The sequence below is a fragment of the Excalfactoria chinensis genome, chromosome 2, assembly GCF_039878825.1.
Source record: "Excalfactoria chinensis isolate bCotChi1 chromosome 2, bCotChi1.hap2, whole genome shotgun sequence".
In the NCBI taxonomy this organism is placed as follows: Eukaryota; Metazoa; Chordata; class Aves; order Galliformes; family Phasianidae; genus Excalfactoria; species Excalfactoria chinensis.
In genome coordinates, this window is record NC_092826.1 from 69,542,088 (window position 1) to 69,686,266 (window position 144,179).

Below are 144,179 nucleotides of genomic sequence, written 5' to 3' on the forward strand. Positions count from 1 at the left end.
CCTTGAAGATGTCACCAGATGGAGCTCTGGGCACTGCTGTGGCACACAGAGCTCCTTGTGGACCTGCCATCAGGTTGAGCATGTCACTGTGAGAGAGCATCTGCTGGGACACCAAGCTCCCATATGGAGTTACGTGTTGCAGATACATCAGCAGATTTGGTTAACCCAGCAAGGTAAAAAGTACACAGTGCACAGAAAATGGGAATCAGTGTAATGCACGTGTCCTTACAAAACTTTGTGAATACTTGCCCAAATCCCACCACTCCTGTGCTCATTCACTACTTGTTTTTTATGTGAAATAAAGGAATATTCACTACCCACAGACCTGAAATTTTGACTCTTACAATACCATTAGTTTCGCTCTATATGACCAATAATTCACTCTTTGATGATTGCTCAGTTTTCAATCTAAAACAAAAGACTCAGTGCATCACCGAATTTGTTTTCAAATTCCTACTTTTAGAGCAGTCGTTACCTTGAACCCTACACCTGCAATGCTCAAAATTCCTCAAAAATACTGCTAGTTGTATTTCTGTCATGTATCAAAATAGTTTAGGGCTTTATCCCCACAGTTCCTCAAAAACTGCGTGTTACGGATTTGGATACAAATCAAAACTACAAGAACAGAGAAGTCTTTAACTGGCCGCTGTGAACCGTAACAGTCTATATACATGTTATATACATATGACTGTTTGAGAGTGTTCGTGAATGCGTATGTGTACAGACTCCATACTGCATGAAGTTCATTTGTCTGAGGAGGTTTTGTCTTTTTAGAAACTCTCCTACAACATACAATGAGAACAACCTTGTGATGGCACAGACTGAGTGACTACTAGGTTTAGTCTTGCCCTTTGCCGCCACCGCTAATTAACCACGGACTGATTTTTCAAGTTTGTCATTGGAAAAAATCACTTCTAAGTCTCTTCTTACTGCATTTGCACATATAACAAATTGGTACAAATGTCTAAGACGAAGTTCATTATACAGTACCTTTCATGACAGCTACACCAGGTTACTAGTCAACTCGGTAATGTTTTAGAGACATTTTTAGCGGAACTTGGAAAAATAAGAAATGGACTGTGGCTTAAAATAAATGTACATAATATACAATATATATATTTATACACATGTGTATGTATATACACACATATATTGATATAACCTTGAAAGTAATGGCTAATTCTTGGTCAATTTTCTGAGTGCTGGGACTACCTGGCAAATAATCTAGAAACTGAAGTTGTCCACAATTAAATAATCATTTCCACAACTTATAAAAATATATTTTTTACTAAACAAAGTTTAAATTAACTGGTTTGCAGAAATACCATGTAGGATAACTGTATCCAGAATGTGAATCTGGCACAGCTACAATTGAAAGAACCCAAGCTACTACAAACTGGACACAGGAACGCTGCCCCGCAGCCAAACACAGAACAGCCACAGCAATAGAAGCTGCTCCCGCAGCCATCATCAGTGGCACCCAAACCATCTCTGGTTCAGTAACCTCTTACATAGGCTTCATTTCCACTTGACAAGGACCGACCATCCAACCCCATGCTCTACTGTTTAAGGCTCAATTAAACTGCACAGTGCCTGCCTTGTTTGCAAAGTGCAACTTGCTGGTTTGAGCAGCTTTCCACTTCCATGACACCGTTGAGAGCTAACAAGTGATCATGGTCCCTACTTGAGGACTTGGAGGATTACCAGTACTTGAGCTTCACCATACTGATTCTGATCTACTGCATAGGTAAATATATCATAGCAAAACATACATATATGTGTGTATATATATATATATTTATACATATATATACACATGTGTGTGTGAGCATGTGTACATCACCAAATTAATGATTTCATGGAACTATGTGTAGGATTGTGACACAGCGTGGTATCCTGCACAAGTTACCTATATTTTTTCTTTCAATATATAGACACCAGAAATAAAAGTAGAGCAAATCAGCCTCTGAAAATTAAAGTTAAATCAGTGGACAAGAACTTTGGTAAAGCTTGTCAATGTTTATTATTTTTATTCAAATACAGTCAAATTATATCAGTTGCTGTCACCCTCTTCACAAGAGGAAAGTGCATGGGTGTTTTTTTTTCCTAGAGAAAACTATGTGAGGTGGTGCTTAACTATTCAAGAAGATTCTGAATTAAATGCTTACATTTTTCAAAAGATTTCTGTCTTTCAGATGGAATGAAAACTAAGCAGAGTTCTTGTCCCGTGTGTATTTTATTTATCATATGCATATATATATATATAAATATATATACACGTATGTCTCTGTGTGTGTATATACACATCCACACACTTTTACCAGAAGAGAGGAATCTGTTTTTTCCCCATATGGAGACTTACGTGTTCCTCCCTGCCTTGTACCCTGTGCAGTATAAGCTCTAGTGATGAGGCCAAACAAAAAGATATAGTTCACCATAGTATATTAGTTTATGTAGCAAATTCATTTTCAAGCAAGTAAAATAAAGCTCTGTATTCCAAACTTCTTTTCCTTAACATTTCTCATAAAGAAAAGGAAGGAAAAGGAAAGAGGGGAGGGAGTAGGATTATGGCAGTAGCACTGAGCCAGTGGCATTCGTGTGTGTGCACGCAGGCACACGCACACAGCAGGGCTTTGGTTGACAAATGCAGATTGTCCAGAGAAGATGGATGCATAAGTAAGGAAGACTCTACAGTGATGCAATTGTATCTTTTATGTTTGCATGGAGTGAGAAAACAAATTCAATTGAAAAAGAAAAAGCAAAGACCTCTTTTTAGGTCCCTCATCAGTGTGAGCATACTCAGTATGCTAGAGAATTTATCTGAAACCTTTTAAATCAAGGCCTCTTTATTACAAAAATAAAAACAAACAAACAAAAAAAGTATGAGAGACGACAAGATGCTGAAGTGTCACTCCAATCGTCCCTGCAGAGAACAATTGCATCCCATTTCTTATTCATTCTCTTCTCTCATTTCTACGATGTCTGTCATTTCCTCCGTGTGAGGCATGTCGGTCATGGCAGAGTCTTCACCTTCTGCAGATGTTTCGTTCTCGTTCCGCTTCTTTTTCTAGATTGAAACAACCGGTCATAAACATACAAATATGTTGCTTGTGAACACAGTCCTACAAACTTTGGGCACTGGGAGAAGCAAGCTAGAAATAATGCATTTGTTAGGGTACACAATAAAGAGCTATAATATCTGTGTCATATTCGCGGCTTGCCACTAGCAAGGTGTCGTAATTTAGGAGGTTTTCATACACTTTTGGGACTCTGCTTTCACCTTTTTAACGTAAGTGTAATAACAGATGCATTTCTTATGCTAACAGACATCCAAGACGGACGTCATTGTGACTGGAGGGAAGAAAGCATCTGGAATCTTTTAATAAGTCATGGACTTATTATTATTTAAATAAAAGAAAAAAAGAAAAGAAAAAAAAAAAAAGGAAAAAAAGCGAACAACATACTTGAGAAGATAGATTGCTCTAGGGTGAAATCTGAATTTCTCAAATGTCAAACTTCAGTAATTTTTTAAGATGTCAGCATTCTGGCTTTTCTTGGTATTGCTGATCCACTGTGAGCCCCCACCCCACCAAAGCCTAGTAATACTTGAGTATTTTTGGACAGCAGGAGCGGGAGGGCATTCAAGTGTCCTATGATTCATCCAGGATGTCCTGGATTAGTAAAGCTAAGAAGTATTCAGCCCCACTAAAAACAAATTTGAAGCATCTGTTCCTTATTATCCATTTCTCAGCAGGCTGACTAGTCTTACTGAAAACACTTGTAATGCTGACAAAAATACCCCCACAGGTATTACTGATTCAGCTGAGTTTAGGCATATCAGAGTTTCAGTATTTCAGAGGTGTCTACACAAGTCTTGATTTGCAGATCTCAAGTACTGAGCACTTATTACCTCTTTAGGTGAAAACAAGTTGATCCATACAGCTACTAGTTGGCTCTGCCACTGTGACAGTGGCTGCAGATATGATGGTGTTAGTTACATGCTAATTCTGGTGAGGGAATAAATTAGCTTGGCACAGCAACTGCTACTACTGCTTGCAAAAAAAACGAAGTACCGAGTCGCTGGCTAGAAACACTCTTTAAGCTACTACTGTACCAACAAGCAGTCAGAAGGCAAGTCGAAAACAGATAGATGTACACTGTGAAACCTCAGGCCAACAACAGACATCTCAAAGTCTATAGATCTTACTCTGGCAGACCAGAAAAATGTAACAGATTAATCATGACAGAGACCAAGGTCCAAGCCTGAATTAAAATGTGCTTTCATCAGATCCTGCAGAGCTTACTTCTTACCTGTTTTCGATAGACGTAACAGGCCGCTATTGCGACCATAGTGGATTCTCCCACAAACCCTGCTAGAAGGGATCCTACTCCCAGGGTGGCTCCATGAACTCTGTGGGTAGCACATAACAAATCAGTCATGGTTGTGTGGCAGTGCATAATGCATAATTATATTTCCACTGGCACGTATTTTAAAGAACTTTTTTGTTTCTTAACATACTTCACTATTTAGTAAAAAAGCAAATCCTGAACCAATTTCCCAACTAAGAAAAGCTGAATACAGAATTTAAAGACATGTGCAGTGTGCTGTAGAACAGATTATTTGACTTTACGAACAGGATATTCTCCCGATATCTTTCTTAACAATGCATTTAACATACTGGAAATAAATTCCACATAGGAACATGTTTTTGCCTCTCCGGCATTTGTGCATTTTTTTTTCAAAATGGACATCAGTATCTTGACTGCCTACAGCAAAGTCACACCCGTTTGGGGTTTACATCACAGTTAGTATTTGGGGAAAACGTTCTGGGTTAAGCAAATTCAGGAGACAGGACAGAAGAAAAATAATTCCACCATCTCTGTGGAGAGCAGAGAAACTTACCCCAAGTAAGGCAGAACAATGAGACTAGTGATGAGGACGATAATCCGCAGCACTGAGCTGGGTGCCAGCACAAATGTCTTCTTTAGAGTCATCAGCCAACCAGTCAGGTGTGCTCTGACTGTCACTATTTATGAACAGAGGAAGGGAAGGAGAAAAGGAGGTAAAAGGAGTGAACATCAGTCATTTCATGTGAAGATTTCGTTGTGCAGAGAGCACTGCTCAGAAAAACACACGGTGACACTTGTTTCAGGCAGCTCTGCATGCTGGGAAATCCTACTAGAAATGAAGTAGCTTTCATGTGCAAATTGCTTAAACAACATGAGTTTAGATACATTTAGTATATATGTATGTAAATATATATTTAGGATAGGATATATATTTAGGAAAGTCAACAATCCTTCATGGAAGCTGTTCTCTTACAATCATTTTATTAGATGCTCCATTCTGATATATGCTTCACTACATCACATTGCATTTGTTTACAGAAGTTAGAAAGTTTTTTGAGAGGAAACATTTTGAACGCTGCTGTTAAGCTTCTCTCTTGAATAGGGACATTAACTAATATCCTGTTTTTGATGATGCAATGATATCTTAAAGTGCCATTCAGACTGGCTGCTGAAAGGGAGACTACTGGAGGCAGTGTCACTGCGCAGTTAGTCCTAGATGCTACACTGAAGTTAGTTGCAGCCCTGGTAGAAGAACAATACATGCACATATGTATCACTAATGCTATCTCCGTGTTCTTGTTCAACTGTTCAACAATAGACAGAATTCAGGTCTTGCTTTGGACAGCCAGAAGTCTGCCCAATGACAGGCTGCTCTTACTGCAGCACTTGTATCTTGACTACTGATGTAAACGGTCTTGGTCTACACTGACTTTGATAAAAACAGGGTTACTGTGCTAGGCATGCACTTAACCATTCTTACATATACAGCCAAGTCTGACTCTATGGCAACAGCTCAAAGCTGAGTTTTTGTTTTTACCTGGAACTGGGAAAAAGGAGAAGATGCGCAAAGGAACAACACACAGCTCTGCAAAAGCGAAGTCGACTCCAATTATGTCAACTAAAATCTTCTCTGACACATTTGGTGTCCAAAACATCACAAAACAGAGCTGGGAAGGAAAGCCAGAAGAACAAAATCAAGAAATGTTTATATTTCCGAAGGAAAGCACAAAGATAGGACCTCCTGGTAAAACACTGGGCATTTTTGATGTTAAATGAAGGAAGATGATGCATACAAAGTAAAAACAAAACAACTTGCTTTTCTATAGCATTAACAGATCTGTAGCATGCAAGGATTAAGGTTTCATCATCTCTAAGACAAACATATTATTAACTTTAATCATCTTCTTCAAATATTCTTTGAGGTTTCTGTCTCTTTGGACACAGACCAATGAAAGAATACAACGAAACCTAGACGTTAAGCAAGAGTTCTGACTCAATAGGTTATGAAGCAGTCATAGAAAAAATAACACATGTGCAAACCTAACAATACTGGTTTCCTGTGCTTCGTTTCCAACAACTGGAATGTTATGGTTCAATCTGACCGTAACCAGGAAGAAACTGTAGGTAAGGTTTTAAAAAGGCTCTTCAGAGAGCCACCTGAATCATTACCAATTCACATCTTCAGCAACAGCTGATGATGATGAAAAAGTTACAGGCAACCTTATTGTTCTTAAGAAAGTGGAAGACAGATTCTCATCTCTCTTAACCAGAAACACTGGAAAAGAAACAATCACAAGCAAAGCTCATAAAGATGATGATTTGCTTTAGGAAGTGTATTCAAAGCAATATTTTCACAACAACTTACAGAAGTTTTCAATAATTTAAATGCAGAAGGACTCCAAAGTACAGTGCATTTATACTCAGCTTGCATTCAAAAAACACTGACTGTGCATGTGAACATGAGAAGGATGTTAACTTCAGGAACAAATCCTGCTCTTCAGGCTCCTCACGTAGCAAGGCTGACACACATGTAAGGACTTTTTTGTATGGTGCCTGCAAATGGATGTACTTGAATAGTCTAATTCTTACAAAAACAGCAAGAAGCTTTGATATTTTACAGCGCTTGCTCTGTTTAAGACATCTGTTTCCCTAAAACAGATTATCAAATGTTTTAGTAAATAAAGATTTTAACTACTCCAGGACCCAGAGACTTGATCTAGATCTAAGATTAGAGGACTAAACACAGTGCCGTTCATGAAGCTGTTAGTATGCAATACATGTGACAGTAAGGCAAAGGTCTTCAGAAGCCATAGCCCTGCAGACATGGTGCCTTCTGCCCACAAATCCACTGGGTCTTGTCATTTAAGGAATGTGCTGTTTAGACCACATATGAAAGGAAACGTTCCATAAAAAGCCCACAACAAATGGTACAGCAGCAATACACGCTGTTTAACCTTCTGGTCAGTACTAGGGCAGGGCTTCGGTCTGGACTGAGGGGCCTCTTTGCAGCTGGTGGTTCCAGCTTTGGTTCAAGGCACTCCCCAAAGACTGTTACTGACAGCCTCTGCAGGACTTTGTTCTGTAAAAAGGTGCAGCAGAGCTCCTTTCAAGTATAAGTGTTTTTTGCAATTAAAAAAGTGATTTCTTCCTGCTATTCTCCCAGAAGAGAACGCATTAAGGGAGCAAGCTGACTGGAGAGGGCAGAACTTGGAAGCATAAATGCCAGTGTACCATGTAAAATATGCACATTCACTGTTAAATTTGATGGCTCTCTATGATTCCCAAAGCTTTCTTTTATTTTTTTAACCTGGAAGTTAATATCATAGTATCTGTCTCTCTTCTTACCCAGGTGTCACATCCATACACATTCAGATGGCTTCTAAGCCAGACTTTGAAGTCCTACAGCCTCCAGGGCAGTCGGGATTTCACTCCTGCTCTTTGCTTGTGTGCCAGAGACTGTCCTTTCTATTGAGCCTCCATGTATCCAGCACACAGAAGTTTTTAAAGGTCTGTCACTAAGAGACCTGTGGGAGGTGTCACATTCTGACAGCCTATGCAGTAGCAAAACCTTTTGTATTCCTGCCAGAGGAACAGTAAATAGTTTTCTTCCCTATTTCTGAGTGTAGGAAACAGGTTTTTTCCCCAGCAATCGAACCTTCTACTCCATTACTTTGAATCCATTTTGCAGTGTATTTCATAGAATCATTAACATTGGAAAAGGCCACTAAGATCATCTAGTCCAACCATCAACCCATCACTCATGGCCAATAAACCATGTCCCTCGGTGCCAGAGTAATACATGAGGAAGGCTAACTTGATGATTATGTATTTCTCTTTTCTGCTTTAGTAAGCATTTCTCTGCCCCGTGCTAAGCTACTCATGTAGGACACAACTGAAGCAGAGAGACAATCCAGAGCAGAGAAGGTTGTGTGGCTAAAAATCCAGTTGTTAAGAAGTTACTGTAAAGTGACAGAGCAAATTCTTTCAGTGTCATAGACAAGGCAGACTGCAGTGATTTATACAAGCTAACTGTAAAACAACTATAGGCAAGAATATTTTCTCAAATCTATCTTCAAAGTCCAGTAAATAACATTAGATGCAAACACGTCCACCCTTCAGCTATAGCTTTCTGTTTTCTGAAAACATCAACCTTTATGCTGCTGGTATCACCCAACACAATTAGCATCCTACTGAGCAGCACAGTTACTATCACTGAAAGACTCCATGTAAAAAAGGAACTAAGAGAGTTATTCTCAGCCATGTTCTCTTTGAAGTTTATTTCTAGCCTTGATAGGAACAGACTCAACCTCCAGCCAACTCAGACAACAGAAAGGCCAGCTTGCAAATCAGGGGTAATGGCTACTACCCAGCTGGCACGCAGGCATCCCTCCTCAGCTGTTGCAAACTACAGACCCACCTCTAATTGGCAGTCAGTGCTGATAAACAGCTTCAAAGAGTACATCTTACACAGTAGTTGATGAGCAAAAATCACAGTGATTGCTAAGCTTAAGGATAAACAGTTTCAGGCAATGAGGTAGTGGAAGGGCCTCCTATTTCTGTCTTGGCATGCTTTTGTTTTTTGGTTGTAATGTTGATGGTTAGTTTCATTTTGCTAAGAGATTCCTCCATGTCATTTTATGTACAGATGATTTTCTCATTGCTAATAAGGTACAAAGCTGCACAAAAATAAATGAATGCTTTGCATCATGCAAGCTCTCTGTAGTTATATTTCTAGAATGCTTTCAGCTTAAGAACTTTCAGTTTGAGAAGTTTCTTGATTACATCAAAGGCAAATTCAAAATATAGTGCAAAAAAAGCCCAAGCCCTGCTTTAGGAAAACAGTAATGTAAAACACACGAAGCAGGAAAGCTATCTTGGCTATGGGTAAGGTGTACAGAAAATAGATGAGTCTCAGCTTTTTCTGACGTTCAGAGTTGTGACTATGTTGGTAGAGAGTGAATAGTAATGGGAAAGGAGAGGAAAGAAAACATACCCAAAGCAGATGCAAGCAGTCCAGTGAAAAAGTGTGGCACACCCACTTGGAGATGCGACCTACTGGAGGAAGCAGTGGTAACATCTCGGGGCTCAGACCAGAAAAGATCTTAGAGAACAGATTTACACCCTCTCTCTCCTGTCTTTCTTGTAGGTAAAAGACTCTGTTCACCTTCCTCTGCCCCTTCTCTCCCCTATGTTTGCATACGCCTTCAATGTTAAAAACAGAGTAAATAGGCTTGGGTAGAGTTACAGTTATAGCTTCATTTAATCTAATCAGGAGTTGAAGACAGTACAGTAAAAGCTTCAGCACTGACTAGCAGCATGCGTGAAGCTCTGCTGTGAGCGCAGTTGATTACAATGCCTGCAAACAGTAAAGAATATTGCACTTAAGAATTCTGCAGTTGAGCATTTTAATGCTTTGAGAGTAAGGATTTTTCTTGCAGAATTCTAGCAGCTCAGCTAACTTGATTTTTCTCTCATATAGCATGAGTGCAGGATATTAAAGCCTTTTGTCATTTAAATGGCATTTCAGCTGAGAAGCGATCACTTCAAAAATAAAGGAAAGATAGTGGCAGAAGAGTGTAATACTACAGAGAATATAGAGGTCTGAATAAATAAGGTAGCATTTATTACAGTGTTATCTCTGTATGAACAGTAGCCTGAGTACTGCTGAAGATGTTTTAATCACCTGAAGTGATTTGAAGGGTTGTGTGATTAGGTAGTGTGTCTTTAACTGATCTGGTGCAGTGAAGTTTGAAAGATGCTATTAAATATGTCAATTTACAGCTGTACCAGACCAGATCAAAGCTCCAACTAGATTAGTGCTGTCTCCCTGCTCAGTGTTGCTTGGGTATGCCTAAGCAAAGGGCATAGAGAAGAAAAAGGGCAGAATAAGAGATGTCCTTTCCCCAGTGCGCAGTCTGAGTTGCTGGCACCTACAGATTTAGGCATTCCTCACTTAGGCAAGGCATTTGTAGAAGCATTGTCTGTATCAGTGATGTGCCATTATCCCGTCCAGTACTATTCTGTGCATACAAAGTATCTAATCTTAGTGTTTTTCTTTTGCAATCCAGTTGTGCATCAAAAATATCCCACCCCAAACCCTTCACTTGTGACTGAGATGCTCTCAGTAAGTACCCGTGTTTACTTTCACGTGGAACCTTGTTTTTCTCATCTAGCAAATTCAACATCCAAGCACGCTGAAAGAAGATGCATTGAAAACCGTTGCTGTCAAGAAGCCTGAAAGAACACACCAAACTGTTATTGCAGCCGGGAAGGTATCCAACTGGTAGTGCTCAAACTTCTCCTTCATCTCTTATTAAGTGCACTGCGTGCATCTGACTTTTCACAAATGCTTGTAAAAACCTGTTCATGAAACTCTGTGTCAGATGCTGCACATGAGAGCTCTCTGGTTTTCCAGAACTATCACCGTTTGGCCTCTTCAAAGGCCCTAAAGCTCCTGGAAGCTATTTCCATTTATTCTGGTTGTTGACAGGGATTGCTAGACCTCAGAGACATGCTACATAATGCATGATAACACATTATGCTAACAAAAGCTATTGTCATGTGTAGAGTAATCTGCAGGGTGCCTGACTGATTTGCTTTTAGGCACTTATGGAAAGCCCTGCATCTCCTGGGACATTCACTGATAAATACAAGGATTAAAGAGTATCCTGGTGAGCTATGAACAACAGTATGGCACTCTCAGACTTCAGTGCAACCTCCAGTTAGAAAAACACTGATGACAAAGACACGACTGTTCCTGAGAAAGAGGCTATGAAATCTAAAATGAATGGTTTTAGAAATGGGTTAGACATAACCTGGTCTCATTCCAGATTGGTATAACAGATTTAACCATGGGGATTTAACCAAGTGGGTGGAACAGTGAACCTGCAAAAGAGCCTTCTGTGTTGAAATAGAGTTCATAATTTTCCACTGCAAAACAACTGAGCAGATGTTTCCTATCACTTTTTGAACCTGATATGTTTTAAGAAGTGTGGTTGGCCGAGAAAGGTCTTTAACCCTCAAACTATTTTGTGTATGTACTAAAGGCTGTATCTTAACTAACATATACAAGCCTTGTTCATGACAGCCCTCTGCCCCTTTATGGTATTTGATGCTCAGTGAAGGCTTTATTACTTATATCGTCTTTGATTTACCCCTCAGATATTTGAGACAGTATCAGTTACGTTAATCATTTCTGCTAATGTGAAAGAATATTGCATGATTGCTGCTTTTTTAAATGTGCAATAAATGAATCATATGAAATAAACTTATCCTGTATTCTACAGTCTGACCTCCTGAACTGCTGCATATCTCCAAGGCCTCTGTCATTCCTACACAAGCAGAACTTCCATAATTCTGTCTCCTTTCAAGGCTTACAGAACAGAATGAGCTGCTCTTGTAGGTACCTTTACAAGGTGAAAGAATGTCTTCTTCCAGTTTGCAATGTGACAAAAGAGGAGTAAACCTCATATTTTGCAAGATGTTGGGGATGGAGAGAAACCGCACCTGATTTTGGCTGTGTTTCAATGACCACTTATATATACCTTCACTGTGGGACTTAGAAAACCGAATCTTCTAAATGACTGCGGAATGGGAGTTTTCTTAAACTTTCTCTATCATCTTAATGTTAAAGAAAATAGCACTTACTTTTGTTCTCCATTCTAAAAATACAAAGTTGTGTATTGTTAACCACTAGTTCTGAAACTATGGAAATAGTTGCTATTAATTAGTCACGCCTCTTTTCAGACTACATCTGGAATGTGTATTCTGTTGCATAGCTTTATTCAACGTATAAACAATTTGCTAATAGCTCCTGAAGCATTCATTCCACTATGCAGTCTCTCAGGTAGACAAACAACATGAAAAATGCTCAGCATGGCTCTTGCAGAAGAAGGCATAACCACACATCAGTTTACACAAAGGCTTTCATGTTTTGCTGCGGACCAAACAACAAAAGAAACGCCTTATCAAATAGGTATTATTCCTTGTTGATAGGAAATCATATGCAAGTATAAGATAAAATTAATCAACAGAAACAACTTTTTGCCTTTTGAGATTAAGATTTTTCTATTCTTTTTTTATCTAAAAGCACACTACTATTAAGTGTCAAAGTTATCTGGAAACTGTGCGGGAATTTCTGTTGTATGGTGTGAGAGCCAAAGGCCAGCACCGCCGTCTTGATCTGGGAGCTTCCTGTATACCAAACCCTGACCCTTACCAGAAGAGACTTACAGAACCCTCTCCTACCTTTTCATACATCACGTCAGAAAGCAGTTTCCACCCAGCCACCCCTGTTTTAGCTACTTTGAGGAATTTTAGAGAAGTCTTTTAAGATGAAGAAGTCTGATCAGCCCAAAGGGAAGTATTTAAGCTTCCCACTGTGTGTTGTTGAGGTTTAGCACAGTGATCTGCTCTTGTAACTTAGAAATGGACTTTTTCTTGTGTAAAGTTTTCGAGACAAGACTTGGTAAAGCTCCACAGAAAACCTGCCCTCACCTCACATCTGACTCTGCTCCAAGCCAGAGGCCGGGCCAGATGAACTCTAGAGGACCTTCCAACCTGACTAATCCTGTGATCCTGTGAAGCAAAATGCCCCAGATCTGTGTGAAGTAAAAATGTCAGGGCACAGTTGCATTTGAAAGCTGTTTATCATAATAGTACTGATGTGAATTACCGGGACATTCTCTTACAGAAATGATCCCTCGGGCACTTGCAAGTCAATACAGATTTCTGTGAACTTTTCTGTAAAGCTGAAAACAGTTGTCATAAAATTTGTCAGCAGCAGGGGGAGCAAAAGAATCCAGAACCTGCCTGAAGGAAAACTGTGACTTCATATCTTCTGACATAATCGGTTTCTGCAGATTTAAATCTCTCCCTGCCCACCCCAACTTTCCTTACAATTCAGAATGATGGAGCACGCCATTCTTTGGAAATAAAGCTAGGTCCAGCAGCTGCATGATAATCAACTCTCTGATAGCATTAGCACGATGCCACGGATACCCCTCTCCCAGCTGCCACTGAAAATACTAGGGTAGTATTTTCAGTTTCACAATTTAGCCATTTTCTTCTGCCTTAAGTTTTCTGCAGCACTTGCTGGTACCTATCACGACTGCAGTGCCTGAGAAGAAACATGCTGCAGGGATGATTTTTGACCCTTCCTTTTCTGCTTTCTCCAGCCATTCTTGAGAATGGACCCTTTGTGTGAAACCTGAACAATCATGAAGGAGACATCAGTCTCCACCTCACAGCACCAAACAGAAATCCTTTGTTCTAGAACAAAGGCTCAGTGCGGTTCCACAGATGGGAGAAGGCCCCGGGCTTGCTCATGAGGATTTTATAAAGTCAGCCCCTGGTGGTCCAACATCTTCCTGAACAGGCAGAAATATTTCCATCAGTGTCTGAAATAACCTTTACTGAAGCAGGAAGTAAACCTGACCCTGAAAAGGTAAAATCTTCATCCAGTATTTCTGCCGATACCTCATTTCCAAATGGTTATTTTTGTGCCAGCAGCCTGAAGATTAAAAATATCTGGGAGTTCCAAGATGGGCAAAAATCAAAGCAGTGAAAATGAGGTCATTCACTAGATGTATTATTTTAAAAGCTGTCCCTGGCATCCATATAACAGCTGATAGTAAAGTAAAAAGAATGAACATTTAGTCTTCAAATTTCATGCTTTTTTCTTTTTCTTTAATGTATAAGTCCTAGATCGGATGTGTGATAGCTCCTCAGTATAACGAGGCTGTAATTAAGCCATTGATAAAATAAGACAGGGGAGTGTGGAGGAAATCTATTCCTCTTTTTTTTTTATTGCTCCTCATTGTATACTCATTAGAGATAATGACAATGAACCCAGTCACCCTGAGAAATTCAGACACTGGCACTGTCAGCAGCCGGGGCTGCATCCTTTAAGAGGGAACTGCTTCTTACTGTGACATTTCTTCCTGTGCTTTTTACTGCCCTGGTTCTATTATCTTGTGACATCAATAAGGCCCAGTTGCAGCCTTTAGTAATAAAGCAATGCAGAGATATAAGATGAAGACAGGCAATAAGAGACAGGAAAAATGAATGAACCCTGAACACACTGGCTTAAACTTTTGGCTGGCATTTTATCCTCCTGGAAGCTGCAGGTATATGGAGTAGCAGCAAAACGAAAACTATGTGGAAAGTTAAATAACACCGTGCAGAACTTTAGTTCGGAAGAAAATAGAGTTTGTAATGTTTCTTAAAGCCAGTCACTAACCATGACTAAGCCCTGCTCTGTTACAAGAAGATACTCATGAAAGCAAGCAATAAAATACAGGGGAATAACTATCCAGAATTGAGGGAAACACTGTAGTGGCTGTTCAGCAATATAAGGGGAAATTAATAACTCTCATAAGCAGAAAAGAAGATATTTAAAGAAAATCTCCTGCTGAGGAGAGTTGTAAGCATGACAAGGGAGGATGAACTACTGCTTCCATCTGGAGAAACAGGAAGATGTGCTATGAAGTACAGTCGCTATAGATTTTGTGCAAGGGGAACGAGGATAGGAATATTAAACCATGATTTGATGTTATGTGACACATTTAAAGATTTCAATTATCCTTCAAACTATCCATAGTCAAACTCAAATTTCTTAATAAACATAAGAATACCCTTGCTTACATACTCTTGCTCATTTTTAGAAAGCATCACAATCACAGAATGGCCTGGGTTGGAAGGGACCTCAAGGCTCAAGAAGCTCCAAAACCTCTGCTGCAAGCAGGGCCACCAAACCTCCACACTTAATACCAGACCAGGCTGCCCAGGGCCCCATCCAACTTGGCCTTGAAAACCTCCAGGGACAGGGCATCCACAGCCTCTGTGGGCAGCCTGTGCCAGCACCCTGCCAATCTCATAGTAAAGAACTTCCTCCTAACATCCAACCTAAATCTTCCCTCCTTCAACATAAAACCATTTCCTCTTGTCCTGCTGTGATCTATCCTCATAAAGAGTTGACTCCTCTCCTGTTTATAAGCTCCCTTTAGATAATGAAAGGCTGCAATAAGGCCACCCTTGCTCAAGTCCAGGTAAATGACTTCAGTCACCTTCCCTTTGTCCACCAATGCCGTCATTCCATCATAGAAGGCCACCAGGTTGGTTAGGCATGACTTTTCCCTGGTGAAGCCATGCTGGCTGTCTTGGATCACACTCTCATTCCTAATGAGTTGTCCAGGAGGATCTGTTCCATGATCTTCCAGGCAAAGAGGTGAGACTCACCAGCCTGTAGTTCCCCAAGTCCTCGTTGCTCCCTTTCTTATAAAGGGAGTGATGTGATCCTTCCTCCAGTCATCTGGGACCTCACCTGACAGCCATGACTTTTCAAATATGATGGAGAGCAGCTCAGCAACCCCCTCAGCCTGCTCCTTCAGAACCCTGATATGCACACTATCGCCATCTGACTGGCCCCATAGACTTGTACGCATTCAGTCTCATGAGGCAGTCTTGGACTTGCTCTGCCCTTACAGTGGGAGGGGATTTACTTCCCCAGTCCCCACCTAGAGGTTTAGAGGACATGAGAAATATTAGAATCCTTGCCCTTGTTATCACAGAAATGCAACCCACTTTAAGAAAGATGTCTTTTAAGTATTTTTCTATTGATAGATTACAGTGCAATTACAACACTGCAAAACTTTTTGGTCATCTTCCAGGCCACGTTTATTCTAACACAAAGACAACAAAAGCTTCCTCTTCTGTAATTCACATTTTTTATTTCTATGGATTAACTTGAGCAGTACAGTGTTATAGTCTGGGTGGAGCACAATGGACACAGATAATAACACAGAGAAAGAAATCATCACAGTGACTCCTGTCTTCCTATCTTCCCTGATTCAGATAGAGGCTTCTTCTAGAGAGGCAGAAACACTGCAGTAGTCAAAGCCTCTAGCCAGAGCGATTAATAAGGTTTACAACTGGGTGTCTCATTCTATTCCCTTTTTGCAGAAAGGATGAGGCTAAGGGAGTTTAATTACTGCATTTTCTTTTCAGACTGTGATGCTGCTTTGTCTACCATGACTTCTAAATTCAAGATAAAAATGAGCCTTCATCAACTTCAATCCACTTGGAACAACTCGTTCAGCTGCTAGACGCAACTGCACCTTTACTGCATAAATACTACGTGTTTGGCTCTCTCACTGATATTAAATAACCTCCCTCATATCTTCCTTCCCAACACCTTTCCCAGTTCCCCACATTGTCCCTGCAAGCCATCTTCTGAATGTCTAACATAAGTCATTTATACAAGAGTTGAGATGGGCAAAAGGGATAGTTTCAGCTCTGCCTATAGGTCATGTGTAAAGCTTAGTGCTTTAAGAGGAAAACCAAGGACCTAGAACAAGGGCCTCACAAATCATCATTTTGTTCTGAAAATGCTTTCTTCAGCTTGTGAACTGGAAAACCAGCGTTAGTAGCTTGGAATGTATGTAACTATGAAAACAATAGATGTTGTAATAAATGGGCAATTTTCTCAGGTAGCAATGCTCTGTCAATTACAGAGTCACAAAGCAATAGAAACAGGAGCCTTTGTTTGTCCTTGTACACCTTTACAGCACCTGAAACACTTGGAACTATGGGGATCAGGCAGACACACCTGTTGAAAGGACTTCTGTGTAAGAAGGACAAAGAAAGAATGAAGTAAAAGCCCTGACCGTCTCTTAGTCAGAACTCACAAGTCACTTTGCTCTGCTCTAGGCTGATCTCTACCAAACCTCATTGCTTGTGAACATGGAAACTTTGCCATTCTGTTTGCTAAAACGGATGAAGGTAATGGCAGAAATTCTGCCATTTCCTTTGTCTTGGTACATGACAGTGGTTAAACAAAAAAATACTGGTAACTGACCTTATTTTCTCTGGAAAGGGAAAATATATATTGTGGAAAGCAAGTTCATGTATACCAGGTTCAGTGTGGCTGCCTGGGGCAGCTAAAAATTAAACTAATCTCATCAGGTCCTGAATGCAATTTACTGTCTCTCAGCCTTGAAATAAGATCTTTCAGGTGTTTCATCACCAAAGACAGTAAGAAAGGGAAGTATATACTGCTTCTGTAGGTATCATGACTCATTCAGTGCATTCACAGTGGCTAAATGTCAGTCTGCATTGGATTCCAGACATTGAACTGCAAGAGATTCGTACTGCAGGGAACTACAGCTGTCTTGCACTGTGGACATTCCTCTTCTGCCTTCAGAAGGTCTCAGGAGTGAAACGTTAACACGCTCCTTGGTGCTTCTCAATATGCAAGCACAATTCACACTATTATTAATACAAGCTAGGGGTGCCTGATAGGAGAGCAGTCAGACTCGCTGCAGAGATGCACATATCTCCTATCCTTTATCAACAATTGCTTTATGTTACACAGTTTAGGAGGATAATGTAGCTGGAAACCAGCGTCTTCTATATATAAAACCCCTACTACGTATACTCTGTAATGTGGAAAATAAGCTGATAGGTAAATACAAAAAGTGATATGATTTATTTTTAAAACAATAGATTGAAGATTTGGCAGAAAAAAAGGGCTTTGAGTAGTTCTCAGTGTACCTCAAAGGAAATGTTTAGCTGTGGGACCGATGGATGGGAATTCATATGGAAATTAAACAGCTAGTAAGTAAAAAATACCAGATAGCTGCATAGCATCAGGGTGGGAATATATCAATAATGCAATACTAATGTAGTAATATACCGGATTTGTATAAATGTTTTATCTTCACTCATACGAGTTCCAATTTTACCTGCCAGTGCCTATGTTTTACTGGTGGGAGAAGCCTTGCTGATAAAAGGACAGTGGAGTCAACACACAACATCCATTTGGCACTTCACAGTTCCTGACTGGCATAGCCAAATCCAAGGTAGAACGCAAAAGGTTAGGCACCTGGAGCTACCTTTTACACAGATAAGGCTTCTCAGCTTGAATGAAACATGGTAATTTCCACAGCAACTGGCTCAAAGTCTTACAGAATTAAGAGACAGACAGAGGACAGAACCTTATATATAATTATATGATAGATATGTATTCATAATTACATGCCCTATAAGATGAACAGAACGGACAGTTGATGGCAATTTATGCTGCTGTGCTACCAGTTGTGAGTGCTAGAGAGCTGACACAATGCCTGTTTGTTGCCTTTCTGAAGGGACTCTTAACTTCCAGCAAATGAAAACAGTAGCCTATAGTACCTCCTTGACCTACAATTGTTCATCAGCAGGAGCCTTTAGAAATCAGTAAGCACTTTTCCCCATCAGAAGACTATGTTCAGATATGAATGTAAATATTGCACTTCATTTAAAAAAAAAAAAAAAAAACCGAAATATTTTGTTATAGAATGCAATAAATGTCCCCATGTATGATATAGAATGTAATATTGCAAGCATTACATTTTAAAGCTATCATTAGGCTCCTCAAGTATGAACAAACCTGGCTGTAAAGTAAGTAACATCTTGACATGTATCGACACACACACTTCAGCTCTAGGGCTCTGACCAGCCATTTGTTTTCAAGTATAAACCTTCAGTACCATGTAAGTGACCAGATATTTGAATTTGGTAGTCACGACTCAACTGCTGTAAATCAGTCTGTACAGTTTATGTGTCTAATCCTTCAGCTTAGTGGAAACTTGCAGGCAATTTCTCCAAAATAAATTATGGATTTTCTGATTTTTAACAAGTACTTCTGAAATTCGTAAGCTTTGCATAAAATACACATACATGTGTGAGTATAAAAGTGAAGACTTTCTTCCCACTCTATCTTTCAGCCTCCTGAAATAGAATGGAAGAACCAAAGATCAAGCTTAAACATCTGAACTGTGTTTCTTAAGTAGTGTCAGCTAATTAAATGCAATACAGCATTTTTATGCTATCACCTTATTCCTTTAACCAACCTAATTATTTCTGAAAACAGCTACTTTTCCTGTTTCTCTGTAACTGTTTGTCCATTAAAAAAGATGCAAAGCAGCACTGACATCACTTTTACAACAGCGTTGGTGCTATTAAGCCTAAGCTGTAAAGTCCTTTGAGCTGTTTCTAATAAAACAAACATTAAAACTGCTTAGGTCTCCTCCTGTGCATTAACTTGGTGACAGACACTGAACATGGTGTGGTGCATTCAGCCTGCCACCCTCAGCACTGGTAAGGGAAAAACTGGTACACAGTGCTCGAAAATCTGAAGATGCAACTGGCAATATGTTCTTGCATACACCTTACTTAATGGAAATCATGTAGCTAATTGGAGCTGTTGTTTGAAAATGCATCCTTAAAGCACGTGGTCTGTCCCAGCTGAGGCTGCTTGAAGAGGAAGCTGAACTGAGCAGTGTAGTTCACTAACAAACACTCTAAGAAATGATTTCCTCTTTTTCAGTGTTGAAAAAGAAACAAAACACTAAACAGAACCGGCAGCCTATACTGTTCAGGAAAACTGACAGAAACCTTTGTGTCATCACAGAAGACCTATTTTGAAAGAGTTCAGCTGTGAAACGGGGATGGGATTTAAAGGAAAGAATAAAAAAGAGATAGAAAGTTATGCGGCATCAGTTCTGGCTTCAGGCTACCCTGCAAAACCCCTGAACGACACTGTCATGTCCGAGTTCAGAGACACTGCTGCTATTCTGAGAAAAATCCTTGCTGAAGATGAGTCCGTTTGCTGTTACTACTGCTGTGTAAGCCAGAGTTGCCTTAAATAGCTCACTCGTTACATAGCCTCTAGGCACATCTCACAAGGGAATGCTCTCCTCAACAGAACAAAGTTTTTCTGCTGTGGAAAAGTGCAGTAATTCAGCTCTTGGAAAAATTATTTATTTGGAGATTTCTGCACTGTACTTAGAGTGATGTATCTCACAACAACTGTAGAATGTGTGATACAAATGCACTAGTTTTCATTCTCAAGGGCCCATGTCTTCAGTTCATTTACAGCTGTACGGTGGCTGACTTCCAGGGTCATCTAAACAGGTCTAGCATTGAACCAAAACGTTCAGCTCTTCGACAGCCTTATCTAGCAGTGGCAGCAAGATCGGCATTTGGCTCAATATCTCATTTATAGACCAAAGCATTTTTGCCAAAGTATCTTATGATGATGAAATAATAAATAAATACAAGCAGCATTATCTACACTCTTTAAGCCAAGAGAAAATTATCAAGTATGTTTTATTTTCCAAAATCAGAACTACTCAATTTTATGGGCAACACTCTTCAGCTGAGTCCCTCCCCTCTGTTAGATAGATTGTACATTCAATAACATAGCTGCACAAATTATGACTGCTGGAAAGAATCACTGCTTGCTTTTAACTAAAACCACATCACTATGATTAATCATATCAGCTCTTTTACATATGGGTAGTCTAATAACTTCCGTTTCCAGCCTTTAAATAAAACGGTAAATCTAGACTTTTTTTCACCAAGCAATACAACTAATTTCCAGTTTTTGAAAAGGCAGCTTTAACACCAGCCTGGAGCTTCAAAATCATGAGACAGTCTTTACACAGACACTTTTGTAGGCTGTCCAGTTAGCTCAGGAAGGCTCAAGTGCAGCCTTTCAGATCCTATGAACATTTTAAATACAAAACCAAAGCTCTGTTTCTTAATAGAACTACGCTTTTTATTATACTCTGAGTCAACACTGTCACTGTCAAGGGTGAAATAACATATTTGCTTGGTTTAGAGTACGTCTTGTGCAGGCATGACTGGTCTGTGGAAGGAGATGAGATATTTTTCTTCTAAGTCTATGAAATAGGTCTTCAATGACTGGGAGGTTTCACAGGGCTTTACGCTGGGAAAATATCTTCCTACGTGATTGCTGCTCATATTAGAAGTTTGACTACTACAATAGTTCATAGAATTTTCTCATCTTTCCATTTTCTGGTAACTTTCTACAGATCATCCAGTGCAGAATGGATTTGTGTGTACGTGTGTGTAAGTAAATGCCTGTCTTGTTTTGACCTCCTGAACAACCTGGAAGCATGTTTTCCATTTTCACACCGATTCTAAAGAACAGGATGTTAGCAACAGTGATGCCAGTAGTTTAGTGCAACCCATTACAATAGAGTTTTGCCAGGAATACAAAATTACTGACGACCATGGCAACTCAGCTACAGTGGCCATCTAATCTAGCTTCAACTGAATGAAATTTGAAGTCCAGTTCCTTACAGTCTATGGTACATGGTAACCTGGCTCATAGATCCACTGAGCTTGATGTGCTGAAGCATTTGTGACTTCTGGCCCCTGAATCAAACGGTCTTTAGAGCTCATGTGTCTATTTTTTTTTCTCTCTGTCTACTGACAAGCAATCCTAAGAATTTATCACTAGCTGGCAAAAATAGAGGCAGGACAGAAAAAGCTACGGACCTCAAAAGTGTTTCTGGAATGTCAATGAGGACAAATCTCTCAGGATGAACTTATGAAAGGACTGCCCTTGGGACCTATTGGAATGCGTCCAGAGGCGGGCCACAAAAATGATCCATGGGATGAAACGCCTCCCCTATGAGGACAGGCTGAGAGAGCTGGGACTGTTCAGCCTGGAGAAGAGAAGGCTCCAGGAAGACCTAAGAGCAGCCTTTTGACATCTAAAGGGAGGCTATAAAAAAGAAAGGGACAGACTCTTTAGCATGGTCTGCTGTGATAGGACATGAGAAAATAGTTTCAAACTGAAAGATGGGAGATTTACATTGGATATAAGGAAGAAGGTTTGATTTGTTTTTACAATATGGTGGTAATGCACTAGAACAGGTTGCCTAGAGAGGTAGTGAATGTCTTGTCCTTAGATACACTCAAGGTCAGGCTGGATGGGGCTCTGAGCAACCTGATCTAGCTGTAGGTGTCTCTGTTCATTGCAGGGGAGTTGGACGAGGTGACCTTTAAAGGACCCTTCCAACTCAAACAATTATGTGATTCTATGATTATTACGGAGAACTTTTGAAAAAAATATCCTGTAACATTATACAACAAAATCAGCGATTAAGGATTACTTTGCAGTGAGTGGTACTGATGATATGAGAAGATACAAAAATTCCAGCAGGTGAAGTGCCCAGAAGATTCAAGAAAATAATCTGTTCAGAAAAGGACTTCAGACTGAAATAGTATTTTCAGAAAAACGTATAAAGAAGAAAGCTTTTCCTTTGTGATCTTTGCCTTTGTGATCTCTGGAAACACCAACAGATCTGAAGGGAGGTTCCAGCTAAAGAGAATATCACCATACATGGACCTCAAATCTTCTGTCATGGAAATCTTTGACTGTCATGGAAAGTTTGCAAGTCCAAGCAAACTGGTGGTGGCTTGACTGGGTCTCAGTACCATGGTTATCATTTACTCTGTATTTTTCAGTAACCAACCCATTTATGCTGTGTGATTTTTGTTCTTTGATTATCATTTTGTTGTGACTCGTGCAGAAATACTTTTCCTAAATATGTAGTGTGTGAATGTGTGCAAGCTGATCATCTGAAAATACTGCAAGTTGAACAAAACTTCATCCTTAAAAACCCAGTCTTGTTCTCCACAGATATTTGTATCCGTGTTACTTCTCATTTAAGATGGAAAAGTGTCCCCCACCAGCCATCATTCAGAGGAAATCTCAATAGTCAACTCGTGATTTTCCCATCTCTTAAATTCCACAACAATCTCCAATGAACTGACAGCAGGCACAGACTTCATCTGGCACTCTCACAGCACCTGCAGTCATTTAGTAGTCTGCTGTACCTGCACACAACTGCAGGCTTCACAGAAGAATTAAAAAAAAAAAAAAACCCGACCAGTCTCCAATTTCCCATCTCTAATATTGCAAATATGTGGCAATTAATTAATAGAATACCTGAGTTTAACCTACCTGATAAGTTGAAATTTTAAGAGCATGAGCAAAACTGAGTAGATAAAAAGAAAAATCTGTGACAGTAACTTTCAATAGTTTGGTTATTTTTGTTATAAAGGAATAAAAATCGAATGGGAGGTTTGAAGAGGACTTAAATGAAAAGGTTGATAAATATTCCCTATAGTATTCAGGCCTTAAGTTGTTGCTATGGATTTAATCTCCCTTTAATGTTAGGGTAGGTACTTGTAACTGTAATATCAGATTTAATCTCTCTAGATGGAATATAATCACTTGCACAAAAGTAATGAACTACAGAATTCAGCTGTCAGTCCTTACAGTTCTTCCCGGCATAGACATGACTTCAGACCCTTTCATCAGTGTCAGCACCACCTCTGAGGTGAACCTTGTTAGCTCATTTGCTAGCCAACTTGAATGCAAGTAGCTCTAGCATGGAATACTAGTGCCCTGTGAGGCTGCAGGGAACAGCTATGGCAGTATCAACATATGCTGCCTTTCCCATTATTCACAGTCAATTTTCAAAGTTGGGGGATAGGCTGCCAATCCCTACTACATAGGACAAAAGTATTTCTTCATTCTGCTGATGAGCCAGTTATCAGAAGTTTAGTTCATTTAAAAAAAAAAAAGAAAAAAGAGAGACATAAAGAAAAGTAAATCTCTGATATCTCCTTGAATGTGGCAGCTGACTTGAAATGAAAATAACAAACAAAATAACTCTAGTCCTTACGATATCCACTCTGAGTTAATCAGTGCTGATTTTCTTAGTATTCCAGTACTATGATCACCTCCAGATAAAAGCAAAACACTTAATAAGAAAAGTCACACGGTGATTTTAAACTACTGGTGCTTTTAACGCTACGTATAGGAGATAAGTTTCTGGTTTAGATGAAAGGCAGACAGTTGAACAAAGGTTTCTTACCGTTAAGGACAAAGCCATGCAAACAAAAGTGAACTTCTTGATATGTGTCGCTGTGACGGTGCTATTGGTGTTGACCAGTTTATTGCTGGGGTTATTCTAGGGTAAGAGAAAGAGATAATAAGCATTAGCTTGGCTCCAGACTACTGAGAAGCTGACGGCACCCACAGTCATTGCGCTGCATCTGACTGTGTGCACGTGTCCTTTTTTGCTTGCTTGCTTTTCAATCCAGACCTTTCTGAAAGCTGTGCAGCACCACAGAATATTTTCTCCTGAAGGTGACAGTAACTGCTCCTATGGTCATTGAGGGCTGAGCAATACCCCTGATTTTCTAAGTCCTATTTAACACATTCAGCTTTAAAAAAGAATGGTAACTCTAAGAAAACTCCATGTGATTTTATTTTTTTTTATTGTTATTTTTATTTTTTTACTTATTTTAAAATTTGTTTTTACAGGAGAAATGGGATTCTATTCCTTTTTACTCCAGAGTGATACCAGATCCATACACGCTGGTAAGTACCCTTACTGATCCAGTTATCCAAGGGGGTAATATAAACAAAGCTTCTCAAACAGCTGGCTCTGCTAATGCAGTTTAATGAACAGAACATAATTAGGATGACTAGATGTTCCACCTTGAACATGGGCTCTGTACTCAAGTACACACGGCAGTGAAGTCTTGCTTAAAACAACAAAAACCCTTCCCCAAACGTCTAATGCACCCAATGAAGCTGAAGATTTAAAACTGCTTTCAGGGAACATTTTGAAACAAACTAAATGATCTGTGAAAGAACAGGAAGAGATATCAAAAGCAGGACGCCATTAGGAACTCTACAACAATAGGGTGCTGGATCATGTACTGCATTTACCCTGGGGTTGTTGGAGATAGACTCACTTGCCTGTTACCAAACTGGTAAGAGTGGTGGGGAGATGTAGTACCACACTTATTCATCTTTGTGCATCTCAAATAGAATACCAGTATATGTCAAATGGTCATCTTGCCTTCCTGAAGTTACTTGTAAGAGAAACAGGAACTAGCACAGACATATCTTGGGAATGAACAAAATGAACATGAGCTCTGTGAAGGGTACACCATTATACACACATTTGAGTAGTTGATGGGAGTTTTGTGACTTAAAGATTTTGCAGCAATGAGTACAGTGATAGCATGTTGACAGCCTCACTGTCTCAATTAAATACCTACTTGGAAACTTGAGCACGGGAAAATTCTTGACTTTTGCATACAGGCAAGCCAATCTCCAAAGCAGGAAGCTACCCTCCAGCCTGCTCTTTTGGGGTGCAGGTTACGAAAACCTTCTGTAAATATTTTCTTTATGAGTATATCCCTATTTCTTGTGTTTTTGAAGAATATTTTGTTATTGTTAGTTTCCACGTATGTGAGGATGGGCTTACTTACATCACTCATCACAGTTTAAATGAACAGCTGCATGGCTGAACTTTATTACAGGGCTATAATGACAGACAGTAAAAAAGGCATATACAAATCCAACCATGTAAAAGGGCTGCGATGAAGGGGAAAGAGCTCTGATTTGTTCCTATCTCGCTGCTGCTAGCACTGCACTTATTTTATTCTGCCCTTTGCTGTAACGCCTGCCCACACACTCTTCATTCCCATCTCTTGCACACTGCTTAGCTCTTGAATCAAAGCACCATATAGAATACAGAGTAAAAAAAGTATCCATTCCTATCTACTTATCAGTCAAATAGCATTCACTAAGCATCTCATTGTCACCGTTGTTGCTCTGGATCAGGTCTGTTATGGATAATGACATAATCACTGTATATTTTCAGGCTGGATGGAGCTCTGAGCAACCTGATCTAGCTGTAGATGTCCCAATTCACTGTGTGGGAGGTGGACCAAATGACCATTAAGGGTCCCTTGCAACTCAAACGATTATACAGTTCTATGATTCTAAATCAACAAACAGCACAGAACTAGGATATTCCTGTTTCATTTTAGCAAATCAGTAATAAACCTTAATTTGAGTCTAACTGCTAAGCCATGAGGATGTTCTGCAAACAGAAGTATGACTCCGCACCTCTTACATATAAGAAAAGAGGTAACCAATTTCCTTTGAAGACAAAAGTCTAATTTCTTCAGCATATGCACTGAAGAGGGGCATACTTTCTGGACCCCAAATCACAGTCAGTTAAGGCAATTCAGTGTTCTTCTGGTGGCCATCAACATCCCACCAGCTTGCTGAGTAACTGGCAAAAGAAAATGGAGTCTGCATGCATTGCTGCAAACTGTTTCAACAACTGAACGTCATAACTGGAGTCTTATAAAGAAATAAAAACAGGTTCTATTTGAACTTTCCTGAGAAAGAAAGCTTTAGCTTAAGGAAACTAAGACTGAAATGCCTGACATGACACATGAATGATGTGTGACCAAGGTTAAAACAGTTCTCACAGCGACTTAAAAATAAAACAACATCGTGGGTTTCGGCTTTGTTATTGTCCGAAGGGCACAGGGAAGGCATTTGCAAATATGGTTCCCAGGATGAGATACCTTTTATATTGTTGCTACTGCACCTAGCATCTTTTATGCTAAAGTGTCCTTAAAACACACAACTAAAATCCCTATTCCATACCATTTTGGCAATTAGATCACTTGCACCTCCATATGCCATATCTTAACCTTTTCTTCCTCACATTTATTCCTCAAGAGCTCTAGAAGAAGTCTTTTAACTGAAATAAATTGACAAATCATTGCCTAACCCTGCCACCATCTTAACCAGGAGTGCATCTTCTAGCAGGCAAGTGAGACCTGGATTTAAGCCTCTTAATTACTGTTAATTTTTCAAAGCAATAGTTTGAGAGAGATACGCATTTGGTTATAACTCATAAGACATGAGGTTAGCAACCCCTGTGGTTTCTGTTCCAAACCATTTTTGTTTTGTGGTCTATTACTTTTGCATTGTACAGGTTCTTCTCAGCAGCATGATCTCTGAGAAAATCTGTATGTTGTATTCCATCCAGTTTAGCTACATACTGGCAAGTCAGGAAGTTAGGACCTATTTGACTTTGTTTTTAATTTTTGAATTCTCCTTGGAAATATCATGGATCAAACCAAATGGGGCTTGCTTCAGTTCAGTACATCCCTGTGCAAGCAAGTATGTTTATCACTAGTATTTGGAACCAGAAAGTTTAGTTGATGCCATTACTTTGTTAATAAAGAGAAGGAGAGGAGCTAGCGTTTGAAGTAAAGTATCATAGAGCATGACTGTTCTTCACACAACTTATGGGTTAGTGAGTGCTAGTTATAAAACAGAGTAAAAAAGAGACTAAACAAAATCAACTTTGGTTTTATTTTCACTATGCACTCTGTTCCGGGAGCAGTTCTCGCACTCTTATGCAATCACATCATTTGCCAACAAAATTCTTCATATACTCAGTCAGCTAAGTCAGTGCTACTAAAACAATGGTTTATCTGTGTTGTTGCCATTTTAAGAGACAATCTTTGTTATATATTAATAAATACAAAATAACCCAAGCCCATATTAGATATACTTCACGACAGAAAGAACAAGCTGACTGGAACAGAGACATGAAGTATTTCACTGCTGTATACTTTGTGAGACCTCGTTTCATTAGCTATGCAGCTACCTCACAGTTAGTGAGGATTTTTTTAATCCTTGAAAAAACAGCATGTATCTATTCAAAAGATAGCTGAGTATCTTGTAACACAGTTAAGGTTAAAATCATAAACCAGACAACAGCTTGGAGCCATTGAAAAACAATTCATCTTAACTGGGATTATAAGAAAACCTTATCATTGAGAAAAAGAACAATTGGTAACAAAAGCAAAAAATAAAGAGAAACTAAACAATAGATGGCCATTAATTTTAATCTCTGGTTGCTCCATTTTCAAAATAATCTATTACACCTGTTTATGGAGGTCCCTTCCAGCTCTAAGGATTCTATAATTCTATGGAGACAAGAACTAAGCTTCTTTGTATCAGTTTGGCTGAAATTTCTCAGGTATTATCAGTTAAGCTACCCTCAAATCAAAATGTTGTAATGGAGTAAAAAAGGAGGACCGTGGATGTGAAATCACACTAGATGTATTTACTACACTCATATGATGGGCACTCACCTTGTCAAAAGCTGGGTATACTGCTCTAATTTCTGTCAGCCAGCCATATGGCATGTGTCCCACAGGATAGGTAGCCGTCAGAATTGCCACTGCCTATGAAATGAGATAAGGAAACATAGATCTCAAATCTTTGAGCACAACAGTTAGACTAACATAGTATGCCATCTTCCACAAATACTGCCCCATTGACCTTGATACAATGAGAAAAACAGGCATGTAACTGGAAGGTCTTTGCTTCGGGGGAATGGCCATCACTCAGCCAGGCATTTGGAGCTCAGGAAATCCATTGTGCAATAAAGTTACATTACTCAGCTTTGCCATTTCACTGTCACACTGATAACTCAGGGATGACAGACACCTGATGTGTGCCCCTTGCTCAGCTGAACACCACCCTCCCACATTTCTCCCAGGCCATTTTATCTAGAGATAGTTGAGTAGCAGAATGCATTAGGGCCCTGTATCATATTTCATAATCTGAATTTAGATAGATTTTCCTTTATTATTCATACCTAGAACAGTTTTAAGCAAGACTGATTCCAAAGTTATAGGGCTCAAGGGCTGACTGAAGTTGAATATCAAACTGCTGTGGGGCATGAGGCACTTATGAGACAGAAGAAACCTGCTCTCCCAACTTTGGTGCCAACCAACTCATTGACTGCACTTTGTTCGCAGGATCAGATCTGTTATTCAGATCTGATTCACCTAAATTCAGATTCATTTCTTATTTTATGGCAGAGTTGAAAAAAGACTTCTAGCTACTGCTGCGTGTTTCACTTAAAAACTTTCAGTGTACATTTTCTTGGTTATCTGATCACAATTTCCTGTTATAAATATAATTGCTGTCCTTGTCCGGTGAAAGATCTATCCAAACACAGGAAACTGGCTATGCACCAATTTGTTCTCAGTGCTGTTTTGAAAAAAAAAAACACCTGTTTATCAAACAGTGTCAATGTGCTCTTTCTATCTGTAGCTTCCACAGAAATGAATAGGAAGCATCGCTTTTGGAGCAACCTATGTATATGACACAGAACAGTGGCACATGGGACTACTGGTAATTGTACAAAAGTCTCTTGGATCAGAGTGATCCAGAACAGAGCCATTTGCTGAGCCTGAAAACCTGGGATGCAGAAACTGTTCAGTGAAGAAAAAAAACTACTGGTCTTGCTGAGAGTGAGAAGCTGGTAGGCCTGGCAAAAATGCCCATGTATTTAGGATTTTTCTTTTTCTTGACAGTATGTCCAAGAAGAGAATCACAAAGGCAAGTACATGTAAATGATCATTAGAAGTAACAGGGAACACTGACTTTCTCACCTCTGTGGCTGAAGAACTGCCACCTAGGTCCCGGGAGACAAAAAGGTTGACGATGGGCCTGCTTATTCGCTGAGTGGCCAAGATTAATGCCAAAGGCCACCAGAAGCTCAGCATCTTCCTGATTGTAGCCTCTCCCTGGAGAAAGAAAACAAAAAATAAATGGCTTTGGAAAGAGACATACTGAACTGAAACAAAAGCACAGAGAAAATAATTCTGCTTTTCTCATCCACTGTCAGTTTGGTGCATTTCAATACGTTTAAATAGCAGGACTCTAGAATATACTCATTTGCGTTAGTAATATTGATTCAAAAGAAGTTGTGTTAAGGATGTCAAAAAATAATGCATGAGGTACCTGAATAATTGTTCCAATTATTAATTAGGAAAAGTTATGTGAGCTCCAATACAACATTCAAAGAAAAAGAGGAATTTTGAGACATTCTTCCCCATGAAACAAAGCATCTGCTTCATTCGGTGCTGTCTTACAGCATTAGGAGAGAGCTCAGCACTTGAGATGTTAAGCAGACTGCACATCAATACCACCTAATGCACTGCCTTCTGAGGATTAATAGCTCTGTAATAGATTCCATCATCCTTTTCTTAAACAAACATGGTTTTCCTTGCAGGATGGAGCAAGCAACCCCTTCATATATAGTGGTTTAATAGAGTCTTGTAACACAGAAAGGAAGTTTGAAGTCACTTAATCGCAACATCACCAAATATTAAGACATACCCCCATTTCAGGCCCACTTCTGTCAGGAATGACATCATGTATGTTCCTGTAGTATCCCAGGCATAATGTGGTACACCGGACAAGTGCTCCCATGTATAAGGACAAGATTGGGATCAGGAGAGGCTCCCTGCACTCCAAGTGACTGTGAAGCAAAATGGCTACAAAAACAACCTGCAGAGCAAACAAACAAAAGATGTGTAGTTTGCTTGTCTGTTACTTCAGGGAAATATATCTCTCTTCTGACTCCAAGCAAGTCTGTCTGAGCCAACAACAACATGTGGCTATGCTATCTGACTTGCAGCATGCAAAACTTCCGTCAGGATTCTTCCCTGCATTTGGTCACACAAATGAGAATAATAAATTAGCATCATACAGAAGCTGAATATAGAGTACTTAAAGGCATGGGCAGATGTCAGACTAGATGCTATAAATAGGAGGCTGGCATTCAAGTCTGGTAAAGTCTGGCATCAAGCATGTGTATGGGTGCCACCACTCCCGGGATAATTAGGTATCCTGATATCAACTGAGGCTAAAGACATGCTTTTAGTGTCAACTTCTAAGCCCCGCCTTCTATATTTTTTGGGGGGAGTAAGTGAGAATTAAAAAGTCAGATGTCTTAAAGTATTCAGCTCAAAATTTAGAAGCAGGAAGTCTTGTTATTCCAATTTTGTACTTTTCTGAATGCATTTTCAGTATATTCCTTCATTTGCTCTTGAGCTGAGTGTTACATTGATGTAACCAAAATTGAAACTATTGGGCTAATGAACAGCTCATAATTAAAACATACAGAATTAAATGCCCAATCCAGAAAATGAAAGGAATTGATTAATGCAATATTATTCTCTTCCATTAAGAGCTGATGGCATGCCTGTTAAATTCAAAGTGTCTCTGTATGGTGGTCACAACTGGGAAACCAACTGCGTTTGTAAACAGCAGCATCAAAAATAACCCTGCTAGGGGTTCCATGAGTTCTAAGAAATATAAAACACATTGTTCAGGGGCAGGTTCTGTCCTTCATTGCTAGAGCTTAAGAAATGCTCAATTCATGTTGTGTATGTGTTTATTAGGCAGCCCATGATGTTTGAAAGGATTTGTAAAACAGCTTTTTCGAACCCCACAAAAGAACTCTTCAGTAAGCAAAGTCAGTCACAAAATGTGCACACAAGGCTGTCTAAGGAGAATTATCTACTTCCTGTGCACCTATTGCTTGCGTAGGGAATAAGTGTAGGGAAAGTCAGGGTGTGGAGAATCACCACATTTTGTCTTCTAGATTTGCTCTTGCTCTGCGTAATACTTTTTTATAGACTGGAGAGAAGATGACAGGTGTCTTATTCCTCACAAGCTTGGCACCCCACTCACTTATGAAAAGGCCACACGTACCATGACCAAAATAGGAATTCCAGTTTCTCTATTTAGGTGTAAATGACCTGACATGTAGCTAGGATCAGTCACGTCAGAACAAAAGCAGAGCCTGCGTGTTAAGGTCATTAAGAGTAATTGGTATTATCTTCAGGGATTTAATGTAGTAGTGTAGAGGAACAGACATGCCAAACATAGAATAACAGCTGACAGAATGGTTTAACCTGATTTATAGTTTTCTCCTATTTTGTATGAAGAAAATGTTATAGAAAACTGAACTAAGTGCTACTGACCTCATATTTCCTTTGATGCTGTACTATTATTATACTCTTCCTTACCCAGCCATTCCCTCAGCTGGTAATGGGACAGCACGGTAACTGTTTGCAGGCCCTGGGATCCTCTATTTAATAACATGTTTATAAATACTTTAAAAAGAGGGCTCTATATTGGTTCTCAAATGGTACAGCACTGAACATCAGCAAGGCATATGAATATTGATAAGCATGTCTCATACGAAGCAAACAGGATATTTAAGACCACCCTCACAAATGGAAGTTCAAATGTTTGGTCTTCCCTGCACCACCCAGGGGGTATCAGCACAGAAGGCTTCTGCTGAAGTTCTGGGCTTTCATCTTTTGGTCTGTTAGCAAGAGCAGTTCTACAGAGGCACTCAGAAGATTGTTTACACCACTGTTTCGCTAGAATAAACAGCATGTGCAGAACTGATGTGTGGACTGGATAATCAAGCCTTCACTTCCCTGCCTGCATACCGCACTCAGGATCACAGTACAACTGTGCAAAGTGTGGGGGAGAAGGTACGTGGGGGAGAAAGGCCTGTCAAAGTGATCCATCAGCCCCACAACTGGTAGCAGTCATCAGTCTCTCAGTCTGACCTTTCTATTTTCCAGGTGTACATATATACACAACTTGATTCTCAACCATGCCAGCGCATATTTGGAGGTGCCCTAAACCAAACTGCCCTGCTTCCTTTCTTTCGACACTGCTTTGAATTTAACTTGATCCAGCCAAGTGAGAGCAGCTTAAACTACAGCTACCTGCAAAGAGCTTCCACAGAGTGGAGAAACTACTGGAGAGCAGCACACAAAAGGTGACCTCCTCTGGTGTGCTGCCCATGGTAGAGACAGAATCCAATCTCTGTGCAAAAGCACCAATGCTTAAGACAGCATCTAGTTCATAGCACTATGGAAACAGTGACTGCCAAGAGGAGCCATTACCTGAGCTATGACATCTGAGATGGAGGCACATCCCACCAGGAAACTGTACTTGTGTTTCAGAAGAATTCCAGCATGGGTCCATGCCTGGAAAAAAAAGGGCAGAACAGAATTTGGGAAATGATTATGGCATCTGTTACAGATTTCAGGTTCCAGAATGCTGTTTTTGGTACGTTATATGATACATAAAAAACAATAGCATCTGGTGTGAACCTGGGTAAATGTTAAGCCAGTAGTGCAGAGAAAGCACTGCAACACTTAGTTCCTCTAGGCCTGGACTAGAAGGAAGAATGGAAATAAACTTACTAACTAAATAGAAATTTCAGAGCAGAAGTGCCAGTAAGGAAGTGCCCGTTCTTAATAAAACAGATGCTGCATAGAACAGATTATCACACTAAATAATCTAGCAGAAAAGTGGTTCTTGTCACTCTTAAATTGGATGCATCTCAGAAATAAAAAATTCATTGGCTAAACTGAGTCCCATCTGGAAAAAAAAACTTAATGAATCAACATCCTTTTATTGTCAGCTACTGTTTTAAGAGGAGAAAGCATGCCACAAAAAGGTTATCATTTCCTACTTTTATACAGGAGTATAGCAATGAAATATTGCTGCCATATCTTTGTTTATGTTGTGCCAGCCACACGTAGTAAGCCTGGTGATCAAGAGAGCAGCAGCCCATGCACTTGAGATATGCTGGACTTAGCAGTGCTTGCAAGAAGTGATGGTAAGATATATCTTTTCAATAAATTTGCTTAGAGAAAGTACTGAGTTTATTCCTTCTGAGCTCTGCAAGTAATCTGAGAACATTCAGTAAATCCAACTCTTTCACTGCTAATTGCATTGAAAGAACACATATGAACAGTCTGTGTGGCCCATCACAAGATGACTGATCAGTGCTTTCCAGCACACACATACATTAACTCTGACGAGGAAGCTTAGGACTTTTACATTTGTCATGGTCTCTAGATGCTCAAATTCCATCCAGATGCTTTTTCCATGTACCAGAAGACAACACATTCATGAATATCAAGAGCTACTGCTTGCAAAATACATGCCTTCCTTCTGCAAACCTTTACTTTCCCATCAAACAACAGACTTTGCAAACTTAGAGACCAAAGTAAAAAACAGCATTCATATTAAAATTCAGCTGTGAATCATGCACTCACCATGGCATCCATAAAAGGGAAGGCAGCAAGATAAAGGAAGGCCCTCCGAGTTTTACTTCCCACTGATTCATCCACGTGGTGTAGCTTATTAATTATGTAATACCCCAAATCGCTATATGCTGTAGAGACATAAGAACAGGAATGAAAAATAAAGGTTATGTATATGTTCTGGGTAAGATGCCCCAAAGTACCTGAAAGATGCCTAGGAGATCAGAGAACATCCACACAGTAAACAGCTGCAGGGGCTTCAGGATGTTACAGCCTCACCAGATGCTGTTTATCACTAAGGAGTGCTTTCACAATCCTTTTCCAAGTAACCTTTGGCAGAGGAGTGATAACAAATGGCTGGGTAGGGAGATGGGTATAATAAATGCCACATCTGTTTGGTAAATGAACACACTGGTATTCCAGAAAATCTACCACTCTTTCATTAACTCAGAGCTCTTTGTTAGAAAAGCTGTTATCACCAGACACTGTGTATTTCGTGGGTTATAGTGCCTTATAAATCCTGAAACCTCCTATTGCCACTGCATTCTCATGACATTACCTGTAAACCTGCCCAAAGCTATAAAAGGAATACTATGAATTGCAGAGGCATGCAATAAATCACACTCATTATGCCCTGTGAGTACCTCTCCCTCACTGCCTAATGACCACCTCTTCGGGGACTGCTGGGGCACTACACAGCCTCTAACAGCTGTTAATTTCCTTGTTTACAGCTGGCATCTCAGGAGCCACAAGCCAGAAAAGGGTGTTCTGCACTGCTGGGAATCACTGTATTTGCTGTCCATTTTCAATCTGAGGAGAGTTTTTAGCGTTGGCTAAAACACTTCTCAACAGATTTCAGTTCTCAAGGTGTTGAGTTGAAGACAGAACTATGATATGGAATAAGGAAGGCTAGCATGCCTGAACTTCAGTACTTGCATAAATATGCATAGTTCAGTTATCCAAATAGCTTTCAACTTTTTATAAATCATATTATAGATCTGCTTATTATCACATAGCTTCATCTACACCCTGGTAATGGTTGTTTAAAACATGATTGAGCTGTACAGTCAAAACTCCCAGCACAACTAATTGCAAAATTATTTATACCTGGGTAGTCCTACCTCACTACTATTCTGTCTGTGTCTCTCCTAAGATAAAGATTTCCAATGTGAACACATTCCTGTTCTTCAGTTTGTATTCCAGTATAATTTTACATGGAGTAGTTTAGGAAAGTCATCCTTTTCATGGAAGCAGGCCACATCTTTGGACCCACAAATACTTGCATTAGTTGTGCAACTCGATCATTCTAGCCCATAACTAACTCTCATAACTCATAAACAGTGTTTGGAAGCAACTAAAAAAGAGTTTAATTCAACTCATCATTGTTTCATGATGGCTTAAGTATACAGCAGCTAAATGGCTTACAGGACTGACAAGGGAGCAGAAAGAAGTCCAACAGCACTGGGGAACAAGTGCGAGACTCAATCTAGACAAGATTGAGGCTCACACAACCCCAAATATATTAAAATAGTAAAACCTCCCCATTTCCCTATGCTGGTCCCTATCTACTAAAGTTGGGCTCACAGTCTCTCATTTTACCCAGCAATCCTCAAGTTGTCGAGCTTTCCATCTGAGCCTCTTCATGACAATTGGACTTGTTTCCCTTCAAAACTTCAGATTTTTCTGAGTTCAGAGAGTCCAGCTTAGTTCCTTAAGCACTCTAGACACAAGTAAAACCACAGCCCCTTATTTTTGCACCAATATACATACTCTAATTTTCACTCAGTATTTTGAAAACTGTCTGTTATGCATGGATCTTTGTATGCTAACTTCTTGTAAAAAGCTGCTTTTAAATGCAGGGCATTACATCAGTGTTCCTACATTGACTTACCAGAATGAAGAAAAGGTTTAGAAAGCTTGTGAGGAAAGCTACCTATAAGGGCCAGACTCACTGAGTTTTCTCTTAGGTCCAGTACTGAAGATGCATTAAATCCTCCTGCACAGAAGCTTAAAAACGGTTGCAGAGCATACAAGAATCTTACTCCTCACATGGAAACAAGCAGAATCTGAGGCCAGGTGCTGAGGAGACTGCTTTTGTAAAAGGGTCTCCATCAGTGCAATGATGGAAAGACATCATGACACAGGAGTCAACATTTGTGATCTCTACATGCTCAACCTCTGGTCTTCTTTCCAACTTCAAATGAGACTTTTAAAGTGTTTAGAAAATGAATAATATATATATTTTTTTCTTGGAAAGCTATTGGTATGTTGATTTACTTTAAGTAACCATTAAATGTCACAGAATTAGCAGGGTCAAAGGCTGAACTACTCTCACACCTAGGAACACCCAGTTCACTACAGGGTTGTAGTTTATTGGCAGGGCACTCTCAAAGGACTTACATAACCACAGCCCGCAGCACTCATTTTTTAGGATTTCTAAGGATATCAGAGCCAGGCTTTGTAAGCTTTAAGATTCCTCCTTCTCTCCCCCATCCAAAAGAAATCAGTTTTCTTGTGACTTTGATTTTAAAATAGTGGCTAAGCTAAGCTTAAAAGACAGTTTTAAAATACTTAACTATTTTCTTCCATTGTGTGAAAGCACACAATCACTTTTGCTGATGTCAGTGAATGTTTCCATTCTCAGAAAGACTCAAAAAGCTGAGATGTACTGACAAACATACAGGCATGTGTCTCTGAGCTGTGACTAAAGCAACTGCTGATGCAATCAGAACTTAACCTTGGGCAACCCTACATACTTACTATGAAGCATGGTATGAAATTAATTACAGGCAACAGGGCTGAAGAATATTACATCAATCTAAAGCAGATGGCTCTTCCCATTCCTTGCATCGTTTCAGCTAAAACAGAGAAGTCCAACTCCAAGATAAACTGTCAGTTTGCTCTTATAATAACTCATTTATTTTGATGTCTATGGATTAGTTTTGCTTCTGATACAACAGAATTTAAGCAGGAGTTTTTGCTTTTGTCTTTCCTAGTTTTGTCTTAAGACCCAGAAGCTTACAAAATGACAGTGAAATACTGTGCACCTAACTGGATCTCCTCTTCTCTACACTGATTCCTGCAATGAGCTGATTATTACCACATAAACTTCAGGCATTCTTGAGACAAGTGAACACACTCTTAATGATGCCAGTAGTCTCAAATAGCTGCACTGTGGTCATCTTGGGGCTGTCTGCAATCCAGCATGTTATACTTACATCATAAGGAAAACAAAAAGAAACCCTTGCAGGAAGTGATACCACTTACTTCCAGACACAGAGCCTCAAATGTCAATATTTGCTTTTCTCAAATAATAATAAAAAAAAAAAAATAATAATCCAAGAATGATTTGGGGTTAAAGTGGGTTTTTTCTATAGATGTATTTCATATTTGTACTTCAGTGCCAGCTTTAAAAATGAATTTGGACACTTGAGAAATAAAAACTGACTCTGCCGCTATTCAGAATGATGTCTCACAGGGACAATGCTGGCTAAGTGATTTGGGAAGGTAGCCAAATACCGATTTGCTAAAAATAAGTAATGTTAATGGCAAGTCTTCATTTGGAGATAGCACAGGTTACACAGGTTTCTCTATGTCTTTGATTAGCTTGACTTATAGCAGAAGCAGCAGCTTGGGTCCCCAGTGCAGAAGGCCAGATGATCAGGATGTCTTGAGCTCCACATTTTTCTTTTGCTCAAAGCAGTGAATGAATAAGAAAACCAGCTCAGGAAAAACTTGGTGCGCACTGATAACTGCAATTGTTGTTCTTTGTGATCAGCCATAGTTGTAAAACTGAATTAGTTATTTTTTCCTAATCTGCCAATGTCATAAAGTCCCTGGATTACAAAATTAGTGTTTTAACTGAAAAAACAATTACTATTCTAAAATCAACAAATGCTGTGGTCACAGGTTTTCTTCATTCTTCCTTTGCTCTTGAATACTTTGCTGATAAGAAATTGCCCCTGTGTTGTAAGAAAGGTGCGGGTCAGCTGGGGAAACATGTCAATGCTTTAGCAACAGCCACCTGAAGATGGTGAAGAAGGAAACTTTTTAAAATTAATAACATTTTATCATCTCTTTGTAGACAAAAATAAAAAGCAAGCCTGATTTATATTCCAGTTTGTGGTCCTATGCTATCGTCATTTTCCTGGGCAAAAAGTTCACTACGGACCAGTACAGTGGCCATGTGAGAACAAGACTGGCTGGAAAAAATAACTCATTTTGGCATAAGCTCCACTGTGATACCTAATCATGGAATGGACTTTCGTGTATATGAAGTGACCGTGCATGCAGGTTGAAAAAAATTACTAACTGATACAGTTTACACCTGTGCAATCTGTGCATGAGAGGCTGATGTCTGTTAGCACATCAGTAATAAGCTGGAACAAAACAATAGGGTCACTTACACTTATTGGACAGCCAGTCTGCTGTGTTTCCCTTGTTACTAAAATCCCACCTTTTTTTTTTGTTGTTGTTCTGGTGATGCCAAATGATCCATCATATAATTTTGGTCAGCTGCAGCAGGCACCAGCCAAGGGTGTCTACTTAAGCAAAAAGGACATTTAATGAAGTAACTTCTTGCCATTCCTAGTACCTCAGAGAACTGTAGAAAGCAATATTAACAAGCAAAAGGAGATGCACTTTTGCAGTACAACCTTTCTCAGTAAATTAGTGAAGCAGTGAACAATGCTGTTTCCTTGTTTTCTGCACAAGAGCTAAAAGGCCTTATTTAGTACAGAGGAACAACACCTATGGAATGCATTATGGAACATGATGTCCTATACATGAAAGCTCCATTCTCTCTCTCAAATTGGTAATTTATTAAGATGCCAAAAATATGCACACACAGGCTTATCATCTTGAATCATTTCTCTTATAGCCCAATATTCCCACTCAAAAGCCAATCTCTGAAATAAATAGATGCTTTACATTCCTACCCACAAGGAAATTAAACTGCTGGCAGTAGCTGTTCCTAAAGTAGCACAAGGGAAGGAAGGCAGCATACTATCTTCTTTTTCTAGATAACAACTGAAACAGCAAAGGAAGGAATAATGTACTGACCAAAGCTTACAGCAACAATTTAAGTGGGGAGAGAATATTGTTTCAGTTCTTTTTGGTCAAGTCAGTTAGTTTCTTGGTTCTTACCACTACCTGCACAGGAGAATTATAGGAACTACTGGTAAAGTTGTTGCAGGTTAGAATGTGCTGCAGTGATGACTTAGGGACCCTATGCTTCAAACTGTGAGTTTGGGTAGTTTGGCTCAGCCAGTCACTCCCATGAGAGTTAGCCTCTGAGAGGGAGCAGTACGGGCAGTTGGTGCTGAAGCAACAAAGTTAGTTGGGTGAAATGGTCTGTTTTGATGTTCTAAGGAAGTAGAGGCTGCTGTTTGTGAGTAGCTGTGCGTACAAACAGCAAATAGTTTCAATCACGGTTAGAAATGTGGTGATTCATTGTGGTCACTGTGTTTCAACCATCACTTGTTTTCTTCCTCCTGACTTTCTGTACTTCTTGCTTCACTGGGATTTTTCTTTCCTTTTCCATCTCCTGGGCTTCACAGTCCACAGCAGGCAGTCATGCCATCTTCTTTACTCCCATACATATGGCACGTAAAAGAAATTAAGTCCCCTGAGTGGTGTTTGTTTCAGTTTTTCATCTGCTGAACATTAGTAACCTGAATTTTTGTCTCCTGCAGAGTCTGTAACAGGCTTGCAGCTGTTGGGGAGTAGTTGCAAGTCCTAGGAGGTTGCCTGTTTGCCACTGGACTCCTTCTCTTCCTTCTGGTAGGAAAGCTGTGCATCTGAGGTTCAGAAAAGAATAATTAGGATTTGAAACATGTTCAAAGGAAACTTGAAACACAAAACTTGGCAACACTGCACCCAGGCAATTGGTGCTAGAATCTGACTAACTCCATTCTCTTGGGCGCTCTGCCAGTCCCTGCTGTGGCCTTTGCATATTTTCAGGCATAGACAAGTTAAAATACTAAAAAATATTTTGCAGTCTGCCACCATAAGCAGCTGAAAGATTGTGGAAAGCCTTTTAACTAACAGCTTTAAGGCATGGAAAGTACAGCCGTTGTATTTTATTTATTTTTTAATATCTACACAGAGGGCATTTCAGAGGTTCTGAACTCAGCAGGGCTCTATTTCCAGGCAAAACCAAAAGACTTGGCTGCCATATTTTCAAGTGGCTGCCCAGACAGCTCCCTTCAATAAAAAGTCCCACATGGAAAATCCAGCTATGTCTTTCACCTGGAAACTCGATAGTTACACTTAAAATCTATAATAGTTTAAAATGCAATTTTAAATGACTAGAAAATATTTCATTATTCCACCTGGCTAAGCCAAAAACTTTGACAAGGAATGGCAGGAAAGCAAGTGTGAAACTAAAATAGCAGCTCTGGGGGCTGAAGAAACATTCCAACCAAAGAAATCAGACAGGCAAACTTACAAATTACCCAAATTTTTAATAGTGACTCACTGAAACAACCTCAACTGTAAATATATTGAGGAAATGATCAATAGGTGAAAAGAGATCAAACTGAATTGAATGCATGGGTTCAAATTAGAAAATTAGCAACAGCTTAACACTGTCACAGACCTTCTGTGGCTAGTAAGCCATTATTGAAAGCATTTATTATGACTGTACGACAGAGTAAAAATAAACCGTATGAGACTGCTGTATCAGTGGTAAAGTAAGAGAGAAAAATGGAGTGCCTGGGAGGCACACAGAGCCATTAGCAATAGCTGGCACCCTGTTACAGGATAAGAGCATGAGGTCTTCATGTTTACCTGCTCTACCCAGGCAGAAACTATATGCTGAGCAGGTTCTGTTCTTCAGACGCATTAGTGTCAGACAGCAAATGGTGCCCCATTTCCAAACCACTTCATAATTTCACAGCAGTTCTCAAAATTGCCATCAAACTTGCTTTTCCCATTCACAAGTGATAGAATAATTCCCTACTACTGGCCAACCAGCTCAAAGTTACTGCTGGTTAGCCAACAAGCGCCTCCACAGGCTATTGCATTAACTCCCTCCTCCCTTGCCACGCAGCTTCCAGCTTTGAGAACTATACCTGTTGAATGCAGTTCACTCTCAGGTTCTTCCTCCAGTGTCTCCTCTTCCTCACTGTTGAGCTACAGAGGTTTCAATTCCATGGAATGGAATGACAAGGTGCAGACAACCTGGTGCAGACAATCTGGTGCAGATCTTGAAGATGATGGATTATAAGTCTTCCAGATCACATGGCTTTTTATTGCTACGGTCCCGTGTCATTGTTTTGGCCAGAACATGATATTCTGGTTGTTGCTTGAGTTGATAAAACATTTCTCCAGGCTCTCAGGAACTGGCAAATCCTGTGGTTGCTTCACTTTTTATGTTCAGTTTACAGTTACTTATGTATTTTTCTTGTTTCCAAGTGCACTCAAAGAACTGACCTCAGTTTGGCATAAAGTACTCTTAGCAACTACTTCATCTCTCACAAATTAATTCCCAACAGAAGTGGATGATGTACTAGCACTAGTAGTACCTGATATTTTAATGAGGTTGCTGGCACCTACTAGCTTAAAGTTTTGTACTGTATTATAAGTAGAAAAGGGACTAGTACAGAGGAACTCACCAATAGTGCCACCAAGCTCTGACAAATAGCTCTACCTAAAACATCTTGCTCATACACTTGACTGTAAAAGATGAGCAAATTGAGCAGCCAGGCAGGTGAGCCCTGGAGGTGAAATCTGACACCTAATAACTTGCTTAAATGTTACTGAAAAATTGCATGCCTTGGGCATGATAGTGGTCCAAGCTTTCATTGCTTTTGCACTTCTCCTTGCACTTCCCATAAAATCATAAAACAACAGATTAATTAGTTTGAAGACAAGCCAAGGGAAGTAAATTAAAAGATGCATTAATTAGATGTGAAGCGACCTTACCTATTAAGGTATGGAATATAGCAGCCACAGCGCCAGCCACAACCATGCATAAAACTGCTTTGGTCCTGTCTCTCTTGCTGTTCACAAACACCAGACCTACGTTTTTGAAGTCGCTCATTGGACCAGTGAAAAACTTCATCAGGGAGTATGCCAGTCCATAGCTGGCCAGCATTTCCACAGCATCTTCCTTAACAGCAGCGATGCCCCTATTCAAGGCCTGTTGCAACAGAGAAAGAAAGAGAAAATAATGCAGCAGATGTGATAGCATACCAAAACAATCTTTTGCAGATGGTGTCTGAAAGAACAAGTTCAGCTCTTGCTGCTTCCCCTGAGTTGACTCTTATTGCTCTGGGTTTGGCAGTAAGCGACATGCAACGTGGGTAGCTTCATAATTTCATACGGACTGTATGTTTAAGTCATAGAGATTTGAAGGTCAATTGTCCTTTAGGAACTAAGATAACCACTTCTACTGTGTTCAATGGAATTCCTGATGTACCAGAAGTCAGTATTTTGCTTCACTAAGGCCTCAAGTGATCAATGCACAGCCCTTGCAGGCATCTGCAAAGGAAAAAAAACCAAAACTCTGACATTACTTTATGCTGAAATTTAGGAGTGAAGAGTTTTTTCAGTGTAATGACCTTTCCACTGCATCTCCTTTAAAAGAATATTCTGAGTAACTGGGACTATCCCATGATGTTCATTATGAGACTAGACCAAATACAGACATAACTAAGCGTATATGTTCTCCTTTCACGCATTTAGATTTAGATTGAGGTTGGATATTAGGAATAATTTCTTTAGAGAGAAAGTGGAACAGGCTGCTCAGGGCACTGGTGGGGTCCCCATTCCTGGAGGTATTTAAGAGATGTGTGGAGGTGGTGTTAAAGGGCATGGTTTAGTGACGGGACTTGGAAGATGAAGTCAATGGCCTTCAAGGTTTTATCCAGCCTAGATGTTTTTACGATTTCACAATGTTATGTTCATATCTTCATTTCCAGCACTTTGTAGCATATTTAAAAATAAATACAACGCATGTATATGTGCACATTCAGGTTCAAGCAACCTACCAATTTATTCTAGGTCTATATTTAGGAAATGTCACTGGGAATTGGATGAGATTGTTCTTATAGATAAGGTGAACCACAAAAAAAAGAAAAGTGTAGCATTGTCTAAGATTCCAGCTTGCAACACAGTGATTGTAAAATACTGAATACAAATGACAGAATGATAAATCCTGTATGCAGTGTGACAACATCAATCATCTGATACATTCAGAAAACTGTTGAAACAGGATTAGATTTGAAAAGCATGAAGGATGAAATATGACTTGTTTTCACAAGTATTTAGCTCCTATGGGTTACAACTGATTTGTCCTGACAGGGTTGTGACAATTTGTCTAGCCAGGAACATCTCTCCCATCCATGCTGCAAATCTTAGTCTATCCACTTCCACAGCACTTCTAATATTGCTTTTTCTGAACATAGCACAGACAGTGTGTCATCAGGTAACCAGGATGAAGTACTTCTATTTCTAATGCAAGCATAATTTTTCTGTTGCAATCTTACTTCTTTTCTTTTTGCAAAGACCCTATGAACAAGCAATTTGCATTGACTTCAGAAAGCCCCACATCCAAATAGCAGAAATTAGTATTTCTCCTAGTGTCTTCATCCACTTTTTCTGTAAAATATACTTAATTTTTGAAACAAAAGTTGCACCATTATATCTGCCAAATCTCTTTTGCAAAGTACAGTACCCTGAAGATGTATGATTCCAGTGTTTTCATCTGTTCTGCCTAAATTAGTCCCCTCTTGAAAATATCTTCTGCTAGGTACTACTATCTGCAGCTGTCACACAGAACCTTTTCTTCAGTACAGATGACTCCATCTATTGGACTGATAAGAGTTCAAATTATATTAAATCGGCAGATGTCAAATGCACTAGTGGATGAATAAACTGTAGTCAAACAATTTGTGGAAAAGACTGTGGCCTGTGAAACGGATAGTTAAGTTTAGCTGCCATTTGTGTTGGTGGTTGTAATGACATTGCATTTGGTATCAAGGTATACAGAGTTATAATCAGTTCATTTAAACTTAACCTGCTGTATCTTCCTGTTGCTGTTGTCAGTAATACTTACATAGCCTGAAATTATTCCCTGTATAAGATTCCTTATAGCTTTTTCTTCTTTTTTCCCTCTGTCCACACTGAAACGTTTCTAGTAGCTTAAACTTAAACTGCTAATCAGTTTCAGGTTGTCTGCTTTAAAAGCTTCCTGTCACATGTAAACAGCTAAGTACCTTTCTCAGCACAGTTTCAAATGTACTTCTTCCCTTGTTTGGACAACTACCGAATATCAGTCTGTGGAGGAAGACAATCAACTGCTGACAAGGTCCCTGGGGAAAGAAGTGTGGTTTTAAGAAACCACATTATCAACTGGCACAGCATGAAGGTCTCTCCTTAGAGAAAGATGCAAGCTCAAATCAAAGCTTTGGGCCCCTCGCTGCAAGAAAGGCACTGAGGCCCTGGAACATGTTCAAAGGAGGGCAACAAAGCTGGTGAGGGGTCTGGAGCACAGGCCGTATGAGGAGGAGCTGGGAATGTTCAGCCTGGAGAAGAGGAGGCTCAGGGGAAGCCTTATTGCTCTCTATAACTTCCTGAAGGGAGGTTGTGGTGAGCTGGGGGTTGGCCTTTTCTCTCGTGTCATTAGTGATAGGACTAGAGGCAATGGTTTCAAGCTGCGGCAGGGGAGATTCAGGCTGGACATTAGGATATATTGCTTCTCAAAAAGGGTGGTGAGGCACTGGAATGCACTGCCCAGGGAGGTGGTGGAGTCACAGACCCTGGGGGTGTTCAAGGAGCAACTGAATGTTGTATTGAGGGACATGGTTAAGTGGAAGCTATTGGTAATAGGTGAACGGTTGGACTGGATGATCTTTTAGGTCTTTTCCAACCTTGGTGATTCTATGATTCTATGAAAGCAGCTGTGTGTGTTCTTGGCCACAGTACCCCAGAGTTCCACCTAAGTAGGACAGACGGAAAGACTTGCTTGCTCCTCCTCCTCACTGGTTTTACAGGCTCATCTCTTTTGTACCAACAGGCAACAGCCAAGTAGATACTCCTGAGTAATTTTCCCCAGACACAGACTGTGTACCAGGTAACGTAAGCTGGCAAAATCCAAAAGGGACTTTGTAAAAGGTTTGCTGCCATTGATTTATACTCCTGTGGAACAGTTGGCTAACATGACAAAATACTCTAGAGGCTGCCTCTGAAAAAGCAATGCTTCTAAATGTTTCCTCAGAAAGATTCTTAAGAAATTAACAGTCGGTGGAGCTGTGTGCAAAGAGTTTAGCTTCCATAACTTTCTTCTTCCATTTTTTCTTTAAGATAACAGTACAAAATGTCTTTGATCCTCTGCTTCCAAGCACTCTACGAGAACTAACCTTTTTCTTTCTTTCTTTTTCTTTTTCTTCTTGTTTCCACTGAAGCTCAGATACCATATTTGATATCCTTAAATCCCCAAGAAATCCCAGATAGTTGAAAAAGTCAGTTTGGGGTGTCATAGGAAAGATACAAGCAGTTGATAAAACTTCCAGTCTAATTTCCTGTTAGATTTTCAATTAAGTCTCTCACAAAAGAAAAACAAACAAACAAACATAAACCCAGGCAAGGTTTCCATTTTTTATCATCTGATTCCACTGTGTACACTTTTTGTATTCACAAAATTACTAATAAAAATTGATCAGTAGCATCTGTGCTCCATATTTGTTTCACACACAAAAGAGCATAAATCTCTGAAAAGATTTACGTGGCTTGCCAAAAGAATCACAGAACTAGATGGTGATAACAACCATGACAATACTTATACAAGAAGTTAGCTCAATTATACATATTTCAGATGCCATTCTACTTTCAGCTGGCTCATTCACATCAGTTCTGAAGAGAGAGCTAAAAAATCCACATGCTGGAAGAAGGACTGTTGGTGATGGCACAAGCCCTTGAGTTTTTAATGAACAGCCAACCTAATTTGTCAGCTGGTGAAAATACCACGGTAAATTGCTTTTCTCCAAACAATGAAAACAGCCACTGCCACTGCTCACTCCTCTTTTAGAAATATCATAAAATACAGAATACTTCCAGGCTGATCACTATCTTGTAGGTACACAAACCAGCTGGTCAAAGTAAATTATATTGCTCAAACAGTCCTCACAAAGGTAAGCAACCAGATTTATAGCTACTTCTATTCATTGTCTTGTATAACACATAATGTTATTACTAGAAAGATGAGATCTTTGCTAGAGGACACATAAACAACACCTTGAGTCCTTTTTAATGAAAAATGTGTGTGCTGCCTGAAATGCTCACTAAAATCAAAAAGGACTGGGCCACATCTTCAAAGCTGGGTACTGCTGCTGGCTTCCTTTTCTTAGAAGTGTATTCTTAGAAGGAACACACGTGACTTCCATCAAATTTCTAGGAAATGCACAATGGATGAATAAAACAATCTTTTGCATGAGAAGGCAACGATTTAAAGAGCAGCAATTGTTAAGGAAAAAGGCAGAGGTCTGGCTCGTCCTATTTTGTATGAGCTTTCAACAACTAATGTTGGCAGAAAAAGTTTGGTTCCAGTCAACAACTCCATGTCTTGTTGCCAAAAATTCTGTTTCTGAGGCTGCTTCTGCAGAGCTTGATCACTTCTCATGCAGTCCTCCCACAAAATGGTTCAGGAAACCTCTATAGGACATTCTCTTTCTACCTGACTTTCTTCCAACCTGCCCCCTCCCCAAAAAGTAGAAAAGAGACATAATATTTGGTTAAAGAGCAAGCCAACTTAGGGGACAGTCCTTCTCCAGTGTCCAGTAATCTCTCTCTTTATAATTGTTGGCAGCATTTTAATGTTGTAAATCCTAATGTTGGAGTCTTTGGTATCAAATTCACCAGTTCTCTTTGGCAGTTCAGCATTGCCCAGCCACACCTGCATAAACTACACCGCCAAAAGAGCATGTGGCAGATCCAATAGCCCATCAGTATGGAATAATCAGACCACTTATATCAGTGCTGTCTGAGCGCTAGCATATCTGTAACTCTGTGCCTCATAAAGGCAGGAGTCAATGGTATGAAACCGGAAAGAAGCGAAGTGTTGTGTCCATGACTTTCACAGATGTAGGCATAGAGGTGGGAGAAACAGGGGTAAAATTGTCTCTCAGACATTTATTCTGGCTCAAGGAGGTTTTCCAAACAAAGTGTATGAAGAGATAGACCTGAGGAGGTAGAAGGGTCTGACCTTGTAGTTATAAAACAATGACTAATAAGAGTTCGTTGTTATGTGCCTTTGTTGTTGACCGTGTCAGATGACTGATGGACCATCCAAGGCCAGCTCCTCTCAGCCACCTACCAAAACAACCCCTCCATGCTCCCATGGTGAGGCCTGACCCAAGGAGCAGGCATGCCATCCACTTGGCTGTCCCTGCCTACACTACCACACATGCCCAGATCATCTCAGCTTGTGGAACTGCCTGCAGCAAGCAACGGCCCCAGCTCCAGGAAGAAAGAAGAGTCAATCGCTTAGGGACAGGGATACCTCCACAGCCCAGTGATGTGGTGTCTTTCAGGGACCATTGGGGCCACCCTAAAGATGTGAGTTGTAGGGTTTTTTTTATCACTTGGTGCTTCCTAATACCCCTCCTCAAAAAACAAACCAAACCAACCAACCAACCAACCCTCCCCCCTCCCCCCTCAAACTGGCCTAGAAATGAAAAACAAGAACAAACATTTTTGCAAGACTCCTACTCTTATCTGAATACAGGCTACTCTGTGACCATCACCAGGCTCACTATTTTACTGTTGACACTATCCACTCATTTCCCAATGTCAAATCTGTTAGAAAGTGTGTCCTGGAAGAAGTTTAGATAAAGGCTCTAAAGCCAAAATAACATAATTTTTGAGCACTGACTGATATCACTTGACCAGAGATACACGAGGGAATAGCACTTTCTAACAGACATTCAGCAGACATACAAGTAACTAGGGCAGGTGTGGCACAATGCACTTGGTAAAAAAGGGAACCCTTCTCACTGCAAGAGCTAATGGTGGGAAATTAGGTAAGGCATACTGCCTGAGAGCACTTAGCACCTTCATTCATATTTAGCATAATAAAGCAGAAAATAATCAAACAAACAACAAATCAGAAGATAATCATGAGAAATAAACCGAAATGGTGAAACCAAAACGTTCCTCACTTGAAACATCTGACAAAGTGCCAGAACATTCACAGCACTGGAGGGACAAATGGGTTGCTGTAGATGATCACTATCCCAGGGAGGTGGAGAACACTGATCCTGAAGCCAAGAGAGCCATGAACCATGACAGTGGGAAGTGCGTGTGCACTTGAAGGACAGTGCGTCCTTCAGGACGCATTCCCTAGCAAGCGTCCACTGAATGTATATCACTGAAATAAGCAGGAAGCAGACCTAAACCACTGCTGTTTCTACTGACTGCAGCAAAGGATCTCATTCCTTGAGGGGGACCGCAGGCATTGACTTTCCTGGCCTTTTTTAGAAAAGCAGGGCTCATAGCAGCACAGGACAGAAGCAGAATCAACATGTCCAAGCTGCTCCCCTGCACTGTGACCTCCCTCACATCCCCTGGCTGATGTTAATTAATCAGTTGTACAAAATCTATTTGAAGTAAAACTCACAAGGGAGATCCTTTGCTCTCAAAACAGCATGCAAGCTTTTCATTCAGGTTTCCCTGAGAGCGAAATGAAGTTTTACTATAAAGGCAACTGTGGTTGATATTGAAGTATGGCTAGCTCCACTTTGCATTTATTTGTCTTCAGATATTCATGCGGTGGCCAGGGACACACTTTCCCTCAAAAGCTATTTATATTTCTAAACCTGCAAGCTGAAACAAATAAAACTGGGACATCAACTGAGACATACAAAATGGGGAGGTCTACTCCCTCCTGTTTCAAAATGTCCCGAGGAATAGCTATCATTTTCTCACCAAATTCAATTTTGATTACTTCTAAGTGATAGAAAACACCAGGGACAATACAAAATAATACCACACATACATAGGCACAAAGAATATTTGCCTTAATCACAAGTGATATAGTATCTGCACCAGTGCTCCTTCTGTTCTTCATTTCCCACAGAAAGCCTTGTGGCTACTGGATCTTTCTTTTCCTGTGTTATATCCCCGTAGTAAAAAACAAGCTGATTTACTATCAGCTGCTTATTTCATAAAAACACATTTTCTCATGTTTATAAATTAAATCTCTGCAAAGACTGTTATAACACTTGTTTGTATGCACACAGCAAATTTAATATACGCAGGTCCTGTGCCTGCCAGTCTGGCAGCTCTAGCATATTGCCTTTTTATTAGCATTCACCTACTCTGCTGATGAATCCCTCACAACCCCGTGCTTCTGAAATGGATATTGACACCGTTTCCCTGATCACATCTTCTTATGGTGTACAGACAGGTCCAGGTGGAACAGAACTTTAGGGGCCAACCTAGGGCAGGCTGCCCAGGGCTGCAATGAGAGATGTTGTAGAAAACAACTGCACCTGAATCTAAGCATGCAATTGGAAGAGAACCAGAACATCCATGGCCATGTATCCTGCAGCTAGAGCCCAAACTCCTAATTTCAGTCAATTTATGTCCTCCCATATTTCCTACCTCTTTATAGCAGGCTCCACAGTATCACTGCTTTGTACCACTTTGCTGCTGTCTTTCAACAAAGATCTCGTCAGTAATTCAATAGACCAAAATCTGGCCAACCATCTGCCATGTATCAGCTGTACTGGTTTAGCAGAACTTGTTAGACTACTTGAACTGCACAAAAAATTCTGTCAGTTTTTCCAGCTGTATTGAATGTGCTCCTGGTCATTATGCTTGGAGCACTGAAGGCGAAGCACCACATAGCAAAGACTGTGTAGGTTCATGTCCTGAAGGTGCCAGGAGAACAAGGAAACTCTACCTTCATCGTTAGCTCAAAGCAAAAGTGAAAGCTTTTCTCCTCTCATGGATTGGAGAAGCAATTGCCTATGAGATTTCTTTCTCTCTGCAATTGTGAAGTCATTTACTCTCCTATCTTGGCTTTTGTGGAAAGTATGTGGGACACCAGATCCATAAAATTCATTTTTATTGCTTCAGCTCCCCTATTTCTGTATACTCTCCATGCCTTGTTAGTGATTAAGATGCCACAGCCTCCTACTTGGAAGACAAGTAATTGGCATTTCCTCTCATTTTTCAAAGGGATGAAATGATTACACACAGCTAATTGTGATGGCCAGCAACTGAATTCTAGGCTGTCAATATCAAACCAAGATATTATAGTATCACCACTCTACCACTTCATAGCAGCAGTAGAGATTAACCTACTGCTGCTTTTGTTTAGATTTACTGATTTTACCACTGCCAGAAACTGGCAATCAGCTGGAAGGGTTGGGTTACTTTGCTGGAGAATGGCTCTGCAAACAGATGTTCCGGTGTTGGGTGCTACTAAGAAGTGGAACCCCCTAAAATGGATCTCCTGCTAGGAGAACCTTCTGTAACATGAACAGCCAATCTCTTTCAGAAATAATCCTTTGAAAAACTTAGTTCAAGTGGTACATGTCCAGGATGTTCTGACTACAGAAGAGGGTGAAGTCCAGGCCCAGTGATGATGTACAGGATGGGGCCAAAATGGTTTAGGATTATGGGACTTTAAAGGAAGACACTCACTGTACCAAAATAATTTTTTGCCTAAATCCACTCATAGCTATACTAAGTGTAAGTTAGTCACATAAAAGTTGATAGTGTCAGAATTATGAAGAGGTCACCTTTAGTTGTCTGCCTGTTTCTCCCTCCCACAATGTAGTTCAAACTGCAGCCAGACACAGACTGAAGTAAATGTAGCCTGCAAACTCCAGTCCTTCCTTTGTCAATGAAGTTTCCCGAGTCATTCAGAGCTCCTTGTAAGCTTCATCTTGTATGTGTGATTAAGCCTCTGCTATTTAATGAGCATTACTTGTACACACTGAAAGGCTAAAGCAAATTGAAGCAAGTGTCTCCAGACTTTGTTCATTCATCTTGGGTAAATGTTCTTTCTCTCACTGGAGATGGAAGAGGTAAGAAGCCTGCTGAGTAAGTACATAAAATTATTGGCTTGGCATATGGCAGAATTTACAATGAAAGGCAAATAACTGCAGCTGGGTCATTGGGTCTTTCACTGTCCTCAGTACTGCATTATGTCCAAAAAAAAAAAAAAAAAAGGAAAAAAGAAAAAAAAAAAAAGAAAAAAGAAAAAAGAAAAAAGAAAGAAGAAAGAAAAGAACATTCTATAAAGTCCACGTCAAAGCTTCCATGATTACAAAGCTATATATAACCATCAAATAAGACTTCTGTGCCTGACTAGAGGTGGGAGCTTGTCCAGCTGTCCCTAAGCACACAATGCAGCAGTACCGTTAGATGTACTTAGTGCGCTACGCAATCATCTGCTCTCTTTAAATGTACTTATCTCCCCATGTGGCCCTGCACAGAGCTGTTACTTATGTGCTAGGGCTCTTCCCATCTTTAGCTGAGCAGAGCATATCTGAGGTCTGTGATTCCCATTGGCTGCTGTCAGATGCACAGAACAGGGCTGGGAAGGTCTGTCACGAAGCAGCTGTTCTCTCCAGCAAGCTGCCAGCTGCACAAAGTACAGTTTGTGAGGTGTGAGTGCCGGCAGTGGTGGGAGCAGAGCTGCCAGATTAGCTCATGTCTTAATTGTTCAGGAGAGACAAATAGAGAGCACCCAGCTTACCAGCCTAAGTGCAAATTGGTGTTTCCGCTGTTGGAAACATCTGTTGTAAATTAACTCCGTGACACCAGTAAGAAAACCCTTCATTTGTATCTGTTTTTCTTTCCCTTCCATTCTTATTTTTCAGACCAGTTATTTGCTCAGGATGAGATGAAGTCTATTCAGTTGAATTGGAAACAAATTCTGACGAGTGACAATGATTTCCTTTTCCTAGGACTTGTGAATGTACTGCAAAACACGCTTTGAAGCACTTCCAGCTATTACAGCACTTTCCGATACCTGCAGAAAGCAAAAGTCTCGCAATGTTAGTGATTCTGCCTCTAGAATCTGACCCAAAGTACCTGTTTAAAATAAATGGGAAGTGGGTGAAAAGGATGTGGGAGTGCAGGAAGACAGAAAGGTAAACTGGTAAAGTCTCTGCGAAGCAGATTTCTTCTCTTAGAAAATCTAATCATCCATGCCCACAGCCTAAGATCAGAGAACCTTGAACTTCTCTGCCGGTTCTTGCAGGTGGTGTTTATAGGATTGGCTAACATTTCCTTTTAAAAATAGCTTGCCTATTTCTCTCGGTATCCAATGACATGAAGTCAACAAGTTAACTCATAATGAAATTATTGCACATGGTTTTTTCCAGACTGTGTATGCAGAGCACAAATAACTACAAGGTTTGTCTAGAAACTGGAAGCTCTTTTTGAGAACTGTTAGCTTCCATAGGCGAAAGCCAACAGTATTTCTGTGTGAGCAAGGCAGAAAATGCCCTCTCTGACAGGAAGACAGGGGAGAACGTGACTGCTGTTGCTTGTGGGATCTTATGGCAGCTGCAAGCCCAATTGCTGCTGTTATTATAAATGACCTTCCATGATAATGGAAATAAAGGTAAAATGCTAATTAAACTGAAATGCAATCAAGCTGCACATGCTCCGCCCTGATTGGATAATAGCAAAGGGGAGAAATGGAAAACATATCAGTGTTTTAGTCTTTTCCGCTGCACCTCTTGAGAACACGTATGTTACACAGAGATACAAAAAAGATTTCTGTCTTAATATACTCTGATGGAACAGCTCCAGAGACAGGAAATAATTAACACTGTTATATCTTCACCAAAGCCTTGGGAAATGCTTTGACTAAGAATTTCTTATTTAGTAGCTGGTCAGTCTTTTCCCCAGGGAAGGAGACTCAGAAATGCCCTGGGAGGTGTAGCAAGCCATGCAAATTTATTTCTTTGTATCTGGCAGAGGTGAGCTTTAACAATAAGTGCAATAACAAGAGCATTCTTGATGATGCTAAGTATGTTGTGCAATTTGGCGCTAAATCTAATCTCAGAGATGTCTACCCAGGGTTCATAAAATCCGAATTTAGAAATACATGTCTTTAAACCACCTCCAGCTCAAGGGGCAATCAGACATGCCGTGGATGGGTTTCTCCGCTGAGGAACTGTCAATGTTGCCATAGTAATTCTCAAATGGGTTCTGTTGTATAATAGCATCTCTTCAGACACCTCCAGGGAGCACCACTTGTCATGAGTTATTTTATGCATTATAAATAAGCTCAATGCTCATTTAGCCCTGCGCTTACTCCAAACTTATCTCTAAGCACAAAACTACCTACCTTTACTGATCCTCTTTCTCATTCTCACATTTCATTTGACCTTGTGCAATCATCCCTTCTTATTAAAAGACACTACTTCAACAGCAAATACGGTTTTCCTGCAAACCCTTACATTTCTCTATTAGAACTGGACATTTAAACCTTTCAGCTCATTTTCATTTACCTCACACAAGCACAAGACCTTGACTTGCTAAGTTCCGTAAGAACAGACAAATTTCTAGAAGCTTAAATAAAGGTAATGCTGAAATATTGTAGTACAGCAGATAATCTTGCCTAGTAAGTTTTCTCTGAGTCACTGCTTCTTATCAGTCTGTCTCATCATGCTTTAAAATGGATGTGTTCAGTGAGAATATTATCCTATTATTCTAGGTAGACAAACATTGCTCAAAAATAAACAGATGAATGAGGATAGAATATGTGCACAAGTTATGCAGGCAGAAGGGTATTAAAACCCTATTGTCAAACCCCAAGAATGAAGCCATTAGTTTCTTCTGATACACTTTCTAAAGACCTGCAAACACAATGTAAACTGTTTACACCCACAGTTTCAGAAAGCAAAGCTAAGGTGAAACATGCTATTTGATTTCTGCATTATTGCCCTGTCCTGGTTGTCAGTACAGTGAGGCAATTTGGGTAGATTTTCACAGACACAAGCCACAACTGGATCTGTGTACACCAACACACCCACTTCCCTCAGTTTTCAAGTTTCATTTAGGCAAAATACAGCCAGTTACAGGTTATCAACTTGTATGTAGTAATATTGCCTCCTTTATTATCTGTGCACCCAAAGCTTTGCAAAGGAGAGGGTGGATTTTGCTTTTTTGATTTTCTTTTTCAGCCTTGCACCTTATATTGCGTTTTATCCTCTGTCTTTGAAGATTTCAGCAAAGGATAAGTTTTAATCCATTGTTCTTGTAGACAGCAGTGTTTTGAAGCATTCGCTGATTAAAACTTGCTAATAGTCTGCACTACACTATCAAAGCAAGCCAGCTCAATTACTCAGTCCCTGCAACTGCAGTGGTGTGATGCTCAACTTGACTTTCTCCCCCTCAGTAAGAATCATGGCAGGATGCCCATCCAAAGCCAATTTTATATTTCATATTAAAGCAGCTCAGAGATAAATTTTAGCTGTGCTGATTTAATGTTTTAGATCTCGTGCGCTTCACTGCACATCAGTGAGAGGACCAAAAAATAAAAAATAAAAAGCAGTTACAGAAAAAAAACAGAAAAGAGATTGCATCTCCTCCAACCTTATGGAAACAGGGTGTTACGTGACTCAGAAAGCAAAATAAGACTGGCCTGGGAGCTGGGGGGCTGTGGCAGATGACTGCTCTTCTGGTCAGGCCTCCGCATAATGTATGAAAGAACAGTAGGTAGTCTGTCTTTATTACATTTGTTACTGATTTTCAAAACCAGAAGTAAGGATATCATTGAGTATCTACCTAGAATAATATACTCACTGGATACAACCTTTTAAAATGAGATCAGACAGACTGATAAGAAGGTAGTTGCCTTGCTCCTCACCATGCTTCCATGGACTCCAGATTCTGCACTGGTGAAATCCCAGTCTGCTTTACTAGGCTGCTGGGCTTTGTTCAGCCTCACAGGGCTGTTGGGACAAAGTGCGAATGCTCCCAAAACAACTTGTGAAGTGTCATAATGCTAAGAGAATTAGCTTGGACTACAGCGGGCATTACCAACTTGGGGTAAATATAATGAAGGTCTTGTAGGGGTGAGGAACTAGAACATAAACACGGCAGAAGCAAGCACAAAGCCAACAGAACACGGTGATCCTGGCAGGACTTTCCTTTTTGACTTATGTGGTAGAAAAACTGAAATGAGGATAACCACAGTGACTGCGGAACACTTCTGGGAACTAAGTGCCAGAAACGCACAGAGACTGTTGAGTCTCAAGGTGGAGGTCAGGAACAAATTAGTCTGGGCTGGTTTTGACTAATAAAAGCTTTTGGCCTTCGGGAAAATGAGGTTCTGGAACAAACCTCATAGAGTGGCAGTGGGAGCAAACTTCCCAAATATTGTGAAGCAGTTGGTGCTGCTTGCTGTCTTACAACAAAAGCAAGAAAAAATGCTTGCAAAGAAAACTAAAACTTGAGATAACGTCTCTTGTTGGTTTTAATCACTACTCTCTCTGGTCATATTCCTGCAGACAAACTGTTTTGAGAAAGCTAGAACAAGAGACATATTTGCATTAGTCACAGGTCTCAAAGGACAATTTTTAATTGGAGATAAAACCTGCTTATATTCTGCTGGAGTGAAAATAGTCTAGTCTAGAAACCAGAGCTCCTTAAGAGCTGTAGGAGTTTGGTGGGATGGTCCCACAGTGCCTCTAAAAGCACTGTCATTTGGAAGTTGTGATCCTAAGAAGAGATTTCAAAACCAGACTACCAGAAGTGTAATATCATAGTTTTCCATTTCAAGACTTAAGAAACTTCAGTGATGCTGTTTAGCCTTATCTTTTCTATCTATTTGAAGCTCTTTGCCCCAAAGAGCCAAAACATTGCTGTAGTAAGAGCAACGTGGAAGGAGGTGTCATGACACTCCTCTTGCTCACAGTGAACATTGGTCAAATGTGGTCTTTACAATTGCCTGAATTCTGACTAAGGTTCCTGCTACTCCCATAAAATTTAGGTTAATTATGCTGCAATATGGATATGAAGAAAGAGCATGCTTATGAGCTTGGTACACCAAGCAAGTTATCTCCTATTAGATCTCCTGTTTCCAAAATGGTTTTACAGTTCTCGCAGTCTCTGGTGCCAATCCTAATAGATCCTCCAAAAGAAGGTAAGTGCTGCTACTGCTTCTGAATCAGAGCCCAGGCTAAGGAGGGCTCCTGAGTTTCTTCAGTGCAACTGAAAGTCACCAGCACCTAGGAGCAGTCCTGGCTCTCCTGCAACCTGGTGTCCAGTGACAGGGAGGTTTACAATCTGAAACCATTCATTATAGGCTTCTGAAATAGAGATAAAGGTTCTCAAGTGAGAGCAGAAGAAAATAATGTGTTCTTCAGAGAGAGAGGTTAATTTGAAATGATCTTGACAAAGCTTACCCGCTTCTCTTGAACTTTAGAGGAAAGACCCTTTTGTTGGGACTCTGCATCTGAAATAATCACTGTGGGTTTTTGCTTCAGGTTAGATGACACAAAAAGGGTGTTTTCCCTCAGGTCATCCTAGATTTACTGTAGGCAGTGAATTCCTGAATTTGGTTACTCTGCCTTGACAGTATATAGTAGATTTCTTAACCCCCACTGAGCCCCAGAGTCCAAACATAGGAAAGTACACCTCTGAAGCTGCTGTTAGTGGGTAGCACAGAAATCCCACTGGGTTTCTGTCTTGTGAGTTGACCTAAGAGCAACAGATTCAGCTTTCTTTACGTGATCATGCACTCTACCAAAGTACAGTTGATGGTGTCATCAAAAAGATCTCAGTGCTGTCTCTTCTTCTATGCTTGGGGCCTTCATACTTTCCTCCTCTTGCCCTTCACATCCTCCACTGCCTTTCCCTGCAGCCTTCACTCAGGATTGGAGCAGCTGCTCACACACTGCCCTGCTGACATGTCCATTAAGCCCCTTGTGGATTCTGGCCACCCTAAGTCTTGGACCTCGCATCAGACAGATTAATTAGCTTTGAAAGCACTTCAAATTACCTCCTGCCTTGCCATTGGGTAAGAGCAAAGTGCTTCAAATACAATAAAAGGACTACATTTTCATAAAGTCATAGGTATGGGAAATCATTTCATTAGAACTTCTCCTCTGTGCTTTTATCTACTCATACATACCTCCTCATCTATAAGGCAATTCCTTTAGCACTTGTGTTCTGTTTTTAGAAGAGACTTTATTACTGGAGGACACTACTTGTTTCTATCTAATTTTAGCGTACGAGAATGTGGGAAATACATAGGTGATGTCAAAGTGAAGGAGAACAGTTGTCACTTCAAATTTAAGCTGCCAACAGGACTTGTCAGCTCCGCACAAGACTGCCAAAATCTCATTTTATAAAAGGAACTGAGCTGAAATAATTCTGTGAGTCAATAAACAATCTCTTAAATAAATCCAGTCAAAATCTGGGTGAATACTTTTTTACCTATATGACTTATTTCATTCCAAACAAAGGAACAATGAAGCCAGTAAAAAAGCCGCCCATGTTGGTCAAAAGGGTTTAAGGAAAATAAGGTATTTCTTTTTATTACATAGCTTTTGTGATATCTCTCCCCCAGGAGGCTATCTTGACTCCTTTCATAAAGATGCCTTTGAGGAAGCAGATGCTTGTCACAGTGGTATCTAGTGGATTAAGTCTTTTCTCCCCAAAAGTTGGGGGCTTTGTAACTGAAGAGCCTTGAATTATAGGCATTGTAAAATTAAAAGGCAGTTCTGCTCTGAAGCTCAGTTGTGTGCTGATCTTGTAATCCTCAACAGAATATAACAAAGAACAATTGTTTTAAGTTTTTCAGACATGGTATTTATTTGGGAATCAAATTCTGAGCCTCAGTTTGGGCTAGCACAATTGTGTTTGCTCTCATACTTCTGGAGGAAGATCTATCACTGTACTATCAATGATTCTAAAAGCCAAAGTTTTCTGCTAAACCTCAGACAGCTGTGATGGGGTGAACCGGCACTGTCTTCACGCTTCATGCTTTTGTAACATGACTGTCAGTGCCAACATTCAGCCTAGGCCAGTTCCCAAACCTAGCAAGGACCATCCTTGCTGCCCAAGGCAGGAAAATAATCACTCTTGCAGTGAGCATAAGGGCAGGTGCTAACTGACTTGACAGAAAGCAACATTAACTATCAAGCCATGTTGTCAGAAGCATCACAGAAGTGCAGAAGCATCAAAAGTGCTACAAACTAAGCAAAAGGAATAAAAATTAAAGGCCTTCAAAAAGGCTGTTATATTTTTTAATTAAAATTTTATGATAGCAACACAGACTTATAGAATCAGTAAATCACAGAATAGCATTGGTTGGAAGAGACCCTAGAGATCATCCAGACCCACTTGGGTAGGGGAATCTCTTCTTAGATCAGGCTTCCCAGGGTCCCATTCAACCTGACCATGAACTCCTCCAGAGATGGGAAATCCACAGCTTCTCTGGGCAGCCTGATCCAGTGCCCCATCACTCTCTGAGTAAAGAATTTCCCTTTAACATCTAACCTAAATCTCTCCTCTTTTAGTCTAGAACCACTCTCCCTTGTTCTACCAATTACTGAAGCCCTAGTAAGAAGTCTATCACAGTCTTTCTCATATGCTTGCTTTAATACTGAAAGGCTGAAATAAGGTCTCCTCAGACTTCCTGAGATGAGGCTCAAAATGGAAACAAAGCCACAGTAACTCTTTTCTTCCAGCTCGCACTTCATGAACAGAACATAAATGTATATAAAGTACTATTTTATGCATGTGTCAAGTCCTGATCCTGTTACTCCTGAACTCACAGCAGCAAAAAAAGCAATTTTTCCTTGAGGAAGAATTTTTTTTGAGGGCTTTAACTTCCCCAGGTATCCTGCCAGAAAGCATGGAAGGATGTACTGAGCTTTGAGACACCCCCCCTCTGATCTTGTCCAGCCTCACAAACTCAAGTGGGTAAAATGATATAAAGAATGGAAAGCAGGAAACAGCACAGTTCTGAATAGAGTGGTGCTGATAAGTTTGGCCTTGTTGCATATCAATGTATTAAGAACATGTTTATCTTACAGCTGTCTAGCTAAACATTCCTGAAGTTTCAGTTGAATAACAGTCTTTGTTTTCTGTCCCAAATTCTCATGTTCATAAAGGTGACGTAATCTCCCAGGCAAGTTTACATTTCAAAGCAACGTTTATCTATCAGGAGCATTTCAGTTAGGTAGTATTATGATGAAAGAATGGCGTAAATGGCGTTTATTTATTTATTTCATCTGAAATACTGGTTCAGATTAGGATTACAGATCTTCTCCAGAGATTTGAAGAACTAAAGTGGCTTAAAGCAACCATGAATGTAACAGGCTTTGTACTTCATTACTGCATGCTGAGTGCTAGCTGAAGTGCTACAGCAGCACAGACGAATGGACAGGAACTTTCATTCTGAGGGCCTTTGCCAAGCATTTGCCAAACAGTCTCAAACTCTCTGATCCCAAACTGTGAGCTCTCCCGGCCTGTTCTTTGTCCAGAGCAAATAAGTAAACTGAACAACAGGCAGAATAACTGTACGAAACATCACTACAAGAGAATATTTCAATAAGTTGCCTTTAACCAGAAATTGTATTTTTCCTGCTCCAAGAGAAACTGATATTATCACATTAAACCTTCGCTATTTATTTTCTGTGATGGCATTATGTCACACCCCCAAAGATTATGATTTCTTCTAAGGATAAGTTAGTTTGAAATGAACAGATTTTCAAGGAAGGAAGAGAAATACAGTTAATGCAAGAATAGTTATTCCATTTGGAATCTAAAATTCCATTTTGAGTCTAAGTGTCCATGTTATATGACATTAAAATCATTTATTGAAAGAGCATTCATCGATTTGTTAACAAGCGAGTGAGCTCTTCTGACTGCTGCTGACCCTGCACTAGGAATTCAGCATGCTTACTGAGCTCGCCAGCTCACCAGTATGCCTGCAACAGGAAAGCAAAGAGTCAAAATTTGTCGCTAGTTGGAAGGCAGAAATATATAGAAATATATGTCTGGTCTTGTGGAGGGTGGATATGTGGAACAGAGGGAGCATACAGGTTTGGAATATGCTGTGAGAAAAGGCTCATTAGGCTTACACAAGAATAGACGTCAGGACTTTCCAACAAACACTGGTTACAAGGCATGGCTTTGGCAGAGCCAAAGATTCATCATTTTCCCCTTACCTCTGCAGAAGTGATGCCTCTGTATCTCTACTGACAGCAGGAATGACAGGATCATGAAGCCAACTGGGAGAACAAAGCTGCACACATATTGCAACTGCCCTTTGCACAACCCTGTTGGGTTGGACAGGCACATTTTATTTTCTAGGCGACTGGATCTCATGGTGGAATGCCACCAAGTCAGTGGGAAGCAGGACTGCGGGTTTCAGCTCATAAAACCCCCAGTTTACTGCAGATGCCTTTGGATGGCTCTGTGGGAGTATTCCTGGAACTGATACTCCCATGCACTCTGACCATCTTACATACTTTGCCCACATGAAGTAAACAACCAAGCTTGCCTTCACAACAGTGAAAACAAAGAAAAAAAGGGAGAAAATCTTCAAACAGTGACAGCACAAGAGAAGAAGTCATGACTAATGCTTCAGAAAATGGTCACCAAAGGAGAATATTCTCCTCCCCTTATTATTACTTCAAATGTTTCAAACGATAACAAACATCACCCCAAAATTAAAAGAATCCTTCACTATATTTTCAGCAAACACAGCCACACTGAATAAACGAACTAAGGACAGAAGCTACACTCAGCAAGCTTAATGCCAAGTCCAGACAACAACAGCTACACAGTCTACATTTCAGACCTTTGAAAGAGCCAGTGCAGAAAATTGCAGGGGGTTTAATTAATTTGTCATGCTGGTGTTTGTAAAAACTGATTAGGTAACAACATCTGATATGGTATCACATACGAGAGGATTCATCAGACTGAATAATTACACGGATTAGAAGCAGACCCCTGAATTGCTTATGGGACTGGCTCAAAGAGAAATGCAATCAGCAATATCAGATGGGGATGCTCTGGTCTCAAATGAATTTACTGGCAGGGCTCCTTAAGATCAAGCTGATATTCTTTAGTATTTTCATTAATTTTTATTCACCACATCACAAAGAGTATGAATATGCATTTACAACTGTTAAGGATGCAAATGTATCAAGCACCATCAGTACGGATGACTTTGAAACTTGTGTAATAAAAAGGGGATGAAAACAAAGTATGAAATGCCAAACCAAATACCGGGGACTAATAACAAGAATTTCTGCCACAAGCCAGGAGTTCATCAGTTAGAGTGGGTGTATTAATGCATTGCCAAATGACTGACTGGTAATGTGATGCAGCCATGGAAAAAAAGCAAATGTAATTGGAGGATGGATCTGGTGAGGCACTTCTGGTAGAAACTGAGAAATACTGCTGCCATTGTAAGGCTTTGCTAAGATAGTGGTAGGAGGAACGCTGCACCAGATCAAGGACACTGACAGAGCATCCCCAGGGCAGTGGAAGGTTACTGAGCTGATCCAGGGGAGCAGAGAAACCTGATCAAGTGAGAGGAAACTCGAAGAGCTTGTTTTCCATAGCAAAGAGAAGGCTGAAAGGCTGCTCTCTTTCAATACGACCATGGAAAAAACATGGAATAAGGGCCGTTTAATTTAGAAGATGGTGCTGGCCTTAGAACAAATTGGCATAAACAGGACTTGGATAAATTCTGGCTGTGGTTTAGAGGAAGACACACTTACCACTGAAACAGAAAACTGCTTTTCCTCCATAGGTAACATGAGCAAAAAGATTATGTGACCTAATCTCTCACAGCAAAATATAATTGGACCACCTAACTGGAAACCCAGCCTGGTGCCTCAATCTTACTTTTTACTTAGTTTCACTGGTACAAGTATCCTATGGGTCTCTTGCCTCTTTTACTCCTTCCCTGTACAACACATAAAATTAGGATCAGAAAATACTCTCAGAAGGCAGCTTTCACCCAAGGGGACCTTCTTCCATTTGCAGAAGTTGCTCCCAGGGACATCCTCAGCAGTGGGCTCCAGCTCAGGTGCTCCAGTACCAGACACATTTCTTCTCCTTCTCCATCTGTTTTCTAACACAAAAAGCAAGGCCAGCCTGTCAGGCAGCACGTTTCTGTGCTGCTGAGAGTCAGGCACATGTGCTCAACAGCTCTGTTATACTGAGAAGTTGTTTTTTAGTTTTCACACCACGGTGTGGCTATAGCTTCCTCTTTCTTTTCCACATCACGTAACAGGGCAAACCTACAATCTTTCAAAAGAAGCTTGTGAGGAAGGGATGAGTGACATCTGCACTGCATTGCCCCTCTTTCCTGTGCCCTCACCTCTCATAGTATCTGGCTCTCCCTTCTCTAGGTACAATGCTAACGTTGCAGGAGGATACTAGCAGGATTCACCACTGTACACTCAGAGGTATTACTTTCTGTTTTCTTTAATCATGCTGGCTTCAGTTTTTATTAGCCTTGCCCAAAGCTATCTCCTTTAACATCAGTAAAGCCAATATTTTATCAGCATCCCTGTTTTTGCTCAAGTGCATATACAAACAAAACATATGAATATATATTAAAAGATGCAAAGGAGATTACTATACATGTACTGCAAGCCAAGACAACGAGAAATTTGATTAAGAACTTTGTGCTGTATGTCTTAGAAGTGGAATATTAAACAAGGTTTCTGCACTCTCTGTGTTGCTCAGACTTAAAAATGTGCAGGTTCAGAAGCATATTTTAGTAGGAGAGTTTTACAGGATCTATGATCTTCCCCAGAAAGACATTAAGTGGGGGAAATGAGGAAAGGCAAAAAATACCTACTGCTACACTGTGCCTATTATCTAAGCCTGCAAAAGGCTAGATATTTTATTCAATTTGTGTCATGCCTGCTCTTCTTTAGACTTAACTGCCAGGAACCTGTATGGCATCCTTAGTAGAAGGATTATCGTCAAGATGTTTAAAGACTGACAATTTAACAGCAAAAACAATGCACGTTTAGAGAGCTGGATGATAGAAGCTTTGAGACAGCATGCTGTAGTTTACAGTCTTCTCTGTCAGTTGCGTTATTCTTACACAGAAACGGTTTGGTATCAGCTCAGAAAGCATGCAAGGGGAGGAGAGACACATATCAGGAGGCTGAGGCCTCCTTTGAAATGCACTGTGTTGTGCTTCTAAGCAAGGAACTTAAAAGGCCCCAGTTTAGTTTGGTATCTCACTCCACTTGAAAGAAGTACTTCCTTTTCCTACAAGGTTCCTTCCTTTTGTTTTCTGTTTTTAAATTTATTTTTCTGTGTGTGTTGGGGACGGGTAGGGGGGTACAGGAGGAGGTTTGTTTTTTTCTTTCATGATTTGGTTTTGCTTGACTTTCTTTTGTTTACATTATACTTCTTGGTCTTCAATGGCTAATGAGTCTGGCCAACTGATAACACAGTTCTTTCCAACACTTCTGGATGCAACATATATGCTGGGACAAACTTAACTGGAATGCCCGATTACAGAAGTGACTGCATTTGTTTTCTGAAGCAGCCGCACAGGCTTCAGTGGTGAATCCTCTGTGATTCCAGAAATCCCTTCAAACAAAGTTCTGCATGAAGAACACTGTGGTAAGAAATTTCAAGGACAAATCTTCACTGCCTTCTATTCTCTACAGATATTTGCATCTGTATGAAATGAAAAAAGGAAGCTTACCTCATGAGGTATGAGATGGAGGAGAACTGAAATGGAAAATGAAATAAATCATTCTGTTTTGACTTGTGAGTAATAACAGCTGAAGCCAACCTTTCCACACAAAATGCTCCATGGGTTTATGTGGCCAGGATGTTTTGCCACCAAAATCTAGGTGGAGTCAATTGAAATCTGTCCTGTGGGTTTTGCGGTAAGTTAATATGTTTTCTAAATTTAATTTACTCCTCGGCAGAAGTCATGAATTCCTGAAGATAGAAACTCCTGTATGTTTTTCCTTTTCCTTTTTTTTTTTTTTTTTTTTTTTTTTGGAAATAGACCTCCATGGAAAGGTTTCTTACAGCTTTCACTTCTTCCTACCACAGGCTAGACAATGAACCTAAATTTATCCACTGTGTCATCATGCGAGAGGTGCTCATCTATCTGTATGTCTGAAAGAGTGGACGACTGCTAAAGTGAGGACAGAAATCCTGTAAATGCATGTAGGAAGGAGAAGCAACCTTGGTCATTTTTTAATGTAAATAAAAACTGAACGTTATATTCTTTGTGACAACCCTTTGAAGAAAAATGATGATTGGTGAACAGTTAATCGGGTATCATGAACTTTATTCCATTGCACATGCTGCTGAAAAAGCTCATCAGCACACAAACAGTTCAAAGAATTGTACCAAAAATTGACAACAGGAAAGGCAGAACTATGATTTGTCTGGCAGTGTACTTCCTGATGACTAAGCATTCACAGCACAAGAGCGGAAAAATCTGATAATACACTTGAAGACCAGAGGACATAGTCCAAAAAAAATCTCCTGTAACACGGAAAAGGTCAGTGAGACTAAGATTTCATTCAGCTCATGAAAGCATCTTCAGTTTTTCATAAGCACGAGGACAGGCATGACTTCAAATGCCAGACTTGAAACTCCGATACAGGAAATTTGGTTAAGAATGAATGAAAACTTACTATTCTATTCCCCAGAGATGTAAAGCCTAAATAGCTTTAAAAGATATCTGATGCAGAGAAGAGACTATTCACTTCTACGTGAAGGTGATACAAAGATCTAAGTAGTCACATGGGCTCCGCAGAAAGAACTTTCTTCCCTCTGGTTAGACAAGTTCGGTGTTATATTTTATCTATGCTCAGGCTCTGTATCACGCTAACTAGCTAGCCAAGGGTGAAAAAGATAAAAGGATGACATTAATTTTAAAAATTTCATATATAATGAAAAAAATCATAGACAATTATCTTGTAGATACTAACATAATTTACAAGTCCTTATCCAGGAGTTAAACCAAACAGTGGAGATTAAACCACTGCTCTGAAGTTTTGTTTAACTACGGCTGGAACTTATTTGAACAGTCTGAGCCACTGCTGAACTTCAAGTTGATCTGAAATGGAAAACAGGTTTGTTTGCCTCCTTCCCTGGCAAACACTCATACTTCTACAGACCTTTCTGTTAGAGGTTAACCTCTCAACCCTCTCTCAATTTTTTTTGCCAAAGAGCAGTGAGGATAAGAGCAATTCTCTAGAAAGCTAGTAAGTCTTTTGAGGATGATGAAAAGAGAATAATGCACACATACCATTTAACTATAAGATACTGGATGTCAGACCTCAGCCTTACTCATAAATACTGCAGTGTTTTCCTTTAACCTACTCATGCACTTAACCTGCAATGCTACGTTATGACAACTGAATATACTGTTCCCAGTCTTTTTTGATGATGGAAAGAGGAGAAAATAAACTATGGGCTGGCTTGCACTGACTGAATATAGTTTCGTGAAGTAATGATTCTGTAAGCAGAAATGTAGGTGAATCGTTTCAGATGCATCAGAAGTCCTTCTCAATTGCTTTGTTTAAAGTTATATGTATTTCAACGTCTATCGTGTCTTTTTCAGCATGCATTATCTTCCTCACCTTGAAACAGGAACAAAAAGCACTCAGATTAAAAAAAAAACCAAAACTGAGACACTACAGCTTTCAAAGGTAACACCCTGTGCTTTTTCAGATATGCTTATCTGTCACTTATCCTATTCTATCCAATTCTACAGTGAATTGTAACAGATAACCTGGCACTTTCTTAATGTAGCAATGCACAATTGAGCTCATTTTGTTTCCTCACTACTGCACAGTTAAAATAAGGCACAAATTGTTGCTATGCTTAAAGCATAACACAATGCAATGAAGTAGATATATAGTTTTCAATGCAAAGTAGCTCTTAAGCATTAGCTAAATTACAAGGACATTCTATGTCCAATGAAAAAGAGCAGGTATTTTCCAGTGATACTACCATTATAATCCACTCATCACTGTTCTTCAGTGCAGCTCTGGTAAGAGCAAAACTGGAAGCAGTGAAGGGGGACAATAGTTTATTTTACTTATTTATAAGCTCAGCTATGCATGCAGGAAATGGCTTTTACCAAGTTTTCTTTCACTTTCTCTTTGAGATCTAGTAATGGTTTTATACCAGTACTCCGTAAAAACAACCCAGACTTGAAGGAATGTAAAGAAACAACGTAGTAGGCCTCCAGGCCTATTTCTTTAGAAGTAGTGAAGGAATAAGAACACAGATGTACAACCACTATGAAAATCTGTCAGCTTAGAAAAATAAAGTTGGCATCGTTTTAACCCACTAAAGTGTTTGTTTTTTTTTTTCACTCCTTGAAACTGTACTATTGTCAACTTTGAAAAACTGAACCGCTGGTAAAATCATCAAACTCAGAAGGAAATATCGAATATAACAACATTTGATTACTTGAATACTTGAACATTTTTTATATTGCTGATACTGCTTTCCACAAAGCATATGTACAACATATCTCTAGATCAATTTAATCAAACTACTTCAGCATATTACTTCCTCAAAAGGCTGAATTCTAGTGATAGAGTAACTTTATTCCACCCTGCTATGCAAAGACTTATCTCTTATTATACTTATTTATACTGAAGTGAATCGCCATTTTTTTTTCCCCTGACCCAAATTTTCTCTTTCAGTCTACACATCAAATGGAAAAGAAAGTATGTGCTCTGATGCTGTTACAGAGCCAGCTTCATCATCTGGACACGGGACCTGGAAAGGCACTTTCCTTCTGCTTCAAATGCCTTCTTACATTGGTTCACAGCCACTTAATTGATTTTGAAGGTATCTAGTAGTATTTAGGAAATCTGATTTAGTGTGTTTTAAGCTGACTCTTTCATGTGCTTCTCATTAGCGTGCTCAGCTGGGATTTCCTAAGAAGAAATTACTTAATCTTTTTTTTTTTTTTTTTCTTTTTTTTTTTTTTTTTCCTGGTTATAGCCTAGATGCTCGTTAGAATCAGTTCATTAATAAATCACTTGTCAGTATCATTACCTTCTGCCAGTGGTTCATTAGGTGATTTTCCTTACCAGAAAAAGACAAACCAAAGGATACAATTTCTTGACATTAATTCCTTCCAGTGAAACAGGCAAAATACAGAGGTTGAAGGAAAGCGGACTTGAGAAGTGGCAGCCATCCAAGTGGCTACCAGTACTTTGAGATTTCTTTAAGACTACTGCCTTGGTAAAAGGCAATGCCCAAGCAATCCCTCCAAAGCCATTGTATGCACTCTTTTAGGTACTGTGTATCAGATGTCTGCCTCGTGGATATAAATTTTCCTCCTGAAAGGAATAAATCTTCCACAAATAAAGGGAAGAGGAGATATGGTTTCTAAATGAATGATTCATTGTTGGAGGGCGCCGTTGTGATTTGCTGGAGTTGCTATGATACCTCAGAAGCAATGCCAACTTGTAATAGTCCTCAACGCCTTCTGGAAGCTCAACAAGCTGAAAAGGCACTGCCGAGGGCAATTATTTCTTTATTTTCAAGCAGAACAAGCCTATTTACAGTGAAACTAGTTTCCACCTCTTACCTTTCTTCATCAGATAGCCTGAAATTGTAGCCTTGTTTTCCCCCATGGGCTCTGAAGGACTGAAGGGTATAAACAGGAAGGCAGCATATGCTGAGAAAGATGGCAGGATGCCCCAAAACAGTAATTGAAAAAGCTCTCCTGGTTGTGCCTGCCAAAACTTGGTTTTAGGCCTTTTTTTCTGATAAAAAAGAAAAATATTGTCAACAACTTTCCACTGCAGTGAAAGCACATGTGGCTTTGCTGATTCATGTTTACCCAGAAAAAGAATGAGGGCGTATGGTGCATACTCTTTGTGAAAAAGCACAACAAATTTCTAAAAGAATAAAGCTGGAATTTCTTTTGGGAATTCTCACCTTTAATATTGTAGCTATAGTAAAATCTGACTTCTAGCAGCATAAAAATTGTATCTTGCACAAAATGCCACCTAAATGGGGTTGGCACTAACTAGAGTGGAGCACCTTAATTACAAAAATGGGTAGTACAGATGGGAAAGAAGGAGAGAAGAATTTAACTGCCAGCATACAAATTTGTGACACACCGAACTGCAAGGAGAAACTGAACTTAAACGCTAATGTTGCTGAAAGAAACTCGGCTTCTATTCTAAGTCTGTGACTGTCCTAAGAAGAGGAAGACAAATGTCACAACCCTGACATCCTATCAAAAATATCACAGAATTCAGACTTTCAGAGAAAGTGAAATATTAAAATTAATGTAGTAAATAAAATACCAGAGAATCGTTTCAAAAGAACAAAAAGATAACATCCTCTGTTTAAAGATTACCTATGTACATGTTTCCTGTGTTGCAAAACCAATTAGAATTTCTACAAAGAGCTGTAGTGCATGCTGCCACCTTCTTGCTTTTGAAGTTCTCATTAGTACTTTTAAATCCAGAAGACAGATAGTACTATGAAAGTGGGAAGTCAGAGGGGACTTCTATTTAATGTCTATTGCTCCTGCCAAGTCACAAAGTGCAAATAAAGAAAGTGGGATGAAAACCAAAGAAGGAAAATTGCTTGCAGAGGATAGTTTAGATAACAGGGTAATGGATACCCAGCCTCTGCTGCTGAAAGAAAAAGAAGCGGTTTTTAGGTAGCCTTAGGGTTGGTGGTCTGTTTGTTTTTTGTTTTAGTTGAAAGAGTTGAAGTTGTCTTTAAAAATAAATAAATAAACAAACAAACAAACAAATAAATAAAAGACAGGTTCCTTTCTAAATTGGTGACTTATCTGGCATGGGAACCATCTTTGTGTGGTTCTTCAAAAAGCACAGCAGCTTCTAGTTTGAATCCATGTTTAGTTAAGTACTGTGCTTTTAATACATGGTGCTTCTTGACTGACAGCTCAGTCACATTTCACTTTTAGCACCTCCAGAGAATTGACCAAGACTGAGGAGATACCACCAGGCATGGTTTTATAAAGGTAGAGCTTCAGTAACTTTTTTTGCTTGAATATATGCATTTTTTTAAGTTGCCATTAAGTCATTGTATCACAACTAAAAAGCCCACCTAAGTTAGAGTAGTGGCCTCAGAAGTACATTCATTAATTTATTCATAAAAATGACTTACTGAGAACTAACTCTCAGTGCCTGACTCTCTTCTAGCTGTTCTGCATCTATATGGATTGCAAGTAAGAGATTTTCTGTGTACTGACCAGTACTGGTTTCTTATGCAGAAATTTCTATGAAGTTTATACTATTATTACTAAAATCCATGCAGTATTCTTGACTTTAATTCCATTGGCCATTCCTGAGCCCTAACATTACTATATTTCATTCAGTTAGAGATTTTCCTCCTTTTATTGCTGCTTCTTATCATGAACGATTGTTCAGAAATATCTCATTAGAGTGCTACAAAATGACCCAACTAAAGAGTGGATCTGGCATTACCTGGAACAAATGGGTTTCAAAAGATATAGCTTGAATCTAAATATTTTAAAACTGTTGATGAATTGGTTTTCATTTCAGAGGTTGCTTCTAAAGCTGAACAAGCAGACGTTTCACCCTCAAACTACTTTGTATGTATGTTTTTCAGTCCTGTTCTTCTCAGTCTTTCCTCTTGGCATTCCGAAATCTAATTTCTTTGGTGCTTGGCAGTAGCAACCCAGGAAAACTGGGATGTTAAAAAAGTGAGTAATACATACAGGGACTCAGAGGGAGTACCAGCAATGTCAGGAGGAAAGTATGCTTTCTGAATTAATGCAATACTTCCCTGCATCATCTTTGACCTTTGACTATGCCCAGAGCCCATGGACAGAGATATCTGAAGGAATCATAAAGGATACACAGAAAAATCACAGGAATTGATGAGAGTCTTCCCAGATGGTCTTTGCCATTTGCTTTCCTTATGAAGTTAAAAAAAAAACAAACAAAGAAGAAATGCTGTACACAATAACAGAGATGGGGCTAGATATACCATGGTGGCAGTTTTCAGATTTGGGTTGCCATCATAGGGACTGCACTGCATAAAGGGGGGAACATTAAAAAGGGGTCATCCCTCAGAAGTCACCCCTTGGAGTGTCTCTGAAAGGGTACAGGAAGACAGCAGCTCTCAAGCAAGGCTGCACTGTTGCTACACCTTTTCCAATACAGCTGGGGGAAAACTGCATGAATAATCTGACCAGGTGATCTGATAGACTGAAGTGGGAGAAAAAGTGATGCTTCCTTCCTTTGGTGCCAGTATTCAGAAAGTGTACCTTGCATTCTTCTCCTTTGTTGATAATTCCTAATGCTTTCCTCTGACACCGGATTAATTATGAGTTTGGCACAATGTCTGCAAAACAGAGTGCAGTGACACTGCAAAGCAAAAAGTAAAAGGAGAAAGAATTGATCTGCCTGCACCAGCAGCTGAAATACAAATTACAATGGAAAAAAACAACGGCACCTTCAATGTAAGCAGCTCAGACTGCAGAGTTTATATCCAAAGGAAGCTCAGTCTACAAATAGCTACTGCTGGAATTTATTACATTATAGCTAGCTTAACAAGAACATTCTCTGACAATAGAAGAGAAAAGAATCAATTTTTTTACTTGGGATGACAAAGGAGAGACAATAAATGACAACAACCGTGATACAGCTGTTCTAACGGAAGGAGCTGTTGCAGCAGCAGCCATCCCTGAATCAAGGCTGACACAAGCTAAAACCTTTAGCATGATGTGTCTCTGGGTTCCTCATCCGAACACCAAGAATTTTAACTGTTCATATAAACTGAACCAGGAATCATGTGTGAAATAAGAGCTCTGCCTCCAAGGGCTGTCCTGCACCTGAAAGTGACACCTGCTTCTCTTGAATCTAATTTAAATACTGTTCTAAAATGTAAAGGACTTTGTACTTTCACTGATGAGAGAAGCAAAGTTCCAAATACAGGCCAAAAGTTAATACAGGCATAAAACACAGAGTAGGGCATGAAAGCCCATTCAGTTGGCAGCGAGATGAAGCAGAGACTGGGTTAAAATAAAAGATGAGCAAGTGATAGCATCTTGCCAAAGAGTGAGCTGTTTAACTGAGACAAATACAGCCTGGAAATTTTAAGGTCATGTGAAGTGAAGAAATTGGGTCTTTGGTCTTGCCAAGTTAGAGACTTACATGACCGTGGTTATAAGAGCATCTTTGCAACACACACTGGGAATTTAAATATAAAGAAATCATATAGAAGAAAAAGAAATGCCACAGAAAAAAAACAAAAAACAAAAAAACAATACCAAACCAAACCAAAAAACAACAATATCTGAGGCTGACTTTCACTGTGTGGATTTGGATACCCCATTTTTATACATAAAGCTGTGATTTTTAGAGGAGGATAGGAAGCTTGCACATTGTCAAGAGGAACAAAATATAGATCTAATTCTAATTTTATTTTATTTTTTTTAACAGAATAAAAGTAAACTGATGCTTAGCAGTATCACTAAAGCCAGAGCTCTTACACCAATATTATGATTTGGTGCGCTTTTGAGAAGAGTTGTATGCTTCAAGTATACATTTACATTTATGGGTGTAATCTGTCATATCCATTGAAGGTATTTAAAAGACAACTGGTATGGAATGCTGGTTTGCTTAAAAACACCAGCAACTATGACAAGTTCAGGTCATTTGGCATTTGCAAGGTTAAATTTTTTTTTCTTAAAATGACATTGACATGTTATCCCATCTGTAAACCTTCAAATGTTTTCAGATGCTTGCTTCTGAGGTGACCAACCAAATAATTTCTATGGCATTCATATAGGAATGAACAAACTGACATCAAGCAAATCGCACTAATTGATCTCCTTTTCTTTAATGTACACTCGAGCTGACGTTCCAAGCAGTGTTTTTCCCCAGTGCAATTAGGAGAGAGAGGATTTTTTTCCAAAACCTCTCCAGACAATTAGGCACCCAGCTGCTCCAGAGTCTCAGCAGCCAGAAGTGGCCTAAATCCCTCAGCTGATGCAGGGCTGGGTATTCATTACCTTCCCAATCTCTGCATTATCACCCTGCAATTAAATTGGGAAATTTCAGATTGAAATAAAAGTCGTATGTCATGCTAAATATTGTTGGCAAATTGCAATACCACGTATGAACAACCATTGCTCTTCACTTCAAAATGCAGATCAAGATCAGTGTTCATTGAGAAGCTACAAGGAGGTTCCCACTAGTATGGTGATCTCTCTGGCTGCATCATGGGACAGCAGGCGTTGCTCAGAGAGCCTCTGCCATGTTGCTCCCGCTAGCACTTCTCCCCTGACAACCCAAGCTCCACTTAATCAACAAAAACACTTCCTTAAATTGGTATCAGGCCATGTTCTCTACTGCTAAGTAAACTTGTCTATTTTGCTTCCGTAGTTACTCACACCTGAAAACGTGATCACAGTAAACCTAAGTTTGGGTGGAAAATAAAGGGAGGCCCACTCAGCATTCCCATTCTGTTAGGGCACACAGCAATAGCAGCACCAAGTAGGGGTGGGACTCCAGCCTTCAGTATCTCTCTGTAAGAGAAGGCCAAGCAACAAATGCAGCCAATATTGAGGAGAAAAGGAAGAGGTCTGAGAGGAAAAACCACCAAGTGCACATCGTACTTGGTTTTGATCCAAATGGAGCCATGCAAAACAACAAGACTGGAAAAGCATATTGCAGAATTACATTGTGAAGAATTTTCATGAAATCAATCCTAATTCACTCCTTAAGCACAGTAACTCCAAGAGGACCAAATCTGACTTGAGATAATTACAGAAATACATTCATATCTGAACGAAGAAATGTGAAATACTCTCAATGGTGTCCTAACAGGCACTCTTTACTCTAAATTTGCTAATCAGTTTCTAAATTGAGTAGACATACAGTTTACCTATGAATATGGTTGCATGGCCCTAAGGTGTTTGGTTAAAACTTTTCCTTTGTCTTTTTCAATTATTTTCATTTGACATGGAAGAATACTTCAGGTCCTTCAAGGGGAATGTCTGACTTGTTCTTACGCAGCTTTAATAATTTAAATGCCAATGTAAAAATTCAGGAATGGAAACAGCACGTTCCAGGAACGCTGTGGTAAATTAGTAATTGTGATCTGCTTGTAATTGCTGATTATCCCAATGAATTCTATCCAGACTAGTGAAGTGAAAGGCTTTCACAGAAGAAAAGAAACTTACTGAAATTCAAATGAACAGTGGCCTGCAACTTTGAAAAGGATTTTCCATCTCTTTAGAGCTGCTCTGAAAGTAATGCCTCTGATTATATTATTTTGGCCTATGACATCAGAGGTGGATGTTGGTGGTATGGCAATAGAGCTTGCACCTTCCCAACTGCATCGTGTTACACTGTGGTGCCACGTGACAGATGGCAGCAGAGGGACAGTCTGACAAAATGATGTCTGACATGGAAGTGTGTATGAAGCAAACATGTGTCACTGAGGTCCTCCATGTGAAAATAATGGTATCCATTGACATTCATCAACACTTGCTGAATGCCTATGGAGACCAAAGCACAGTGATGTGAGCACAGTGAGGTGGTGAGTGGTGCATTTCAGCAATGTGAAAGACAGGCCATGTTCCAGACAGCAATGCAGATTTTTATGACAGCAGCATGCAGGCTCTTGCTTATCACTGGCAAAAAAAATCCACAACTAATGGTGGTGACTATGTTGAAAAACAGCGTTTTGTAGTTGAAAATACACTCTATCAAGTAGTATTATTGTGTTCCTTGTATCATTGTAGTTTTTGTGTAAATATAAAAGAGACATTAATTTTGGAGCAATTTTTGTATAAATAATTGCACATACAATCAGAGACCTTACTTCTAGAGCAGGGAAGGGGCAAGAGCCATGAATGGCCTATATGTAAATAAAGGATTCTGTTACCAGGCTCTTACATTACAATGTCAACACAAATACTGTAGCTAGGGAAAGGAGAAAAGAAAACAGGACTGTACAGGAAATCAGCTGGTCAGAATGCAAGGTAGCAGAGTGATGCATCCAGGCAGTTTTTGTATATGCCAAAAAAGATATGAATGACACATGGTACATGATGCAAAATAATATGTTAATTTTGATGTGTTTTTCCTACTGGTTGTCTCACTCTATCTCTTTTCTCCCTTGATAATCATTTCAAGAAAAAAATCCTATCTAGGAGGAGGTAATAAATACAGAATCATTGTAGATCTGAATGAGCAGATACGGGGTTTATTGCATAGCAGGCTGAGATCAGATGCTGTCATCAAAAAATACCAATAAGAATGCCTGTACATTCTGAGGTATAATTACCCAAGAAAAATGTTAGAAGAGAAGACAAAGATAACAGATGGCTAAACAGAAGATGAACTAATAAAACTGGAGAAGAGAACTAACAAAGGAAAATAGTGGTGAGCTGTGATGCAAATTAAAGGAAAACTGAAAGATAAGAAATGCGAAAAAGAAAGATGGCATTTTGAAGAAAGGCCATTTGACTTTTCCAGGGGCCAGTCACTAAAGATGATGAAATTGATTTCACTGAAATGAAATGGATGTCTGTAGTGAATTCAAGAGATGATTCATGAGCTAAAGACATTAGATAGGTCAGGTATTGCAGATGAGTAGGTCAGAGCTCTGGCAAGCCAGCAGCATGTAAATTAGCCCTCTACTCAAGGAAATTAGGAAAGCAGGTGAGAGGTAGATGAAGGTGCTGGAGGAAGGCAAATGGAAGCACAGATGACTAGGAAGTATTGAGGGTAAAGCCATGTAGAAAAATATAAAATCACCTTAGTAAAATTCACTACAGATCATGTTGGACAAAACATACATTTTAGCAGCCCCAGATGTGACACAGGAACACTCACTCAAATGTGAATCCATAAACCATACCTGGTGCCTTTTTCTGTTCTACCTCTGAGTCACATTCAACTACATTTGACTGGCACTGAATGTCTTCAGCCTGACCACAAAATAATATCTTGAGGCATGCACAAAGCTGGTTGGAAGACAGTGGAGCACTACAGATGTCTGCTTATATTCATCAAAATGCAGAGGATCACGTGCACAGAGAATGTTCATTTTTATTGTGAAATTATGAACTTTTTTTTCCACATTTCCTCTTAAAAAAAAAAAAAAAAAAGAAAATACTATTGGAGCAAGAGTGAAGCTATTCACGTGAAGTGAAAAGGTTCACATTAAAACATCCATGCTTAGAAACAACAAAATCTATATGTCTAAGTCATTTCACTGTCACTCAGAATCAGTCTGGCAATCATACAAGCAAAAGACCTTTGCCTTTCCCTTGCTCTGTTACTCAACATATTTACCTAATCCATCACTAAAGACACTGTAAAGGTACAATATATTTGGCAGGATTAGGAAGCCACTTTTATCCTAGTGCTCTCTTTCAACTATGCTAGTTGCAAAACCATCTCTACACATATTTTTCCTAAAATATCAATAATCACAATTTGGTGTCCTCTAAAAATCAAGAGCTTCTATCTGAATACTGTTATGTTGCTGCCACTGCAAGTGTTTTCCCTAACTTGAATGGATATGACCAAAGGTACCAAACCTATTGGTGGCTTTTAGGCAGGAATTAAAGCGTTTCACTAGTAAGAATGCTTTCATAATCTTGGAGCTCGAACTTTTGAGTTCATGCTGAATGACTGAGTTTTCAGAGCTCTAAGATAGTACAGAAAATGGTAGAACTTTCCTGTTCAAACTCCAGTTCTGCTGCCATTTGTCCAAAGAAACAAAGACTGAAAATTAAGGTAAGATGGAGGAAATTGTGTGGATAATGTCTTTGTTTCCTGAAACAAAATTTCACAAGAGGCATGAGAAGAGAACATCTTTAAGTGATGCTGCCACCGTATAAGCCATGCCATGCCCATTATTGGTTCATTAAGTCATGTCAGCTTACACATTAACAAATACTAAGCTAAAATCTGTCTCTGAAGTATCAGCAATCACTGATAACATCAGTATGTGAAAAAAGAGAATACATATAAAAGCAAGCCTCCATATTTGGATTTGGTTCTTGTCACCCCAGAGTTCCTTTGTGTCCAGTCTATCAACTTTCATGTATTCATTTTTTTTATTACATGGTAACTTAGAACATTTCTAGAGTTTTATGCTTGGATGGGGACAAGGGATATTTGCCTTTGGTCTAGGCTACCTCCAGAAGTGTCTTCCTCACTCTCCGTGGTAACTCTAGGACATGTTTCTTTCATGTAAATTCAGTCTGTTAACATATAATGAAGTAGAACTTCGTGGGCCAAGTTTCTAGTCAGAGCTGTTCCTCAGCTCATCCAACCATGCATGCCTACTTTTACAGACTCACATGAGCAAAACTATTCACCTTTGTTGAGGTATTTGGCTTTCCATTTTCTTTGTATTTGCTCATTCCTGCTTTGTAAACAGAGCAGATAATGCTTGAGATACAGCACAGAGATTTTGCAAGTTTCAGTTATGATTGCACAAGAAATAGACAGAATTAGGTAAAAGAAAATTACTGTTTGTGTTTTCCAGATTTGGAAATTTTTCTTTTCATCACTGTTTGTTAGGGAATTTGGAGCCTTTGGAGAATTTAGGAACCTTCACTGACACAGATTTGCCTCCTGAAACTCCTCTCTGAAAACAGCAAGCAAGATAAGTTCACCCTGATAACTATGGGCCATCAAGGTTTAGTAACCTGCCATGGTCTTGTCATGGCCACTTGCAACATCACTGCTTGGAACTTCATCTAAATGTGGACTGTAGATGTAGTTAAGATAGCAGAAGAAGGGATGAGGCCTACAAATAAAATGGAGCTTACTGTATGATAAAGGTCTTCACACAAAGTTCATAACCTCCAAAATGGAGCTCACAATTTGCATTTGCCCTGAACAGCCAGAACTGAGAAGTCCTTTCTCCAGTCTGCAGTAGTCAGCATTCATGATCATAAAGAGGAAGGAACAGAAGCAGAAATGGTGTTTCATCATATCAGTCTTCCATAATCAGACTGCAAGCACCTATCTCTATTTTTTGGTGTGGTGGGTGAAGAGGGAAGGATGGCATTTTATTTCACATACTACTTGGTGAGGTTTTGTTTTGTTTTGTTTTGTTTTGTTTTTTCTTTAGCCTGGAAGAGCCTCTCAGCTGCAACAAGAACATGTCTTCTGAGGGTCATCACTCAGCCCATGGTACTGAACCGTGGCACAGTAGGTCGCTGCCTCTGCCCACTGCAGGTCAGAACATAGCCCCTGTTCTTTAACCAGAGTATCCAGAGTAGAGTATCTGCTTTCAAAGCGGCACATTTTCTTAACTCATTTTGCTTCTTATTTTCAAAGGCAATGACTTGAATTTTGGCTAGGACAGTTCTCAGTATGTCAGTGAAAAGCAGAAGACTGTCACAAATCATAAAGAGAAACATAAGGGGAAAAAAAAAAGGAATGACATTCTTAGCTCACAGTGCATGTTTAAAATATCTTATTTATATTCTGACTTTTAAAGATCCCTTCTGTTGTCAGATACATCCTCATCCTGCTAGCAAGAATCTGCATTCTGACAGAAACATAAAATGGCCTTGAGTTCAACGTGGGAAAAATCATTATGCATATTTCATTTTGCTACACATACACAGTTGGCTAAATTTTCTTCTGCATAATAATCTGCAAATCAGCTTTAGTACTTACATACTAATTATTATTCATTTTTAAATACTTGTTGAATAAGGAGGAAAAAATCAAACACAGTGGCAAATGAGTGGCACAGCACAGCTCCAGGTACTAGAAACAGCAGATGAAGTGATTGTCTCTCTCTGCTCTGCCCTTGCGAGGCCCCTCCTGCAGAATTGAGTCCAGGCCTGGGGCTTGCAGCACAAGACATACATGGAACTGTTGTAGTGGGTCCGGAGGACTGACAGGAAGATGATCAGAGGGCTGGAGCACCTTGACTCTGAAGACAGACTGAGGGAGCTGGGCTTGTAATGCCTAGGGTAGAGAAGGTTCTGAAAATGGAGTTCTGTATTGTTGCAAACTTTCAGTAGCTGATTATAATTATCATTCTATCTGTTTAATGTACTCTGGTCTCTCAACTTTTAATTCCTCAGATGATGATTTATCAAATGAATCAATTATTTAAGCAAGAATTAGCTTTAATGTTAATAAGCTTACTTCTACCAGGAAAGCAGATGTGCCTCCTCTAATTGTTCTTGCTCCCCAGTTCACACATGAATTACATTTTGACTGAGTTTTCTAAACACATATGATGAAGTTGATATGAACAGCTTTGATACCAAGGTGAGAGCAAGTAAGTCAACTAAGTGAACATTCTAGCTGTGGAAGGGGAGAAAATCAGGTGTTATCTGAATAAGATGTCCTCAGATCTGGCAGGGCAGAGACGTTTCTTATGGAAAAGGGAATTTCCTTAGGATTGTGAGGTAGCCTGAGACATGCATTTTATTCACATTTAGTTTTAAATGGTACTGACCACACAGTTACAAATTACTGGAGAGCTACACTGAGGCTATAGCAATACCCTAACTCATGAGAAGAGTGCTACCCAACTAAAGGAAGAGGTGAATAGGTGGCAGTTCAGTGGAACACCAGTCAGCTTGATATTTAGAGAATTCATTACGTTTCCAAAAGAAGCATGACTCAGATACATGTGATCAAGAGTATTTGCATAGAAATTGGAGGCAGGTGTTTGCTAGCAGGCAAAGCACAAATTGTCAAAGCGATGAACTGAGTTGAAAAGGCAGCTCTTTGGGTTACTGCAGAAAAAAAATCTTTTTGCCTATGACTGTAATAGTAAATAAGGGATTAAAGTTATAAAGTTCCAGTGCCTAACTATCTAAAAAGGAAAGAAAGAAAAAAAAAGAGAACCATTTACATGTTCTATGGCATTTTTTAAATAGAAGATGCTAGATTTTCAGATACTAAGAAACAACAGCCTATATGATCTAGAATGAAACATCCGTGGATGTGTTTAAGAGCCGTTTGGATGTGGTACTCAGGGATATGATTTAGCAGAGGGTTTTTAGACATAGGGTACTGGTTAGGCTGCAGTTGGACTTGATCTTCAAGGTCTTTTCCAACCTGAATAATTCTATGATTCTATGATTCTATGACATTAACATACAGAATCCTATTACTGAGCTATAGGAATGTGTATTTAAATTCAAAAACTGCACTGTTTTCAAAGTCTACGTTTTTCGGATACAAGATACAGTAAGACAACCAAGACATCATAATGAAATAATCCTCTCCTATGCATAAGAACACTTAATAATTTTTACGTTAAAGCTTTCCTTTAGTATCTATAAATCTGCATGCTCACCACTTAACAGATACTGTAACTCTATGGAAAAAGCTGAAATACAGACTTGTTAAATGTGGTGAATTGAGTAAATCACTTTAATTGTACAGTGGAGGCATTTTTCTTTCTTTGAATAGGACTATAGATGTGTTCAGGGCTATATCTTCTCAACATCAGCAACTTTTTGTGTTTATCTTTTTTTTTTTTTTTTTTTTCTGAAACACAGTGTTGCAACTGATACTGTTTGTTCTCTACAGCTCTTGCACAACCTTTCTGATTTTGAGATGTCTAAGGTTTGTTCACAACCTGCTACTAAATTTGGCTGGACTAATCCTGTTTTCTGGTCCTGATATTAGTTTTATAAATACAACTGAACCAGTTCCACTGGTAGGCAAAACCAACTTCTTTAGAAGGAGACCCAGCAGCCAGCAAAACTTGGAGACCCAGTGATAGCAGATTGTTTCCGGAGAGATGTATGTCTTATTGTAGCGATAATGATCTCTCCACAGAGGTAAACTTCTATTAAGAAGATCAGTCTATTAGAGCAGTAAAAATACTTCCTTGGCCTTGTCTCGTTACTTTCATTAAAACCTGTGTGATTTTGCTACTGTTTTCTATGACTGACATCCTGCAGTGTCATTAGGACGATCTGGTAGCAGTTAATTAGTAAAGTTGCCTTTCTGTACATTGTTGCTGCCTCTTTTTCTAGTGAGTGCTGGCTATATTCATTTTCATTACTGAGTTCTTGGTCCATGGCAAGAAAGGACCTGGTGACAGTGTTAGTACAAGACAAAGGTATTTTTAAGGGAGTAATACAAAGACAGGCATTTCAACTACCAGTTTCTCTGTTCTTTCATCTCCCTTTCTTCTGAAACGCTATTATTATGCAATAAGCACTTGGTAATGATTTCAACTCTACACTATTGGAAGTAAATAAAGTTGAATCATGTTATATGAAGAACTACCCTAGCTCTTACTACAGCATAAACTTCCACAAGAAGATGCAGAACTGTTAGAGCCAATGGCTTTGATTATACAAGTGAAAACGTAAGGGGAACAGATGGCCTAATTCCCTGTTGGTGAAAAATGGTGGACCTTCATCCTAAATCCACACTACTCTGACAGGCTAACAGACTGCTGTTTGAAGACTTGCATTTGTTCCTCTCGCCTGATCTTTTTTCTTGTCTGAGTAAAGAAAGATTTGCTTATTGGCATATCCAGAGCTCTTGAGTTTTATTCTGCTTTTTACATAATAAGTTCTTTGTCCTGAAAGCAAAGAAATGTGATGACTATAGCTTTTGTTCCAAGATCTGGGCTGAGTTTTGGGCCATTAAGGCTCTTTCCAATTCTAAGATGTCACTCCCCCAGGCTTTCTATGTAATGGGTGATAAAGGAGTTGGAAAGCAAATTTATTGCCTCTCTTTCTTAAAGGCCTTCTTTTTCATCCTTGACAGCGGCAACGAGACCTTTACAGCTGATGCTATTTGGTTTCTCCTGAGTGTCTTATTCTTCGGTGTCATTAACAAGATAAGTTATCCTTTCTAAAATCTCCTCCTCCTGTTCACTTTCAAGGTCATGTTTTTGCATGGCTTCAATGTTAATGTGCAAGAAGTTCCCACCAAGCATATGGAAACTCTACAGAGTGTTCTGGATTAGGACTGTATTTATTTATCATGGATCTAGAGGTATTTTTTCTGGGGGTATCAGACATTACAGATCGCCACAATTTTCCAGTGAGCCTGTAAGAACTGAAGCTGCTTTTATGTCATGTGATATTCCTCTTCATTCTTTTTCCCAGACCTCTGCTTCTCTACAGTCCAGAAGCTCATCATTGTGCACAATATTCACGTTCCTAGAGTGGATTATTTCTGATGTCTTCATAGTTTCAGTGGCTGAAACCTCTTTGCACAGGCAGCATCAATTTCTGTTTGCAGACAGTCTTTATTCTGCTTAGTTAATGACACAGCAAATTTCTAATTCCCTACCAACAGCGAATTAAAAAGATCGTGATCTATAAGAACTGAAAAAAAAATATAACACAATAACATTTTCTCCCAATAATAAGGAGTTTTTTTATCTATCTGTGGCTTTTGGGAGCATAATGCCCCTCTCAATGAGGGGCACATATTCAGGAAAATACTCAAACTGCACCATTCTTCCCATGCACGCAGTCCAGCAATGAAGAATGATCATTAGAGATGAAAAGAGCAGAGCAGCACTGGAGAAAGATTTAAACTTTACTGAGTCTAGGATGTATGCAGTACAGTAAACAGGCCTGTCATTCTATTTGTGGAAGAATGAACTCTGCTCTGATTAACAAAAATATAAAGGTCAATAGCCTTCATGTCTCATGTGGACACAAGCTGAATGTAGCTGGATCGGGTATTATCCCCAGTGGGACAGAATATGCACAACTGAGTTCACTGTAAGGATTCCAACCTCATTCTGAGACATCCAGAGCTGAGGATGATTGGAGACAAAGGCTACTACTTTGTAAAAACCTGTTAAGTGCCAACACTAATTAATCCCAGTGTATTTTGGGGACAGGAATCCTCTCTTAGTTGTACACATCCAGTGCCCTTGCACACAGGCCAAGGCCTACTGCCAGTCCTGCAATACAAATGTTTCTTCACAATCATAAAGACATGGGATTTTAAAAAAGCCCTTGAGAACAAGAGTGGCAGAAGGATTCGCATCCCTGCTTGTACCATGGAAGGCAGACTCAAACAAAACTGTTGCCTTGCCCTCTCCTTGGCTGTTCCTCTTTGGCAGTGTTGAGCATGGAGCAGGGGCAGAGTAGCCAGCAGGCTGGAGCAGATACCATGCTCCTGATGCTCTGTTTGCTTCTCTTCACTGTAAGCAGAGTGTTCAGTCAGCACTCTGACACTCAGAAATACATGATACAGCTAAGAAGAATATAGAAACACCCTAAACAAACACAATGCCCTTTTCCCTCAATCTTGATTCAGCCAGATGAGAATGCAAAGCTGCTGAGACACAGAATTAAGCCTCTAGTGTCTCATCATTTGCTCTTCTTACAGGACACCTTGTTCCATTCACATCATCAAATCATTTTAAAAGCTCATTTTTAATTAACTAGAGCAACATAACTAGAGCTTCTTGGTCAGTGCATTTATGCAGACACCAGCATATTTAATACTCTTGTTTCTAAAATGTCACATTCCCAAAGCTACTGCATTGTATAGAGCTTGTGATAGATATTTTTCATGTAACGTGTCATTACTGTAATTGTGGTTGCTTTGCTTTCGGAAGGACTAAAGCAGCATAATTCAAATGGATGGAAATATACAGACTGTGATTAAGCAATTCTCTCTTAGTGTAGACCTCATGCTTTCCCCTTCAATGTTCTTTAGGCACTTCTGAATATTACTAAGAATATGCTACAGCAGCAATGTTTAAAAGGATTTTCAAACCAGAATGCTTGTCTGCTACTTGGAATGCTGGGAGAACACACGGGAAGGTATTTCATGTTTTGAGATTATCCTATATCAGTCTCAATGGCAATGACAAAGCAAACATCGAAGCTCGGCTCTGATTTACCATTAGCATGGAAAATAGGAGAAATGAACAGATAAGCTACCCTGTGAGCAGTGATAAAAGGGCATTGCTAAATCCTCACATATTTTGTTTAACGTGTTATCTTTGAAAATCCTTCTTTATGAACTTGAATCTCCATTGTCTTCTCTCATTATATTTTTCCTCATGTGATTGAGCAGCCTCCATCCTCAAGCTCATCTCTCTCCTGTCACCCCCCACCCCCACGCTCATTCTGCTGGAGCATAAAATGAACAGAGCTTCATTTGTTCACCAGCGCCAGCACCAGCAGTAATGTCAGTGCAGCAGAAGCAGTAGCCCTGCCTCCACAGCTCTGGGTGAGGGGACATCTCATGTTTCCGGGAACCATGCATCCTAATTAACTGCTGTTCCTCCAGGAGAACAGCTAGTGGTGTTGTGTGGGTCTCTTATAAGCAATGATTTCTTTTGAAAAAAAATAAAATAAAATAAAATAAAATAAAATAAAATAAAATAAAATAAAATAAAATAAAATAAAATAAAATAAAATAAAATAAAATAAGAGGCATTGAAAAACAGTATTTTAGAGCTGCTGCATCTTCAGCTAGATTTCAAAAATATGCTATAAGAAAAAGCCTTCAAAACTAGGGCTTAAGCTGAACTGGCAGGTTTAGTATAAGCTAAAATCAGAGCATCTAATTTCTTGAAACTCCTCTAAAGGACTCTCTTCTTCTATATACATATCATCATCATAGTGGATCATATACTGGAGATAGATATATAAAAGATGATAGTTGTCTGTACTGAGTTCTTCTTTCTCTCTTCCAAGAGTGTAGGCTTCAGTTCTTTGCTGTGCTTCTGGGATGCATGCAACTCAATGGCCTTCATGAACTCAGTCTTAAAACCATGTAGTTCAGTTTGCCTGTCCCTGATCTGTCCAGAGCCCTCATTCTTTTGGTAACCTGAAGCCTTCCTCATTTCCAGCATTAAAGTACTCCCTGTCTACTTACGCTCAAATGCTGCTACCCAGCTTGCTCCTGTCTATGGTTGGGCAAACACCTTACCTTATCTGCTTCCAAAGAACAACCTTATTCATGCTGTGATCATCTTCACTGGGATACTGAAATCAAGTTCTTTCAGCTTCTTCTTCACAGATAAGATAATAAGAAATGGAGAAACTAATTGTTGAAGGGTTTTGTTTTGCTGTTGTTGGTTCCTCTCCCTTCCCTCCCCCCAGACTTTTGAACAAGCTTCAAGCTTCAATTGTCTTCAAATGTCAAGCCAAAACTGTGCAAAGCACCCCAGGTGAAATCTCAGTTGAGTCATATATTAATATATATATATATTTTATCTCTTCTGGGAGGCAGACCATAAGATAAATCCTCCAAGATTTCCAACTTTCTTCCCTATCTGTCATCCTTGTGTATTTCATACACTTCTTTCTTTTTCCAGAGAACAGAAGCCCTTTGCAGTGATATTTCAAACAGTTTGCAGTGCGTTGGTAGAGAAACACCCATTCATTTTCATTAGGAGATGAACCTACTTTGGTAAACACAGAAATCTACAATCCGAACTCTTGGGAGTGCTAGGCAAGCCAAAAAATCTATCCCCTGAAGCTGTTATTTCACTAACTTTTTTATTCATAGTATTTATTCCTTGTTGAATGTTTTGGTTCTTTCCTGCACGCTAGTTGGCTTGTTGGTTCTATGCTGTCCTCAGCTCTTCCGATTTACTTTTTCTTCACTATAAAACTAGAAATGTAATTAGCTTCTGTGCAGTGGGGAGATTTTCACACTCTTAAGATCAATCTTGGCTCAGGACAAGTTTAATTTAGAACAGGTAATGGGTCTGACTCACACCATGCTGTTCATGTCATTCATCTCCGATTTGGAACAAGCTTACTAATTTACTTACGACCTGAAAATGTCTGAAATCAAATTATATATAGCATTTTAAAAATACTTATATTGTTAAGAATGGTTATAAACAGCACCAAAGTCCCTCAAGATGAAATTCTGCTGCACAAGTTCACGAGGGTTACATCTCTTTCTGTAACCTACCCTGAGCACCTACTTCCCAACATCTGGAATGCCTCACACAATATATTCATGACATTTACAAATGACAGAGCTCAACATGTTTCTCACAGGCTTCCAAAAAAACCTGCTTTTAGAAGTATACACCAAAGAGCAGAATGATTCTGTGATCTGAAAGAGGCTTTGGTGAGATTAGATTCCCTCAGCGCTTCAACATCTTTATCTCTGACCTTGCAGGTAAGAAAACATCATTGGTCAGCTACAGCAGGATGAGCAGTCATGTAAGGAATGCAGGCAATGATATTCTCGTCTGTGATCCAGAAATTGGCTTTAAGACTTGGTGAGAGAATAATCACTCTGACCTTTGTACACAACATCTTAAAAAAACAGTGAGGAGAGAAGGCACTCACCATGTGCCACCAGATGCTAGTGTGCAGGGAGAAAAATTTCACTGTTCTCCCTACACAGCATTGGGCTGAGCAGGAATCTAAAACAAGCAACTGGGGAGAGGACAAGAGGGAGCCACAGGTCACTGGCAGTGGCAGAGCAGGCATATCCACATTTTGCCAGCACTGCAACATGCCAGATAGGAGAGAGAAAGCCTCTGAACAACACTGACCCAGAGCTGACTCAGGTACAGTGGGATGGGAAGGATAAATAAAGTTAGCCAGACAGCAGGTTTCCTGGCACCACAACTGCACATGTGCAGGAGTAAGAGGAAAGCACAGACTGTTTGCTACATAAAGTCCTGTAGCTTTGCAAAGCACATATTCTTAACTCGAAGCCTTACTGCCTCATATGAGATAAATACCAGTGCATTTGCTTAGCCTGTGCCTAAAATTAAAGCACACAGGTATCAAAAAGATGTCAGGCATTCCTCTTGTGGAGCTGGGCCTCTCATTTACAAGGGGCTTAGTATAGGGAACCTTGTTGTCATTACCACGGTGGCAATTTGCCTGCAAATGCTAAGGGAACATACTCTGAGGGAAGCCCTTGTAAAAGGCACAGGAGAGGAAAATTAGATTTATGAGATGACAGCAGGTTAGCAGGTCTCTAAAGATTACAGATAGCTCTGGAGACTAGGGCATGAATCAATGATGCTATGGAAAGGAGTGGCAGCTGAGGAACACAGGAGCTGTCCAGTGTCAGAGCCAGCATGGCACAGAACCTGCCAGTGGGCTCAGCTGAAGGCAGATGACGTTACACACAGCCACTTTTACATAAACATATGTAAGCAAATAAAGAGGACAAAATGTGTTGTAAAGGCTTAAACTGATGATGGTAGGTCCTCTTGGGTTCAACTCGGCAGGCTGCAGATGGCTGCTTGTGCTTCATTGGTGTGATACCATGAAGTGGAAGAGAAAAAAAGGATTGAGTGATATGCAGGGCTCCTAATTTTTATATCCTGTTTCTCTTTCTCAATTGGATGTTTTCTTGCTTTCACAAAGGAATCATGAAGCAAAGGGACAGACACAGTAGACTTGAGGCTACCAGAATCTTATCTAGTCAAAACAGAAGGACGTGTAGAGGTATTTGATGTTAAATGTCATGAGACAGAGGCACTGCTCCTCACGGAGAGCAAATGAAAGATGCTAAAGCTGGGAGCTGTCTTTGAAACCAACTCCTAGAAGTTGCACTAATAACCCCTTGCAAAATGGCCACTAATCTTTCTTTCTTTGCAATCATTTCAATCTGTTTGTGTATCACTCCCCACTACACTGTGTCAACAGCCAAGTGTTTAGAGTCCCTAATGCTATAAGCCTGCTAAGACTAAAAAAACATTAAAACACTCTTTATTCTTCCAGGTATAGACATGTATGGGCAATTTACTTATTTCTTGCCATAGAGCTCATACTCAAGAGTTCTCAAGAGGTAAAGCAAGCTCTTTTAGATATCACTACTGATATATAATGGTTTCTTTTGGGGTGCAGCTACTATAATTATTTGCACTTGAAAAAAGGTCAAGGATAGTAGTGAGTCATGATTTTCTTTCCATGCATTTCTACAGTTCAGGGCAGATTATCCTTTATCACCAGTTGGACTTGTATTGCTTAACATTCTTCTCTGTAGTGGTCACAGAGAAGCCAATTGCCTTCTTGTTAAGCTAAGTTTATACTGGCTTTGTCTACTTTAGTCTTACAGTGGAATGAAAGAGGAATAAATGTCTGTTATTCAGCAAGATATCAGTCATGAAAGCATGGCCCCACTGCCACATGGTATGTAAGTATCTTAGCTTTTCTTTTTGAGGTGAAAAGCTCTCATGATTTAAGACAGGCATTTGTTGCACATTTCTGGGATGTGCTGGTACTGCTAAAGCAAAAGCTGCCAGGCTTTTTTCCTTTCCTGCAGATTCCTCCTTAATCTAGACCTTTCTTTAACCACTTGCCCCATTTCTACCTTTAAACCAGTGGACATATTAAATACAGAAGAACCCAAATTTGCAGATTACTGCAAGCCTGTGTAAAACAAATATGCAGCTTAACATACATTCCCTTCACTAAATCCTGAGGATAGGATTGTGCCTTTGCTTGCTATGATGTATCTGGTGATACAGGCTGGAGATTGCAGGTGACAAAAAAGGGGTACTGTGATTTGGAGAAGCTAGCCTACAGCCGCACAGGTCATTTCTGGACAGTGACTCAAAGCTCACCAATAGGTCAACCCTAGAATAAGAAAGTGTCAAGCAGACTATCTGCTGTGTTTTCTCATAGATTTATTGAAGGCAGAAATGTTGGTCTCTGAACTGTATCAGCAGGAAAAAAAACCCAACAAAACCCCAAAACAACTGGACACTACTTATATCAAATCCAGAAGTCACTGCTGAAGAAAGCTCTTCCAAAGATGATTACAATGCTGGAGCATGTCCTAACCAGTAGACCGTTGACTGTATCTCAGAAAGCTCATATAAGAACAAGCCAATGAATGCTGAAAGGTCGTCATGCTTTCATGCTTTGAAATAAAAAGCTCTGAAGCAAAATGACTGCCCACAATTATGTAAAGAACAGTGGGGCCATGAGCAGGAGTGCTTCAAGGTTGTATTTCAAGATGAGATTCATGTAGAAAATCAGTTATTCAAAAATAAAGCCACATTTGCACATGCAACCACCACAGCAGCATGTAACCAGAGGTAGCTCAAACTACAGGAGGCAGCCATGCACACATGAACATACCTAGATAGTTTCACATGCAGCTTTTGTCCTTTCTCTAACCATCTTGCCTCACACGCAAGAGAGTGAGCAATCAGCACAGCACTTAGCACCACTCAGTAATCACTCTTCTGTAAATGCTTTCTCTTCTCATGCTCACAAATAAGATACAATGTGCATGTATTATACATCTATCTTCCGTAATAGAGGAGCAATTGATAAATATATTTACCTGAAGCAAACAGAAAGGTTTTTGTGGATCTTAAAAATGTTTTATGGTTTGAACTTCCTTTCTCTTCCAAAGCAAATGTTTCAGACTGTGAAACTGTCATGACTCAACGTAAACATGAGGAAGCTGATCATGCTGTCGTAGTAGATTTGTGGCTACATGTTATCAGTCATTTTGTACTATTGAAGGGCAGAGTAAAACAGCCAGAAATATCTCTGTGACTGTGAAAATTGGGGTTATTTTAATGGGCTTCAAATAAAGAATGAGCAAGAGATGGCAAAATTAAAATTTGATAGAGAAGATGATCCATTCACTGAGAAGGGAAGATTTATTCCCCACCAACTATGGGGCAGCCTACAGACAGTGTACTGGTGCTAGTGAATGAAGGAAGCCAACAATCTTCCCAAGCATGCCCCAGATGCATTTGGTTCTCCCTCATGTCATTAGCAGCAGATTTGAGCTCCTCTCCCTGAGCAGCCTCTTGGGCTATGGTCAGTGGATTGCAACTCAAGCATTCCAAGTCATTTACAGAATGCTAGAGTGGTTGAAGTTGGGTGGGATGGTGGAGTAAGTTAGAAAAGCGAATAGCAGAGCAAGGGCCAAATGAACTGACTGTCTGAGACAATCATGATGTGATCCCCCAAGGAAGGCAAGAGTTTGAAGGGGAGGAAAATAAGGAGAGATGTGCTTGTCTACACATCCCTTCCAGAGACTGGTACTGGAATGAGGGCTCTGAGCCCTGCCTTCCCTCTGCTGCCAGTGAATTAACTGGGAAATCCACACACATAGGGCCTTTGCATGATCCCCTGCCTGACCAAGTCAAAGGGAGATTGGTATTTACCTATGAACAGATAGGATGCCCATGTAACTAAACTGTTTCAGTATCTAAGAGACAACAAGGCAGAGCAAATGAACCACAGTAGTGAACTGAAAAGACTACTGTCTTTCAAGGTACAAGGCTGGAAAGCAACACATGCACTTTATGTCATCACAGTAACCAAAACACCCTTTGTGACTGCTGAGTGTCTTCTCAAGGCAGCTATCTCTTTAAGTCCTTGAAAACCCTCTGCAAGCCTCCATTGTAAAATGAGAGGCAAGATCTCGTGAGGAAATTCTAACACTCAGTTTCCTTCATACTGGAAGGCTCCTTGGATTCTGAGAAGCTCAGACTGTTTGCATTTTTTTTTCCCAGATCTGCCACCAAGACTCAAGAGTTGCATACTGCTTGCTCAGGTAGCAAAGAATATGCTGTTCCATTATTCACTTCTAAAATGAACATGACAGGGACCTCACAATCAATACTTAATTAAGTACATAACTGATTTCCTAGCAAGCCATCTCTGTACACTGAACTTGGGAACTGTTGTGTTAAAACCAGAATATTATCATTTAAGAAAACTGTATAATGATCACAAAAGCCAAAGCGATTGAAATTAATATCAGAAATTCCAAACCTCTGAGTAGTACAAGATATTAGGAAGAGTCCATGTTAACTGTCCTTAACTGCCCTTCTAGATTGCACTGATCATCTTTGAGAAGTACATAGTTGCCCAGTTGCATGACCCTCTGACCAGAAGACATGGTCTTCACATGCAATACATCACACTGATCACAATACCATTTGCTTTCAGCAATTCATGGAATTTGAGCCTATGTAAAATGTCACCAACATCTAATGCCATCTAAAGCCTAGCACTCTTCGTGCCAACATATTTTAGAACTAAGTAATGTATGAGCTGGAACAACTACTGCATTTTACTTGGAAAAATTATCTGGAAACCTTTTCAGTCTAAATTATGTTTAATTGCTTCATTCTCTCTTGTTGCTCTGGGACACGTTCTTCTCTGTAGCACTGACCTAGCTAACACTGTTTCTTCTCCTCCATAATCACACTGCAGTTCATAGACTGCAGACAGCTATCAAGTTCCTTTTTTTGGGGGGGTAAGCTTAAGTGTTTCATTTCTATAATATTTCCCCTTATGTAACTGCCATTTTATTCCCTGTTAACAGAACTGAAAATGTGGTGTCCTCCTGCCTTGTAATACTGTAATATTGTTAACTACTTATTTTCTCTTCAAATGTGCTAAACACTTTTTAATTGGTAACAGAGGGAATGGTAATGATGGACAGTGCTAGCCTGTCTTTTGTCTGCAGAGCTACACATTCCAGATGAAAGGCTCCCAACTTACTGCAGCATACCAGTATGGCACAGAAGTGAAAATCTTCATAACAGGATGCTGCTGGAGGCCTGTCTCAGCTCAGCTCACCTTGGCTATGGCTAGAGAAGCAGCAAATGCCATTCACTGATGGAGAGGTTGTAAAATTAAGACACTGGCCCCTGATTTGCAGCAGAATTAAAGAAGGGCAAACACAGTGAGACTACTATGCAAATAGGGAAAATAGTCTAATCAAATATGAACATAAACTCTATAGTTTCAGGGAAGTAAATGTCAAATACTGTCACTAAAAACAATAGTGGATGCAGTGAAATTTTACCTCTTGTGCCTACACATTCTGCTTATCTGACTTGATTCAGGAAAAGAAAAATAATGGTTGCAGTTAGGGTGTTGTGTTTGACATACAGCCCACAGAACCCCGTACTAGAAAAACTACATACAAAAAGTCAAACAGCTAAGAAAAATGTGAACACTAACAGGCTACTCAACTTGTATGGATGTTCTTTATGCATCTCCACTAGACGATTTTCAAAGCAGTAAAACTGAAAAAGGTTGGAAACAACTGATGTAGCAATCCAATTGCAAAGCAAAAGAGCTATCTACTGCAAGTCAACCGAAATTAAGTTGTGTGTTACAGTTTATTCTTGCCAGTTCCAACAATGTAGTCAAAACACTTCCCACACTAAAAGCTGGACATTTGTCGAGTCACCAACGAGAAACGGTGCCATATCAGCAAAGCAAACTGGGCATGCCAACACCCTTTCTCCAGCAGCAATAATCCTGCCAAACAAGAAACAGTGAATTCCTTGCATAATATTGGAGAAAATAATTAAATATGATTTCATTCCATTCTAACACTATGTTTTATTTTTAGCAAACCGTTGTTTACTCTCCAGTATTTTTCCTTTGTCCTTTCTCAGTTTGCTCTTGAAATGGCTATGGAAATCAATTGCATTCACAAATAGCAATGCTGTACTTCAGCATTCCTTGGAACCAAAGGCTTGTTTACACCTTGAATTAATTTTTAGTTAACATTTTACACAGGCACTTTTATTTTACTGTATATCAAAAAGGAACTAATCAAGAAAAAGTGCACATGCAAACAAACTCTAATGTAGAGTAACAAGACTATGTAAATTCTTCCACAGGAGTGATACCACAGAGCAGACAGAAGATAGAGAACTGCAGAGCTTTGCTTTTTGGAAGCAGAAGTTCATGGGTTATTCAGGTCTCTTATTCTTGCGGTCATTCTTTTTAATTCTCAAGCTAGTGGTTACTGGAAGAGGCATCAGCAGCTCATACCATGACTACAGAACATGTCAGTAGAAAATGAAGCAAGCAGAAGAAAGTATAACCTAATAATCTAGTTGCACATTAACATCCCTGCTTCCCCCTCCCCAAAATCCACAGGATTCTATGCACAGAAAGAATGAGGTATCAATACCTAGTTAGATTAGCTCATTGAAATCTAAGGTCATCACAGGTTTCCCTTTTATCTTTTGCAGAAATGCATGTTCTGACATGCCGTTTAAACTGGAATCAAGCTTAGCAGTAATACATGTTATTTAAGAACATCACAGATTTCTGAAAGTAGCTACAAAGCAAAATCTGTTTGGAATTGCTCAGTTTTATGCACGGAGGTTTCTGCATGAGTTGGCAGCTATATTTACATTTTCTATTTATACAGCAACTTACATCCATGTTTTACAAACATGAAGGAATAAACTTTGTAACTGCCTTGTGAAACACATTTCTATTTTGGAACTGACAGGACTCACACAAACAAAGGGACAAATGCCTTGTCTAGGATCAAGTCAATTAACAGCTAGAATCTGTACTTGCAGAGTTGGAGCCCAGCATCTGTGCCTTCTTTGTACACAGAAGCAGTCACTTATCTTCAAATAGTCTTAAGATTGGTCATGTCATTCAAGGTTTTGTACACAACCAGGTAATCCATGTAGTAGCAAAGTAAGCAAAGATTAAAAACAAATGAGTTCGGATCTAATCAAATGCAAACAGAAATCGGCTTGCATACTTCTGTAAAAATGCAACCAAAAGAAATGAACAACAACAAAAAACAACAAATCAAATGGCCGTTTCAACTCTGAAAGAGGAGTTCTGCTTTTCCTTCTGTGATGCAGAGTATGGTAGTCCAAACCCCTATGCTTTAGAATTAGACTTGGAGTGTATCTTTCCTTACTAACGCTGTTTTCATCTACTGGACTTCACTGAAGTAAGGGGAAGACTTCAAGTGCCCCGTCCCCCAACATGCAGCTGGAGTACTTGGCCACAACATGATTCTTTCCCAGTGAGGGACCAGGATAACTCCAGAAAGAGCCCTCTGCCCTAGACGGATCGCTAGGCAATATGGTAAATAACCCTGCCCTCCCACCACACCACTTAATCTTCAGCTAGGGAAAATAACTTTCAAGCCAGGGACCAAGAAATCCTATAGCAACCTACTGGGCAAATGCTGACTGGGGGGTGGGAGACAGTGGAGGTGGAAAGCAGGGAGCTGATTTTGTGTAGGAAGGAGAGGGACGGATGAAAAATAGCACACTACAGATCCTATGTCTAGGTTAGATATTCTATTGTACAGCAGCACAGAGCACTGCAAGGAATGGGCTCCTTGTTCTGAGGATCATTCTCACAATTTCTAGTAGCATCCAAATGGATCCACAACTCTTCATTACCTGTTTATTTCTTATCATACTTGCTACCAAATGACAATACATATCAGTTCAGCTGCTGGGAGAATGCATCTTTATTACAGTTAAAAACAATAATGCACTGCTGAGATTTGGCTTTTATCTGCTAGTGATTTATTAGATCTTTCACTTCTCCCCAGATCTCACTGTGTACCGCTTGCTGTGAAACTCCAGCAAACACTCTGTATGACTGGTGTGTCTGGCATCTAATGCCCACTGCAACTAACGTAGCCATGTAAGCATAATTAATCACTCATGTATTCTCAAGAACTGTCCACAGGGTCTGCAGAACACTTAGCACTGGCCTGAAACCTCCAAGTGCTTGGCAGACAACTGTTCAGCAGCCAGGGCTGTAGGACTCAGGTTGGCATGGAAGATGCGCTTTGCCTAGGAAGTCTCTGGAGCATAAGTGTTCGGATCAACATCCTGTAAATCACAACTCTGTGGGTTTAGTTCAGTTTCTGATTCTATATGATGCCGTCAGATAAGACTTAATTTACTAATTTAATTTAAAATTTCATGTAGTTCATGCTAATTCAAAACAAATTGGGTATTTCCATCATACTCATACTTTGCAAGTGGTAATAACATACAGTCATCATCTGCGCTAATTACAAGACCTCACTGGGTTCCTTGTTTGTGTGATACTAAAGTCCCGCAACATTTCAGTGAGTCACTGACCTCTGGCAGCAGCACTAACAGGAATACTTTGCACTTGCACGGCACCTTTCATCTCAGAGCACTCCTGAAACACGCGTTCTCCTTATGGCCCTGTGACACACAGGCAGGCATCCGAATACACTTCAAAGCCAGATGAACTGTGGCACAATGAGGTTACGAAACCTGGCCCAAATCCCTCCAAATGCTTGTTCTGAACGTCCAGACAATAACACTTACCCCAAAAATGAGCTTCATAAAGTATTAATCAAAATGTTTAACCCCCTACCAGTTTGCAAATGGCACGGACAGCAGATAAGCTCGCTAATTCTTTTTGATACATTATTCATGACTTGTTCCGCTTTTCTGGCAACTTTGTTTGTTTGTTTTTTAAGGAAAAACGAAGAAAAATGCATTTAAATACAAGAAAAAAAGGTTTGGTTCTTGAACAATTATTGAAAAAAAATACAAAGAATTAGAAGCTAAAATCTGTATCACCTCCTTTATAGTTTGCCTGCTGGATCTCAGCTACTGAACTGTGCTCAGTTCCCTGCAGGACATGAACTCTCCTGTGATCTCAGGAGAAATTGGCAGTTGGACTCTGCTTGCCTGGGTTCAGTTTCCAAGCAGCTGCATGCCACCGAACATTATGTCTGCATGCCTAATAGTAGCATTTGTAAATAAAATTACCCAGCCAACATCAGTTGAAACTAAAGATTCAAGGCCCGGCTGCACTGTAGTGTGAAAGGGCAAAGCACCCCTGTTCCAGTGGATAACTAAAACAACTGAGGGACAACTGCAGATAGGTCACTGAGGGTCCAGATACTGCAAAATATTGCCATATTGACCTCTCCCATGAGCAGCAGACAGTCACCAGTCATACTTGCAAACTATATTTCATCCTGCTGAAGGCTGATTGTGCACTTCGAATTAAATAAGCTGCACCTCATCTCACCCCCTTGGTAACAATGCTAATACAATATATAAACTACAAATGAGGCCATGATGGTATACGTGAGCAGCTCTGAAAGTGTGTTACAAAGAAAACTGAGGAGGAAAGTAACAGACTTCTGAACGCATGGGGTTACAGCAGTGCTATTGGCTGGGTGAGTTGTTTGAGGCTGTGCTCCACTCCACCGCATGGGAGCAGTTGATCTATTTCCTTCCAAGCCTGTACGCTTAACATCATTTTCAATAGAAGTCAGGATTTTTAGTGCAAATCCTGATCTACAGCACTCAGTCACAGTGAATCCGGGGATAAGGTTCTAAGAGTGAAATGCTCTAGCCAGCAGAATGAAGGGGCTAACCTCTCTTCTGTTGCTGTCAAGCTCTTCAGATAAATGCTCTGTCCTATTTATTTGTGGGTGTACACAGAGATAAGAAAATAAACACATACCTGCATGTGCATGCATACACACAATCAAACTGTTTCTGCAGAAAAGGGAAAATGAAGCAAAACATTTGGGATTATTTTCCTGAAGGCCTTTCCCTCAGAAGAAAATTTCCTAAAAGATATGCAATAGTGTAAATAAATTGTTAAGAGAAATGGGTTGCAGAAGGTAATGGAAACAGATCAGGAATGGTTTACTTTACCAGTCTGCTGGCAATTTACCCCGTCATACATCAGGATTACTTTTTTTAGTAGAAAATGATATCAGGTATTTGTCTAAGAAGGTTTCATGAGGTGAACAGACGAGGTCAGATGACTGAACTGGAATAGCTCTGTAATACAGCCTTGGCATGAAGTGCTGCTGGATGAGGGTCCCAGGGTCACCGGGAGACTCTTTGGCCACGGTGGTGCTGAGCAAACTACAGGAGATAAGCCTGCCAGCTTTCATGAGCACTGCTCCAGCATTTTTTACTTCCTACCAACTAAACAAAATTGTCAGAGAAAACACACGGTGTAGGACAAGGACGACAGCCACAAAATATGTTCTGCAAGTACTCTGCATCCCTTGAAGTTGCAAGAAATCCAGAGACGGCAACACTGACAGCTATTTGGCAGCTTCCTACTGATGTTGACTGTTGGACAAAACTATTCAACACCTAGAAAAGTCCCTCCGGTAAAAAAAGACTGAGATTCTTTTTGCTTTGCACTCTTCAGTCCCAGGCTATTATTGCTAGGTTCTGTTATAAAGGTTGTGCTTTGAATACTTCTTCCAAATACCTTTCCCGTTCGAGAGAGCAATGTATGAATACAACATATCAAAAAGGTTTCTGACTTACGGTATTTTTAAACACCTTTTCCTCTCTGCTCATGCAAAAAGCATTCTCTGCCTCATTTTTGCAGTCATCTCTTACTTCTGATCTCTAGTTCTCCTGTTTCTTTTACAGTACTGTCCAGAGGGGGTTCGCTTTACTTTGTGATAATTTGACTGCCATTATCATTCCTAGAAATCTTTCTTATCTGAAGCATACATTCACTGAGGGACATACCGGAGCCCTTTCAGAACTATCAGTTGGCACACCCATTCTTTTATGTGGCTTCCTTTCAGGCCTGTTATTAAGATTATTACAGTTTTGGAGAGCAGAAAGGTGACTGGCTCAGGAAGCCAGTGTGTTTTCAGCGACACAAGTCCTAATGTCCTATGAGTGTTAAAAATAATGCATGTAATACATGCAAAACTTCGAGTATGTTTGCAATTACTGTCTTTTGGACAGTAAGAGCATTTCTTCTGACCTGGAGTGACTTTGTCTCTGCCTCAGTTTCCTGATTTCCACATAGGTAAGCTCCAACCAGGTCAGTATGCAATGCTTCTTTCCAGCTCCCACTACCTATCACAGGTTTTCTTCAGCAGTCTCACTACTTGCTAGATTTTCCCCTCTTTAATTAAACACCTACCCAGTCACCCATCTCAAAAATAGGTACCCTAACACCTCCCAGAAAGCCAGACTAAACCAACGCCACAGCTATCAAACAAAATCCACTTTCTGTTTTGTGCACGCTGCTGTATAAGATAGATAAGATAGATAAGTACCATCCACATATTAACATCCCTGCTGTGTAATTCATTCCACATCAGACAGAAGAGCCCTCACTTATACACTTGCAGTCTTTTGTTCGTTATTTTTTCATATTCTAGCCCAGAGCACACCAAGGATGGGATGTTTCTGACAGGCTGACATGGGTTTTGAATCAAGCTGACCTTGTATGAATTAAACTGTATGCATGCACCTGTCACGTGGCATTTGCTGAACGAACTATTTTCAGTTCAACTTCTGTTGGATGCTATTTACGTGGTACAGTTATTAGCATTTAAGTCACCATTTCCCTTGCTGTTTCGACCTTTTTTTCCCTAAGCATGATTTACAAAAGACTGATTCAGTAGGAAGATACTCAGTTGTTAGACAAGGACGGAACAGCATTTTATTTAATCACTACTTATTTAAATGACTAGGAAGCAAAATGAGATTAAGATAAACACATGATAATTGTTTTTCCTACTGTAATACGTGTCCTTTGATTTTTCTCTTCATAAACCGGTGAAAGTACGCATTTGTTTTCTGCTATCTTTGCTTACGGAGTATGGGAGCAGGTGCCTACTCTGCTTAGAAACCAAGAGCTTCCGAGCAGAACTGAGTGACCTGGGGCAAGGAGAAAAGCCGTATGGGATGCAGTACTTATTGTGGCTACCCAGCTTAACATCATGTGCTTACTGTGTCCTAATAAAAAGGTGGTGTGAGCCCCTGTATCCCAGCCGGCCACAAGGCTGGAGCCTTACCTGTCATAACCAAAAGGAGAGACCACAGAGCTCTCTGCAGCATGATATTACCACATATGAGCATCCTTAATGAAGAGCACGGTCAAAAGAGCAGAGTACGTCAAGTACGAAAGGTAGTTAGCTGGGTTCAGGACAGCCTGGGATGCCCCACAACACTCGGGTATCTGAGCAGGGCTGAGGTGCACGTACCCTCCAGCTATCTGAAGCACGGCCGCGGCCAACCGGAGAGCAGCAGAGCAGGGTCACCGGCTCGCAGCCCCGCGGTCACCCCCGGGTCGGCCGCCGCCCGCCCGCCCACCCTCCCCTCGGGACGGCCCCGCAGGGGGACAGCGCCGATGCGGCAGCGCCGGGTGGAGACGGGGTGAAGAAGCGCAGAACCCTCCGAATGCATTATGTAATGTCACGTTATATAATCCTGAAACGCACGGGGGAATTAAAAAGTCCTTCCCCGTCAGCTTGAGGTCGGGGTAGACCCGGTGCTCCCGGGCTGGCGGCGGGCAGCGGGACGCCGGCAGAGGACAGCGGGGCCCGGCCCGGCTGCGCTTTGCGTCGCGTCCCTTCCCTTCCCGCTGCGGCCCTGGGGGAGAGCGGGCGGCGCCTTACCTGCTCCCCGAAGTCGATGGCGATGTTGGTGATGCCCAGAGGGACCAGGAAGCGGATGAGGGGCCAGTAGTTAGTGAGCGCTGGAAATTTCACCATAGTCCCAGCTGCGCGGTGGCCTCAAGCACATCTGCCGCCGCGGGAGACCGCGAGGGAGGACGCCGGAGGGGAAGGATGAAAGGGCAGAGGAGGAGGGCGCTGCGTGTCCGTGTGCGGGAGGACGGGAGCGGCGAGGTGGACGCGGACCCCCGGCCGCCGGGGCCGTCGCTCGCTGCCCGGCGCGGCGCGGTGCGGCCCTGCCGGGTGCTGGCTGGCAGGCGGGCGCTGTGCTGCCGCCTCAGCAGGAGACCCGGGAGATCAAGTCCATCACCGCTGCCCTCCTCCCACACAACAATGATCCGCCGCCGCCGCTGCCGCCGCCGGAAAAAAAAAGAGGAGGGACGCGGCCGCCAGCCTCTTCTGCGGGCAGCGCTGCCATCCTCGGGGCGCGGGGGCAAGGGGAAGGGCGCGGAGCGGGCCCCCCCTCGCCCCGCCTGACGCTCGCCGGCGGCAGGGCGACGGCCGCAGCGCCGCGGAGGAAAACACCGCCCTCTCCGCCCCGCCGCCGCCGCCGCCGCGGGGCCGGCGCAGGCCGCGGGGCCGCGGTGCGGGGCCGAACGCCGCCGGGGGCCCGGGCCGGGGCGGCAGGGCGAGGCGGGCGGCCGTGCGGTGGGACCCGGCCGCTCGGCGCCGCTCTCAGAGCCGGGCGCCCGAAACACGTGGGTTTGACACACGCACCGCACACGGTCTGCCTGGCGGAGGGGGAAAGAGCGGCACCGAGCGGCTCCTCCTGACGCCGGAGCGCCGGCGCGGTATCCCCGGCCGGGCGGGCTGCCTCAGCCGGGGCTTCTGGGGTCGGCCTGAGCCGCACCGGCACCTGTCAGCCTGCGGGCGCTCTGCCCGCTCTACGCCGGCCCAGGGCCATCTTGAGGCGGTAGGTGGCGGCTGGTTTCCGTTGTCTTTCAGTTCTCGCAAGCAGAAGGCCCCAGCGAGAGCAGCGCAGTACTGTGTGGGAGCCTGGCTTCCCTCCGGCGTTTCCTTAGTCCTCTGGCTGCGAGTGCCGAGCAGCCCCAGCTCCCTGCAGGGCCTGCTGCACAGTCTCACGATGCCTTGTGTGTTTGATGCCAGCCCTCCTAATGCAACTGGGTGCAAACAGAGCTGGGACGGTAAAGGGCTGCTGGCTGCTTCATGCCAGCATACAGCGGAGGAATCACAGAATCATTAAAGAAAAGCTCTCTAAAACTATCGAGTACAACCATTAACCCACCACCACCATGCCCACTCAACCATGCCATATGTCCACATTTCTTGAACACCTTCAGAGTGCTGACTCCATCACCTCTCCATTCCAGCAGCTCATCACTCTTTCAAGATTTTTTTTCCTCATACCCACCCTGGACTTCCCCTGGAGCAACTTGAGGCCATTTCCTCTCTTCCTATTGCTGTTACCTGGGAGAAGAGGCCGAACCACACTTCACCACAACCTTTCAGGGAATTGTAGAGAGCAACAAGGTGTCCGATTCCCCTCTAGACTGAACAATCCCAGCTCCTTCAGCTGCTCCCCATGAGAGTTGTGCTTCAGATCCTCCACCAGTTTCATTGCCCTTTGCTGGTTATGCTCCAGGGCCTTGATGTCTTTCTTGTGAGGGGCCCAAAACTGAACACAGTGCGCAAATACTTCTTTGCCACCTGGACACACTGCTGGCTGATGTTCACCTGGCTGTTAGCAAACATCCCCAGATCCTTTTACTCTGTGGTATTCATGCAGTGAGAGAAAAGCTGAGTGGGGATCTGTAGCTAGTCCTCAAGGACATCAAGGAGATGTCTAGTCCATGGCTTTTCATCTTATAAAGTGCACAAATAAAGGGACAATGTCTGCCAGTATCCTCTGCTCATTTTTCAAAGTCTCTGCCAGAGTTCAGGACAAAAGGAATGTGTTTGAGGCCCAGCCCTGGTGCTTGCAGGCTGAGAGCACACATGGCTTTCCGACCCACAGCGCTGAAAAACTGAGAGGCTCTTTCTGTTCATCAGGTAGGAGGAAAGACACAAAGCCCTTCTAAGAATTTTGTGGAAGTTTCTCAACATTGTAAAACTCACAGGGGGATTTTGTGGTCTCATTACAATTGAGTAGCATTTAGAATCATCTTAGAATCATAGAATCATAGAATGGCCTGGGTTGAAAAGGGCCATAATGATCACCTAGTTTCAACCCCCCCCACCATATGCAGGGTTGCCATCCACTAGACCAATTAGCTCAATTATTGCACATTTCACATCTCAAGAAGACAATGACTAAAAAGAGGGGCTGGCAAAGAGTTCAGGAAGGCTGAGGTTGTGTGATGACTAACATCTGTGTCTGATCCTCAGAGGAGCAAAGAACAGTGGAGAAGTGGGCAGATGCCCTAGCCAAAGGCTTGTGTGAAAGAGGACAAGAGCCCTCCCAGGTGATTTGAAAAGTCAATGGGAGGTGAGCTCAGAAGATCTGAACAGGCAGATGTGAGGCCATTGGGTGGAGTGACAGTTCACATGGCAAAGCCAGCCACAGCTGCTGTTGGATCTGTTGTCCCTCCCATGGCTGGAGCTGTCTCACCTCATAGGCCTCATGCTGGAATAGGGCATGGCCTTTCTTGTGGGCATGCAGGATTCAACTCAAAATGCTTATGATCTTTGTGAGGATGCAAACATGCCTGTGGATCAATTAACATGCCACAGGTGTGGTGTCATAGGAATGAGGCTGTGTAGCAGTGTGAAGCAGGAGAGGACAATAAACTGAGATTTTCTGTTTGTCTAAGTATTTTTGTACTAACAGCAACATTATGTTTGATAGGAAGGTCCCCTTCTTTGTCCTTTGGTGAGTGTATGGCATGCCCTTGAAGCATAAATGAGAGTAAATCCTGAGCTCAGTGCCCCAGCATGACCTGTGGCTGCACCCATGTGAATGTTTCATCATTATTTTTCAAGGCTATGGTGAAAAGTACAAACTCATTTGTTTTCTAAAGAAAGTAAACTGTAAGCTCTGCTTTAGGTAGGTACCTATCTAACCACCTCCAGTTCTTGCTGAAGATCATGAGGCTCTAACTAGTGGCTGGTCCATAGGACCACTTTGAACCGAAGCCATGATGGGGAATCATAGAATCAATCACAGAATCATAGAATCACTCAGGTTGGAAAAGACCTTAAAGATCATCGAGTCCAACCATGACCTAACCATACTACTATATAACCTACCATACTAACTAACTAACCCTCCGCTAAATCATGTCCCTGAGCAGAACATTGAGTCTGAACAACTTGACTGAAGTTAGGCTGAAGTAGAAACTCCAAGGTGGAAGCTAGCTGCCTTTCTTCGCTTGCTCATGTCAGCTGAGCTGAACTGCCTGCCAGGTTAGACACAGCCTGTGTCAATGCTTATGTGCCAGGCTGCAGATGATCTGCGTAGAAGGACCCTTTCTTGGAAGGAAGTCTCATGGCTTTTGAAGACAAGATTGGATGTATCTCAAAGCATTAAATCAATATTTGATTCTCTCTCCTGAGATTGCATTTGGTTTTAGGTAACTGTATCCAAGTACTGTATTTGTTCCTGATTGCACTAGGTTTTACTGTGAGTGAAGTCATTCCTCATTGTCAGGGGTCTGAGAAAAACTTGTAACTGAGACTGTGGAACAACATTGTTCAGAGCTCTCTACTTCTACATATTTTCTAGTTAAAGTTGCTGTTTTGTTTCAGTTCAGGATTTTATTTATCTATTTATTTATTTATTTTAGGGGAAGGAAACCTTTAGTGCTTTTCCTGAATCAGAAAAGAAGTGGCAGAGGAGCCTCCAAACTGTTTATAAATACCTGATTTTAACTTGCCATCTGGAGTTTTCAGGTGAGCTGATGTTTGAGAACTCCCTCTTCTCATGTCCAGCAAAAACAAACCACCACAAAATTAAAGCTTCCTAAATCAACATTTCAGCACTGCACATGTGGCTCACGGTACTAATTATAAAGCATCCGTAGTGATTAATTACTTTGTCACAAAATTATGCCCAGGCCTGGAAATTCTGAGACACCTGAGCAGTTTAATGGACTGTGACCAGAGTAGGTCCATTTGGGGATTTATTATGTATTTATAAGGTAGTTGATACTTTTTAACACCAGTAGTAGACAGTGCATCAGATCCCTTAAATCTGCTATTAATTTGCATCTGATTAGGTCACTTGAGAGCTTCGCTTAACTTTCTATCTTCCTACTGCCTAAAGAAAAGGAATAGTTTCACTTTAAGAATGGTTTCCATATAGCTCATAACCTGTGCTGAGATGTCTTGGGAAAATATTTGCATAATTGATACTCTCTGGGTTATAGATATTAAAACTATTAAACTTTTTTAAATAAACAGTTGGACTGTTTTTTTTTTAGGTTTGTCTGTCTGTCTTCTCATTCATCTCTTCTGTTTATGGAATGAATGTGGTTCTTGTGTGCTTCTCTTCCAGTCTAGGTCATATTTACGGTCATAAAACATAGTCCCTGAGATTCATTACAGAAACAAAATCATATTTGGAACCTAAGAACAAGAACAGTTTCTTACATCTTGAAGTCAGTAGTTTGCTCAGCTGATGAGCTGAGGAAATAGGTCATTTTAGCTGTCTTGGGCAAAAAGCGGTGATTACTAATCGTTTCCTTTCTAGCATATTTTCTGTTATGCTACATTTCTTACTCATATACTAAACACTGTCTGTTTGTTTAATGGAATAATAAGACACAGAGAGGACAGTTGGAAGTAATTAGACACAATCTCTCTACTTTTGATGGAAGAATAATCTAGCCCAGGAATATCTTGAAGCAGGGCAGTCAATGGAGATGGAAGTCCATATGGATCATATAGGATCCTGTAGTGTATATTATGTTGTGTACTATAATCCTCTGCAGAGAATTGTAACACAAATGATGAAACATATCGTTAGAAAACTTCCTTGTGCCTGGTAGCAATATGTGCCTGATAGCAATCTGTGCCTTTAACTTCTGTTTACATAACAGGGTCAAAGTTTGGAGTTGTCTCCGTAGCAGATTATATGAGGACAGTGCACTTTAGCTTTACTCATGCTGTCAGAAATGCAATGTGCAGGTCAGTGCATGAGCTTTAACATGCCTAAAAATTCAGTCATTTCCTGAGTTTAAGGCAGGTTCATCACCTCAGACTACAAGACAGGAATCCTGAGAGGACCCTGCTATGCATCTGTGCATCTTGCTTCAGAAAAATGTCCTCATTTCTTTGTTGAGACTATTGCTAACTAGCTATAAGAAAAAATAAGGCTTGTGTTTTTTAGTTTCTGGTCTTCATCTGTCCATCTCCAGTTGGCTATTTAACTGTCACCTGTGCTTTGTGGAGTCACTGGCACTCTTCCAAATCTTAAATTCTACCTAGATTTTTTTTTCCCTTACAGTCCAGTGATTGAGAAGCATTCAACACAGAAGAAATTCAAAGTAGCGGTTAACAGAATTAGTAAGCCCCTTGCTCCATGGATGTCAGACAAAGTAGGTATCCCAGCCTACAGAATGACCAGTGATTCTGATCTTTGCATGGCCTTGGTCTGGAAGAGAGTAGATGGCAACTGTCCTTTACTGCCTGTTATCTGAGAAATCGGAAGGATATCCCTGCGGTTATGTTCTGCTTCTATCTTCAGTTATTCTTCACCTTGCAACATCTGCTTCTTGCAGTCAGAAGTTTTAATTTTTAACAGAATCCAGTGCATCTTTCCAGCTCTTCCTACAACAATAGTTAAAACAATAAGATTGTAATTTCAAAAGGTTGTCAGTTATGACTGTGTGAATTCTCAGAATGTGTATTTACAGAATCTTTAGGTTCCCGTTCATATTTAGTGCTGAGCAATAAAGGTGAAAACCCACTTTTTTAGGGGACTGGCCAGGCCCAAAGACTGGTTTTAAGGAATCTCCATCACCCAGCTGAAGAACAATGCAGCCCTTCTTCCCTCAGACTCTAGTTCTGCAGAATGGAAAATAAATCTGCTCAGCCTCTTCTTTTCCAGCAGGGCCAAGGAAGCATGTATACACAAAACCTTTTCTTCTTATGTGCAGACTAGGTCTATATAAATACAGTTACTGTGAGCTCATTCTTCTTCTGAAAAGGCTTTGTCTCATGGGGTTAGTAGAAATTACCTCTTCTTATGGGCACCATGTTCTTGGACTGCATGCCTGGCTGTAGCTTCTAGGCTATTGCAGTTCATAACCAGAAAGAATACAGAAATGCTGTGGGAACAGGCCATATATATATAACATTATATTTCATAAAGAGATAGAGCTGAAAGAAAAAACAGCCAAAGGAATCAGGGTTGCCAGGCGAACAAATGTCCAAGTAATCAAATTCTAAATTAACTGCAAGCTCAGTGTGAGGAATAAAAATGATCTTTCCTGTTGTCCGATGTCCCTTCCCTAAGGCCAGTCTGCTCCGGCCTCAGCTGGCTTGTCAAGTTAGATAATAAAGACGATGGCCCTGCAGGAAGCCCATGTCTTTCTTTTTTGGCTGACATAAGTGCACTGGGAGCTCCAGGCAGATGTTCCCCAGCTCATGATGCAGGAGAATCTTCCTATTAATACTTAACAAGTCAAGATAAAATGAATGGCTGTTTTCAGTGGTACAGGAAGACCTGGGTCAGTCACATGTGCCTAACTCATTTTGCAGGTAAGTATCACAGTTCTGTCCTGTGTCACCCACAGCAGGAGATCGGCACAGAAAGTGCCTTCTACCACAGGACATCAAGAAATGTTTGTTCTGCACACCTTGTCTTCACACTGGTGTCTGTCCCACAGCTCACTGTGGCTTGCAGCCAAGGGTAATCCCAGCTGTATGTATGATCTGTGATCCTGGAGTTAAAAACCTTATATTTATTTGGGGTTGTGTTCCGAGTCCAAAATTATATCTTCTTCTGAGATGGCACCAGGCACATGACTCTGCAGCATCTCCAAAATGAGGGAACTAGTAGGAGCAGCTGGTGTTAAGCTGGAGGCTGTCAGCGCGGACACGCAGTGATGCCCAGCTGCAGAACCACTAGGGCAACGCTGTGCCATGTCTTAGAAACTTAATCCCAGTGTCTCTTTTCTTAGCACAGGCTCTGCCTGAATTAAAGATTTCTCTCTTTTAAGTGCATATAGCGTGGCATCTGCATTCCTTTGGGACTTCAGTGCTTATGAACCTTGTACACTACAGAGAGGACTGCATTGTCCTTACATCATGCCTGAGGCTCTGGCGTTGTTTTACGATCAGAGCGGGAGAAGAAGGAGAGAGATCTCCTATTTAGCTTTCTCATAACCAAAGCAAACATATACAAATGTTGCTTTTTCTCATCATAGGGGAATTTAAGCCTTTAAACAGAGGGCTTTTGTTGTTGTTGTGTGCAGTTTCACTCCAGAAATTTCCATAGTTACTTAGGAGCGTGGATGTATTACAGAGAGGTAAATGGGGTTTTTATGCTTATCTGAAATTGTGAAAATGGAGTTTTATTTTTAACAGTTAAAGACATTTAGATTTTACATTACACAGTTTATATAATGATTATGATAGATGCATTCAAAAGTCTTGGAAGAAATGTAAATAATGTTTTGAAAAATATTTTTCTGAAACTTATATCTAATTAATAAATTAAAATGTAATTATCTTCAATTCACCAGGAATTCAGAATCATTTTTATGTGTATTTGGGATCTTTGGTCCAAGCATTAGGTCTTCTTCAAGCTATTTACTTTTCTTTCTAAAACATCTACTTGGTTCTTTAGCTACATAGTAAGCATATAAACTTATCACTATAGTAAGAATTGCAAAGGACAATCTTGTATCTTTAAAGTGGTAATCCGTATTATACTTTAGCTGTCTATGAAATCTAAAGGTGTAGTTGAACACCTTTAGCTAACACTTGTAGGAGAAGGTGTTGAATTTCTGTTCCAAACTCTTCTGTTCTGCAGTCTTTCATGATGTTGAGCTCAGTAATGAGATTAATTGTTGAGAATAGATTTAAATGTTTCAGAAATATGCATTTATGAGCTAGTAATAAATCATGCTTCACAGCTTTCTGTAGGAGGAGGTCGTTTTATCCCAAATAGGCATCATGCCAAGTACAGGTTCTGTATTATTGTGGCAATTATAAAAATAGCCTCTGTACACCATGTGTAGTAAAGCAATAAATAATCTAACATGTTTGTGAGCAATATGCAAATACATAAGCATTATTTATTAGTGTTTCTGCGACTTAAAATGCTATAGTGTGTGAATGCTTAAAGACAGCATTCCCAGAGTACTCTAGGAGTTGAGAATAACAGTAAGTTTTATCTTTAAAATATACAGTGTTGCTCTTCGACATCTTAGACATTGTTACTGTCTGGTCACCTGATATTTGAGAAAATATGCTTATCTTAGAGGACTGTTATTTTGTTCTTACTTTCCTTTTACCCTCTGGGAGTTTTAAATAAGGATTTGCTTTTCCGTTTTGGAATGAGCGCTTTGTGCTTTTTAGATATAGATATTGTTAAAGAGGGTGTACAAAAATGTTAAAATGCCAAAGTAGCTGATTTATGAGACTATAGAAAAACACTTATCAGCTCTTTCACTGCTTTCTGCCAGGCGTGAAGTGTTCTACAAACCTGAGGTTGTCCTTTCATGATATGTGCTGCAGTAACAGAAATAGCAGTGTCAATAAAGCCCCCTTTTTTTTACAGACGAGCACAATATAGTATAACTAATGGCTTGTGCAGATTGAGCAGGAGGGTACATCTTTAACTGACACTGTTCTGATGTATTCAGATATTTTTTGCTGAATCTAAATGGAAAAAAAAAAAAAAGAAGAAGAAAAGAAAAGAAAAAAAGAATTTTCTCACTGACAGGATGTCCACTCCTACCAATTAGTTTAGAAGTATTTAGAGATAAGAACTTTGAATCCAAGTATAGTCAGTTACTTGTGTGTGGATAATGTTCTTATGCAAGGTCTATGCAAGTTTATTTTTCGTTTATAGTTTTTTGTTTCTTTTTCTCTATTTGCATAATTTTCCTCTCCCACAAAGACGTAAAGTTTAAAAAAACAACAACAAAAACCAGTTTCATCTGAAAGCTGAAAGGCTTTCCTCCAAGGCCTGGATATTTCTTATTCTTTGAGAAAATAAAGTAGAAGTATGTGTCACTGATAGAAGAATGCGAGTTGCTCTCACAGTCTAGTTAGTATCTTATATTACTTTTCAAAATGCTTCCTACTGAAAAATGGATTGACTTTTGGCCATCTCTCTTCTGTCCTTGCAGGGTGTTCACCTTCTCTTCAAATAAAGGGAGTGTTGATAGTGGGTAGTTAAAGGATGTCTGCTCAATTTTTTTTTATCTGATCAGAGAGGAAAATCAATATGTCCTATTCAAACAAATGTAGCTGGTAGATAAAGGTAAATGATAAAAATCTAAAAGCAATTCAACTCCAGCTAATATAAAAATTCCTCTTTAATATGCTACTTATGGCTACCCAGAAGTGTCAGGTTGGACAGGTCCTCTCTAAAAGGAAGCTGTGCTGTCTGATGAATGAGAATTCAGTTTGCATGACTCTTCATTACTGAAACTGTCTAGTAGCTGAAAGATTTCAGCAGAAGATCTCTCAGTGATAAATTCTGTAATATTGATCAAATGCATTTCAACAAATAAAAATGAATTTGAGATTTAAAATATTTCCACTACTTCATTGCACTTCCTTTCAAATCCACTACAAGAGGCCCTGTAAGCTTGTTAGAAACATGCAGATATAACTATGCAGAATTATGTAACTATTGGCATCGTCCCTTCTCTCAGCATTTTTGCTGTCACTCTTTTCTGTAGTTTAAAAGCAGTATTATGCAGGGACAGGGAAGACTAGGCCAAGTATTACTCATCATTTGCATGTGGATACAAAGTACCTTAGGTTCTGCTGGATTCTATCAGATTCCCCCAGCTTTCTTCGCAATGACATACACCTTGGGACCCTCAACAAGTTTGCTGATGACACCAAGCTTAGTGGTGCAGCTGATAGAAGGAAAGAATGCCATCCAGAGGGACCTAGGCATACTCAAAAAGTGGGCACAGGAGAGTCTAGTGAGGTTTAACAAGATCAAGTGTAAGCTCTTGGACTTGGGTTAAGGCAATCCCAGATATGAGCGCAAACTGGGAGAACTCATTGAGAACAGCCCTGCAAAGAACTTGGGAATCTTGGTGGACAAAAAGTTGGACATGAGTCTGTAAACCTGTGAGTCTATGATTCTCTTTTGTAGATTCACATCCTTAGTGTACATGCTGTTCAGCAACAGATAAAGCATTGTTGTGTTATCAACATTATTCTCAATTTAAACCCAAAAAGCATGACCGTGCAAGATACTAGTAAGAAAATTAACACCATCCTAGCCAAAGACAAGACACTGTCCAAAACTGTAGGAAAAATTCTGCAGTGGGGAAGTGGTGATGGGTAATGACTTGGATGTATTCTCTGGAGGTGTTCAAGGCCAGATTGGATGGGGCCCTGAGCAACCTGGTCTAGTATTATACATGGAGGTTGGCAGCCCTGCCTGTGACAGGGGGTTTGGAACTTGATGATCCTTGAGGTCAGCCCAAGCCATTCTGTGATTCTATGATTCTATGACTTGAGACTTTGCTAATTAAGGTCAAACCGCAGAGGAGAAAAGATGTGCATTTCTTGAACTGATAGAATTTTGTTGTGAGTGGTCACGGAAAGGTTTTTATCCTTGTTCGTTAAAGGGCAGGAAAAGATTCCAGATTTTAAATGTGTATCATGTGAGGCTGATGACTTCTATCAGTATCTCCACAAAACAGCTGTGTGGCACCATGGTTGTTGCTGTAAGCAACAGCCGTAAGTGATGTAGTTAGCAGGAATGGCTAACTAACCAGTAGTAGCAGACAACTTGGGCACCAGGAACAGTACTTTAGTGACTGAAGTTTGGTTTGGTTGCAAACAGAAAGCTATTCAACATTCTTGAATGCCTTGAAGATACAATTCGGTTTATCAGATGCTCTTATGATCCCCAAATGCCTAGCTGCTAATCCTTAGACAACTTGAAAGGTATTCTCATTTTTACTCCTCTGTCAAAAATTAGTTGAAGATGATCAGATGATTTCAAGAGCGTCAGGCAAAGACAAATGGATGGAGTGGCAGAGTGGCAGACTGCCTTATATGTTTAGGAAACACTTAGTTCATGCTCACTGTGGCCTCTAACCACTATGCCTTCAGCCTGCAAGTTTTATTGACCTATAAAGTAGAATAACAAAAAAAAGTATTTATTTGTATCAGATATTGTATGTCAAATTATTAACTTTTGAGTTATATATAAAAGCAGAATGGATTCATAAGACTCACTAATGCAGACAAAAGACATTTCACTAAGGCCTAGTATGATATACAAAAGGCACATAAGAAAAGAAACCATGTTCATTGATTGGCTCAGATGAATCACTGGGAGCACAGTGTAAGAATCAATACCATTTGCCTAAAGATTAATCTCCCTGTGAAGTTTAAGTATTGTTTGATTCACAGCATACTAACTCTAAGCAAATTATTTTAACTTCGAGCTTTGGTAGTGAAAGATGTTATAAATGCAGTGAGTTAATTTGCCATCCCCAATCCTTGTCATGTGATCTTACAGCTCTGGGAGTTCATACATCCTTTGGGTAAAGTGACAAGGCTCTGTTATGTTCACTGAACTGAAACTATGTGAATAAAGCACAGCCTTCAATGTTTTAGAGTACTGTGTTATGTGTTTTGACAAATTTAGTTGAATCTTAATAATTTATATAGCTTCAGAATGTAAAGTGATTTATTTCTGCAAAAAGGAATTGCCTTTGCTGCATGAGAGCAAGCCCTGTTAGTAAGCCCCTGTGACAAATTAAAGACCTGTCACCAACAAGCTGTCAATGGCTGCTTATTTCCACTGGGGGGTATCTTTGTTTCTGTACTAACTTTGTATTATTTAGCATAGGAAAATACTCTTTCATCTGTATGCATTTTTTTTTAATTATTCACTTAATAGTTATGCTACAGTCACTTCCTTGTATGTGTTAATTAAGAGGATTAGATGAAGAAAATGCATTTCTTTGAGATTTCTCTTTGCTGTTAGGGCCCTGCTGCTGATCAGTTCTATGGTATTATCAATGGGAGTCACAGTGAACAGAGTGAGTGTTCCTCCTGTAGCTGCTTTGCATAGATTTTCCAGGCTGTCAGCATCTTTCCTGAGCATGAAAATAGGAGCTACGCTGGCCAAGGACATGTTCCTCGCTGTGAAACAGTGGTTCCTTATGGTGTTTGATAGCCCTAACATGACAGGAATGTCCCTCTGGTGGCTTTGTGCTGACCTTCTAGATCGATGAGAAGCAGTTATTTGCAATATTAAACGTGGGGCTGATCAGTTGCTCATAGTGGTCAGATGTCCAGAATCTATTTCTGGATTCTAGCTGCTGAGATGTGATTCAGAGGGCGCTGGTTATAGTGAGGAAATTATGAAGCCTTGGTATTAGTGTGTGCATAGGTAATTCTGAGACAGACTTGCTGCTTGATTGCAGAATTTGCCTTCTGAGAATAGATAATATATGTAAGTTTTTAAATGTCTAATCCTGAACTCTTCACGTTCACATTGTCACTTAGGTCATTGGGAATGTTGGTGTGTAAGTGCCCTGGAAAGACAGAGCTGAGAAGAGTCTGAGTTTTTACTTTTGAAAGTCCAGACTCCCTTACCAACCAAAGTCATTCTTCAGAAACTGATCTTTATTCTTTCATTCTATCAAGCTAGAGTTTTATTTAAAAATAAAATAAAAGAAAATAAGGGAAGAAAACAAAAGAAACCCCAAAAAACAGCAATACTTTCTTTTCAAGAGTGAATCAAGCTGATACCCAGTTCTCCATTAACTTTCTGTAAATCCTTGGTTTTGTTTTAAATACAAAGGTAAGTACTTATATGTACTAAACCACTACATCAAGTGGGATTTCCTCTTCTGCTGAATGTCAGTGCAGAAGTGGTTAGGTCAGTCAGGGACAGCAGATTTCATGAGAGAATCATTGTTAAAGCTCTGTGTGAAACCTGACTATATTTGTTGTACATTTTATAATAGGTCTGACAGTGCTTGTGCTATAACAAATAATTGAATGAATCTTGATGTTTCTTCCGAACGTTTCTTTATTCTTCACGCACATTTAGATACTTTTGGAGTACAGGGTTGAAAAAAAAACAACAAACCACCACAGATATTTTATACTGATTGCGACATAAGTATTGAATTGGATTCCTTCTGGTGCCTCTGGTACTTCAGCAATAGTATAGATGAAATACGTTTGCAACTGCTGTCATGTTGGCTGCATTTTCTTTTTTCTTTTTTTTTGCAAAACACATTTCTGTGTTGCATTTTTTGGCCCCCTATTGAGGTAAAGCAGGCAGTGCCTTTTGTTTAAAGGTAGTGGTGTCCAGTGGACAGGACGCTGAGGTGCACCCCATGGGAGGGTCCTCTCTAGTTTCTGAAAACTGAGATCCCTCTTCATGGTCACAAAATTACCCCCAAAAGCAACAGGTTAATAGAAACTTGGTGCAGCTGAGGGTTACAACTACTTTTTTGCTGTTGATTTCCAAAACATCTCTGAGGGGTTTCCCACTTAGGAAAAGATACTTGAGGAATCTAAAAAGCAATAAGCTTAGTTGGTTTATTATGTGCAGCCATTCAGGGTTCTGACTGAAAATTGCTTAAGCACTGTTACACATAATGATAACTTGGAGACTCTTGCTCTTTAAACACATAGTGTTAAATGGTTCCCGTGCTGTTGCTGATAGCAGCGCCTGCGGCTGGTCAATGCACAGCATCTGCTTGGGCTGTCGAGCCCTGTTTCTTCTCTGTATGTGCATTCTGGCACAGTATTCTCACTCAGTAAAAAAGCTGCCGCAATATAACTTCCGTAGAGAGTCATTTATTTGCTTTGCATTGAAGAATAAGTGAAAATATTAACGTGCAGTTGCAGAGCAAAATGTAATGTGTTCATTAGTGTTAGAAAATTATGAATGTTGATTTATTTCCATGGGGTATCAGGGTACCAAAGGGCTCCCCTGGTGGGATGGGTACTGATGGGCCCTGCTTGCCTCTCCTCAGCAGGAGCAGGGCACTGGGAGCACCAGGGTAGCCCAAGCCTCCAGCAGTGAACACCTTCTTGCCATTGCAGCTGGGCTGAGTCCAGGCCATGACATGGGCTTGAGGCTGGGCACATCTGAGTGGGGGCTATGGCCTGGCACAGGTGTGCCATGGCCTACAACGTGGCAGAAGTTGTAGCTCAGGCAAGAGGTACAGAGCAGAGGATAAGCTCAAATGTGGATCCTGTGGGCAGAGGTCAACCTCACTGTAGTTCCACCACTGTCCCCAGACACAGAATGAAGGAAAGAGACCGCCTACAGCTGCTCTGGCCATTAGCCCAGGGAGCCAGCCCTCCAGGAAAGGCCCTAACAAAGGACTATCCCCTTGACACAGATTTATCAAAGTTAAATTATCTGAGATTGGCTAGTTACTGGACATGTTTTGTGAGTATTAATTGATAGAATGGAGATTTATATGCAATGCTTATTTTTAATCTTTTACAGATCCCTATTAATCTACCCTGTTTCCACTTCTACGCTCTCAGCAGAAACAAGCAGAAACAAATCTGTATGCTGCTTTTCTGTTTTATCTATGAAGGAAACAAAGATTTGTTGTCTGCCTGCTTTGTTCACAGGGATAACGCTGCTGGAATCCCACGAGCCTGCATCAGGAGGCATCTGGGAGTTAGACAAGCCTAGCAGTTAAGCAGATTAACGATGATTCCTTTTCTTCAGTCTGGCAGCAGGTGTCTGTAACTGATTCTGAGCTTTGCAAGATGATACTTTATCAAATAAATGTGCTGTCAAAGTTAATTAGTTACTTTTTGTTTTACTGTTCACTCCCATGATGACAACCTGCCAACAGTGAAAAGTGCTCAGAAAAAAAACATCACTTACTGGATTTCACGGACACATGAAAACAGACTTCTGGAAAACAAATATGAAGGTTATATTGGATTTTGCTTCCCTGGTTGTTGCTGACAATATAAATGATTAAAAGCTTTTGGAATTTTTGACCACGCTGGCACATTTCAGGAGTCTGTTATCTGTCTTCATTTGAAGATGTCTCTCACCCTTGCAGTGATGCCATGCACACACAGAACCCTATGAACTGTGTTTGAACTGCGATTACCACAAGGCTGACCATTGCTGCCATATATCATTTGCAATGGTATGAGGAAAAACTGTGCTTCAGAACAATTTGCGAAGCATGCCTTAGTGCTTACCTCATATTCTGTGAAGAGGGGTTCATCTACCTACTTGATACCATCTCCAACAAAAACAACGCACTGACCATTCATTTAATAACTGCCAAACTGCTTGACAAGTGGTTCAAGACAAACACCTGAGTATTCACAACACTTTGAGCTATTTTCATAGAGACAGGGACTCTGGCATCACAAGCAGATAATGTGTATAGGAAAATCCTCACAACTGAAGCAGGATGTTTTTCTCACTTTCTACCCCAGATACTGACCGAAGACAGGGTTAACTGAAAAAGGCAACAGAAGTGTAAAAGACAGCAAACACCTGACAGCAATTGCATAAACAATTGTAGCACTGTAAGGATTACCATGTTGGTTTATTATTTATATCTCAGCAAAATTAAAATAAAAACGTGGCAGTGCCATCTTTTTCGATGCAAGTTATGGTACTTGGACAGGATGCTTCATTCATTTTCTTTAGAAATATGAAAAGCAGCTTATACTAACTATCATCAACAACTGAATTGTTGATGAGTTGTGCTTTTATCAGCAGGTAAATTCAGTTATGACATTTTACAGGTGTGAAATCTGGTTGTTATGTAGACTGCCAACAAAAACTCTGATATTGCAAACCCAAGAATCTATTCCTTGAGAAAAAAGCATCACATTGATGCAGTTGATGTTAAATAACAGATTTTAGGAAGTTTTGTATGTTTTAACTTTATTCTGTTTCTTTCAGTGTCAGGAAATACCTAGCCAACAAAATGCCTTGATAATATAGTAGTAGGATTCCCTGATAGTTGAGCCCTTAGCTCTTTCAGAATCCTTCAGATAATCTGGTCAGAAAACTTCACTATTATTTAAAGTGTTTTTTGAATCAGTACTCTTCCAGGAGTCACACATACCAAAATTTCTTATGTATCACTGACACACACATTTAAAACTGTTTGGGAAGAGAATCTGGAGAGTTCCTGGCTGTTCTGTCAGTGTGGCACATCAGCTTCCTTCCACTGAACTGATAGGCCTTTCTGAAGATGGAAGTTTTTCCACCCTCCACCACAGACAGTGGAAATGGATAGGTGTTTCCAAGATATGGCTGAGAAGGACTGAATCATCTTTCTGTTTGATTCTCATGCTTCACTCTGATGATTGTCTAGGGAGTCTAGCCATGCTAGTCACTGAATAAGTAGTCACACCTTTCCATTTCTAGCAGGGCATTATACCTTCAGTCTAAATCTGTTCTTGTTTTTTATTTCTGTTTTCAAATGACAAGTTGTCAGGATGTCAGAGTGGTAAAATTCACTGAGGGAAGATGGGGGAAGGTATGACATATCTGCCAATTCCATGAGGGAAATAGACTGGGTTCTACGGTGGATCTCAGTAGTTTGTCACAACTTCTGGGAAGCAGTCTCAGTCAAGTGGACAACTTCCCACTGCTTTCTTTCTTAATGGGGTAGCCACATCCTCCCCATTTACCCCCCACCTCCTTCCTCCCTTGCAAAACTGCTGTGATAGCATAACCCACAATTACCAGAAGCAAAAACCCATCATTACATTTCCATCAGACTCTGCAAATACTAATTTTAAAACATGGGAAGTCCTTATGTTGTTGCTTACCTACATTCTTTAGGAAGAAAACAGACAGACAGGGATTAAGATATGGGTGACTGTTGCTACTGACACGACAAGCTTAGATTCTCTACCAGTAGCTTTCTAAATGCAATACAGCTATAGTCTCCTGCCTTTTCCTAAACAGTGAGTTAACTGTCATGATGTGGTCCTAATTGGGCTTCTCCAAAACAAACTGCAAATTTTATTCTGTAGATTCAGTACAACGTAAATAAATAGATGCATTTAGAGATCCTAGCAGATCTGTTTCTTCAGTTATGATAATTAGCTACATGTCCCATTAATGTTCAGCACTGAAATACTAAGTCAACGTCTTGCAGGTACAGTGAGTGCTTTCTCTGTGGGGTACTTATTTCTCTCAGCTTTTTTTAACAAAAACTTCCTTTGCAGATATGTCACTCAGCAACATAGGCCTGTAATTAGTTGTTAATTTAGTCACAATTGATGGGTGGAGTTCACTAGCTTTGCCCTTTTAACTGGGGACTGAGTCTGGATTAATATGTCTATGACAAGATATATACAATTGTAGAAATCTTGTGACAGATTACATTTCTGAATATGGTACTTTACATTCTGCTCCACATTGGCTACAACCAGCAATTCCCAAAGACACTGGCTTTTCAGCATTTTTCCATATTTAAGCTGAAAAAACAAAGCATGTATTTTACATTGGTTATTTTCAAACTAAGGAAATGTGTTTTGTTTTGTTTTTTTCCCAACTAAAAACACTTTGTAATGCTATCCATCCTAGCAAGTCTGGGAGATTATCATCTGTTTGTTTCCAGTGGATGCATGCTACATAACCAACAGCTCCATATCTTACAATAGAAATGGAAAAATAATTGTCTAAGATGCAGAACCAGACTCCATTAGTCAGGTTATGCTGAGCAGAAGGGTCTTCCTTCTACTTTATGAAATATAATCATGGTCTAAATTTACTGTTAGACTAAGCATGCATGTTCTCTGAAAATGAGGGAAAGGTTTTTTGTTTTTTTTTTTGTTGTTTGTTTGTTTGTTTTTTTCAGTGATGAATTTTCTACAAGAGAAAAAAGAGCAAAAGAGCAAGGAAACCTAACCAGGCCTGAACAACAAAGTAGCAGGAGCAGCTGGTAGAGTCTTGTGATCAGAAGATAAAATATTATTTTCCTTTGTGGTGTAGGCATGGAAGAAGGGTAAACTAATTTGTTTTTCCATTGTGATAAATTTTCGGGAAGACCTAGGCTTCTGGAACTTCTTTTTCAAAGTCAGTTTTTGAGATTTACAGTAAATTTAGCAATCAGGAAGCGGAGTCATCCTTCCTGACTTATGATGAAGTGCAAATATCATCTCTTTAGTCTCTTGAAAGTCACCTACTTGGACATTTGCTAAAAATATTAGTATCTTACCCCCAAAATAATAGACCACTAGGTTCACAAGACACTTAAGCTCAGTATAGAAAAACAAAGCATAGAATCAGAGAATTGTTTGAGGTGAAAGGGACCTTTGAAGGTAATCTAGTCCATGGACAGGGCATCCACCACCTCTCTGGGAAATCTGTTCCAGTATCTCATTGCCCTTGTTGCAAAAAACTTTTTCCTTATGTCCAATCTAATGGTTGGACTAGATGATCTTTTAGGTCTTTTCCAACCTCGGTGATTCTGTGATTCTGTAAACCTCCTCTGCTCTAGATGGAAACCATTTCTGCTTGTCCTGTCACAACAGGCCTTGTTAAAGAGTTTGTTTTCTTTCTTCTTATAGTCCCCTTTTAGAGACTGAAAGTCTGCTCTCAGGTCTCTTCTCTAGCCCCAGTTCTCTCAGCTTGTCCTTGTAGGGAAAGTGTTCCATCTCTTGGGTCAGTTTTGTGTCCCTCCTCTGGATACACCCCAATAAGTTCACATTGTTCCTGTAGTCCACATCTTAACATGGTACTCCAGGTGAGGTCTCACCAGTGCAGAGTAAAGATCAACTCCCTTGACCTGCTGACCATGCTTCTTTTGATGTAGCCCATCAACATCTCTTTGCACAACTGGATACCTCACAACTTCTCAATGTTTTGAAAACAAACTGATTTTATCAGCTTCAAGTACCATGAGGACACTTGTTTTTCTCTTATTATTACAGTCATTATAATTATTTAGCATTTTTATCTATGTTCTAGTTATTTTTTTGTGTTCAAAGGGACTATCTATATGGAACACAATGGAGAAAGCCTGATATGACAGGCATAGAGTACCTGCACAGGGTACCTGAGAGCCATAGTCAAAGCTGATATACATAGGAAATGGATATTTTTATATGCCATTACTTCAGTAGTTCTCAATGTTTAGAATAAGAACTAAGGGAAGTATATCTGATAGGATCTGCAAGGTAAACATTGAATTCTTAATGGTTCCTATGCTACAGTCATATACCTAATGTCAAAAACAGTTACCTAAGTAAACCTGTCCAAGAGGATTGGTTTAGTGGGCACATCTCCATTTAGCAGGGGCAGTAAAATTCAGTGGTAACTAGATCACTGAGTAAATGACTGGCATTTCCTTCTATTCAAGGAAAATTGTATGGTACACATTTACTCTCAAGACAATCCATCAAGTTGCCTGCAGAAGCCAAGCAGTCTATGTTCATGTCAAATATTTCACCCATAATTCTTATTTTTCATCCTGACACTTTCTAAAGAGTAGCACAAAGTGGATGTGTGTGGGTATGTAGGGCAAGGAAAGGCTTTCCTACTTAAGACCCACACGTCTGGAATTCTCTCTCCATAGTAATCAACTGGCCAAGTAAATATCCTGTGTGGGATGCTTCACAGAAAAGTTCAAGTTCTCTTCATTTTCTTTTTATCGTGGTTCCCCTATAATTGTTGCTTCATGTAGTCTTGATGTAAGAGTGAAAAGGGACAGTGATATGTCATGTGTTCAGAGCTTCTTTGAGGTGCCCCTCTGAGTTATCTTCATGTTGTGCCGTTTGCTCGGTTTTCTGATAAGATTCTAACCAGTAACTTCTGAGCAAAGAGGAATTTCCAAAAAAGGTTGCTGTTAACTGTTTGAAAGAAACTGCAACAATATGAACCTTCACTATGTCTTGAACTGCCAGCTCAGTATTCCGATCCCCTGAGGACATTTGTAGGATGTCAGCCGGACACATGACTTCCTGCATTAAGGCTAACATAAATCGGTCATTGAAGTCAGTGAATGTTTGTACAGTCCTGATTCTATTCCCAAGTTCTACTTTCCATGTGTATGTACTTGGAAGAGGAATACAATGGGATGAACACCTTATTCTTTTAAGGTTTTCTAGTCTAATATATGAATGAAATTGAGACTGGAGATTCAACTGCTGATGTAGGGTTAGCTTGTTTTTTCCCCCCCTTGTGATTAAGTGCCAAAAAAAGTTTGTACTGTCAGAAGCATAGCTGCAATACAGGGAATGGACTGAGACAGCTCAAGATCTTTTGTTTTGCAAACAGGCTAGACTTATTTTTGGTGGCTTTGGTTTGGTCACTTTTCAGCAACCTCTTTCCATAAGGGCTCTTCCTGCCTTTAAAACCTCAGTTGTTTTAGCAATAACAAATTATAAATGTCTCTGCAAGAAAACTGACTTGAACAAATTGAAAGGCTCATGTTATACCAGATGGAGGAAACAATGTGCTGAGTGCCCTGCAGGCATTGTCCAGAAACATTGCTGTGTAGATTTGTAGATGTGTGGGCACAGAATTTCACAAAATAACTATCTTCACAAGTAATTTTGCAGTAGAGTTGGTTCTAAGCTGATTTATTAAGAGAAATAATGTCAGGAAATATGCAACAAATGAGCTGCTGCTCTTGGTTTCCTTGGAAATGGATGGAAAGCTTACATATAAACCCAACAATTCACCTGACATACCAGAAAGGCTGAAGAGTGGACTGTATCATGATTTTTGGTTTGCTTCCAAAAGCAGCTCACAATTATTTATGTAGTTCTGCAGTTTTTTTTTTTCCTGTTGTATTGTTGGCTGATTAGTCCCTATCAGAATGTTAGTTCTATGGTACAATGCAGCATAAGACCCCAGCATCATGTTTTCTTTATGTCATCCTACAGTGGCACTGTATTGGTTTACGGGGTAGAAAGTGTAGGTACTATGGATTGTTAACTGCTGACTTGAGGCACTTAGCTAATATACCTTAAGGATCAGAATAATTTCTCTGGCTTATAAGCAAAGGACTTCAGGCTTAAAATTTGTCAGCTGGAAGTTCTTTGTAGTACAAGTAACAAAAACTGAATTATTTGGTTTTATCTATATGAATTGTAGAAATGACTAACAAAGCAGCTGGTATGAAGACGTGAGGTGTATTTCATATAATAATAATGACAAAAATAAATACAGAAAAAGCTACTTACTTCTGGGTCTATTTATATATATATATATTATTTTATTTTACTGTCTAATGAATCAGGTGGAAAACATGTCACTGCAGAAAACATGTAAAGTCCAAATGTTTATTTGCAGTAGTCTTACTAGAGTCTACAAAAAAAGCATGTTATCCTGTGAGATTTATTCCTCTGAACATAACCAAACAACTCATGCTGAGTAAGACTGGGGCTTCCGTTCAAACAGTGGTGGTAAAACTGTGGGACTGGAATCTCCTGTATGAAGGGAAAATGTTAAGATGAATACTCTCAGTTTGTGGAAGTGTAACATACTGGGCTCTTTGTGCTTCAGAAACATGTAACAATTTATTTATTATTATTATTATTTTACTTTGAGAATTTTGTTGTTTGAAAATGTCTGAAAGAGTTTTTACAAACTCTATCTAAGCAATGTGCATCAAGTCATAGGCAGAGAAAAGTTGCTCACTGTCTGGGAACAGACTTTTTTTCTTGCAATTCCACCCAGGTGGGGTGAGCGTTTGGCTTTTAACCAGATGATCGGTTTTTAACAGCAACCTCAGAGTCCTTAAAGCTGGAGACACCTGCCAGGAGAAAGCCGCTTCCTTACATGAAAGTGGGACTCAGATGATGGACTGGAGCAGTATTAGATAAAATTCCCATCTGTTACCTTTGCTGGCCCAGACTTTCATCCCTTTGGAAGATATTTACTGTGTTTTTGCAGTGATTGGCTTCCCTCTGTGATACTGAGGAGTGGCTCTGTGGTAAGCCAGTTATGAACAGAAGTAGCAGGGCCCTGCTCCTTTTACAGTCCCAACCTGGGGCAGGCACCGACTGAAAAATTTTAAGCGGCCTGAGATGATAGTTTAAAACTGTCTGACGATGTATCTTCAATCAAATTGAGCCCTGCAGATTAATGGAAGTATTTATCAGCAAGAGAAGTCAGTCTTGACCCTTTGTGGTGCTACAGTGAAATGAGTTTGAAATGCTACAGTTAATGAAGTCAGTGGGGGTAGGAATGGAGGAGTGGGGGCTGCTCAGACAGCTTTTTCCATTTTTGTCTGCATTTCTAATTTCATTTCTTGATTATGTGCACAAATGCAGTCTTTAATTAGATCACCACATCCTATTCTTCATTCTGAGGCAAGGCTGAAGATCAAGTTCCCAAGACTGCAAAGATACCAAAACAACTAAAAACCATTGTGTCTGAGTCAGTGATGAAAACTGTATGATGCATTATTTATCCTATATTATAGACTGAGCACAGATTTTATTCATATACATAATGTCCGCTGTAAAATACTTCACACAGAAACATCCCAGCAAATGCCCCCCAGAAAAGCACCACCCACCAAAAAAAACCCCACCTTTTACAGAGGCAAGGTGATCTTCGATGGCCAGAGATCATCTTGAAAGATATCTCAGTGCACTGACAGACTTTACAACCTCCTTTCCCCAGCCTTCTATGTGGCTTGAGTGAGAAGCTGGCATAGTGGGGTGATATCTCCCAGTGATCACTAGCTGATAGCAGGGTTGTTGGCATGCAGCAAAATTTTGAGGCCCATGTGGGCAATTCAGGGCTTACAGGAAGCTGTCACACAGCTGTCTGAGGTTCTTCATTTCGACTCTGTTTATAATGCTGTGCATCATTTACAGCTCCATACCACACCTGCTGGCAGGATATTTATGTTTCTGTCGAGTACTTTGAATAGTGTGCCCTCTGGGAACATAAATTCTCATACATCCCTGTATGAAGTACTCTAACTTTAATGGTGATGATCGAAACATAGACAAAATTGAAGTCCAAGTTGTTAGGTAATATGGAGTACTCTGAGATGCCTATAAGCTGCATATGAAAGAGTTCTAGTGTTTGATATATTCAAAGTATGGCTCCACTACTGCAACTGCAACTTCATTTGTGGCTATGTGTACTCTGAACACTTTTAAGCTAAAGCTAAAGAATCCCCCTTGAATACATGGAATTTATCCTTTTGACATTTCTAGATTGAATGAATGTCCTGAATGCTATGGGGATTGTGCCAGAGATCACAGAATCACAGAATTATCAAGGTTGGAAAAGACCTAAAAGATCATCCAGTCCAACCATCACCAATACTTCTCAGCTAAATCATATCCCTATGATGGGCATATCATTGACTTTTCCAGCACAGTATTCACTTGCCTGAAGCAAAACCACTCAATCTCACTGTGATTTTCCCTGCAACTGCATCTTCTATCTGCTTGTCAGTCTTATTTCTAGGGAACAAGTAGAATCATTAGTTATGTCTCTGAAAGGTTCATTGAACACAGCACTGATAAAATTGTTGGGAAAATAGGAGTTTTACAGTTAAGTAGGGTGCTCTGACTGCATAAGTTGTGACTAGTACAAAGTCTTGTATTTTGGCTGGATTATGGGAGGTGCATTCCTTTCACTCCTGTGACTGCAGTCCTATTCCAGCAGACTGCAAATCTTGCTGAAAAATGCTGGGTAGGATTTTCAAAAAGGAATAGTTTGATTTTTCTAATTAAATCAGGGAGACTCTTTCTGCTTCTTAGAAATTACAGATTTTTTTTTCTAAGTCCTAATGCCTGCAGGCTGAGGAAAGATCCAATATGGAAGATGTGGCTAACTTATTAACTATATAGCACTACCAATTGCCTTATAGTGCTAGACAGTACTTGTCTCTATCTATTTGAAATCTAGAAAATGGTAGAGTCAAACCCAGAACACAAAAGGATATTTCTCACACTGCCCCAGCTGTAGAATTAACAACAACAACAACAAAACCCATTAATTGGTAGAAGATCAGGAGGAAGAAAACTGTCAAAGATGAAAATACAGTGTGATTTAGAGCTCCAGTTTGTAGAAAGGACAAACTGAATATAAAAGTGTGCCCTAAAGATATGCCTCTTGCAGTTGACTTATTTATTTAAGTTCCTCTTGTGCTTTCGCAAACAAAACTTTGGTGTTTTGATGTTAAGGGATATATGGTCCTTTGTTTTCAGATATTTTTATGCAAGAAGTATTATTCAAAGTTTACTCTAGGTCTAAAGGGCAATTTGACACTGATCAGTGGTGTTATATTTTCTACTACTGTTGGTTCTTGCCCAAATCAAACACTTCCTACTTCACAGATACACAATAAATAGAAGATGACTCTCTCCTTCATTGGTAAACAGCCTTGTTTCTGTCACTCTGCATACTCTTCACTACCTCTGTTTTTCATGCAGCATTTAACTAATTGGTTGTTATGTTGCCCTTCCGTCCCCTATATCCCACGATTCTTTCTCCTGTGGTCAGTGCCATTGCATAAACCAGTCATCATAGTCTCCTTGTGGAAAACAGGTCTGTGACTTCATCATATTGTGAAATAAAGTCTAAATTGGTGCACAAAGGCGTTGTACAAAATAACAAATAAATATTTAAGCTCACAATCTGAGTGTAAAAATAGAGATCAAGTCCAGTGATTGCCCAGTAGGTTCATAGCAATAAAGCAAGGTTGAAGTCAAGACAGGAAGTCAATCTGCGGCCCAGAGTCTGAACTAAAGGGGTTTGTTGCTAGGCATGGCTTAGTGCTTTGACAGGATAAGGTCAAAGAGACATAGCCCAGGCCTTTTAAGATGTGAGGGCTCAGAGCTGAGCTTGAATAAAGCTCCTAGACTCAAGGATGAGCAAGCAGCCTCAGGCTAGGCTGGTCACAGCTATTAAAGCAGGTTGGTCCACTTAGGGACTTGACAGACTGTTTTGTAACCTGTTCCAGAATATTCTGAGCGTAATTCCTGGTATGCAGGAAAGATGCATGCTTTGCATTACTCTTGTTATTCTGGGTGCCCTTGGAGCCAATGCTACATGAAAATAGTGCAGATAAGATATTCTTCTTATTTTAATGTACTTAATTTTTAATAGTTTCTGTTGTGTTTCTAATGTGTTTTCATTAGAGCTTCCTTTTACTGTACTGCTATCTTATCACTTAAATGTAGCAGATAAAAAAGAAAAGGTACAGATAAGGTGCTTCATTATGAGTTGAAATCAGCTTATGAAAGACAAATTCTACAGTTTGCAGAGCATCAGCAGAGCAAACACTAAACTTTTTATTTAGTTTAGATGTTTCATGTTTCCCAAAGACCTCTTAGAAGTCATGAGGACCTCTTAGAATTCATGAGGGAGGTAGATATGGAGAAATAAAAGCAGAATTGCTGTCATTTTACAGTGAACTGGTGGGAGGGAGGAGAGGAAATATCTGGATTTCCATATCTAAAGATATACTGGGAAGACTGAATAGGAGACTTTTCTATTCTGTTAAGCTAGGACATCAAATATGGACTTGAGCTACTGATGAAATATGACACAAAGGGAATGGGAGAAGCCCCTGTTTCTCTTGATAAGATGCATCAGTTTGAGTTATGAGAAGCTGAAGTAGAAAAACCTGAGCTTATGATGGTGTAGAAATGCTTTCCATGAATCAGGTCAAAGCATTTTTAAAACTGGTGATCATTTCATTATATGTAAGCCAAGCAGTTTTATGGATTTTCTGTACCTGAGCTTGAAGCTTTATGTGAAATGTCATGTGATATTTTCTTATCTTGCACTTGCTGGCCTGTTTATATTTGTGTCTTAATAGCTGTACAATGAGTTTAAAATTACATTAGTGTTTGACTGATACATATGCACTCCAATTTCTACTATACCTTTAGTATGTTGTACAGTCATGAACAGTTTTCAGTAAAGAAACCATGAAATTGATAAAAAGCTGCAAACAAGCAGTTGGTGGAGAACTAAGATAAAAGTTCAGTGCAGAGCTCAAAAAGAGGAGTTCCAAGGGATGCTGAGTAGCTCCTGGGGAAAAGAACCATATTAGCAATATTAGCAAATGTTAGCAATATTAGCATATTAGCAATTTGTTAGGGTTAGGTTTCTGATTCAGCTAGGGTACATCACAGTATCTCATTTACATACTTGAGGTTTATGAAGAACTTACACAAGTAGCTGAATATTTTAACACAACAGGAGTCAAATTATCTGTATTTCCATGCTGGTAAATGTTAAAATGAAATGATTCATCTTTTTAGCTGTATCGTTTTGCTGGTTTATTACTCTTTGTGAGCTGACTCTGCAGCTGGATAAGTATCTGACTTGGCAATGAGCTGCAAAGCATATCATGTTTTTCCAACCTTTGTTTTTTTTTCTCCCCTGTATTGTGAAATTCTCAGAAGCATAATTGTCAAAAGCAGGCATACACGCTGAAAACATAGATTGCTAATCATTAAAAAATATTATAAGATTACCTTTTCCCCTCTGAAAATAAATTCACTCTGTTCTGTTCTTAACTGGAGTTTCCTAGGCTCCTATGATATCATGTAGCTGTGCTTGCGGGGGCAGAACAGCCAGCTTCTGTCACTTTGGTTAACCTTAGAAATGATGCCAGCTGTCTCATTATAGCATCCTATGAGGAGCTGGAAAGTTGCTGTCCGGAAACAGTGCTGTAATTCACCTATTATCCTGCACCATCACCCATGATTAACTGTCTGAAACTTCTTTCCTGGAAAATATGGTTCCACTGACATCAGAAGACCAGCACTCATTCATGGTGATATCTGCCCTCCTGACTTGAACCGAGTAGTTTCCAGAACTCCCTCAACTAAATGGAAAATTAAGGGAAAATCCTGCACTGTAAAGCACTTGAAGTACAGGACCACCTCCTGACCCTCTGAATGCCATGCAATGCTGTGCAGTTTGCACTGGCACTGACAATACATAGTTGTGTGGTAGCTTGTGTCTTGCTGTCATTTTGAGTTCATCTGACTGATTTCTCCTTCTCTAGACCCCAGCTCCGCTTCTAGTAATATCCTGTTCCTCATGATACCCTCTTTCTTTGATCTGTGCTTTAACCTGTGCCATGTTTCTTTGTTCCTGTCTCTGGAGTCCTGGCCCTGCACCCATCCAAGCTTAGCATAGAGAGAAGGGATCTTCTTTAAAGTGAGGAGCAGGCTATTTAAGTTTGTTGAGTATTTTCAGGAAAGGAGAGAATTCAAGTACCCAAAAGTTACCCAACTACCCAAAGATTACCCTACTAGTAATCTTTACATCGAGCTACTTTAATATCTATTTCTTGTTTTTAAAATGCTGCCTAAGATTATTCTGATTGCGATTCTAAAGGCATAGTTGCATTTTTAACTCCCCCATCTTATTAAGCACCACAGTGTTTCACTTCATTGCAAATGTTATGATTGGAGGGGGAAATGGCAGCAATAATCTTCAAATGGCCTTTGATTTTTCATCGTCATTCAACAGTCTGAGGTGAGTGAACCTCCTACTTAGCTCTTATTTTATTAAGCCTCTTGGACAACTTTTCATGGTTACCCAATTTCTTATAGATAATGCTGCTTTCTGCTCAATATACTCTCCACTCCTCCTAACTACTTTTAAAAACTGAATTTAAAATAAGTAAAACTTTCCATGTTCTAGTCACACTGCTGGACTGTGAAGTAAATACATGTAGAAGTATTCTGGCCAGAAGCTACAAAACACACAAGTATTTTTGTTTCACACACATAAGATGTACATTGTTTACATTTGAATGAAAGAATAGATCTTTAGTAATAGATCTTAGCTTAAAACCTTTCTCTTGACTCCATGCTGATGTCCTGGAAATACTGGTCAGCATCTGCTGACTATTACCAAGTTAAATTAGACACTTTTAGATTTTCTGTTTGTAAAAACTCTTCTTTCTTATAGAGCAATATATTTGGTAGAACTCTAGCTATGTCATCATAACGTTTTACCATGTGACTGCAACCTTCTAAGTTGTCATTCACAAAAGGTGGATAAAAAGAAGTATAGTAAGATGAACACATTATTGACTACTTTGTGTTGAAACATTACCGACCGGATTACAATGAGCTGTTTTACCTGTAAGAATATAAATTCTGAACACCCAGTCTTTGTTGCACATGATAGGAATAATAGAGTTAGGCAGTGCATAAACCCTAAGCATAAGGCTGTAAGTGTTCTTCTCTTAGCTTACTTGGAAGTAACAAAACAAAGTTTTGGTGAAAATCTTTATTTTTTTTTAGTTTAGAAAACTTAACTGACGTTGGGAATCAACAATACTTTTTCTTTTTTCTGTATTGGGGCTTCAGTATAAATGTATAAAACAAAATTTTACAGAAAGTATGTCTCTACTTCTTATGAGAGGAGATAATCTGTAAATAATGTGTTTTTAAAAGCATTTATTTTCCTTGCTGTACTAAAGAATGAACTATCTGTGCAACATTTATTTGACTATGTGATGGTTTCTTCAGTTCCTGCTGCTATCTGGGAAGAAGTTTTGAATCTACAGAAACAGTACTTAGCGCACTCACAAATTACATTTATCAGCACTGAAGCCTAAAGGAAAGTCAATTTAATTGCAGGAGATTTCTAGCTCAGGATGACGAATTGCAGAAGTTTAGTGCAGTGTAATAGCCTCTTGTAGAACAAGAGTCTTTCTGATTCATTTGAGATATTTCATATTTTTACCTTTGAGCACAGAGAAACAGGTTTTTATTTAGCCAAACTTTATTGCATTGAATAAGACACGGGGTTCTATGGTAGATGACTCACAGATGATGATGTCTCAGACTGGGATTTCAAATGTGGTAACCTGTGTTTTTCTTCATTTGGTACTGACATACAGTTAACAGTCACATAAATAAGGGCACAGGAGTATCTGTTTATCACTGTCTACTTGATACTATTGTTTTATTTTGACCTTCCCCTTATCAGCCTCTACACCAGAAAAGGCAACTTCAGTATTGAAATTACTTTAGCCACGTAGGCTGATACCACTGGTTAAACTGAAAAACAAAACCAATAAAAAAACAGCACTTATTTTGAAAAGAAAATCAAATCTTTAATAAATTGATTTAAATAGTGGTATAGGAATCTTGAGATCTGTTCTGCAAACATAGCACAGGGTGAGGAGCACTTAATTACTTGAATAGCTGCTTTGTAATCTGCAGCTGTTCAAATCTATGTAGCCTTTACATGGGCTATGCATCAATACCTCTTCTACACATCCATGCTCTACATTTGCTTGCAAATAGTGGAAGGTGTGTCATGCACTGGTAAGTATTTCAGGAGCCTGTTGTCAAGCTTTGAATTGAAATTTATCTAACTGAGAGTTAATGGGGCAAATCAGTGGGACCTAAATCCTCCATCCACCCATTAACTCGATTTCTCTCCCCTGGTGCAGGATTGTGCTTTGATAAGGTGAGTGGTAAGTGAGCTGGAAAAGCAGTGGTTTAGCTTTGCTGACTTGTTAATCAAAATCACGGTGAACTCTACTAAAGGAAGGGCATGGCAGTAAATCCCAATTCCTTGTACTATACTTTTCTGACTACAGTCATCTGAATACTGACCCCTCATGTAAATAGAAAGTAGACTCTATGTGTAGGTTGCATTTCAGATTACTTCTACTGTCAAAGTGCTTTTAAGCACTGTTAAAAGGATAATGATGATGATCAAAGTTTCCCAGTTTTCCAGGGGACTGTAAACTACTTGCATAAGAACATTTCTAATTTTTGTGGAAGTGTCATATGTCAGGTTTCTGGGGCACAAATAGAAACTAAGGGCCCTGTTTAGCCTTATCTGGGGCCTGAACCACAACCCCTACCTATGGCTTATTTGAAACCCAGGCTTGTGCTTCTCTTGTTGCTGGGAAATCTAGGAAGGGTCAGCAAGCTCTGGTAGTGTTCTTGGGACTACCAGATGAGAATATCAGTGTTACCTGTGACAAAAACAGAAGTCTCTGAGTTTGTTTCCGTTAGTTAGTGCATATTCCTTTTCCACAACTATGTCCAGCCTAAATGCTGAACGGTGAGAGCTAATGAAATCTTTGCAAGTAGGTTATAATAAGGTCTGAAGATGATGTTACTAAACTATTACCTGCTTGCCTTGTAACACTAGTCAAGGTGTTGACTGTGACTTCAAGTGCGGTTAAAAATGTGAAACATGAATCTTGTGCTCTTCCTTCCTTGCCATGCTAGCTCCAACAGTTGTGAAAGAACGGGCTTGCTGAGGTGAATTTTCAGCTAAGCTGAGAACAAGACATTCTCAAGAAGTACTCAATCTCCCCAAAAGAAAATGAGAAAGGATCAAAATATTCAAACCAGTTTGAATTGCATGTTTTTCAGGGCTTGTTTTGATAGCTGGAATGAAGCAGTAATATGTAATGCAGTTTTCTGTGGTTGGATTCCGGTTTGGGAGGATGTAGGAGAAATGAGGAGGAAAATGCAAATCTGACTACAGTTCCTGAAGCTAAGTATGCAGGAGGCTAGTCTCTTTTCATATAGTTAGGAATCCACCCACTTTCACTGAGACTTTTAATTAGAGTATCACGGCATCAATGCTGGATCTTCACTAGGACTCTCACACTGTTCAGTTCATCAAGACAGAAGAACAACTTTGTCAGCTAACAGAGTGTGAGCGGTGCCATTCAGGGAGGACTTTCTCACCTGCTTAGCAGGTTTGGGGATGTATCCTGAGAAAGTAAGTTTCTGGTGTTTTAAACTTACTTTTGCAGATGCTGCTATAGAGTTGTACTCAGAAATGCTACCCATCATCTCCTTACTTTTCAGTTCTGCAATAGCCAGTCATGAAAGGGAGCTTTAAAAAAAAACACACAGAAAAACACCTTGAAAGACCCCAGTAAAAATAGCCCTGTGAATCTCCATTTCTGAAGAGAGGAGGGAAAACAGACAGATGCACTTTGTTGACCATTCTCTTCCCCCACGCTCTCCTCCCACAATGGCTTAGATCATTAAGCTCCTGTATAATTAAAACTTGGTCCAAGTCACACTAATTCTGTTTACTGGCCACAGTGTAGGATATAAATACCTAATCACTTCCTTACACAGAGGCTGCTTCCTGCTGGTGGTTTGCAGTTGCAAGCACTCGGTCCCTCAGTGAGCTCTGTACAGCTGCTCACCCTGAATGCGCGAGCCCTGCTACAAAGTGCTCCCCTGCCACAGCACATTTATTTCTACAGATTTCTTCCTCCTGTGTTTTCCAAAGGGAATGATGTCACTTTCTATAAACAGGAGACAGAAAGGCTATTGTTAATGCATGTAATACCTGGAATTAAATTCATGGAATGGAATTAAAAGTGGAGGAAGAGGCTGTCTTTTGAGAGTTTCCCAAAGGACTGTTGTTCTAATGGCCAGCTGAAGCCACAACACTGAAAGATCTCACAGGTCCTGAGCATAAATCTACTGAAGTTACACCAACGGTTTGCTGATGGCAGTGTATTTAATACATAGTTCTTTCTGTTCCATGTGGATTGCTGAAGGCCCATTGATAATCTCTGAAGCATGCAGAAGTTAAAACAATGCTGGCAATAAGATTTCACAGGCGAGTTAGTTCCATGAGACAAAACTCTGTCTATTAGGAGAGAATACATGGGACAGGGAAAGTGGAGGAGAATATCTTCCTAAATTGCGTTATAATGGTGTTGTGATGCTGTCATAAGTAGCAGGCTTGAAATAATTATTTGCTCCTGAGCTCTGATAGAACTGATTTGGCTCACACTTTTATTTTGGTGGGAGTGGAGGATGTAACGTGGTGTGGAGGTGAGCAGAAGGTGGGCAACAGTATATGAAGTGACAAAATCGTACAGGTTGGAAGGCACCTCGGGAGACCATCTAGGCCGACTTGCTGCTAAGGCAGGTTTCCTACAGTAGGTTGCACAGGAAAGCATCTGGGTGGGTTTTGAAAATCTCCAGAGAAGGAAGGAGACTCCACAACCAATCTGGACAGTCTGTTCCAGTGGTCAGTGTCTCCAAGTAATCAGTCCATTATATCTTGCTTCTTCTGTAAAAGCAAAAGGGGCAGAATCAAAAATGAAGTGAAGCCAAACAGAAGCACTTCATTCAATTCCAGTACTTCAGTATTGCTGTCTTTTCCCTCTCATGACTTTTGATATGTAATTAAATAAGATTTGATTGTATTTTCCTGAAGGCTTACATATGTAGCTGGGTAGAGTGCTCAATGGTAAAAGATACTAGTTAAGTGAACATGAGCTTCAAGGTCCTTTAGTGAAAATATACAAGTTGTAGTGACTTACCAAGTGTCCAAGCAACACTTGGAGTTACTCAGTGGCTTGCTCTGCTTTTGTTGTTGGAGTCTGCCTTCTCTTGAGGTTTTCAATACTTCCATAAGCTATGTTGAGTTGAGGGCTACTAGTTGTGTACCTGACTTGTGACATTAGATGTGTACTGATGCTCCCATTGAATCTATTGTAGAAGCATCGCATTTCTAGTTTTAGTTACAAGGATGGTTAATGATGACAGTAACTTTAAAGTAGTAGTGATAGTCATCATGCCTTAGAGTTTAAAAATAAAATTGTCTCTGGGATACAAACTGGAGAGAGTTCATCTGAACCAAACTTGTTTTAAGTAGAAGTAATTTCATAGATGAGAATTTAAAACGTGCTGGCTTTAACTTTAACCATTTTCTGCAACAGAATTATACTGACCTAAATGTCCTTCTGTCTTTAATATAGGGCTTACATTGCTTTGTCTTAGAAGTAATGATTGAAGTGGATTTATTTGATTTAGGATCACTCAGCATTACAATTAGCTTGCCTTGTTCTCCTGCTATCTGCACCACTGCAGAGCTCCCCATGTTTCTATGTTCTGTTCATCTTCTTCTGTAAGGCCACCAAAAAGCTGTTGTGATTTTTTCCTCCCACCCTGTGGGGGTAGAAATGCAGTGGATTGTTCTGTGGGTGGCTTTTCCCTTATTACATGCAGATTTTTAGAAAAGGCAAAGAAAAGAAGTGAGCATGAATTTTGTGCTGGATTTTTTTAATATTTTTTAATATATCTCCTACACAGTGAGTATTTCTTCCTCCCTGACTACTTCATTCCTGTCCCCAGGAGATGCCCATAAAGTCGGGAGGGAAGAATGATTTGCTCCAACTTTCAGCCTGAAGCCTCTGATGGTCTGTTAAAATCAGGTGGCTGATCTCTAGTGTTACTAAAGTATTACCTACTCAGATTTCATTCCAACAAACCTTCCATCATCTTTTAATTGGCCTTCTCCACATACTGAATCATTGCATGTATTAGTAATGCTCTGTCAACAAAGAGCTGTATGTCATCCAAGTATTACTGGTACTTAAGTAAGTGATATCTGGCTAACCTGAGTAATTAGAATTAGAAAATGTGTTTACAGGGTGCCATGGGTCTCAAAGGTAGAGATACAGTTCATGACAGCAAGGAAGACTTTAAGCCCTTCCTTTACATTATTACAGGATGCTGTTGCCTGTCTGATAGGAAAGCAAAAAAGTTACCATTAAAAGTATGATGAGAAGGATGATGAGAGTTCCCACACAGTTTCAACTTTACTGTCAATCCATCTTCACATTTAAAACATAGATTAATGATTAAAATACTCAGAAAATTCTATGTGGAATCCACACATTGGAAGCAAAATACTTGATTCAACCTTAGGCATGGTGTCATGGTTCTTATCTCTGTAATTAATAATTGTGCCACAACTGTCTGTGTAATAGCAGTAATGCACCTCCCTGGTGTTTTTTCTTCTGATTTCAGAACTTTCAGGTTATTTCATTCTGCATTTAATTGTCTGAATTTGTTACTTAATGGTAATAGAAGAAAAATGTTACTGTATGAATGGTAAGATTTTGCAAGCCACAAAGAATTAGAAAGAAAGAGTGAGAACTTATTTTTTGAGTGCTTTTTAAAACATTCATGCTTTCCTCACATTGAAGACATCATGCACAACCCATAAAATGAGGGACAAATGCTATTTCTGGGTTCTGAACTCCTCAAATGTTCTGTGAGGTTCACTATAAATGTAATAAATTTAGGGAGACTTCCTGAGATGATGTGGAGCTTTTGTGGGCTGAAAGGGGACAAAAAATATCTCTCTCTCCTTCTGATTAACTTCTGTGGGAATTAGAGTACGTTAAATATGTAAAACTGGTTGGAAGAGGAGATGTGCCTGTAGAGCTTGTTTTCAAATAGCTAATTTTGTTTTAACTGTAGTTCTTAGCGAGATAGTTTATTCTGAATTTGTTGCCTGGAGTCACAGCATAAGGAGTATACTGGCATGTTTATTTGCATATTTTACCTTTTAATTGTGAAGCTGGGATTTTATATGCTGTAACGTATACTCGGAGGTCAATGTAAGTTATGAATCTGCAGATTGCATGGGTACTTTGTGCAACATGCATAGATGTCAGTGTCACTATCCATATGGATTAGGCTAGTATGACTATCATCAGATTGAAAGCCTATCACAGTTATTGCAATAATCTTCACTCCATCTTGCTTGCCAAGGCTGGATGATTTACTTTGCAGGTCAATAAATAATTCTTCACTAACTTCTGTACTCGGTATTATCTAATCTACAGATATCTTCTGTTTCAATTGTTCAAGTCAAACAAACAAAAAAATCGAAGTGAAAAAAGAAAAAATCTGCCCAATTCAATGAATAATTGAAGACAGAGTTGAGTTCAGAGAGAGGTGCTTGAATGTGAGGAATAATGAGGGGGAGAGGAAATGGCAGCTGCATAAATAATTGATAAATTCTCTACAGCAGTCACTTTGTTGTTGAGTCTGAGGGAGATAAGGGAGCAGTGCTTTTCCTCTGTCTCCTCATATGGACTGCACTGTAGGCAGCCGCCTGTGTAACTGTGACACAAGCAGTGAAATCACAGCTGCTATGGGAAAGATAATGCTTGGCTTATCTGTCTTTTGGAGGACAAGTAATATGCACTAGTTCTGTTGCAATGCAGAGTGTGTATCTTCACCATTTCTTTAGGCAAGCTTATCTTTGACCTGCATGCTATAAGTAAACTGTACTGTGGAATCACATTCTAAGTGCTGTCTCCACCACTCCTACTTGAGAAGACAGAGCTTATTTCTCTTCATAGGTCAGCAGTCAATACAGTGCAGCAGTTACTTCAGTCAGTATTTCTGTCACAGGATTTTCCTTATGTGGGCCAAAATAATGATGCTAAGATATTGCTACACCTCAACATACCTGAGACTGACTGCATAGCCACAATCCAAGAAACAACTGCCACTTATAAAATTGTGCAACTCTACTGTCAAAAGCTATTTTCTTCAGCTCTGATTATGGTTTTTATTAGGGCATCTTGTATGCTTACTGCATGCAGTCATTTTTTTCTGCAAGATCTTCTGCATGAAACTCTTCTGGACCGTTGTTTTTTCAACAGTGTGGAGAAGTAAAATCAAACCTAATAGTAGATAGGAAAAAAAAACCCACAAACGAATGAAAAACACAGCACAATGGCTAAAAAGTGATGCAGTGGCAATATGAATGCTGGCTTCCCAACTAATTATGCCTTCTTTTACATACACCATTTATTCTGGACTGTTACTCTTACCTACCATTTCAACTGCACTTTTGCCAGTCAGAGTACAATGAAGATGCCTTTGATGCTATAATACATTATGTTTTTAAACAATACATTGAAAGCCAGCATCACTGTCCTAACATTCATTGTTAGTTACTTGCAACAGGTTACATAGAGGTGTCATTAACATCTCTAGATATGCACCATATATATAAATGCTGCTCCTTTTCCCAAGAATTTAGGTTTATTCAGTAGCAACTGTGAATTTAAATGTCAGACTACCTGCTGCCTAACTAGAGAGTATTTAATCTTCAAAGCTCAGTACACTACTGTAGCAGCCTTCCTCTGAGAATGCAGCAATAGATACAGTCTACAACTCACTGGCTCAACAACATAGGGGAAACTAATCTTTTCAACTTGGCATTAGATAAAAACAGTGCACAGAAAATATGTCTCAGTATTCATCAGATGGGCAAGAAACTTAACATGTTTCTCTGAGTGAAAGTAACAGAAATTTCTATGAAATAGATATGTCACAACTGCATTCTGCCAAGACTTCCAGGGCCACAGTAGAAGATGAGATGTTAAAGATGTCAGTTTTCTCACAGAGGGGAAGCAGTGGTAAATGTGAGTAAAGTTGCTGTGGAATGAGTTTGAGTCCCCCATTGAAGTACCATAGCTATCAAGTTAGTGTCTTCATGATTTTTACCTTTAAAAATATGTTTAACTCACTTTTTCATCGCAATTTGAAGCAAGTGGAAAAATTCCCTGTCAGAAAAACAAACATTATTTTTGACTGTTCCTAAGTATGGAAAAAATGTTTGTAATTAACAAAAAATTGTTCTGTGCTACTATGCAAAAATAAGTTCCAGCACAGACAGAACAAAGCCACGGGTCACTTTTCTTTAGGCTTAGACTGCTTGCTGGACTGCCATTTTCAAATCCAGGAAGTAATGTCCTTACTGATCATGTTTTTTGGTGAAGAAAATAATCTGTATACAGATTGTATTTTTGTGGTAATAAGCTGTGAAAAGCAGCGCCGAAGATTTGAAGAACATATCTTTCATTGGTCTCAGTAAAAGACTGCCATCCCCTCTAGGGTGATGGTACTGTCCTTCAAGAGGAGAGGCATACAGTGGGATTTCTTTTCTAGCCAAGATGCCAGAGGATTGTCTGCCCTTCTCCCCACATTCTAGACTCTTCTAAGTACAGACTCATTGCAACCTTAGTTCTACATTCATTTTCTTCATTTTGTACTGTGTCTGGGCCTGGACAAGCACAAGAAAGACATGGAGCTGTTGGAAAGAGTCCAGAAGAAGGACATGAGGGTGATCAGAGGTGGATGGAATACCTCTCCTATGAAGAAAGGCTGAGGCAGTTGGGCTTGTTCAGCCTGGAGAAGAGAAGGTTCCAGAGAAACCTCCTTGAGGATTTCCAGTACTTGAAGGTAACTTATAAACAAAAGGCGGACTGACTTTAACGTGGTATGATTATAAAAGCCATTCTGCCTTGTCCTGTCAAGTAGGAGAGGGAAAACTTAGATTAGGTGTTGGGAAGAAAATCTTTACTCATTAAGCAGTGAGGCCCTGGCACAGCTGCCACCCAAGGAGGTAGTGGATGTCTAATTGCTAGAGGCACCCAAGTCCATATAGGATCGGGCCCTGGGCAGCCTGACCCACTGGGTGGCAGCCCTACCCATGGCACGGGGTTGGGACTCGATGATCATTAAGATCTCCTACAACTTAAGCCATCCTATAATTTTCCCACCCCACATAAAGCTTTAGAAATACCCCCACAACCCACCAAACTCCTATTTTTTAAGAAGGTAGTTGTTTTTCTGTTTTCTCACTGTATCTCTGTACTGTATTTCCTTACCTTTGTTTACTGCACATTAAAGCAACAGCATTGCAGTCTTTTATAATCCAGAGAAGAAGTCTCTAATTCTTTCCCATCCTCTCCAAAAGTCAGAAAAGGAAAAATTAAGCTCTTAAACACTCTTCCTTCTACTGCTTGTCTGCAGCTTTTTATAGCCCCAGTCATCACGTCACCTGGGCCTTTCAGCATATTCTCTTTCAGCTGGGTCAGTGCTCTTTAATCTTTTCTTACAGGAAATCTGCTCTGCCAGGTGTTTTTGTTTGTTTGTTTGTTTTTAAATGCCAATCTATGAAAGCAGCACAATCCAAATTCTGCTGTAATCATAAACCCCAAATTGTTTGAAGATTGTACAGGACATCATAGCTAACTTTCTGGATGCTCCTAAACTTTTGTGCAGCAGGGTTGATCACTGGGAGGAAAAAAGAAAAAAACTTTCCTAGGTTCTCTTTTTTGCATCTGGTTTTTGGGGCTGGTACAGCCAAGCATCTGCAGTCTTGAAATAGCCATGTGCTAGAAAGTGCTGTGGCTGCTGCCTTTCCAGATGGACTGCATGAAATATCTGTAATGATTCTTACTACTCTTGTGGCATAATACTTAGAAGCTATGATTTCTGCCTTCCTCTGGCATATCCTAAACTTCCAGATTTTGAGCTGTCTGAAGGAAGCTTTTATTTGGAAAGATAAGTATAGGCCAGTCAAACCTAGCTGAAAAAATCTAGTGCTAAATACATATTTGATAGAAAAAAAGGAAAACCAGTGATTTGGTTTAGTATCATAATGAAAAGGAAGTACGAAGTATACTTGAACTGCCAAAATTGGGGTGAGGCTTCTGCAGCCTTCATGGGAAAGCCCTGAATCTTGGCATAAAGGCATTAATTCTCTGAAACTAGTTACTAGTGAGCATTGCAAGCAGAGCAGATATTCATAAAACCTTTATACCATCTAATGAATACTATGGTGTCAGAAACGTATCCAGGCATAGTCAAGTTTAACTAAAAATTAGTCATTTTCCTATAGAAATTGCTGTATAATTTAGCATTATTTGCTTGGTCTCTAACTTGAAATAAAAACACGGGAAGACAGAGAGAAATAGGGCATTACTAACTTCCCAGAAACTCAAAAGGAACTTTGAAAATGGCATTCATATCAGCTACTTTAAAATGCCTTTGACCTCTGAAAGAGGCCCCATGCTGCAGGACCAGGATTCCTTTGTCCAAAAGAATTTAGTTAATGTAAACAGTCCTTGCTGGAGCCCTGAAGGCACTAATGGACTAGGCCAGCCTCACCTGGGGCCACCTCCAGCCAATGGCCAAGGAGCCCCATTGCAACTTGGCCCAGTGCCCTTTCTTCTTGCCTGAGAAACTCCGTAGCAATACTAGTCTGTTGTGCCTGTGCCTCCATGTGGATACCACTGGTCCTGACCTGAGAACTGCTGCCCTTGCCTAGTTTTGGCCTGTTCCTATGAAGGCGCCCGGTGCCTGGAGCTAGGGCTGCCTCCAGCCTGCTGTGCTTCCTGACTGGGATAATTGAATGGCTCTTGAGAGCCTGCACTGTTCTGGCCTGAGGCAGCAGCCAGCCTTGTAGTGCCTCAAAATACTTCTTCAAAAGTGAGCAAAGAAAATATTTGTTGAAGCCTACCAGCATTCCAATAGCAAATGTGTTTGATGGTGGTGAGTCAAAATTCACATCCTGCACAGCTAACGTTATTCCTTTGCTCATGTTGATATGTGTGTGGTAAATAATGAGCTGTAAAATATATATATGTGTATATATATATTTTTAAAAGGGGTGAATTACAGGATGCAAGTTAATAACATTTTAGATTCACTGCGTTTGTTGTTTGTATACTAAGATAGAAAAAGTAGTAGAAGCAAAATCTGGAGATGGCTAGCCTCAACAAGTGTTCATAGATGCTTGAGGCTCTAAGCTTCTTTAGACTGTTGGTGAAAGCTGATGGAAAGCTGAGCTGTTAAGATCACAAAATATACTGGATGCAGATGGCAGGAAACTGATGTGAGTTATGCCTGCCTTTCTCTGGAGATTCAGCGTGGGAGGTCTGTCTGTGAGTTAAATCACCTTTATCCTCGCAGGTCTTGTGAAGTGGTGCCCAGAAGTTCTGTTCAGAAGGCAGACACCCTAGAAGTTAGGGATTTAAGAAGCCTGGGGTTTATTTTTCTCGTATTTCAGAAATAATCCCTGAAAACCAGAATCTAGTGTTGCATTACCGTCATTTGGTAAAGGTATACCAGTTCATGAGACCCTAAGGAGAGCCTACTGTTCCACTGCAGTCTGGCCTCCACCTGAAAGGCAGTATTCAAGTTTAATTTCTGCTTTGAAGACTGTCTCATAGACTGAATAACAGTAGTAATCTGAGGGGGCCAGAAATACAGGTTTCCCCACCTGTTGACTGACCTCATCGCTGGGATCCAGGCTCAGGCTTGCTCTTCTCACCTGAACACTGCCTGTATTGTCACCTGGCCATAGAGGGCCTTGATGATAACAGTCTCCTGGTGGGCAGGGAATGAGTGCACAGTATCATGGACAATGGCTGTAATTGCTAGACCACTGCAATCCATTCTCTCTTGTTTTTGTGTAAAAGTGACTGGACATCACGTTTTATAGTGGATTCAGCCTCCTCTATGCACAGAAGATTATAAAACAGATCCTCCTGGAAGCTACGCTAAAGTACATGGTAGAGAGGGAGGTGACATGGGATAATCAGCATGGCTTCACCAAGGGGAAGTCCTGCCTGACCAACGTTGTGGTCTTTTATGATGGTGTAGCTGCACCAGTGGATGAGGAAAAGCTATTGATATCATCTATCAGGATTTCAGTAAGGCCTTTGACAAGGTCCCCCAAAATATCCTTCTCTCCATCTTCTCTTGCACCTGGGTTGTGGCAGCTGTCACTATCAGTACAAGCTGGGGCATGTTAGGATAGAGAACAGCAGTGCCAAAAAATAACTTGGGGGTACTGGTGGATGGCAAGCTGTACATGAACCATACAACAGTTAAGGTTGGAAAAGACCTCTACGATCATCAAATCCAGCTGTCTATCTACCATCAATATTGCCTACTAAGCCTTGTCCCTAAGTACTACATCTACTCTTTACTTACCTCCATGGATGATGACTCTGCCACTTCCCTGAGCAACCTCTCTCAATGCTTAACCACTCTTTCCATGCACTCTTTCCAGCTTAGAAAGCCAACCATAATCTGGCTTGCATCAAAAGAAGCATGGCCAGCAGGGCAAGATGATCCTGGCTCTCTGTTCTGCACTGGTCAGGCCTCACCTGAAGCACCACATCCAAATGTGGAGCCCTCAGTGCAGGAGAGTCGCAGACCTGTTGGAGAGCATCTGGAGAAGGGCCACAAAAATTATCCAAGGGATGGAATAACTCACCTGTGAGGACAGGCTGAGAGAGATGGGGCCATTCAGCCTGAAGAAGAGAAGACTCCAGAAGACCTGAGAGCCTTCCTGTATCTAAAGGGGGGCTGTAAGGAAGAAGGGAACAGACTCTTTAGTAAGGTCTGCTGTGATAGGACAAGGGGAAATGATTTCAAACTAAAGGAGAGGAGATTTAGATTGGATATAAGAAACATTTTATTTTTTTACAATAAGGGTAGTGAAGCACAGGCACAGGTTGCCCAGAGAGGTAGTGGATGTCCCATCCTTGGAGACATTCGAGGTCAGGCTGGGTAGTGCTCTGTAAGAACTTAAATCCATGGGAAAAAATATGACAGTTATCCTGTTCCAGAAGCAGATATTGAAAACAGGCACCGTCTAGAACTGAAGTGTGAATGTTTAAGGCCATTGCTCCTTTAAGGAGTCAGAGTTACAAATTCAGAGTGAAAAGAGAAGGGTACATTTTTTTCCCCTTCCAGTTTGTGTGATGATACTTAATCGACAGGTGTGTTTTTTTTAATCCAAGTTACTGAATGACTGCAATGAGTGTAAGGGCTAGTTTACAGCTACTTCACAGGGGAGTCTCCTTTTAGAGAATGATATTAACCCCTTGGTTAAAGGATTTGAGTGTAACCTTGGTTTGGCATGTTCATAGCTTGGCCTTGTTCATATTTTCAGAGATGATGGCTTCCCAAAAGTGTCTTGCAGAAGTCTCTGAACTGTCAAGATTAGCCAAGGCATTGGAAAGGAAAACTGTTATGCTTTGTAATGATCACTGTTTGGGGAGAAAAGCTTAAGTTCTCATGATGTTTTTACTTCTGTGTTGTACTAACCCTTCCATGAAGCTTAACCAGCATTTACCTTACTTCCATTCCTTTAATTCTCTTTGGCCCTAGCCCTTTGCCAATTTGTTGAAAACAACTTGTTTCAAATTAGCATTAGTTCAGCATTTAAACTAATCTGTGTGAATGTCAGTTACTGTCTCTGGAAGTTATTAGAGTAGCTTAAAGCTAAAATGTCTGATAGGTATGGTATAATACATGTATTCAGTATCATTCTAATGTTACTCTGCAGGCAGCATCCCTCCCCCTCCAATTTTCTTTTTTCATCCTTGTGTTTTATCACGTATCATCAATATGACTTAGGAAACAATGTAGTCACCTCTATTTTTTATTTTCCAGCAGTACTGTCACAATCTAAAATAAGCAATAATAGTAGAATATCACTGTTGAACAGGCTAATTCCATGGATTACTTTTCTTATTCTTAAATACTGTTTTCCATTTTTTCCTTCTCTGAGTAATTGACTTCCAGAAAAAAGGTTGACTTTTACTTTGTTCTTCCTGTTGCCATTTTTATTTATGTTTTTTTAATGAGCCTCCATAAAGCACTAATTGAGTAAAAAACATTTTTGCTTTGCAAACAACCAGTGTGGCCAGTGCTAGTCATTCCTTGTTTTTTTTCCAGAATTTTATTTGGCAAGCAGAATGTCTGTAGGAGGAAAGAAACTGAATTAAAGTTGGGGAAATACAAGATGGAACTTGATAGGGTGTGTCCTCAGATGTGTGCACATGTGTCACACTTGCAAACTAGATAATTGCATATTTAGTTTCCTGTCTGTATTCATGTGTGGGAGCAAATGTAAGGTTTGTCTGCCATAAGGGAGATACGAACACTGAAGGCATCATCATTTTTAGTCTGTTTTGAACCTAGTGCTCTGGAAGAACTTACACTGTGGTGACTCAGAAATTCAGTCTGATTTGTGTCTGACTAGTAAATCCTGTTAATAATTGTGATGTTAAGTAAGTATGTTTTGAGGTATACTAGCATCAATTAAGTATGAATACACTGCTGTCTCTTGGGGGCCGGTCGTCCTCAGGTTCAAGTAGAGCCTGGCTATCAGCAGCCTTATTCCATTATATCGTAACTACCAGTACATTCTGGATACTGATTGTGTTTTTCTTGTGGAAAATTACCCCTGGTACTGGTTGATACTGTCACTTGGATAGCTTGAAATAAAACTTGGAATAAGAGGGAGATAAAGAGGGCACATACAGGTCAACATTTAGTGGCAGTGAGGTGCAGCAAGATGATGAGGTTTTCTTGTAAACAGTTTATATTAGTAGTTAAGAAAGATAAGCTTAATGCTAGTTTTCATGTTTCTATTCTGTATCCCCAGCCTCCCACCTGATGATGACCACCTTCCATTTGGGCTCCTTCTAGTTATAACTATGAAAAATATGCTATTTCTGATATGCCAATAAATACGCCTGCTTGCTTGTCCTGAAAAACAACTCCCTGCAATTACCACTGTGGTAACTACACATAACAAATGGTAGAGTTAGTGGTGAAAAGTTTCACCGTCATAACAACAATTTTAAAATACAGAATTTTAAAATAAGCACTGTTTGCACTTTGTATAGCGTGTTTTTGAAGCATGTTAAAAGCAAGTTAAAACCTTTTTGCCATGAAAATGAGTGATACGGCTGTTCACTGGAATAACATCTGTGGGTTTTGGGTTTGTTTGTTTTTGTTTGTCTGTTTGTCTGTTGAGTATATTTACTTCACTTGAATGGCAAGGAAGGTTGAAGTCAGCATCTTATATCCTTGAGTGCCAGCCTTTGAAATTAGCTTGGGAGTCAGTATCTTTGAGCCCTATAAAAGGGTAGTTCTTGTCAGAAATGCAGCCACTGTTAACTGTGTGTTGACCTTCTTTTGCTTTTTGTTGTAGAGCTGAATTCAGATGTGCTATTCATGGAACCTAGTGAGCCTCTTGGGCAAGTTGTTGTCTTCCATATCTGAAGCCAAAGTTTAAGCATTTTATTCTAGAACACAAACATCTTTCACTGTCAGTTTTGGAAATAACCTGATGAAACCGTAAGCTAACATTTTGATTCTCTTCTGTGGGCTATGAAATCTTTGAAAAACTAGAGAACATAGAAAACTGTAGTTTTGAAATGGCTAACTTTCTGAAGGGATTTCCAAACTTACAAAGAGGTTTTGGTAGGTCAATAGTTGGACACTAACACATTTCTATTTTTTATTATTATTAATAATGGTAGATGTACAGATGATGTGGAGTGCTAGAATGGTGTGCAAATAATGGAACTGTCCCTAGTGTAGGTATGTCTGTTGTCTACTACTGCTTGCTTGCTTGCTTTATTATGTGTCCTAGAGGGCTTTTGCCATGGCTTGGGTCCCTTTTCAGTCTAATCTCTCTCTAGGACTCTGCAGCATAAGGGCTTAGGCCCTTCTCTTTGAGAATCAAACTCACTGGGGAAATCTCAAGTCTTAGAGATGTTTTGGTTCCCATTGGACGTAATGGGCTGAAGAAGGCTGCTGTGGGAGTTTTTATTGGAATAACTATTAAGCAGTTCAAGAACTATACAAGAATTTAGGCTCAACACCTGCCTGTTTTTCTACAGTAATTCTAGGATGTGTTCAGTTTAGTGCTGTGCCCCTACTGTCAACCAGAACAAGGATCCTTCCCCAGAGAAGCACAAACAACCTGTCCTTCCTGCAAGGTGCCCCGTAGCTTTGAGAACTTGCCAAAACTGGATGAAGATGACTGCATGAAGTGTCTGCTAGTTCTTGATTCTTCTTCACACTGTTTTTCTTCCAATTCAGTGAAGGTGTCCTCACTTTTGTAGCAGTCCAGTGGTTAAATTAAACTAATCCGGTTTCTTTAGGCCTTGAGGTCATGCTACCAGCATGAATTGATTTCTCACTTAGCCAAAAGCTGCCTTTGCCATTTTCTGTGGTGTTGCTGAGGCACAGCAGTAACATTTTGATGCATCACAGGGAGAAAAGCTACCTAAAATAATTGAACTACCTCAACTGTATAGTGCCCAATTGATTCTGTGCAGGTGTGGTTGTGTTGCTCTATGCCAATGTATTGCTTTTCAACTTGTAGGAGAGTGATCCTTCTGGGTTCAGGAATGATCTTGTGGTTGGTAGTTGTGCTTTTCGGCTGGGAGAGAGAAAGGAGGTAAGAAATTGAAGCAGGCAGCATCTCCACTGAAGCAGTCATTCAGGAATGAAACCCGAGGGACAGATTTTAGGCAAAACATCCTGTTCTACACACATCTGTAGTTAAACTCCTTTAGTTTTGTTCGTTTGTTTTTTCAAATGTGGAAGATTTGAATATTATTTGCTGAGATCTTGTGGATTTTTATAAAAATAGATTCTGTGACTTCTGGAAAATTCAGCTTTTCAGTCACGCTTTGATGCTTCTTGCAACATTTGATGCCCTATCTTTTCCTGGCTTATTTCCAGTAATTAAAACCTGTTCTTCTAACAGCCTAAAACTTTGTAGTCAGCACCGTAGACTGAGTATTAGTGGCTTTTCATTCAAGTCCCCAGCCTTAAATTGAACACTTTTGAAACAGTTTCCATTTTAAAGTGAACCCACATCTTTGCCTGTCTTCTTAAATCCACTGTAATGCATGAAAATAACAAAACAGTAATTGTGAGTCTGCTTGTAGTTGCAGGTGTGTGTATGTGACTTGAATATAGAATCATAGAATTACCCAGGTTGGAAAAGCCCTTGAAGATCATCAAGTCCAACCGCAGCCTAACCAGTACCCTAACTCTAAAAACCCTCCACTAAATCCTATCCCTGAGTACCACATCCAAACAGCTCTTAAACACATCCAGGGATGGCGATAAGTGTGTGTTTTTTCTTTTTGTACATTTGAAGGCTTGAGTTTTATAGCAAATTCAGCTCCTTACTTGTGTCTTAATAGTTTTCATTCTGGATGGTGCCGGGTTGTTTGATTTTTATTTATTTATTTTTTTTTTGAAGCAGCAAAGAGGAGAGGAGCCTGTTACTTGTCTATGTGAGCTCAGCTCTGAGAAGCTCGAATCAGAGCCAAGAGGTGACATTTCATCAGCCCAACAAGATTTTTTCTCTCATTGTTTTCTTCCAACCCCCTTGGCTTTCTTGGCTCAAGTTGCTGCTGACTGGTGTCTTCCATGGTACATCAGTCTTCTGCTTTTTCTGTTTTTCCCTTCATATCAAGGCATTGCATTGACTTGGCATATGACTGTTACTCAGTCTGGTCTATACTATGGCTTCCATCTTTTGAATCTCCTGAAAGAGATGTGTATTCCTTCATGCAAACTGTTCACACTCCATCT

At 40.1% G+C, this 144,179-nt stretch overlaps 1 protein-coding gene across 1 annotated transcript; it reads right to left on the bottom strand.

The window, feature by feature from the left end:
• Nucleotides 1-2,002: 2,002 nt before the first annotated feature.
• ANKH (ANKH inorganic pyrophosphate transport regulator) lies at nucleotides 2,003-98,305 on the bottom strand. The gene is made up of 12 exons (XM_072327753.1): nucleotides 98,052-98,305; nucleotides 41,911-42,127; nucleotides 33,997-34,115; nucleotides 32,833-32,916; nucleotides 30,239-30,409; nucleotides 29,509-29,643; nucleotides 28,198-28,290; nucleotides 24,087-24,182; nucleotides 5,888-6,017; nucleotides 4,904-5,027; nucleotides 4,312-4,411; nucleotides 2,003-3,067 (listed from the first exon to the last, which is right to left on the bottom strand). The coding sequence occupies exons 1-12, from the start codon at nucleotides 98,145-98,147 to the stop codon at nucleotides 2,951-2,953; spliced, it is 1,482 nt and encodes a 493-aa protein (XP_072183854.1). The 5' UTR covers nucleotides 98,148-98,305; the 3' UTR covers nucleotides 2,003-2,950.
• Between the last annotated feature and the right edge of the window lie 45,874 nt (nucleotides 98,306-144,179).

What these genes read in the sequence shown, in the direction of transcription:
- ANKH (XM_072327753.1), bottom strand. Translation starts at nt 98,147, where the DNA reads ATGGTGAAATTTCCAGCGCTCACTAACTACTGGCCCCTCATCCGCTTC. An exon ending in GAAGTGGGCCTGAAATGGGG is followed by an intron (nt 29,644 to 30,238) that starts GTATGTCTTAAT and finishes TTCTTTCTCCAG; the next exon opens with GGAGAGGCTACAATCAGGAA. An exon ending in GCAGTTCTTCAGCCACAGAG is followed by an intron (nt 28,291 to 29,508) that starts GTGAGAAAGTCA and finishes CTCATTTCATAG; the next exon opens with GCAGTGGCAATTCTGACGGC.